This window comes from Aspergillus clavatus, genomic scaffold (genome assembly GCF_000002715.2).
Source record: "Aspergillus clavatus NRRL 1 1099423829800 genomic scaffold, whole genome shotgun sequence".
Lineage (NCBI taxonomy): Eukaryota > Fungi > Ascomycota > Eurotiomycetes > Eurotiales > Aspergillaceae > Aspergillus > Aspergillus clavatus.
The window spans coordinates 65,860-187,755 of record NW_001517099.1 but is presented as its reverse complement, the minus strand read 5'-3'; the positions used below and the strand labels follow the sequence as shown (position 1 = coordinate 187,755).

Genomic DNA, 121,896 nt, shown 5'->3' with positions numbered 1-121,896 from the left:
AGTTCAAGCTTTACCGAAACGTCGTGAGGAACTACTGCCATCGATCTCAGGACACTATATTGTTCCAGCTCTTCACAGCATTGAACATGTCCTCCAAGGAGAATTCATCGCAAACCCTCCCAGGTCCCCCTCAATCTTCGGATCGCACGTCTCCCAAGTCGAGCCAAAATTCCGATGATGGGATACGCCGCAGGACAGGTCCCGTGGACTCTGACCTATCCCACTACGTCCATTTCGAAGACAACGATTCCTTCTTCCCGCCCAGTGAGCTTGGGGAGAAGCCATCGCATGAGGGCACAGAGCATTCCCATCAGACAGGAGAAACCCATCTTCCATATGTGGACTCATCTATACAAACTTGAAGCATGAATTGCGGAGAAGGCTGATGCGGACTTGCTTGGGAGTGGTCATCCCGATAATGCCATATCTACTCCGATATCCCAAGTGATCCTCGACTGACTGGAATCATAATGATTGACGATTTGATACGATGTATGTAATATGTAATATGGCTTGAAAATGCAGTTGTCATTCTTTGTTCAAATGCGGACGACAAAATGACTCTGTATGATACTTGATTTATTGCTCTGCAGATTGTCCAAAACCCTTCTTTAGGTGATATTCCATTTCTTTTTGTTCAGTTCCCCGGGGTAGTATCTCCGTGTCCATTTTTCGATCCTCGGGGTCAAATTGAGGTTATTATTATTACGAATCCAATGCCGAGATAGATGTAGTGACTGGCCCTAATCCGGTAGTCGATTTCTTAGGCCATAAGGTGACAGCCAAAAGTCAACCCGCCAAGTAATTTTGCAATTCACCAATCACGGATTCATTTTGTCTTATTTATGTGCTTTGGTATGAATTGACATGTAGATACTGAACTTGGAGTGATATTTTATTATTCTGTTTCTCCCTGAATCAACATAAGAGAGATACCCCCCCAATGATCTCTGGTTCTCCTGGCTGAACCTCGGCAAACATTCCAGCGAAGCCATCAATTAATTAACAGCCTCTTAAATCTTGATAGGCAAATCATAAAACCAAGCTGGATGAACAACCATCAATCTCCAACGTCTTCCTAGCATTTGCATGTAGCCTCTATCGGTATTTTCTGATTGAAAGGGACTATCAATCAACATCCTAATCGCCCACTCAGTGTGACCAAGGTAAGTGTTGCGCAACCCTCACCTCCCACACTGGTCACCCTCTCACCCTAATCGCACGACTTCAGGGCACCTAGCACTGCTTCACCTACTAGAATGAGAAGTGCAATAGCCTTGGCGCCCGTAGTTTCTTTTGCTCAATAGGACTCATGAAGCAATGAGTGATGTATCACTGCAGGGCTGCCATCGAGTCTCATCTGACAATCTCCAAAAGCTACCTATGAATTCTCAGCATCAGATGAGATCATAGAGATAATAGAGGGATTCCTAATTCAACCAGATCGACTGTCCTGTTACTGCTATGTAACTGCGACTGACTACTGACTACTGACTACTACAGTAGTACTCCGTACTGCTCCAATGCCGGCTCTGTCTTAGTGGGCTGCTTTTATTTTTATATTTTTTCTTCTTGGCTTTTTTCTATCGCTTCGTTTAGCCTTTTTTTTTTTTTTTTTTTTTTTTTTTTTTTTTTGGAACAGTATAACTTCTTGTGACTCCTTCCTCTCTTTTGATTACCTCCCATGCTTTCGAAATATCGCAGGGAGACAGAAAAAAACCCGCTGTCACTGGTCGTCCACTATGTCGAACTCCAACCCCGACGTCTATCAGACGCCACCAACGGCTATCAACAGTGATAAATCTCCTCCCCACACCACAACGAGCGACTTCGAATTGGCAACGGATAACTTGACTAAACGAAATGGCAGCCCCTCCGCTTATCCTGAAAAGGCGACTATCATTGAGGACAGCGAAGAATCAATTGCGGATGAATCGTCTAACCCAACCTACGACCATACTCACCGGAAGCTCAAGCCCAGACATATCCAGTTGATCGGTATCGGTGGTAGTATCGGGACAGTTCTCTATGTCCAGATCGGTAAAAGCTTGGCCAAAGGTGGTCCTGGTAGTTTGTTTATAGCATTTTTCCTATGGTGAGTTCAGGTGCTCCAGTGGTATATCGCATCCTCTTCCCTAAGCTCTGTGCCGCGACGAGGTTGCGCACCTTTGGTGTCTCGACACGGGTGGGGGGGGGGGGTTTTTTTTGCGTCAGACAAAACGATAAGTTCACTTTGATCGGGATTGCAGCACAAGAGAATCCGACAGAATGAATGGGTTGTTGAACTGTAACGCAGAGAGCGCAAATATCGGCTTGCTTGTCGAGATTTGCGCTACAGGACAGCGGAGCTCCTCCTTCGCACACCCATCTCCCCATACCACGATATCCTCATTCTCTTTTTCAAAGCCATGGAATCTTATACATATCTCCCTTCTAGGTGTTTCGTCATTTTGGCTATCACTGTTTGTACGCAATTCTCCCAATCCCAAGTTCTTGAACTTCCTATCCCCTCGCAATGCCCCCAGCAAACTGCCACCCCATAGCATCTTTCTATGCGTACGACTGAATTGCCCAGAAGCGCCAATTCCCGGTTGTGTTCTTCCTTTACCAGTCCTATGCACCATCCTCGTGGATCTTTTTTCCATCGCGGCTCCTTGGATATGTAGTCTATACTAAATGCAGGTTACAATCTAGGTCTAGCAGAGATGGTTACCTACCTGCCCATTTCGTCACCCTTTATTCGATTCGCCAGCCGTTATGTTGATGAAGCCTTCGGTGTTGCAGCCGGTTACAACTTCTTTGTCTTCCAGGCTGCTTTGGTCCCCTTCGAGATCACCGCGTGTAACATTATCATCAATTACTGGAGCGACGCGGTTCCAGTCAGCGGCATAATTGCCATCGTCTTTGTCCTTTACATGTATGTTCCTGCCCTTTGTGATCTCTGCTCCGCCCGGCTTGCCCGCAGACCACGTGGATATTGATTTTCTTGTACAATAGACTCCTCAATGTCTTTGCCGTGCAATGGTACGGCGAATCAGAATTCTGGCTTGCTTTGTCCAAGGTCTTACTGAGCGTGGGATTGATCATCTTCACGTTTATCGTGATGTTAGGCGGGAACCCGAAAGGAGACCGTTTCGGTTTCCGATACTGGAAGAACCCGGGCGCCTTTGCAGAATATTACAAGCATGATGATCTTGGCCGGTGGCTGGGATTTCTTGCGTGTCTCATCCAGGCCAGTTTCACGATTGCAGGGCCCGATTATGTGTCCATGGCTGCTGGAGAAACGGTCAGTCCTCGCGCTGTCTTGCCTAGGACATACAACACTATCTTCTATCGACTCATGGCTTTCTTCGTTCTGGGAGTCTTATGTGTCGGCATCCTCGTTCCCTACAATGATCAGACCATGACCGACGCATTCGCCAACGGCCTGCCTGGCGCAGCTGCGTCCCCGTATGTGATCGCCATGGACCGGCTGGGGATCCCTATCCTCCCACATATCGTCAACGGCGTGGTTCTGCTGGCCGCATTCAGCGCCGGAAACAGCTACGTATATTGCGCCAGTCGAAGTTTGTATGGGCTTGCTCTGGACGGCAAGGCGCCGCGGGTCTTTACCCGGTGCACCAAACAGGGCGTGCCGATCTACTGTGTGGGGATTGTCATGTTGATTGCACTTCTTGCGTTCCTTCAAGTGTCGAATGGCGCATCCGTGGTCTTGGACTGGTTTGTCAATCTCGTACGTACTACACCTTCATCTGCACTCTGATTTTTGGAACGAAATGGGCCCCCCGGGCTAACGCCGAGCAGGTCACTGCATCGCAACTCATCAATTTCACCGTCATCACCTTCACCTACACTCGGTTTCGCAAAGCCATGATAGTACAGGGCATTCCGCGGGAATCGCTTCCGTACAGGAGCTGGTGGCAGCCGTACCCTGCCTATATTGCTCTGGTTTCGACAACCGTCATGGCTTTTGTGGGTGGCTATACGGTCTTCCTCCCCGGGAATTGGGATGTGCCCACTTTTCTCTTCTCCTACACGATGATCGGAGTGTTTCCGCTCATCTACATTGTGTGGAAGATTGTCCACCGCACCAAATTCAGGAAGCCGGAGGAAGTCGATCTGGTGACGGGATTGGACGAGCTTGCAGAGTACGAGAGGAATTATATCCCGGAAAAACCGAGGTAAGAATGATTTAATCTTGAGTTGAGTGTAGACGTGGGGAAAGCTAACGATCTTGTGCTCAGCAACGCGCTCTCGAGGTTTGGCGACTGGCTCTTTGCTTAATTGGTCATTTTTTTTTCCCTACTAGAAAATCTGCTAGATTGTATATAATATACACCATTTATATGCCATGAGAATGAATGAAAACTAGTATATGTCAGACGCGTATATGTACATTTCAATTTCACGTATTCAACCCACCAAGCCCCCTCTACACCATATCCTAAAACCCCCCCCTCAAAATTAGTTCCCCTCGTCTCCCACCCCAGCCTCTCTCAACGCCTTCAACCGCGCCTGGTTCCGCTTCCCCAGTATCCGCAATGTATTCCGCTTCTCGACCTCGGTCATCTGCGCCCAGTTCCCGATCCGCGACAACGAGCCATCCTGGTTCACGACCAGCGGGCCCAGCGCATCGAGCTTGACGGTCGAGTCGCCGGCGCTCAGATCGATCTGCGTAACTTGTTCGGCGGACGAGACGTCGGGGAGGGCGAGGGGCGGGGGGTTTTGATTCCGTTCTTGTTCTCGTTCTTGTTCTTGCTTCTCAGGTTGAGATTGAGGCTGGGAGGGTGTGCTGGACTCGGCGGACATGGGCGCGGATGTGGAGAAAGGGTGTTCTTGGTTGTGGATGTGCGATTGTGATTGTGATTGTGCTTGCGAGGGCGTTGTTTGGTAGAGGTTGTAGGATGGACAGAGTGGGTAGAGCGCTGAGAAGGAGCGGAGGTGTGGTGAGGTTGTCGCGAAGGCGGTTGCGGTTGCGATTGTGGATGTGGATGTGGATGCGCGCGCAGCGAGGGAGAGGAGCGGGTTGAGGCTGAGATGCAGGAGGGTTGCGCGGGATAGGACCTTGAGAGACATGTACATGTCTGCAAAGGTGGATGGTCGAGGTGAGATGAGATGAAATGAGATGAGATGAGGGGGAGGACGTTTTGGTGGTTTGCGGGCTCTGAAGTTGTGGCACCGAGAGGGTTCTAGAAGGATGTTGTGCGACGGGTTGAGGTTGAGTGAGTGAGCTTATTGTTTTGGGGCCTCTTCACCAACAACATTCTAACATTATATATATATTCCTGAAAGCATATGGGCACAATGAAAATAAAATATCGATTATAGTACAATTCTACAGTCCATGTTGTTGGTACACTACGACTGAACGGATGGCTCAGAGTCACCGAAACCACCAATTGACCTGGAATCGGGTTAGGAGCGAGCAATACTTCAAAAGAGGATAGGCACTTACCGATGCAGTGACACCTTCTCCCACTCCCTTGATACTATGCCACCATCCTTTCGGGATAAATAGCCCATCGCCGGCTTCTAATCTCGCTTCATACCCTCCATCCGTCCCGGTTCCAGCATCACCCAGGCCAACATCGCTCCACACCGCCTGTTCCAACAGCGCCCTCTCCTGCCCCTGCATCATCTCCTCCCCCCGAAAGACAGCCGCCTCGCGGTTCCCGCTCCGACCCAAACGCCGCCTGACCGATGCGAATACCCTCTGTCCGGCATCTGGAGGCAACAAACGGACCACCTTGCGCCCAGCAAGCTGGACGAAGAGGTTCGGATTCGGGTCACGGTGTAAAGGCGTGTACGTGGGCGGATGGCCGATCCATACGTTCGTATCATAGAGGTCGCCTTTGTCTGCTTGTAGAACAACCTCGGGCGTGGGGAAATCGGCCCGAAGCACGGATGGAAGATCGAGCAGCTGGCATTGCGCCAGGTATAATCGGGCTCTCTGCGGCTGGCTCTCTGCTGTGCGCATCCATTCCAGGAACAAGGTCAACGGAGCGTGGAACTGCCGGAAGCTGAGCTCGTTGGCTTTGGATGGTGGCTCAAGGGAGAACTGCGTGAGTTCGAGCGGGACGAGCGCATCACTGGCATTTTCTTCCAGATACTTCGTGTTCAATTGGGCGATCTTGCAGTCTGGGGAGGGTGACGGTTGGAACCATCGCTCAAAGGCTGGGACGTCGCGAAAGTGTCCGCGGGGGAAGAGAACGGGAATTTCTGGTCGGAAGTACCTCTCGCGGAACACTTCTATCCGGGCATCTTGGAGATATTCTAGAGGGCGGTATTGGCTTTCTGGTGTCGCAGATACCACTGGGCTGTCTGTGGAGCTGGACAGGGATCTGGATGTGTTGCTGAAAGCATTGGAGAGAAGAGCGACACATGACGGTCGAGTCGACACCCGCACGTTATGATGAGAGAAGGACCATCGCTGAACCTTCATTCAGAACAATTATTCCAAGCAGTTACTATGCTTGAAGAGAGATTAATTGATCCTTATGATAAGCGATTTTTTTTTAATTTTTTATCTTCTGTCAGACCTAAGGCGCTGCCTTTAATGAACAGTTCGATGTCTGAAAATTGGCACTGGACTAACGGACGGAGCTATTGACATTGTACTCCGTAGGCGCAGTGGATCCATCCTACCAGCCCCATCCTACCTAAGTACATACTACATAGTACGCCAGTTCCGCTGCCGTTCTCTGTTGACCCGCGGCCATCGCTCTTCCACGGTAAAAAATATAGGGGTGGTGTACTCCGTACAGAGTATGTCAAGAATCCAGCCAAAATTTCAAAAATGTCAAATGACAAGCTATTATTTTCCTAACAAATGGTAAATATCATGTGAAAGAAGTAGATACCATCCTATAACTTAGTATACTAGGAGAGAAGCATTTCAAAACTCAACCAATCAGGTTATATAGAGTACTCTGTCACCTGATTCCAGTACCTTGTCAGGAAAAAAGATCAAAATGACATGTCATTTTGACATTCTGACATTTGACATTTGACATTTTGATATTTTGATTTTCACCCCTACTTCCACCATTTCCATCTCCATCTCCAACTTACGGACCGGACCCCGTTTTCTATGTGGAGAACTGGGGATAGATGATCACAATGCATATCTACCGACTTTCTCACTTGATTGCGACAAGATGGACCATCTCATCGGCAAAGCACTCATCTCAAGTCTTTTTCATCGATCTCCCCTCCGGATTCGACAGGGGTCATGTTGCTCATGCATGTCGGATCATAAGTACGATCCCGCGCGACACGGAGCTCCCTCGGGTCACACTCTGTCCTCCAATCCTTCAGTCGTCAAAGAGCCGAGGCGCTGCAGCTAGACCTACCGATTCCCTCACTTACTGCCTATGCAGTATGTACTCCGTAGACCATGCTAGCCGGCCAATTCTCATTTGTGAACACTGAGCAAAAAATAGTTATACGAACTGAAAAACTTGTGCAGAAATGTTTTTGCTGGGCTAACCCACTGGCCCCGTATATATAGGACACTAAAGTAGTATCAGGCTCTATACTCGCTATGGCCTCTCTTCCTTTACTACCCTTATTACTGTTTATCTATCCTTCCTTCCTGGTATGAATATGCTGTTGGACCGCTGGACCTGCTAATTGATCCTACCCTCAACACACCCCGAAAAGAAAGCATGATTTCTTCGGTAGCGAAAATCCATAACCGTCATATATACGGTAAAGATGCCCACACGTACTATCCTGTCCTGGCGATTGGGGCAGGCGAGTCCGGAATCGCCACTGGATGTCGGCTGAAAGAGGCGCTGGGCTTCGATCAGTTTAGAATCTTCGAAAGGCAGTCGGGCATTGGAGGGACTTGGTGGAGCAACCGCTACCCGGGGGTAGCTTGTGATGTGTATGTGCGCTGTATCACTCTTTGAAAGCTCCTATCTCAACCTGAAGCCTATAGACCGGCCCTACTATACTCGTTCTCGTTCGCTCCAAAGAAAGACTGGACCACGCTGCGCCCTCCTGGTCCAGAGATCGCTCAGTACCTGGCCGATGTTTGCGAGAAATTTGCCATCGTCGACAAGATCCAGCTCAACACCGACGTGAAAGAAATGCGCTGGCTGGAAGGTGCTGAAGAGTGGGAAGTTACACTGTCCCACCTCGTTCCTGGCACCGGGGACTTGTCCCAGGAGGAACGAGATGCCCTAGTGATTCGAGAGGGCGAGCGCAGCGTGTATGTCAAGACTGAGGTTGTGCGAGCCAAAATTGTTGTCAGCGGTGTGGGCTGCCTGGTGGAGCCAAAGACATGGCCAAAGAACATTCCAGGGATCGAGACTTTTGAGGGTAGAGTGGTTCACACTGCTCGGTGGAAGGAGGATATTGACCTGGAAGGGAAGAACGTGGTCGTTGTTGGCTCTGGCTGCAGTGCCGCGCAGGTCGTACCTGTGCTCACCAGACCAGAGTCGAAAGTCAAGTCCGTCACGCAGCTCATGAGGTCCCCTCCATGGTTTATGGCAGAATTTTTGTCAGTCGATGCACTTGATAAATGGGAGAAATATACGCCGTCACTTTTCAGGAATGTCCCGGGTCTCACGTTCAGCGCAAGAGCTTTGTTGTTCTTTCGGCTGGAGTGGGATTTTATCAGGATCTTCAAGGACAACGGTCTTGCCCGGCGGCTTCGATCCAAACTGGAGAGGGAGTTCCTGGAGCACATGCACAGTAATGCACCCGAGAAGTATCACGAGATCCTGACGCCCAACTACAGCCTCGGTTGCAAGCGGCGAATTGTCGAATCGCACTACTTTGACAGTATACATGCGCCCAACTTTGAACTGACGACGATGCCCCTGGCTAGCGTACAGGCCAAAGGCGTGACGTTAGGACCAGGAAAAGTCTATCCTCCAGGTAACAAGGATGCGACAAATGAAGTGAAACAGGTACCGGCAGATGTTATTATTCTGGCCAACGGATACGAGACCAATAAATGGCTTCATCCCCTGCGAGTCGTCGGCAGGGGCGGCCGAACGCTAGACGAGATCTGGGAGGAGCGCGGAGGAGCACAGGCGTACTTAGGCATTGCCATGGATCACATGCCGAATCTCTTTCTTTCCTTTGGCCCCAATACCGCGACAGGTCACACAAGTGTGATTTTCGCGATCGAGAATGCCATCAACTACTCGCTGAACTTTATCAAACCCATTCTGGACGGGCACGTCAGTACCTTTGAGGTGACGGAAGAGGCCGAGCGGCGATGGACCGATAAGGTCCAAAAGAGTCTTCAAAGCACCGTGTTCCGACGAGGCGCCTGCACAAGCTGGTATCAGTCCGATGAGGGTTGGAATTCATCCACCTATCCGTCAGTCTTTCTCTCTCTCTCTCTCTCTCTCTCTCTCTCTCAAGTGACTACCTGTCTATATCAATAACTGACTTGGTGTTTCTCTATAGGTTCACCCAGATCGACTACTACTTCAGATGCACATTCCCTGTGTGGCACCACTGGACTGCCAGATACACTCCGAAAGGTCTCGCAGCTCAGAGGGTTCGATCTGGGCTCAAGAAGGTAGCCCTGTTGGCAATCGCTACCGGTTTGTTCTGGTTGACGAAGCGTCCGCAGGATATCAATCTATTGATTCAGTTGGCTGTTGGTCTCCGAGGCTCGATAATTACGGGTATTCGAGATGGTTTGCTGCATGTTCATCGGATGCTCTCATAAGGGTAGTAGTGTTGTAAATTTTTGAGCTTTTGTTTTCAGTGTCGATTCTGCATAGTGTTACTTACTCTATCTATCTGTCTATATCAATATTCTCGAATTTATCATCACTATCACTTATATCCAATATTAATACCTAGGTACCTTACTTATCTAGTAGCAGCGTGACACCGATACTATGAATACAATGATTGGCCCTGTGCATTCTGGGGAGACGGAACCCCCGCGCAGTATTCCCAGCCCGCCAAGACCACTGCTGAGGAATCTCTCCGCACTTCTCTCTGCCTTCGACTGCACCCAACAGCCTGATCAGCCCCTACTGGGAGTGTCTATCATGGCTTCTGAGTCGTCGCAGCTTGATATTACCACCCCTCAGGCTGGGAATCCAGAACAGGATGCCACCCTGGGTGAAGAGAGTGCAAAGAGGAAAGCGGAACAGACCAACGGAACTCATACGCGCACCAAGCGGAATCGCTACATATCCATTGCCTGGTATGATCCCGAATATCCCCATTCTATTTCATCAGGGATCATCGACTAGCGTTAGCACTTGATCATGATGAGGCTGGTTCGACTTCGCTAACAGCGGGTCTGTGGCTCTAGTAATGAATGCAAACGGCGCAAGATCAAGTGCAATGGCCAGGTGCCCTGCCAACGCTGCGGCCATCTAAATCTGGAATGTTAGTGCTTTCATATGTCCAAAGCAGATGTCATATATCTTGTCGTCCTCATCCCTTACGTTGTTGTAATAACTCTGTTGCCATAGGTCGATATGCGCCCAATTGCTGCAATAATAACTTCAAGGACTCTGAGTATGCCTCTCTTGTTCTAAACTCAACGACTGGAGACTAACGTTACTATTTTTCCATGATCAGGGAGTTCCGGTCGATGAAAGATCAGATCACAAACCTCCAGGACCAAGTGAACAATCTGTTCACTAGCCTCAATGACCTTCGCAGCCATAAATCGTCCCTCGACTCACCAAATCTCGAGAATCTCTCTCGAGATGGCTCACAGTCGGTTTTCACCCCAATCCACACGGCTCCCGTCCGGCCTCGTATGCGACACCCTCGCTTCCACGGACCCACCAGTTCGGCTTTCAACTTCGATGTCGCCAGATCCAGTCTTCAAAATATGGGCATTGCACCGGCCGAAGAAGTCATCAACGACGACCTGATAACAGCACATGCCACGCCAGCCGGCTCACCGCCAGCCCAGCACGCGGTGTTCGCACACCCCATACATCCAACCAAAGATCCAATATGGGCAATCAAACGAGAGGAGGCTATACGACTATGTCATGTCTACGAGGAGGAGGTTGGTATTATGTATCCACTCGTCGACATCGAAAAGGTGACCCACCAAGTGAACCTGCTTTATACGTTTATGGAGGCGGCGATGCGGACTGGGTTTACGCAGCGAGCCCACCCAGGCTCGGATGCCTTTCATGATGACAACACAAATCTTCTGAAGATGATCCTCGCTATCACATTGATCGTGGAAGGAAGCGGGCAGAGTGAACTGGGCCAACGATTATACATGAGTGTCAAGCCTGTCATTGAAGCGAAGCTTTGGGGCCCGCTTGACGTTAAGACCATCCAACTCTTTGGCATGATGGTATGTGTCACATGAGCGCAGTACCCTTTCCCCTTTCTGACCTCGTTATAGGCGACGTATCATTTCCACACGGATGATGACGCCATGGCCTACCGTGTGATTGGTCTCGCCGCACGGATGTGCCTTGAGCTGGGACTACACCGACGGGAGGCGTTGATGAAATCCTTTCCGAATGAAGATCAGTGGTCTGATGTGACCCGGATCTTCTGGACAATCTACAGCCTGGATAGACGTTGGAGCCTCGGCACAGGTCTACCCTTTGTGATTCAGGACGAGGATATTGATCCGAATCTACCTGAGCCGGTAAGTCTTGTTGGACAGAAGGTCCTTTTTTGCCCCCCCCCCCGTCCATTCACTAACGTAGCCAGGTTGCATCGTTACCTTATTTGAGGTGTATGGTGTCCTATAACCGCATCAGCTCAAAGATCTGGTACTCCGGACTTGGTTCGGAGGGTACGACAGATGTACGGAGAGACGAAATTGGTTATTTGGACTACCAGGTCCTCCAGTGGTATAAGCAAGTTCCGGATGCATTGAGATTTTATCCTGGCGAATCTCCAAAACACGTCGAGTCGGCAAGCCGAGGCTTGCGGCGGTTGCGAGTCCTCCTATATCTGCGCATGAGCCAACTTCGGATCCTAATTTATCGGCCAGTACTACATTCATCGGCGAGCATTGCAGAAGACAAAGGCCACGCCCAAACCGTAGTGGACGTTGCCAAGGACACGGTCCGAGTGCTCACCCAGCTCAATCATACTTCCGACATCTACCGGAGCCAGCAGATCACTTTCAACTACTTTCTTGTAGCTGCTCTCGCGGTGCTTTTCCTTGCCGTATGCCATGCGCCGAATGAATTCAACCGACAGGTACGGGACGAGTTCTACATGGCTCTCGATCTCATCAATGGCTTCAGCACCAAATCCTATGTGTCAAAGAGACTGTGGAAGACGATCAAAGGCCTTCGGATGATTGGAGAGCGGCTGGGTGTGCTGGCGCGCCCCTTTGGATCGGATTCAAACGACCCACATTCGACAGCGGCCGTGGCCATGGCTGGCCTGGCCGGTCACCCCATCGAGGATCTGTCGGTCTACGGCCCCATGAATGGGGTGAACGAGCTGGGCAATAGCCCCTTGAACGGGTTGCAGATGAGCCATGAGCTCACCAACCTGTTTGAGGCTGTCGGAGGATTCAGCAATTTCATTACATCCGGCACCGGCGCCGAAGGCATCAATGGGTTTGTGGGCCATGATGGCGAGATCCAGAATACGGGTGAGGGATTATCGGGCGTTTTTGGTGATGAGGGAGAGCTTTCACGGGTTATCAGAGAGCTGTTCTGATATTAGTACGTAAGTGCTGGCATTATATATAGCATGTATACATTATGATCATTGCGCCGGCGAGGTTGATTAGCATTATCATATCTTGCAGAAGCTTACCACGTCGACAGTCAAGTCGATCACCATGATGCAGATACATATCTGTCTAGTATCTGTTCTGCGTTTCTGTAGATATAAAACCTTCAGGATGGATATTGTCACGTGATTTGTATCCAGCCATTGCGCTGTCTGACTTTGACTCTCCCTCGCATTGACCAGCGGCACAACCAGATGGACGGCCAAGCTGATTATCGTGCAATGACCATCAGTTTGAACGACGCAGAAGAATTGTTATCCTCGTTATCCTGACTTCCCACCGACCAGAATTCCCCACCAACAGTCGCGAAACCTCACAACCACAGCAACTTCGTTTTTTTCCCACCGCCCCACGAGCCTAAACTCGGAACCCCCTCTCGACTCCGTCGATCGACCACTGCACGAGAAAAGAAGACCAGAGCTATCTGGCGTCGTCGGACGCTGTGAGAATTACTCTCGTCGATCGCTGCGTCTGGAGCTCGTTTGGATTGATACTTTGGAGTTGCCACCAGGAATTTACTGGATGCCCTCGACCTCTGTGTGAAGAGACAAAGGATTGATTGTGTTAGTGGGGGAAATTCCACCTTCAAGCGCCATCGCGTCAACGCTTCCTCATCGCACAACGAATCCCGACATCCCGCACATTGTCATGACCCTTCGAGCCAAGTAAACGAATCGGCGAATTTTTTTTTTCTTTTTTTAACAACCTTCACTTTCGAAATCTCGACGGCAGACTTCCAGGCCTAGATACGGCCCATTGCTATTTGGCGCCCCCCCCCTCCCCTCCCCTTCTTGTTCCTTGGTCTAGCAGGACAACTCGGGCTCGACATCTGTGCCCGATCGGCTTCGCGTGGAGGCATAAAAGCGAAGAGCACGGCCGCTGTCGTCTTCGATCGATCGACTCCCTTTCCCCTTTTCTCTACCCCGTCGTTACCTCGGCAACGTGTCGAGAGAGACAGGTTCGGCGTTGGCCGACGGCCTGGACAGGCTGGATCTGCGTCAACTGTCTGAATCAACGGCCTCATCGTCCTCAGAGTCCGGCTCGTTCGACATGTCGTCTTCGGAAGGGGCCCCGGAGTCCTGGATCTCCTCGTTCTGCTCGCTGATGGGCCACGAGTTCTTCGCCGAGGTGTCGGAGGACTTTATTGAGGATGACTTCAATCTCACCGGGCTGCAGTCGCAGGTGCCCATGTACAAGGAGGCGCTGGAGATGATCCTGGACGTGGAGCCGGAGGATGACGAAGACGAGGAGGAGGAAGAGGAAGAGGAGGATGAGGATGACGAGATCCTGGGCGACGAGAGACCGCCCGGTTACCGCAGAGCGGGCGACCGGCGGCACACCCGGGTGGCCAGCGACCTGAGTGTGATTGAGAGCTCGGCGGAACTGCTGTATGGCCTGATCCACCAGCGGTACATCACCTCGCGGCCGGGTATCCAGCAGATGCTCGAGAAGTACGAGATGCAGCATTTCGGCACCTGCCCGCGCGCCTACTGCACCGGGTGCAAGGTTCTGCCGGTGGGCTGCTCCGACACCCCCGGTCAAGAGACGGTGAAGCTGTTCTGCCCCAGCTGCCAGGATCTGTACACTCCCCCCAACAGCCGGTTCCACTCGGTTGACGGCGCCTTCTTCGGGACCACGTTCGGGTGTCTTTTCTTCATGACCTTCCCCGACCTGGACATCTCGCCGCGTCTCGACGCCCCCGTGTCCTCGCACTCCGCCGCACACGCCAACATCCAGTCCCGCGCGTCCGGGTCTCTGACAGCTGGGGCCAACCGCGGGATGCCGGAGGGCACGCCGCAGAACCAGCCGGCCGAGATCAACGGCATGCGCACCATCAGTTTCTGCCCGGGCCTGGGCGCCGGGCGGATCTACGAGTCGAAGATCTACGGGTTCCGCGTCTCGGAGCGCTCCAGGGCCGGTCCGCGCATGAAGTGGCTGCGGATGAAACCCACGGATATCCGTGATCTGGATGAGATGGCGCGGTACCAGGCCGTCCACGGCACTGGCCCCAACGACGGCGATTCAGAAATGGGCACTACGCCGGGGACAGCACAGAGCGCTGCGGCGATTGCAGCACGGAAGAAGGCGCCCATGCGGAGACGTCGGCAGCATCCTGACCAGATGAGCATCAACGGGGCGGAAGGCTGATTGATGAGGAACTGGGGGAAGTAGGAGTTTTTTTTTTTTTTTTTTCATCCAGAGTATGTCACTTGTGCTTTGTCGATGGATGTGGATAGGGAATGTATTGCTCCAATGTTGATTCCTTTTGCTTGTTCTATTTAGTTTTCTTATTCCACTTTGGTTCATATCTACTGATGTTTTGTGTGAGTGTGTCCGTGAGGTGGGTAGAAAAAGAGAGAGAGAGAGAGAGAGAACGTCTCAAGACTACCCCTACTCATAGGGAAGATCTCATTCATATTCATGGTCTCAAAGGGAAAAAGGCTAGTACTCTAATCTCCCGGGGGGAAGGAAAACATAAAAGGTTCATTGATTTCCTCCGATCCTTGGCTATCTCTAGTTCCTTTGACCTGCATCAAGGCGTCGTCGTTGATTCCTGTGTTATCCTGCGTTTGTTTCTTATCCATTTCTTTCTTTCCTTCCTTCTTTCTTTCTTTCTTTCTTTCTTTCTTTCTTTCTGGCATACAGCTTGTCAAGTTGGCGAATAGTAATTCTATCAGAGGGGAAAAAACAAGAAAATCACATGGTCCGGTTCTCTACTTTTAACTCTCTCGCTTGCGGTTCATGGTAGATTTCTTAGCACTATCTACAGGAGTAGATATTAGATATGTTTTGGATCGACAAATTACTCGGCGATTGTCTGTTCCTGGGAAAGGGGTGGGGGGGGGGGACACTCTCAATACTGCTACTTTACTATCCACGAAGAGAGTCGTTGAAGCCATCCCCTTATCCAACTCCTAGAATCGGCTACATCCGCATGCACACTGCGTCACCCGCGTTCGGTTGATATATACTCAACGACTCCTGTAGATCACTTCCCGAGTCCACGAGAAGCCGATTAGAAATGTCCGGCGTCAAGACTCAACCCTGACACATGGGACTGAGACACTGTAGGCTGTAGCCGTGGAGGGGACACACTAAGTAGATAGGTAGGTAGGTATGTAGGTACTCGTCTACGGAGTACTCCCCGATCCCATACATACTCCGTACATGATACATAACACGGTGGACCGTTCTAGACGAAGCAGCCTATGAGTGGTGACTGGTCACTGGTGAGTGTCATTAGGTAGTCTCCGGGAGTACCTTACCTACTCTGTCTGTACTCTTACTCTTTTTTTCTTGACCCTCACGACAGTGACAGTCTGACAGTCTGACACAAGTCGGGAGTCGGAAGTCGGGAGTCGGAAATCCCGTCGTAATCTTCAGGATGGAAGCCATTTACCATTTACCCAATTTAAACTTTGGGATCTTGGAACGGGGGGGGGGGAGGTGGTGGAGTGAATGGGAACGATCAACGGAGGAGGGGGGGCAGTGTGACAACTGACAAAGTTAGTTCAGTCTGGCGACTGGCGAGGGAGTCGAGGTTCTAGCTGTAGGCGTACGGAGTTTCGAAATGAAAACTGGCGGGTTCGAGTTGAGCCGCTTCGGTACATTCTCTCGCTAATCGCCTGGATGGATGACAAATTGTTGGTCAGAGGAAGTCGCCATTCTCTATAGCCATACCCAAACCCAGACCCCATCCTCCCAAGTCCCAAGTCCCAACATAATCAATGCAATAACCCACTCCAGTCATCACTGTAAATGTGTGAGAACTGTGGAGCTGCGACTGAATTTACTGGCTCTCTACCGTGTATAGTCAATAGTGTACACTGCCCGTCCACAAGTTCGAATGGAATTAAGGTCGCACGGTTCTAGGCAATTGGTTGGGCAAACTAGAAACCAGGTCGATCCGCATAGTTTAGTCGACGCCGACTAGTTCAGCCCCATGTAACCCGTCTGGCTCGACAGTGCGACATTTTCCCCCTAATCCCTTCTTGCCCTGGTCAAGTCGAGAGTCGAGACTTGATCACTTGAGTCATTATTCTCAGGGTGGAGGGTTGGAAGGGAAATTACGGATTAGACCCAAGCTATGGAGTTTCTAGATCTCAGCCTCGAAGGGGGCATTCGGGTTTTGATCCTCCCATGTCCAAGCCGATGGGCACAAACAACATCCATTCTAGCGAAGATTCGAATGGCAAAAAAAAAAAAAAAAAAAAAAGAACCTGTCTGACTCTGAACTGAACTATATTGCAGATAAGTAGATAACTAAGAGAAATAAGAAAGAAGGATTAAAACAACGAATTCCACAGGAACGGATCGTCAGCATTCAGTTTGGCAAGCTTAATTCCAAATCTGGACGCCGCAAAATCCTTACATTGAGGAACAAAAGCTGTCACGGACGGATGGGCTAAATGAAAGCTAAGGATGCACTGTCACTGTCAGTCTGTCAGTCTGTCACCTAAACCTTTGTCAGATTTGAGACTCCGCATCGTCCGCATCATCCGCATCATCCGCACAGACATAAGGCTGAGGGCTCTATGATTATGAGCCTAGTGTCTCAAGAATATTGGTGCGAGCGTGGCTGTAAGAGGTTCATTTTCACCCTGTATCTGGCTATCTGTATCTGTCGAACATCAAGCCCCACGGACAACGCCAAAAGGAGATAGCACGATGCTCAACGCTACTGGCCGAAGAAAAAGGAAGGGGAAAAAAAAAGTGAAATTAAACGCAAGCTCGTACTTGACAGGATCTCTGGTTGGCTTGCACCCAAAACTTTGCCCAAGGGCTCAGGAGTCAAGACTCAAGACTCCAGGACCAACTCGGAACGGCAACACGGTATTCGTCGATCCGAGTGAGTCAATTCCCGTCGAACGCCGCGTTAAGTGTCGTCGACAGTGGTGGCAGCCTAGACGAGTCTTGCAAGTGATTCGATGAGCGAGGCAAGAGGCGTCAGTTGTAAACTTGTATTGTAGTTCATTCAGTGTGTTGCCTGCACCCCCAAGAGGTCTGGACTCCTCATGGATTGGACAGAATGAATCAGACAGAGAAGGAGGGGGGATGTGGAATTAGAAATCAAATGTGTCCCTCCACGTCGGTCAAATTCCGCGTTCGGAAACATGGACTGAAGGATACATACAGATAAGGATATCGGTTGATTGATGAATATGGAATTATATAGAGAGATGGCGTGCAGATTGCAGGGAGCAATATTGTTCATTCTGTGCTTAAAAAATAAAAAAAAAATGAACAGCTAAACTGGTCGTAGCTTGCTTCATAATAATGAGTAATCTTGCTGCAGAATATGCACAGTAGGAGCTTAATCAAGTCAAAATCCAACCTACCTTGTGTGCACTGTGCACTACTTTCTACGGATAGATAAATACTCAAGAACGATCCCGAGTGCCGGGGACGCTGATCACCTCGAAAGTCGAAAGTGTCACACTCATCTCCCTTCCCCCCATCCATTTACCAGAGATAGCAGTTGGGTACGAGATGAACATTGGAACATCCAAATCACCGACCATCAATAATGTCACACAAGGCCAATCCTCCGTAGATCGGATTGAAGCCCAGAGCCCAAGAGCCAAGGTCGTAGCTCGTAGGTCCATGCCTCTCAAGGCCACCCACTGGTCTGCAAATCCATCAATGGGGAACGAACCAGCTCCTCTTCCCAGTGGTCCATGTTCAATGCACTGTACCACATCAGGCTTGAGCTGTGGAGGCGCAGCATGTCGGTAACTTGCTATAACTATTATTATACTACTACTAAACTATATACTATATAGCGAGTAAGTACTAAGTAGTATCGATGGGGAATAACCATGCCATGGTCCATGGTAGTTCGTCCTTTTTCTGCGCAGGAGCTCCACCCCAGTCACTTTCGAGAAATTCCAATATCTCAGTAAGAGTCGGTAGCTGCTCGGGCCTATGAGAAAAACGAGTTGTCTGAGACGAACAAATCAGAGCATTTTGTTGGTTTGATCCTGGCGCTGGGAACCTGCAGCGGTACGGACTACGGAGTAGTACCTAGTAGAGGACGGGTTGCGTCGGATTGGAGTATCGTATGCAGCAGCAGCATTCATTCATTCAATGCTCTGTGCTGTCTGCCTGACTCTGGAAAACTCTTTTATTTGAACAAAGTATTGTATCGACTGCACAGAGTCACGGAGTATCTAGGGTAATGCTTATTGTTCTTGTTCTTGCTATCTAGCTATTATCCGCAATTTCCGGGAAGGAGCGCCGATACTGACTCCTTCAAGAAAGCTTCGCTGGATTCATCAAATCATTGGACTATAAGATAGAAGCTGAGGATACCTGGAATTGTCTAGGAGATTGATCCTTTCGGAGCACGCAGCCAGATGGGATACGGAAAGGTCTTGGCACATGCGATGGTATCATGGTAGTAGTAGTAGTAGTAGTAGTAGTAGTAGTCTAAGTCAAGAGGATCAATCCCAATCAGCTCTTGAGTCTTGATAGACTAGGTAGTGGGCTAGAAAGGTACTGACAGTCTGACGGCACTTGAAAAAAAAAAAAAAATAGGTACCTACCTAGAGACCCTCTATCTAGAATATTACCGGATTGATGATGTTATTGGAAGGAGTATCTACCTTAGGTATTGATCGTGTCACGAAATTACACCGGTGGTTGCGTAACAGAGACGACGCACCCAGTGATGTAAATTCTCGACCTGATTGTGGAGGGAATTTGGGGGCCAAAAAGTAAAACAAAACAAAACAAAACAGAATTAAACTCATCAACTGGTGGGACCGGCGTCAGAGGTACTAACTTATCCACTTACCACCAATCAGTAGCTCTCTCCCGTCACGGGCTCTCGGACTCTCGGAGTCGGAGGAGCCAATTGCCGTGGGTCCCCCCGTGGTTAGTGCCTGGGATACCGGTAGAGACGATCAATCATGGAGATAAACATGCAAAGTCCGACGATGAAGGAAAAGAGTCACTTAGGTAGATAGTAGATTCGAATAGATCGGTCAATGGAAAGCATTCTAATTAAACCACAATTCCGAAGTGAGAAATGAGCAGAGAAGAAGCTCTTGGTTTCCGTCTCCATCCTGTAAAAATGTAACCCCAGCTCTTGATACCAGCCGCAAGTGAACGCCCCGAGTAATGCATCTATAAATTCGCCCGCGAGTACCCCATGGGAACCTCCGCAGGCCCCAAACGTCTTGTTAAAGAAAACGAAGGTCGAAAAGGACAAAGGAGAAGAGTAACAGCACAAAGAATGCACAAAGCAAACATTGGAAACAGCGCATCCAATCAAAGAAAATATATATCGTAACAGGTCGTCAAGAAGGTAAGGTAGAGAGAGAACTCGTGGCTTGGATAATCCAAATAACAGCCACCTAATCACAACAGTGGAAATGAATGCGGAGAGCACGGGTCCGATTCAGGTGTGAGTGGACACCCGAGGAGGGACCCCTCTGCCGGTGTCGACGGAGTGGAGTGGTCATCGGCGAAGATTTGTGAGAGAGATGGGATCTGGTGGACAACTATTAGCATCTTGGCTCACAAGCTATAATTGACCAACCGAAGAGCCACATACAGATATGTTGGATTCAGCAGAGTGGTGAGGAGCCGGGCACAAGTCAATACCAGCCATGGTTGCGTAGCTCATGCTGAAAGGGTTGATGATCTCTTCATCCGCGTATGTGTGAGGCCGCTTAACAGGCCCTGAAGCCATTGTGGGCGGCAAAATTGATGGCACGGGTGTACCGTACTCGCCTTGGAATGACGACAAGTCGCTGTACGTACTGGCGATAGAGCTGTACACCGGCGACGGCCCATAGGTGGACTGTCTGTAAGGATCCAGGTGTGGATAAGAGGGGTAGGAGAACACGGGTGGCGGCGACGCCGACAATTGCCGTGTGCATTGGTGAGAGAACATGCCACTTCGCTCATCCTGGCTCCCGTAGCAGTCGTATGGAGGCAGGCGCTCTGTAGTGGAGTGGTTGTTCGTATCGGAGCTCGACTTCGAGGATCGGTTGTTTCTGGCCCGAGTCTTGACGGAATGTGTCTTGGGTGTTTCCGTCTTCCCCGGTGACCGTTCTGGAGATTCTGAGGCTGAGGCAGCTCGCTTCTCCAGATCCTCCAGACGACGCTTCAACTTCTTCCCTGAAATGACGAACCATGGTCAGAAGGGAAACAAGCAGATGTGCTAGGCAAAACGAGAATGTAACCTACGGTAATTTCTTTGAGCAATGCGATTCTGAATACGGCGACGCTCAGCAAGATCAGAGATCTTGGTCCAGTCCTCGTTGGGGTTGGCATTAGGGCTGAAAGCACTGCTAGTGCTATGGTTGGATGAGCTTCTCGAGTTCGAAGACTCGTTGTATGGGTTGTTGGAAGAGCGATGCATCCTGAAGAAAGAGCAAGGTAGAATCAAATGTGTATATTGTCGGGGTATAGTTGCAAGTAGGGAAGATATATTGTAACTAGCAAGCACGTTGAAATAACTTGAGTTGGGGAAGATAGAGGGGACTTGGAGGATATCTATATCGAAGACTGGTATAGATTCACGAACTGAGCCTTATGATTGTCTGATCAGAAACAGATCATCCAAAACTCAAAACAAGAGACAGGAAGCATCCAGCGTATTTAAACGAAGACTGAGCCTGGGGTCGATCAGCTGGAGAATCAGGCGTATAGCTTATGGACTGCTAAGCCCCCGGTTTCCAGACCGAAACCAATTCGTGACGATGAATTGAACCGTTTTGATAACAGTTCTTGTCTGTGCTCCGAGGGAATATTATTTAATTTGATTTTTAATATTTTAATATTTCTTTTTTTACTTTTATTTTTTTATTTTTCTGAACTATTTCACTTTTAATTATTATGGTATGATTTTGAATTGTTCAGTAATCTATTATCATTTGTCAGTTTAGAGTATTATTATTATTATTATTTTTTACTTTTTTTCCCTCGTCGATTATTTTTGGAGGAGGAGGAGGGGTGAGTGGAAATACTGTACCATGATCCATACTTCTTTACCTGCTCGCCTTCTGGGGCAAACACCACCTGCGCATGGCATGGACTTGGAAAACCATGTGTTGGTAGGGGACTTTTCCCGAATGGATGCACAGATGTACAGGGCTGCGTCACGACTAGTAATTATCAAAATCATCAACATGGCTAGACCATATTAGTGAGCTGAAGGAATCTCAAGCGTGTGAGGCTGTTTTAGAAATTAGGCCGACCCCGACGGCCGAGCGTGGATACCTACTGGAGAGAGGAGGCCTAGACAGACAAGGGTTGAAGGGACAGGGACTGGGAGAGAGGGAAGGGAATTCAGGCAGTGCTGGCCTGCTGGGTCTTTCTGCCCCAACAACAGCCCCTCCCCCCTCCTTCCTGACCATGACCATGTGGTTCTAGTCATCACATTATTTGATGTCGCACAGGAATTCCCAAGCGTGCTCTGGCAAATCATCGAGGGATGTAATCTGCCTTCTCTGTAGGGGCAGGATTGTTTCAAGATGCACCATGCAGCAGACGCACCCTGGAACATTCTTGCAAGTGTGCTTCGAAAAATAGAAGCATGGTGCTATCTTGGCTTGAGGATCGTAGTCCGCGCGGAATGCCTGACCATGCATGTTGCGTTTGCAAAATGGTTCTATCAGGACATGCACAGTATGCACTCAATTACAATCAATGTCTTGATTTGGCAAAGCATGGAGGTACTACCCAGATATTGGACCAAGTCCTGATAATATAATTATTGGTTGAGTTGACGACTTGATGGAATCCCATAGCGATCGATAAGCGTCCTATGGTGGAATTCGAGGGGAGGTTGAGAAATCTCTCAAGTCATTCGCTAGATAGATACATGGTTCATTTCATCCTTCGGATACCTGGCGCCTTCCCCGCTATTGATTGGCATTGCGAATCTTTGCTTTTGCTGCACAAGGCTGCCCTCCCAAAGTATCCCTGGTCTGCACCACGAGGTTGAGGTTACTCCAAGGCGACGAGTGGCTTCTACGATACGAGTAACGCATGTGAGCTAATAATGGACTTCAATCCAATACAGTCCAACAACTCAGAATAGAGTGGCCCGCAGTTGAAACAAGAGAAGCGGACAGCATGTTGGGTGGCTTGTCGTTGCAAGGAGGGGGCTGAATCAAATGAATAATGTACATCATTTGTGGATGATGTCTTCCATGCCACAAGTTCACAACATAGAGCATCCCCCCATAAAATCATAAGAGCACTAGCCCCAATATCAGAAGAATACCTATAGTTACACAGAGAGTGCTGATGATGATGCTATTGCTGATGATTTTTCGCCAATTCGAGCTAGATACGCCATATGGTCTGTAGGTAATCTGCAGGCTATGTTGATTATCGTCTATTTCGGGTATGTCTGTCATTCGATATGCATATTTCTCTTTGTTCAGTTGGAACAAAGTCGTTTTCAACCCCATAGGTAGTCAAGGTATATACGGTATACCTATTATGATTTATGACCAGCCAGAGCATGCATGGATCAGCAACGACCGTACCAACCACGTGCTTGTCTGAATCTGAATCACATTCCAACCTTACAGTTTGTTACAGTGACCGGATATCCATGGGTACGAAAAAAAAAGCATGGAGCTCATTATGAGTAATAATCTATCATTCCAATCTTAGCCGCCCATCTAGACTGATAAGAGCTTGGCATCGTAGAACACAGCGTACAGAGGAGAGAAATGGGGTCCATCGAGAGGAATAATAGCGTGCACTATGTTCTGTGATCCCTGTCAATTCTTGATACTCTTCGGCGGAGAAGCTCGGTCGAAGTACAGCTTCGAACAACGCCCAGTCTCTCGATAGAGCTTGGTCACTATCCCTCCACATTCTGGTGGGTTTCAAGGTTCAGAGTGGAATTGCGACTCTAGACGGAAGATCCGATGCCGTACTAAGTTACCTAATTCTGAGTCCTGACTTAGGTACTTACCTACGGCCGAATGAGTTGCTAGAATCATGGCTGTTCAGTACCCACAAGTTCTCGACACCTTAAATTGAATCAGCCAGCTGCACTAAAGTTCAATCTATCATACGTACGCGCTTGGAAAATACCAATTGCCAAATATGGATTGCCCTCTATCGATCAAAAGGACCCCTGCGCAAATGTGCCTGCAGGCTGAAAAAAAAAAGTGCGAGGATTTATCATTACACCGAAACCTAGCAAATGGCATGACTCTATTCGCTTCGAATAATACCAAAATTACCTACATGAGACACAACAATCAGCGCACGGTCAAGGTCGAACTTCGGCCACGTTGCCCCCCTAGATCTTGGCAATAAACTAAGGATAAAGATCTCACCCTTTCTCCAGCCCAGCGGATAGAGGCAGACATAACCAGTGTCCGGTTCGATGTGTCTCTACTCTGTAGTCTGGCGTGTCATGTTGAGAGAGTTCTGAAATATCAAAACACGAGGTTTATAGACAATAAATGTTGGACCACTTTGTGTACCTTCGTCAAACTTTCAGCCTCGGTGCCCGAGCGTAGCCGGAGTGAGAAGCCGAACAGTACGGATTGCAATGCTCGCTGGAATGCGGGCGCAGTGCAGCGTAGAGGCAGTGATCAAATCATCTGACATTGGACCTTCACAAGCAAATGGGTAAAACAGCCTTACGGCCCGCGTGGCCTTTTGTTCCAGTAATCTTCTCTGCATTATTTCTTCTTTCAGCTCATGCAAGGCAGGATGAATCTCTCAGGAGAAGAGGAAGGCTAAGATAGTCCTCCCATTGGCTGTCTGACCGAACGCTACGTCCCTACCTTGCATCCCAAGCATCCTGGCTCGACGGGCTGGGAGCCTGGGAAATAACTATGTGTCGAGTGTCACTGTCAACGAGTGACAGGGCAGATTATGGAGAGCTGAGACCGGGCAACTTCTGTCACGTTTCTACTGCGTGGCCGTACTATGCACGATGCAGGGTCTGTGTTCAAATGGAAGAAACCTTCGGCACGCTTGGTCCTAGATATCATCAATTGGAGACAACAAATGCTGTTTGCTAGAGTGTACCACCGCCAGCACCTCAGTCCCGGCTCTTGATACTACTGAGCAATCTGCACTCTGTAGTATTCTTGCGACAAGGATCAATAGTTCAGGCTGTTCAGCATTCAAACTTGCCGTATTGTAACTTCTCCGCTAGAGTCCGCTAGCCCCCCACTAGATAAACCTAATCCCACAAGGGCAAAGTGCATTCCTAATGTAGATACTGGTACTTTGCTAGAATCCAGTCCTGGTCTCCATCTGTAGGGCTGAGAAAACCACGAGTTATTGGTCCTTGCCTTTAGCGTGATGACAGATTCCATTTCAGGCAAGGCTTGTCTCATGGCCTGGGCCAATGAGTTTCCGATCTTACCGAGGAATTTTAAATTTATCTACAAAGCTGGACTCGGGGTTCAATATAAGTCTAGTCCCGCTACCCATGTCGTATTATTGAGACTTGAGTGGTCAATTTAAGGTACGCCAACTGTGTAGGTAGTTCCATACAGCTCTGATTCTGAATCTTGGTTCTCAGGAGTTTAATTAGACTTGGTACTAGTACACAGATCCACCTCGTAACTTCGTAAGTCATAAACTAAAGTAACCTACTATGTACATATCTCGACTACCTAGTTACTAGTTTAGGTGCAGATGAGATCGACCATAGAGAAGCTAAGAGGCTTTTAATGACCTGGCTGAGCGTTGTGTTTCGAGTTTCGACTCGGGTAAGGTTACACCGATTAGTAAAATAAGCAACCGGATAACTAGTTGTCACAAAAACAAAAAATAAATTCTCACCGCTGCTGCCACGGAGATCATAGGGTAAAAACTACTGCGTAAGATCTCATCTGACTGGGCCACTGGGGTTTGAACCACTGAGACCACGAAGACAGTATGATTTGGTGAACAAAACCTTCCATGGCTCATCCAGAAGCCCGCTCCCCTGGCGGTGGGCAAGGAAGACCCGAAACACCGTTCTTCATACCTATCTGTATCTGACCACCTGACTGCTCTCAAAATGAAATTTTCTTTCTTTTTCTTTTTTTTTCCTTTACGAAGTAACATCCGTGCATGGATCTGCAATCTGCAGGCTCCATGAGTCTTGACTCTTGAGAGTTGAGACATTCAATCATGATCTCTGTTGAAATTCGGGCCTGAAACTCATAGTCGTGGGTAGGTCAAGGCTTTCCCTTCTCGGTACTAGTGGGTGGTAATTTGTCTCCCTCCACCAACAAGTAGGATGCTCGGATGCTACCAACACCACTGCCTGGCGGCTTAAATTAACTCTTCTTATTCTATCGCGCTCTAACTAAAGATCATGTTAGGAATCGAGTAACGAATACGGAGTACGAGACTAGCATTTCTATTGATTAGGCGTGCCGTGATCCCTGTCAAACTCCCCCACCCAACCAACAATAACAATCTGATGCTGTTCAGCTACTGGCCAGAATTGTCAATTCGTTATTGATACTAGATAATAATGCGGATTATCATGACGTCTCTTGCTCTCCTCGCTAGGCGCTCCCAGTCGCACACCCCAGAAGAATATTCAGATTGACGCGTTCTCATAAGTACCTTACCATTGTTTCTGCAGTGTCGACTGCGTACACTGATGGTCCGTTCTGCAGCTGCTCAAAATAGTTTTCCGGTTGAGCCCCGAGGCGTTTTTCTTTCTTCATCGCTCCGCCGCTATTTACACGGGCACATGCACACAATATGCTAAGAACTGACGCCAAAAAACTTGACTTCTGACGGCCGTTCGACAGCAAAGTAAGTGAGATCCGAGTCTGAGTTTCATTCATTCCTCTCTGAGGCTCTAGTTGATCCGGCATCTGAGAGAACCTGTCAGAATGCTCAATGCTGTGGTCCTGGGCTGCTGAAACTGGAAGACTGCGGGGACTCTAACCTGAGGAAGTCACAGCTAGACTACTCTAGTCGTAGTCACTCTACTCCGTACACCATCCGCAGCGGCTGAGAGTCAGGTGAAGTACTCTGTAGCTGGAGATCCGACTAATCATCGTGTTTGATTCTTGCCCTGCGAAATGCTAATTCCAGATTAATAATAAATGACAAGAATAATCATTTTCCATGGAGACACTCAATAGCATCCACGAGTGGATTACTACCTATTATCTTCGATGATTATCAGGTATCATTGGCGGACTACACGTCCTGGGTTCGTCATGGTGGGTAGCACGAAATACATGGAACCATACAGTACTCCGTACCAAGTACCAACTTCCAATCTGTGTCGAGTTGTCGACCCTTGCAAGGGTCATGGGTGACTTGGCAGATGAAACATCCCGTCCGTGGTCATGGCGCGGCATGGCCCGGTCTTTGCCCAGAACTGAAATCTCGAATCACATTTCGCGGGGGTGCACAGCTGCAAGAGCCTCACACCTCTCCTTACTCTTGGGGGGTGCAGACTCGGCTTTAGCCGACTCGAATAGTCTACTCCATCTCAGGAATTCATATCGGTGAGCGCAATATTGCGTCAATCAGATTCATTTGCGTACTCTGCAGTGTTAGTATTCCGTCGTCACGAAATGCTCTCAATCAAAAGTGCGGACTCGCCGCCGGAGTCTTCAGGAGCTCCTAGTAAGGACCAGTCATTGTCCAGAACTCCACTGTCCACTGGACCCAGGAGACCGGCCGATTCACTGTCTTAACTCCGGTATATTTCGGACGGAGAAAGCATTCAGCCTTCAGACATCCATGCCGCCAAGATACGACGATAGCAGAATGTCGTATGCAGTTCGTACAATGGAGATATCTCTCCCCCCTCCCCTTCTTTCTTTGTAAAAGTACATGACGTTTTAATCTTTAGTTTTATGGGCGTTGAATTTCGAAGATTTGTTAATTTCCGTGAAAATTACGCATTGGCGAAAGACTAAGAATGGACGGATCGTCCTATCGAGGGGAAATAGACACCTGTACCTCTGTAGAACTGTAGAATCTTGACAGATGAGGCTCTGATGAGCCCCCCTCTCTCAAGTTTCCACAGAGTGCCTCTACTGCCTCGTCCTTTCCCCCTTTTCGCCCACTTCGCGATCTGTCCGACGAAGATCGTCCTCTACGGAGTAGATAATCTGAAGTCTGAACTGATCTACCCCATAGACTGAACACTAATCAGCAACGTGCGCCAATTTGTCATTCAGTAGATAAGTCGGGACTCGCTACTCCTGAGTAGCGAGTAGGTAGTACTCCTTAGGTACCTAAGTCTATGGCCCCCCCCCCCCCACCTTGTCCAGACACAGCCTTCGTGGGGATCAGGATGCTTGTCTAACTAGTCCACATATGGTATCACCGAGTAACTGCGCGCATATTCGCTAATTTCACTGATAAAAGATGATTAAAAATTCCTTTTTTTTTAATTTTATTTTATTTTTATTTTTTTTTCCCCCAAGAGGGACGGCAAACGGGTGAACACTATCAAGACCCAGTGTCGCATCATCATGGTATTAGAAATCGCGTTCGGAGAGATAAAGAGGTAGGATACAGTTGTAGTACTCCGTAGTACCTACCGGCTCGGACAAAAACATTGGTCCGAATTGTCACGGATCCTGCCGCAGTGGAGGATCATCTGGTGGCTGCCTGGGAGTCTGGGACAGAACAAGTCTCCCGAGATTCATCCAGCTGGTCGGGTTGTCATCGTTGTGTTTCGCGATTTTCAAGGCCCCCCCCCCCCCCTGGGTTGAAAACGGGAGAATGGGGTTGCGCTTATGGGCACAGGAATCGCTCAGTATTCGCACCCCGACAATCACTTCCTGTTTCTTTTTTTTCTTTCTCAGCCTTGCTGGTCTTCTTTGAGACGTATTTTGAGTTGGCTACTCGATTAGGTTTAGATGCTGACAACGGTACCTGTCAGGTAAGTTTGATGGATTTGGTGATAACCATGATTCACCCAGTAGTCCTCGAGTCCTCGACCCAGATATGCTCGATGGAAACTCCATAGTGTACAGCCCGGATAAGAAGGAAAGTCGTTGCGATAGGTCTACCTAGTTATGGGCTATGTTGGTCAGTCAAGAGTCGTATAGTCGGTTAGGTATCTAGTCCATTTGGCTGGCCTCAGCCCTACGAGCCTCAATGCGACTCTTACGATAACAATGCTATGAAAGCAACGCCTTCTACCCAATAGGACAGGACGAGTCTGCATCTCTTCACTTGGCCTACCAATGACTTAATTGGGAAGTGCCCAAGTCCGGCCTCATCTCCGGTCTCCTATTCATCCTGCCCCCCCCCGACTCCTGAGATCAACCATCTGGATGTCCCCCTGAGCTCCACCAATGGAGGCCCTGCCTGCGAGGCTGAGCGCTGTGCTTCAGGCGTCCCACTCTCGCTTTGGCGCACAGCAAGGGTCGGCCGCTTGTCACAACTCACAGCTCACAATTTACGACTGTGACAATCTGCAAGGACGCCCCCGTCCATGGTCGGCAAGCTGCATCGTCCTTTTCCTGGCCCTCTCCTCCCCCTCATGCGGGCTGTGTGGTGTGTACCCCGTACATGCGTCACCCATATGGGCTGCGGCTCTTCCGCGGACTCGATCGGCCCATTTCTTGTTGTTGTTTACTACAGGTTGAGCGCTGGGAAGGGGCGGTTACTTGATAATTCACAACCTATCAGCTGAACCCGGAGATCTACCAAGTGCGATCGTCTCCCTTCATCGGGTATCCGTTTTGATTCGTTGATGATCCAAACTGAATTTCAAAATCACAAGCATATCCTATAAGCTTGATGACAGCGCTCATGCTAAACAGGGTAATTAAATCGCGAACAAAATGACAAGTCAACGAAGAAAGGAATTCGACTGCTCCCACTTTTTTCTTTGCCTCTAATTCAGACCCATCGAGGCAAACGGAACCCAAGTTAGAGGCCAGGCGTTGGTGGAACGGCTGTGCATTTAGCGAAGTACATAACTATCAAAAAAGTCAGCCTGGAACTTCATGCATATCAGTTGAATTGAGACGGCCGACTTACCTCCAGGGGTGCTTGTCATCACCATATTGGATCGCCTCAATCCAGTTCTTCATCTGGAGAGCAATCTCACCAGCCTCCTCGTCTTCCTTCAAGCCACAGTCAACCGTCTTGCCCCGGTAGCTGATAGTCCGCACAGGGCTGACGATGGCTGCAGTACCAGCCCCGAAGACCTCAACAAGTCGTCCCTCATCGGCAGCTTCGGCGACCTCAGACATTCGAATCTTGCGCTCCGAGATAGTCCAGCCTTTAGGGGCGAGTCTCTCGCGCGCAAGCGCCAGGACAGAGTCTCTGGTCACACCCTCGAGGATGGTTCCGTCCAGAGGAGCGGTCACCAACTCCTTCTGTCCGGTCTCCTTGTCCTTAAGGGCAATGAAAAGGTTCATTGTGCCGACTTCGGTCACGTATTCTTCCTCGCCGAACAGCCACAGGTTCTGCTGGAAGCCCCGGGAGGCAGCCTCCAGCTGGGGGAGGACGCAGGGAGCATAGTTGGCACCCAGCTTCTTGTCGCCAACACCACCAGGCCAGGCACGGACAGCATAGTCGGTGGCCTCAAGAGCAATAGCCTTGAAGCCGGTCGGGTAATAGGGGCCAACGGGACTGGCAATGACGAAGAGCAGCGCAGAGCCAGGGGGGCCGACACCAAGGGTCTTCTGAGTGCCAATCATAGTGGGTCGCAGATACAGAGAGTAGCCTCGAGCCCTGCAAGAGGTCAGCTCATTGCTTTGGTATGTGAGCAATCTGAATCTACTCACTCAGGAATGAATCGACTGTCCGTTTTCACAAACTCTCCAATGAGTTTGATCAGAGCATCGCTGTCAAATGTGGGCAACGCAATACGCGCGGAAGACTTGTTGAGGCGCTGCATATTCTTGTCCGGGCGGAAGAGACGGACCCTACCCTCCTTATCCTTGTAGGCCTTCATGCCCTCGAAACATTCGAACGCATAGTGGAACACGCAGGCGGAAGGATCGAGGCTGAGATTCTGATAGGGAACGATGCGAGGAGCGTGCCAACCGTCGGCCGCTGACCACTCAATGGATAGCATATGATCTATGGGAAAGATATGCATTAGGACCTAGAATGGCACAGACCGAATCCCGCACAACAAACGCGCCCGTACCGGTGAATGTCTTTCCGAAGACGAGGTCCTGCGGGGCCTGCAATTCCTTGGGTGTAGTGGTCTTCGTGATTGTAAGCTTCGATGGATCAAGGGGAGCCCCTTGAGACGAAGTAGCTGACGTAGCGCTGAAGTATCTCTGCCATGATTGATATGTCGCAGGGCTCTGAGCTCGTAGCACCCGCGAGGACGCAGAGCTATACAACGCCCTCTGGCGGGTCAATTGACGAAGTGAATTCATTATGTATTTAAGGTCGACCAGCAGCAGGACCTGAAAGGAGGAAGGTCGATGTTAGCAACGTATATCTGTCAACTGTGTAGACTGAAAAGAGGAAAAACAACGATAGGCGGCCTGGGCGATAGAGCTGAAAAGCGGAGGTTATGACTCTACCTGCCGGACCCTAGGGACAACTCCGAAGAACAAATTCTCGAGCCACTATTCATGCGAAATATGCGTCACACACACCTGTAACTTTGGATTATGTCTAAATTAAGACAAAGATGGACTAGAGTCAATTGGTACTCAGTATCCTGAAGCAAACTGCAGGATAACGCTCAGAGGGAGAGGGAATAAATATCTCCTAGCGAAAACGAAGATATGGCCGACGTCGGCCAGCCCAATACAGCGGATACCGGCAATAGCCGTTTAGTCATCAGTCTAAGGTGACAGACTACGTCACGTGGAAGACTTATCGATTAACTACGTGTGATTGGACAATGGACTGTCCCTTTCACGTGACTGTTAACATGCAGCTCTGATGGGGGAAGGGAAGGTCCACATCAGGCATGGGGCATCAACATTCGATTTGAGATGAAAGAAAGATCAATCACACATATCTCGATCTTCAAACTGTCTTGGTTACATGTCATAATTTTATCATCAATATACTCGCCATTTATCCGACAATAAGCAATGATCATTCTATTTGGTCCTTCATCTGAGTTGTGACATCTTGTTGTGCATCTGGCCGAGACAGGTTAGACTAAACCATACTCTATTATTGAAGGACCAACTTGCCCATTCTGATGCTGGAGGAGCCTTGAAAAGCAACAATGTTTTCCTCCGCGCTAAAGTCGCTGAGTTCCAATATATCGACCAATTATCAGATCTCTCCGCATCCAACAGCGGTTTCCGGACCTTGGAGAATCCATGATGGGAAGAAGAAATCTACTGGGACCGCGGCTTCAATCTTTATATTTGACAAGAAAGTACTCGAGCCGCGATCAAGTGGGCTTGGTAATCGGTCGAGTTCAGCATTGAAGAAATTGCAGGAGGATGTGGTCGAGCGGCTTAAGCGCGAGGCCGGCAACCTTGCGCGGCTGAGGCATCCATCGATTCTCCAAGTGTTGGAACCAGTGGAGGAGACGCGCGGAGGTGGCCTCATGTTTGCTACGGAATCGATCACTACGTCTCTTGCCGGCCTCTTACAGGCAAAAGAAGAGCAAGAAAGGACATCAAGAGGCGGTTCCAGGCCGAGCCGCTACGTTGTGGGAGAGCCTGACGGAACACGGCGTCGGAAAGACATCGAAATCGATGAACTAGAGATTCAAAAGGGGCTTTTGCAGGTTGCAAAGGGCCTGGAGTTTTTGCACGAGTCTGCGGGCCTCGTGCACGGGAATCTGAACCCAGAGGCTATTTATATCAACGCAAAATCCGACTGGAAAATTTCGGGACTTGGGTTTGCTGGGCCTCCTGACTCTTCAGATGCCAAATCGTCTCTGCCACCTCTAGCTATCTCCGAGGTTCTCTATCAAGAGCCAAGGCTTCCGCACTCGGTGCAGTTAAATCTCGATTTTACGTCTCCGGACTTCGCGCTGGATTCCAATGTCACCACTGCTGCAGACATGTTTTCATTAGGGCTCGTCATAATCGCTCTTTATAACTCTCCCCATGTGTCTCCACTGCAGGCGCATTCGAACCTGACTTCATACAAGAAATTACTGAGCTCTCCATCGTCTACACCATCGCAAAGCAATAATTTTCTATGCTCGGGCACTATTCCGAAGGATCTTTTGACACACCTTCTACCCAGGTTGATCACTAGGCGACCTGCACAGCGTCTGAATGCTCGAGAGTTTCAGCAATCACAATACTTTGACAATGTACTTGTCTCTACAATTCGCTTCCTGGAGTCTCTTCCAGCGAAGAACGCAAACGAGAAATCGCAGTTTATGCGAGGGCTACAACGAGTTTTGCCTGAGTTCCCGCCAACTGTCCTAGAGAGAAAAGTTCTGGGCGCCTTGTTAGATGAATTAAAGGATCGCGAGCTTCTACCTCTGATTCTACAGAATGTTTTCGCAATCTTACAACGCATTCCGAATGCACGTCGCACTCTTCCTGAGAAGGTTATCCCTCGCCTGAAGGAAGTATTTGCAGCGCAGCAACCAGGAAAGGGTCCTGTTCCAGATCGCGATTCGAAAAAGGATGCAGGTCTCATGGTAGTCCTTGAGAACATGAATTTCGTCGCTGAGAACTGCTCCGGAAAGGAATTCAAAGACGGTGAGTCAGCATCTCATCATTGCCATATATTTGTGACTGACATTATCAGATATTCTACCGCTGATTCGTCTGGGCTTGGATTCACCTACTCACTCCCTTGTTGATGCTGCAATCAAATGCCTTCCAGCTATCCTTCCAGTCCTTGATTTCAGCACTGTCAAGAATGAAGTCTTTCCTTCAATTGCCACCACCTTTAGCCGGACAAGTAGTCTGGCAATCAAAGTGCGATGCTTAGAAGCATTCACTGTCCTGTGCGGCGGTTCAGCTGGCGACGGCGCCGCCTCTGAGGACGATCTGTCCGGTGTGGTCAGGGAAAATAAGTCACCATCCGCCAAGCCTTCGATCCTGGACAAATACACCATACAGGAGAAGCTTGTCCCATCACTGAAAGCGATCAAGACGAAAGAACCAGCTGTTATGATGGCTGCTTTGAGAGTTTTCCGCCAAATCGGCACTCTTGCTGACACTGAATTTCTGGCTTTGGATGTTTTGCCCGTTTTGTGGAGCTTCAGTCTTGGACCGCTGCTGAATCTTCGTCAGTTCGAAGAATTCATGGCTTTGATCAAGAGCCTCTCGTGGAAAGTCGAACGTGAACAGGCAAAGAAGCTGCAAGAACTTTCCTCAGGGGGTGACACTGCCGGTTTCCAAAACGGTTCTGGCGGTTTCCTCAGCCCTACAAACGACCTTATGCAGTCTGATCTGGATAATACAAGGAATAACTTCGAACGTCTCGTTCTTGGTCGAGAAACCGGGGCATCGAGCAGTCCAGGCACTGATCCTTGGCAGAACCTGGGTCCTCAGGCATCGGCAACGCAAAGTTCTTCCCAGAAACCGCCTTCCGCAACCTTTTCTTGGTCTTCAAATGGCGCTACAGCGGCCAGCAAAGGAGCCTCGCCATTGAATCTAAGCGCCCGCTCCGTGACCCCCGATTACAATTTGAGTGCTTTCCCATCACTAGAACCTGCAACAAGGCAGAAGTCCCCAATGTCTCAAACATTCTCCACCCTGCAACCTTCACCGTCGACTTCTTGGAATCTGCCCGTCACGGCGAACAACAAAGATAATGCACGGAGTATAAACATGGGAACCACGAGCGGTGCCTCTATGGAAGCATTGGCGAACATGAAGGCGTCCACCACCTCGATGTATGGACAAACGTCACAGCAAGCTCCTAATTACTCTGCTTTTTCGATCCCCCCTCCTCCATCTACTTCAAACAACGTGGGATCATTTACTGGTCCAGGAGCGTCTGCCCATGTGAATCGCGCTCTATTTGGGCAAGTCAACCCAGCACCGACCACTTCGTTTATCAGCAGCCCACCCCAGCCCCAAAATACCCAGAAAGAAGGGCTCGATAAGTATGAAAGCTTATTATGAGCAGGTACCTCTATATTCTTCATTGGTATGTTTTGATATCCTCCTTGTTTGCAACGTCATTTCCCGATTTATGTTGTCTGGATGTCCATGTGCGTCTAGGACTATTTGTACAGGGTCACTCAGATTCCCCATGATTTCACGACTCTAGACTTGATAGCGAGTTGGAAGCCAAGATACCGACATATAGAATCTACTCACTGCACTATTTCCCGATATTTACCAACCATAGAGACAAGATACCCCAGTGTGATGCCAATTGACATACTACGTAGGTCGAAGAGCTTCGAATGGAGAAGAGGAACAATAATAATAATGGATTAAGATTGCTCGGAAGGTAACTCCCCACTTGTGCCAAGATAACATTGGCCAGATCAGCGAATGATAGGTTAGCCTAAAAAAGTCTACGCTGTGAGATCCATAGTTGTGGCAGTAACTGCTCCTAAGTTGATAAGTTGTGACATGCGGTTGCAGCAGCTCCAGGAATGCTATCTCTACGAGCTGTCTCGAGGCGCTTGCCGTCGGAACAGCGGTTGCTCCCCGTCCACCACCCCTCTTCTACATCCCTCCTACCCCTCTATAATCATCTTTCTCACTCTTCGCTGCGCTCTCGACCCTTTACTCTATCTTCATCTGCTGCTTTCTCTTCAGCCTTTCCTCTATTTTCTGCTATACCAGAAGCTTCATATCGTATCAAGATGGATGACAAGGTCAAGCAGCACTATCTGGCCGACTCGCCCCCCACAGTAGTTCGACTCGAAGTCAAGTCGCATTTTGATTCACTCAGAGATCCTAAGCTAAGAAAATATGCCCATTACCTGAGCAGGTCCGTTTCTTGCACGCTCCAGAACGTCATTCGTCTTAAGAGAGAGGTGGATTCTTCAGTTGATGGCAAAGACAAAACGTTGACGCTAATCAATCGTTTGAATATAGAGCTGCATTCGAAGGTACCCGCATCACTTTGCGTCAAGTCTCGCCTGAATCCGAGCCTATCTACGATCTTATCATTTCCCTTCACAATGCCTGTGACGGAGATTGGGCCAGTCTAGCGAAGAAGACTGGTGTGAGCGACGAACACCTTCGTTTCTTCCTGGAATATGCTGCGCAGTTCCTCGGAAATTGTGGTAACTACAAGGGATTCGGAGACTCGAAGTTTATCCCACGGCTGCCTGTTACCGCGTTGGAGGCCCTGGCTTCCGTAACACCAGAGACGAAGCAAGCTTTTGAAAAGGCTAACAGCATCGGAGGGGGAATTTACGAGACAAATGATCAATCCCTTATGCACTTGGGTTATCCCGAAAATGGCCATATGACTACCTACTATCCTGACTCGCCCACTATCACCAAGGATGAGATCACAGCCATTGGAGATTTGATGGAGCAGAAGGGCTTGCCCTTGGAGAATACGCGCATCAAAAAGGGCCCCTCGGGCGACTTCGAACTCTTGATTGCATCGGGTGTATCCTCACCTCCAGTGAGGGACCGCGATCTTGGTGACGTCACAACCCTGGAGCTGGGCGGAGCGCTGAAAGGGAAAAATGTTCATCTTGTTTTCGGTGATTATAGGGAAGAGATGGCGAAGATCGCCCATAGCGTCAAGTTGGCTTCGCTGAACGCAGCCAACGACAACCAGAAGAGAATGCATGATGCCTATGCTCTTTCATTCGCTTCCGGATCTATTGAAGCCTTCAAGGAGGCTCAGCGTATCTGGGTCAAGGATCAGAAGCCGATCTTGGAAAGCAATCTCGGATTTGTGGAAACATACAGAGATCCCCATGGAGTGCGTGGAGAGTGGGAAGGGTTCGTTGCACTGGTAAGTGGTGAATTGACATGATATCAATCTTCGTCGGGCTGCTAACATCAAATAGGTTAATCTCGAGCGCACTCGTGCCTTTGGAAAGCTTGTGGACAGTGCCGAAAGCATGATCCCCAAGCTCCCATGGGGTAAGGACTTTGAGAAGGACAAGTTTCTTAGTCCTGATTTCACATCTTTGGAAGTTCTCAGCTTCCAATCCTCTGGTATTCCTGCTGGTATCAATTTGCCCAACTATGACGATATTCGTCAGAACCTAGGATTCAAGAACGTCTCCCTTGGAAATGTTCTGAGTGCCAAGGCTCCTAATGAGCCTGTGCCTTTCATCCCTGAGAAGGACCTGGAGGTTTATCGCAGATGCCGTGACCCAGCATTCGAAGTACAGGTCGGCATTCATGAGCTTTTGGGACATGGAACAGGCAAGCTGTTGCAAGAAACTGTTCCAGGAGTGTATAATTTCGACGTGTCAAACCCTCCCGTAAGCCCGGTCACGAACAAGCCCGTGGCCAGCTGGTACAAGCCTGGTCAGACCTGGAGCTCTGTCTTTGGAGCTATCGCATCTTCCTATGAAGAGTGTCGGGCGGAGTGCGTAGCTATGGTTCTTAGCTGCGACTTCAGTATTCTCAAGATTTTCGGATTCGGCGACGGCACAGTTGACCTCAACAACGAGGCTGGTGATGTGCTATTTGCAGCATATCTCCAGATGGCTCGCGCTGGCCTAGTCGCCCTCGAGTTCTGGGATCCAAAGACCCAGAAATGGGGACAGGCTCATATGCAAGCTCGTTACAGTATTCTGCGCACTTTCCTGGACGCCGGAGATGGCTTTGTCAAGCTTGCTTATACCAAGGAAGATCTGTCCGACCTCGAGATTCAATTGGATCGTTCGAAGATCCTGACTCACGGACGACCCGCTGTGGAGAGATATCTACAGAAATTGCATGTCTACAAGAGCACTGCCGACGTGGAAGCAGGCAAGCAATTGTATGATGATATCACTTCCGTGGATGAGTGGTGGGGAACCAAGGTGCGCGATATCGTCCTGAAGAACAAGATCCCTCGCAAGATCTTCGTGCAGGGCAACACCATCTTGGAAGGGGACGAGGTGACGCTGAAGGAGTACGAACCCACGCTGGAGGGTATGATCCAGAGTTTCGTTGAGCGCCATGTTTAAGCCAGGCACAATGGACTGTATGGATTATTCGGGATCCAATAGTCACTGGCATCTGGACACCGTGTTGGAATAAAGTAAATCCTATGTTTATATATACAAACACCAGCACGTGTATTAGGGCCCGATCAGTTATCGACGTGGTTGATACCAACGAGACACATTAGCCCCAGAGTAATTCTCTGCCCGTCTCTATTTAATCTATCGCAGCTCAATAGCATAAAAGGGCATCATTACACTATAGAAACTTTTAACAATCGTAGTTTTCATACAGCTTCGAATCGTGTGATGTGGTGATGTATGTATGCATAGTGTTCTCCGTTTGGGGCAGATAACAGAATCATAACAATTCCAGTATATATATGATATTCCCTTTAATGAGTAACCTGTTCCAAGTCTAGTATATCATGTTAATTCCATTAGTATCGAGAGTTAATCAATATCGGATCGCTGATTGATTTAGTTGAGCCGCGTATCTACTAGATACGCAGAGCTAGAGAGTGACAAGATGTGCCTGGAAACTGCGCTACTGATGGTTTGCCATTCGACTCTCCCTAAGCGCTTCCCTCTGCTCTCTCCTCTTCGATCGCCCTTGCCAAGCATACTCTACTCTGAGCTGTTCTTTTGACTCTTCACCTTAATCGTTTAATCTTTTTCGCAATAAAGGGCGAATTCATCTTCTGTGAATTAAGAATTCTTCATCTCTGGGTGTTGTATAATCCCACACGTGTGACCAGTTCTAGGAACTCCTGATCGCCCGAACTCGAGAGTCTGGATCCTCCTCAGATCAACGGAGCCACTGACCAGGTCGATCTCGCCTTTGCAACTTTAGGCAGGAGTAAAGGCCGCCCTTCACTTTCAAATCCATACCCAGGAATACTTGGCACTTTGTCGGCGCAACCAAGCTGCTCTGGCTCGCCCACCACGGCGCGGCCCCCTCATCTAACTGATCCTCAAGTGGAGGAAGACGACGACGACTTCTATACCGCGCCGCCGCCGCATTCCCCGTGCTCGGAAGCCTCCTCCTCCAGCTTTGTCTCGTCGCGTCCGCCACCTTTCTCATCACTCGTCTTTAACGCGGTGATTGATTCGAATCGCGCAAAGGTCCGCGTCACCGAGCCTTTATCGGAGTCTCTCCCAGTACTAGCTCCTCCGCCACTCGTCGACGAGCCGTCACAGCCCGATTCTTCGTCGCCTATCGTTGCGGAAACCAAGGCATTCTTCCAGAAAGGAGAAACATCAGGGAAGGCAGCGGACGACGGAGAACCTCCCCCGCCATATACTGAAGGGTCTAGTCCGATTGACTCGTTTACATACGTGATGGCTGCTGCAGGAGGTCCATCGAGTATCATTACTCAGGTGCAACAAGCAGGGGGCCCACCAATCAATACACTCGGAGGTATGGAGATTCCGCTGTTCACGGGCAGCAACAGAGCTGTTGTAGAAGATGGCTCAAGATCTCGTGTTTGCTAACCACATCCTTGGGGCCATAGACATCGGTGGAGATGAACACATTACTCTCGAGCTACGGTAAGGAGATTTCCGGTTATCCTATTGCAAAATGGCATTGAGTGATGCTGATATCAATTGCAGTGGTACTCGGTTCACACTCTCTAGAGATGAACTGTTGACACTCCCTGAATTCGTCCTTTTATCACTGTTTCCAAACGGCCTTCTTCCCGATGGACATATGGGCACATTCCACGAGGGTGATATTTACCCCGTCGATGTAAGTGAACACTAGGGCATCTCTCACATTTGTTGCCGAGCGAGGCTCACATTCCTTCATTAGTATGACCCAACTTCTCTTCAGTACATGCTCGATTTTTTCCGTACAGTTGCGCAGTCAATTCCGTCGTCCTCGCCTTCTGGCTCTACGTCTCCGGATCTAGAGATGTCTGAGCATGTGCTAGGGTCCCCAAGAGATGTACTGCAAGACCGGGCTGGGATCATCGTTCTGCGCGAAGACCTTGATTTCTATGCGATACCACCACGTCCTGATATCGACCACACGGAGATGCTAGACGTGAAACGCGCTGTTGGAAAGGCATTGTTAAAACAGGACGGCATATTCTCTGGCTTGAAGAAGAGTGATGAAGCGGGATCGACGGAACAACATCTGATTGAAATGCTGACTGCGGGGTAAGTGTATCATGCCTTTCCATCCTCACACATATGCTCATCAAGTGCAGTGGCTTTGAGAGGGATGACCGATGGGGCCATCGTGCTCCCGAGCCTAACAAGGCGGTCATTTGCAGCCTTGCCTTGGCTAAGCTTCGCACCGACATCCGGGGTGATCTCTCGAATAAAAACGCGGTTGGAATGGCTGAAAAACTCTTACTTTTCTGGAGGAAGCCTGCTAGAAGATGCTGGTGGGAAGGTATTGAGTTGGACGGCGTTGAGGGGGTGGAGGGTAAGGTCAAGGTCTGGATTCGAAGAGTATGGACGCTGGAGATGGTAAGATACCTCATCGCAATGTATCATCTTTATTCTAATGTCTAAACAGAGTGTCATTGGGCTCAGATAGCCTCTGTCGAGACATTCATGTCTACGCCTCGTTTTCGACCCCACGTTCGCTGTCATCGCATACTCAGCACGATTCCTCAGCAAATGCTGTACAGATATAAAAAATCAGCGCCTGTCCTTCTTGTCCTGCCTCAGTTCTTTTGTTTTTTCTTTTTTTTATCCTGCTGATTCGACGATATCCCCCTGCTTCTTTTTCCAAGTCTGCGTCGAACAAGCAGAATGGCGTATTCAGTTACTGGGTGCTGTACTTCATTTCACTATTTTCACTAGCTGGCGGGACTCCATGCACTATCCTCTTTGCTCACCCCTTTTTTCCTTTGTCAGACACATAATTCCTCCCAGCCTTTTCTGTCAAAATCACCCAAGAATACTTAGTTATATTATGGCTACAGATCTAAGAGCATTCAATGGCTGCTGCCCTCTCAATACAACTAGTCCCTCACATCTGAGTTCACTTAGTTTGCCAGATAGCTTAGGGATCATGACAGTTGAAAGGCTAGAAGAAGTTCATCAATACAAGTATCAAATCTCCCTTCATGCCATGAGGCCAAAGAGTGCAAATGCACGTGATTTTGATGCCAGAATAGGCCTAGTGTAGATTAGAAACGCGACAGAGCAAAAAAGGCGGAGCATTGACCGCGATCACCATACAGAAGGAGCTCTAGCATCATTACCTTGAAAATCGGATTGCTTGGTTTCAAGTCGCAAGACCGAATTCGCAGAATCACGGATCATTTAGCGCCATCGGGAATCTGAGGCGATCCGATTGATCCCGCTCTTAAGTTCAGTTGCCGACAAATTTCTCGCTCTTGATCAATTGAAGTGGAGAGTGGACGAGGGTACCATCGATTCGCATTTGCGGCAAGCTCTTCTCGCAGGATCTGAAAGGGGCATGTCCACATCCTCTTAAACGCCAACATGTCCCCTCTCAGAGGCTATATCACTTCCTATCCTCCGCGATTACGCCATTACGGAAACGCGTTACTTACGCCGGTCATTCCTCAGACCCAAGTTGGTCCTACGCCGCGAACAACGAAGCGAGGCACTACCGCGGTGAACTATGCAGAAGACGGCTTTGACGATGAAGATTTTGATGAGAGTGAAGGTACTCGACGGCCTACGGGGCTGAGGAGCCTTCGACGAGAGGAGTCAACGGCTGATAAGACCCCCTTGGCGGAGAAGTTGGGGAAGGAGATCCATGGCCCTGTTGAGGTCCAAGGGATTTTCCGCGACTGGATGATCAAGAGGATGTTGCGACCAGCGTATGTGTCTTTTAGAACCGAGTTTTTATGCCCCTTTTCCTATTTATGGGCGTTCGCGACCATGCTGACTTGACTCTTTTTTTTATTGCGGACAGTTGTGCAGACCAACTACAGATTCAAGCGCAGCTCCCGCTCACCCTCATACCTATTCGTATCGACCTGGAAGTCCCAGCGCATCAGCCTCTCGAACCATTTCCCATGCCACGAGGTGTGGTAGACCCTGGCATCAACCCTACACTTCCCGGATATCGCAGACCAGACCCGCTACCTGCGTTTCGCATCAAGGACACATTTCTTTGGAACCTCCACGAAGCTCTCTCGACCCCGGAAGAGTTCGCGATGGGGTTCGTGCGGGATCTGGACCTTCCAAATCCCCAGGCGATGACCTTGGCCATCAGTACTCAAATACGTCAGCAGTTAGAAGAATACGCTGGTGTTGCATTACATCCGCTGTTCCAGAGCACGCAGTCAAAACAAGCTTCCTCGCATACAGATCCCTCCCGAGATGTGTCTGCGACTCCGGTTCCTGCTCAAGCGGCAACGCCTGACAGCAGAGCGAACACAATCACAGTAACAAAAGAGCCGTTAGTCAACGGCAGCATCCTGAATCCGGACGACGCATACCGGTGCCTGATCAATCTCAATATCAACTTGCAGAATAGGCTGTACACGGACAAATTCGAGTGGTCCTTGCTGCATCCTCCCGGCATGGCAGAGGAGTTCGCGCAAATCACCTGCGCTGATCTGGGGTTGGGCGGCGAGTGGGTTGGCGCTATCGCCCACGGCATCTACGAAGCTGTCTTGAAGTTAAAGAAAGAAGTATGTGAGAGCGGAGGCATGATCAGTGGCATTGGAGGCTACGCGACGGAGATTGACAACCAAGCTGCCAACGGTACTGAGGCTGGCTGGCGGTATGATCCCGAAGGACTCGGCGACGAATGGGAACCCAAGGTGGAGACTCTTTCCAAAGAGGAGATTGAGAAACGGGAGGGAGATCGCGAGCGTCAGATTAGACGTCTACGGCGAGAAACAGCCCGGTTTTCCTCTACTGCGGGCATTACCCCCGACATATCGCGACAGGGTAGCGGCTACTTCGATGTGGACAGTGAGACGCCACTAGGTAGAGGTGAAAGGAGCAAACGGAAGAGGCGCTTCCGCAGTTTGAGTCCATCGGGCAGAGGTGGTACTCCTGGTGGACGGGGTACTCCCGATACTGGTTCAGGAGCTGGGTATGGTGGAGGCGGAGGAACATTATCGGATTGGTATGATACCTAAGCACGCGTGCTTTTCTGGTGGATGGATGCTAACGTATGTCTTCTTTCGCTATCAGGGAACGCCAGACTTGGAGATGCAGCAACTGTATGGTATGGGGCACTGCGGTTTGGGCCGTACGGGATGGCCCAGCTGGCCCAAGGGTGAGCAAAGATTCTTGTCATTTTGGTTGATTATCTTACTAACTCACGGCTCAGACCCTCTGCCATAATTGCGGTCTCTTGTACGAACGTGACAAGGTTGCGCCGGAGTGGTCTAGAGACTTGCATCGGCATGATGTACCAGTCGGTCGGTGATCGCTTGACCTGGCTGCAAGGCAATTTCATTACTCACTTTCGTCATCACCAAGGCGTGAGTTCGTCTGGGCGGACACAGATATGTCAAAGCTGTCCATAATCCGAGCTATCCAGTTAGCACAACGCCCTTGGCATCCTGATCCATCATGTCTGGCTCCAGAAGGCTGGTTCTTTCCACCATACAGCCTTTCTATATGATTTTGGGAACATAAGTCATGTACTACTTTTTTCTTAGTTTGGCCACGATATCTCTCATGAACCTTTTACCAGGCAGGACTCGGCGCATCTGAATCTGACTTTGTTGTTTCTTTTCCTTCCTCTTTTCTCTTACCCGTCCTAATCCACACTTCTTGTTGTCAGCTCACTGGCTTGGCTTTCGAAATTGTGGGGAACCATTGCTTCTTCCTATGAACGGTTGCAGTTGCTACTATGTACTTCTCTCGACCTAGAAAGCCCCAGTGGATCAGGCTCCCATCGTATCTCCTGTCTCTCTTACTTATCTGGCTTGGCTTTCATGTCTGGTTCTTCCTCTTTTGAGTACGACCAGCACAGCGCAGGTATTGTACTAATATAGGGGAAAGGGTGATGGTTTGTTGTTCCCTGGTCTTGTAATCTTTCTTTTTATTCTGTTATATCCCCCTGTCTTAGTAAACACTATGATAAATGATAGATGCAATGTGAGCTGGAAGAGTCAGGGCATGTCTTAAGCGAGGATTGGATTCGCAAGGAAATCGATGATTCTATTGACCATTTTAGTCAGTACCTACATGCGATTACACTGATCGATATGCCACACTCCTGCCCTTCTGACGACCTGGATAATTGCATGGGGGGGTATATCAAAGACTTGCAATACGTGTATCATTTCTTTCATCAAATAGTAATACATAACTGAAGCGTATCCAGCAAAGGGCATTAGACATATCTAGCAAAGAGCAAGAAAGAAAGCAATTACCTCTATCAATGATTACGCGAGACCTCCTCCTCTAACACCGACGCCTTGATGTATTCTGGAGACCAGCAGAACCGCGTCAAGGCGGATGCGAACACATGAGCACACAGACAGAATAATCCCCACAGCTATGTCAAGCAGTTCTTCTTAGAGGTTGGTACTTCGAGAGGTTCCTGCAATAGATGGTCAGCAACCCATCACCCCCAAGGATCAGACACTCTACCAGAAGTAAAGGAAGATAAAGACATACTGATAAAGCCCGTCTCTTTCTATTCGAGTTGAGGTACTGTTTCTCCGCCCCCGTCTGGCCACCCTTGCTGCTCTGGAGCCGAACCGGAACACCAACACAGACCGCATTCCGACTACCTTCGACCCTGATGCCCGTGTTGATGTTGATCTCCACCGGCGCCAACTCGCAGTTCTCCCCGGGGGCGGTTAGCCGGCCCGACTCGTACAGCGCGTTTATGATCGATGTGGCCATCTCGGTTAGTTTTGCCTGGCGATGCTTCTGGGTTATTCGTAGAGTAGTGGGCTCGGATTTTCCCGCGGGTGACGGAGAGGTTGCAGCCTCCTGGGGAGTCGCTCGGGAGGAAGCATTGCTGATCCCTTGCTGGGCCTGGCCGGTCATTGAAGGGATCATGATCGTGTTGCCGTTCCCCACGACATTGATGGATGCGTCGATATTGATGGTGATAGGGCTGGGGCTGACATTCGAGCTGGCGTCCCAGATGTAGTCGTCGTCCTCATTCTCAACACCAGTTTGTCTTTCTTCTTGGATTGGACCTCGTGTGTCTGTCGAGGAGTATGGTGGAGGTGGTGTGAAGGCCACGCGATTGCGCAGGTTGGCAGCCGCTTCTCTGAGCTTGTGGGAGTGGTGAAGAAAGGCATCCGATGGGGGTTGCATCTTTCTGATAGAAGTACTAAGATTCTAGTATAGATATACAGCACGTGAAGCAATAACCAGGCGAGACACTGATGACTTTTCAAAGATGATTTTAAATAAAATTAGGGTTCAAAAGGTAGCAAAAGATGAAATCAAGATAGGTTGAGAGAATATTTTTCTCAGTACAAGAGCACACCTTTTATATACCATATCATAGATGTTAAGCGCCCTGAGGATCAACATGAACCAGAACAATAGCATGCAAGGTATTATTGATGCAGCCAAAATGATGACAGCCTACTAATCCTCCCAATAGTGACGGGAGGAAATAATAGTACATCAATAGACCCTGGCATGTGTGTGAGTTTGCTAAGAAATAGAGTGTGGTTGGTAACAATGCTCCCAACTTCCTTATTGACTTGGTATTGTTCTTTTCCGTCTGTCAATAGCCAGAATAGGATCACGTGCAGGCTGCTGTTTGTCACCCCCAACCATCAATCCAGTGAGATTATTGATAACCAAAGGGAGGATGCAGAAAAAAAAGAAATCAGTAAACAGGGAAGATCGTGTACTCTGTTCTCTATTCCACTGATACAGCCACTTCAATGGAGCTCGTGGATGGGTATCCGCAGCAAGATGCTGAGACATTCATTCAACTGCCACCCTTCCAGTATCTATGCACAGATAATTGACAGGTGTATGCAAGTGTTGCCAAAATATGGACATCCACAGTCCTCTTCAATCCAATGAATACGCCTAGAACACTCCGTATGACTCCCAATGCCGCGTGCTTCAGAAAGGAAATGCAAAAATCCAATCGGGTATAAAGTTCAATGACTGACTAGGCTCAAATGCCGCCATAATTCCAGCTTGCATAAAGGGAATTATCATCCCCCACTCCTGCATCATGCAGCGATGGATTGGATGTCGTCCTCGACGCTTCTTCCGGGGGCTGCGTAAATCCGACTGTGCCCTGAGCGAAAGGCGTTTCTGGGGGATGATCTGCTTGGCAGGTTGTAATGCGTCAGGAACATGGAACCGCGAGATTGAAATTTCAATACGAGCACGCTCATTCCGAACAGAGTGCGGTGTTTGCCTTCAGGATGTCGGACTTACTATTGTTGCTGGATGCAATAATATTGGGCCCATCCTGGTGCGCTGGTATCGAGGTCTGTTGTTGCGCCTTATATGACTGGCCATCCGGGTAATATTTGCCGCCAGGATGTAACGGCTGCGAAGTCTGAACATTGATTAGCAAGGAAAAGAGTCCACATGAACAGATCCATTTTTTACCAGCGTTGACGCGACGCCAGTCGAAATGTGAGAAAGTCACGGACTGGTACTGACTTCACGAAACTTGTCGCCCTCGATCTGGACTTCACGGTCCCGAATGCGGCGCATCAGCGCAAGGAAATTGCTCTGTCGGAACTTCTCGCTTTGATCATGACTGACACTGTCAAGCAATTGTCCAGCAGTCCTGGCGAGCTCATCCGCATCATTCACACGAGCTTGCGGGTCGCTCTTATCAATTTGTGGTATGGTATCTGACCCAATTTTGATCTGCTCGGGTGTTTCTTGAATAGCGGTCGGGTCCAACTGCACCTCTGCACTAGTCTGTTCAGGTTGATCCGCCGTCAAAGTTGTTTCCTGCACCGCCATATCTGCTCTCGCTTGCTTAAATGCCGCCTCGAACGCCGATTCATCGAATGTCTCCGCTAGCGGTTGCTGACTGGCCGCGGTCTCTTGTGTGGTGGGAAAAGCATTCATTGTCGCTCCATGCATGGGATAGCCATGTGATAATGATTGCTGAAAGCCTCCAGAAAACGGCTGATGCTGTTGGACATGAGCCCGCTGCTGCTGTTGGCTCAGAAACTCATTGTGCCAGCCCTGTTGGGAAAGTGACGATGCAGGCGCTGCAGACGGGACGCGGTGCTGCTGAACAGGATGCGACGGCCCTGAGATATGCAGTTGTTGAAAGTCCGTTGCCCAGTTCATGCTCTCAGCAGGACCAGATATCGGCATTTGTGGAGCATGCGCATGGAAAGGCCCAGCATGTTGTAGGTTCGGCAGTGGTAGTCCAGCTACATTAGATTCAAATGCAGCAAATTCGGGGTCAAGCGTTCCTTCGCTGGGTTTTTGGGATCTGAAACCCTGAATACAAGATGATTTAGTAAGAAGAAGATAGAGAACCTCGATAGAACGCTCACCTGACTGGGTGACTGCCGGGAAATCAGTCGATCTTGTTGAAGTGTTCGATCAACAGCTGCATGCTTCTGGAAATTTTGCAGAGCATTCGAGGGTCCGCAGAGAGTGTCACTCATGATTCCGATGGTTCACAGTTCGAAGAGTAACGCGGGGGTAGTCTGTTTATCCAGGACGTTTTGTGATGTGTGTAAATAACAATCTTTGGCGGAAGCGATACAAAATATGAGAATCCTAGAAGGATATGGAGCCAGACACGAACAAATAAATGCTCACGGAGCTTTCGAGTCACACAGTCACAAGAAGATTCGAAGACATAGGAGAACGCAACCAGGAAGTCAAATGCAATATCGCTGGAGTCACCGAGAGTCAACGCTGCCCGTGGGGTACTCCATAAGCCGACCGAGGATAAAGCCGAGGCCTGTCTCACGTGCCTTGAAGCGTGACCGGAGAAGTTGCTGACTCAGACTCATGCTGATAAGATAAGATCACACTGGTGCGGCTCTAACAGCAAAGCAGCCAAGCTGGCGGTGCCTCTGAGCTGTTGCTTGCGTGTTGATTCCGACCCTCCTTCTGATTGTCTAGAACGCCCAATTCAACGATATATCCCTATCCACGGCGATTCTACTATTCCCCGCAATTCTGTGCTGCTGTAGAACTTGGTTCACGTACCCCACTGGACAATATGGTGTGTTTGCCCTCTCATCTCTCTCCCCCCCTAAGCTTCACACAGTGCTCTTACTGACGTCGTGACCCCGTGTTATTGCAGGCAGCTGCTCAGGTGATCTCAAATTCTGGGCACGATGATATGATTGTATGTATAGGGATGCTAAGTCTGCCCTATGCTCTTGCATATAACGACTATCGAGGCTAATGTCGCCTCTTTCTACAGCACGACGCCGGATTGGACTACTACGGGCGCAGATTAGCGACATGCTCGTCCGATAAGACAATAAAGATCTTTGAGATTGAGGGAGAGACACATCGCTTGGCTGAGACTTTGAAGGGGTAAGCTAGTTGATTCCTCCTGCGTCGATCGTCTAATCGCTAATTTGCGCATCGGGAGACAGACACGAAGGCGCCGTATGGTGTGTAGCATGGGTAAGTCCAAGCACTTCTCCTATAGCTCGGCTCTATCTTAGCTCTTTGAATTTCTAGCTAATTTTTTCCTGCTCATGTTTTCAGGCTCACCCTAAGTTTGGCACGATCCTTGCCTCGTCTTCATATGATGGCAAGGTGCTTATCTGGCGTGAACAACACCAAAGCCCCACCTCTCCAGCTGCAGGCAGTGCCTGGACAAAGGTTTTTGACTTCTCTCTCCACACTGCCTCGGTGAACATGGTCTCATGGGCTCCGCATGAAAGTGGATGTCTTCTCGCCTGTGCTTCTTCGGATGGCCATGTCAGCGTCCTCGAGTTCCGCGACAACAGCTGGACCCATCAGATCTTCCACGCTCACGGGATGGGCGTCAACTCCATCAGCTGGGCTCCTGCTGCTGCTCCCGGCAGCTTGATCAGTTCCAACCCTGGACCCGGTCAGCAGCGGAGATTCGTGACTGGCGGCAGTGACAACCTCCTCAAAATCTGGGACTACAAGTATGTACCTCTGGAATACTTTTGCGCATTCTTTTAGGTCGCTAACCGCCGACCGATACAGCCCTGAAAGCAAGACTTACAACATCACGCAAACCTTGGAGGGCCACTCCGACTGGGTCCGTGACGTCGCCTGGTCTCCCAGCATCCTTTCCAAATCCTACATTGCTTCTGCATCTCAAGACAAGACAGTTCGCATCTGGACTTCCGATGCATCGAACCCCGGCCAGTGGACTAGCCAGCAGCTTGAATTCGACACTGTCCTCTGGCGAGTGAGCTGGAGCCCCAGTGGAAACATACTTGCCGTAAGCGGAGGGGACAACAAAGTCAGTCTGTGGAAGGAGAACCTGAAGGGACAATGGGAAAAGGTAAAGGACATCGAGGAATAGTAGACCTGCTGATTCTGTTCGTTTCTTTAAATTATCTGTTATCATATCCCAACTTTCCTTCTTTTCAAAATGTTATAATGGACGGATCCACGAAGCTCTTCACCCAATTTTGCTTTGAACGTTATGTATCACCAAAAAGTCCGCATTGCAGGGCACTGGATCCGTGAGGATGATTTAGACTATTATCGAAGCAACAAGGAGCTTGGCTACTGAAATTCACGATGTGCGCCCCCTCCCCAGCGCAAGCTGACGCCTGAACAACGTGGCGCATTATATGGTCCAGAAAATGAAGGGCCCTCGAGCATCGGTATCCACCATATCAATCCATCGTCCGATCATGAGCGTGCCGCTGGGAAGGATCAGGCCCTCATACCCGTGGATCCAATTGAATTCCATTTCCAGATCATAGGGTGGCCAAACCTCCTCAGGAAGACACATTTCTTGATCCTGCTTGCCTGTTGTTTCATCTTCCTCCGAGAGAAGGGGAAGTTGTTCTCTATCAGGATCATAAATGGCAAAACAGAAACGACGCCAACCAGGAAAGCCGCCCTGCGGTTCGACAATAGATTCCACAAAGCCGCGCACCAGATATATAGAGTTGTCATCAGATCCGTGCTGCTGTTGAATTCCGCGAAAGTACAAACGACGCTCTTGCGTTCCCATAAGGGGAATGACAGTCTCAAACAACATTGGCCAATTCGAGGGGTCGGGATCCATCTTGATTTGCAGGAACTAGATACGAGCCTCAAGTCAGTCAGTTTGTTCGCCGACTGTGTACGTAGGACGGACTTACCATAGGGTCGATTTGTGGTAAATGTGTTTCTAGGTCCGCACATGTTTGACGACGTTCCAGGATACTCAGAGTGTCTGGATACGGATGGATGCATGCTGTAAGTCGAACGATGATTCATTATGTCAGCTTTTTCTTTTGGGACGATGAGAGAAGGCAAGAATGATGATCACTGACAATAATAACCCAGCCAGTGAGTGCTAAGACTAGGACTGCCGTCGACAAGAATCTTCGATGGTCCCGGTTGCTGGCCCCGGGGCAACTTTACATAAGAATTGTGGAAAGATACTTCATTGGGATTCAGGAAATGGCGAAGCCAAAAGTTGCGAATATCCAATATCTTCCCAAGGTCTGGCTTCTCCAGACTCACGAAAGGCTCGGCGATGTCGGTCTGATAAGAGTAGACGGTACCGATGTCATAATCACTGCGAAGGCAGCAGGCGGACATTGACGGATCCAAAGCGAGATGAGTGAGACACTACCGCAAATTCGTCAATGATGTTCTTCTCAATCTTGAAATGAAGTTTAGCCGGGGCAATTTGTACTCACAAGCTGAACACTGCAAAAGAGATCAGAAGGTGGATCGGGTTTCGCATTGTTATAACCGCTTAGAGGCCGACTGAGGAACTCCGAATGGATGAGCGTCTTACGAATTTGACCAAGAGTCTTCAAAGCAGCCTTACTGTCCTTTGGGGAATTGGCAAATGTCTCGAGAAGCATGTCCCTCAGCACCTCCAGCCACAATGTCTGCTCGTCATTCTGGCCGAAATTGAAGCTGATCTCTTGAGATAGCACGATTGACCGAATCTGATACTCGATCTTGAGCTCTGCCGAGGAGTGTTCTTGGGCTAGACCATAAAGGTCCTTGAATCGTTGGCGCCAGACAGACGAGTGAGCTGGTAGAATTTTCTTGGCCAGACGGATGCTGGATAACGTGAGACTGGCTATATCAGCATCATCGGGAAGGAGATATGCGATATACTGTATGATCTGAGGTGATTTTATCAGTGAATGGCTTGTCGAAGCATTGATGCGAAGAACACACCTCTGTTGGGAGCTCCAAAAGGGCGCTTGATGCTCTTGGACGGATGTTGGGTTGCCGGACTATCTTTCGCCTGCTAGCTTCTGGTTGGCATTTCTGCGGGTTGTTATGACTCGTCTGTTTGGAGCTGCTTGACATAACCGCTTGAGACTGGGTCTTGCTGTTGGCTTCACTATCTTAGAAAGAGTGGGATAGATGAACTCGGGTTCGTGGTTGGATTTGAGCGAGTGTACCGAATATTGTTTGATTGTCTGTTTAATGACTGCTCCAGTGAATATTTCTGTAACTGAGGGATACTGACTAGATAGACGGGGGGAGCAGTAGCGGCAGTTAGAGTAGGGCAGCTTGCTCCATCACCTCCTCTCAGAAATTACAGCTCACTGACTGGATGTTTAGAACAGTCCACCCCCATAGAGCGCAGTGCGCTGGCGCAGATTTACATAGGTAAGATCAGCCTCAACCACTATCTCAAGATGATCAACTGAACTGATGGCGCGACATGATCATCCTAACAAGCCCCCCAAGACAATCCACCACAGGCTGTTTAGCTGTACCTGATACGACGACCTCCGCTGCTGAATATGAGCAGATGGGACCCCCCGAAATATGGCAGAGGCCTTGACGGTGGTAAGAAACCCCTGACAGGCCAGACAGTTCATGTTGAACACCAGCCCTTGGCATACCTGGCCTAGGCCACCTAACCAGCATGGCTCAAGCCAGCCAGGCGCCTCAGCAACGCCTGACTTCTGAGGGCACCAGCCGACAATAGTTGACACCCCATTTTTGCTATATTTTCATATATTTCTATCTCTCCCAGCAGGGGGGGTCAGTAGCCCCCTGACCCTCGCAACTTGGGGACCCGTGAATCCAAACTGAGCCAGTAGTCACATAGGAGGGGACAGGGGGTAGGGAGACAAGCGCTTGGAAAGTGGGAGGACACCGAGGAAATACTAGTTTGACGGTGACACTGAGGGATTGACGGCACTGAGGGAATGATGGCGCCACCGAGCAGCGGGGGCGGCATGGGCAAGGGGTATACATTAGTCTAGGTATCCTGTCTTCTTTATATCTATATCCGCAGCGGTACAGTCCGAATAGGATGGCCGCCTACAGCGTGAGACTACTGCTCACTAGGAGCCTCCGGCATGGCCCAGCTCGACGCCGAAACGGAGTAAGGAACCAATCAAATCAATCAATCAATCAATCAATCAATTGAGGGATACTGGCTTGGTATGTGGATATCCAGGGTACTTCAAGTGTGAGGCTATTGTGAAAGACAGATGGGTATATCTCAAGTAAAGTGCGGGATACCCTTTGCCAGCCGAGATTATATTGATCCTCAATCAAGTTTCATGTGTCCGCATCTTCCGATTCTTCGGTCTGCTAAAGCCTCACAGTTTTCTATACTATCTGATGTCTTGTACCTCAACTACTTCCATGATAATCGCAAAGTCTCCTGAAAGCATCCCATGCTGTGGAGCAGTCTTACAAGGATAGAGATTGAGCCAGTCTAATCAATTGACGTGTTACGGCGACTCCTCGCCAGACTCTCTCTGACTCCCCAACCGTCAGCAAGAAGCCCCTTGACCTCCTCCAAGCTAAGGCCACTCATTTCCGGGTAGATGGCCCATACCCCAGTCCACCCCACGGCGCACACGCCTGCATAAACCGCAAAAGTCCAGCCGGGAGAGAGCCATTCCATCATGGGTAAAAAGGTAAGCCCAATGATGAAGTTGGACCCCCAGTTCGTTGCCGTCGCAAGCGCTGAGCCAAGAGATCGCACGTTCAACGGAAAGAGCTCCGACTGTTGCCAGGGCACATTTCCTAGCCCCAAGGCATAAGAGGCGGTGTATACTATCAGACAGAGAAGGATCGCCACGGGTAAAAACGAATGATCTGTGGCATCACCTCCCGCCTGCGCTTGTGCATCCAAATAGGGGGACAGGCCTGGCAGTTCCATGGAGGCGAAGGTCAAGGCACATACCAATAGGGAGACAAATATAACAGGAATAGAATATAGTAGAATGCGACGGCGACCGATCCTGTCGATCAGGGCAAAGGCCAGGAGCGTGAAGAGGAAGTTGGTAATCGCCACCGATAACGAGGTGAGAGTTGGCGAGGAAAAAGATAGGATGGAAAAGATCGTTGCGGAAAAGTACATGAGACTGTTGAAGCCACATAGTTGTTGCAGTCCTTGCAGCATCGTTGCTATTACCAGTGCTCTTCTGTTTGCCCCGATGCGGAAAAGGTCCTGAGCACGTCGCGAGACAGCACCAAGCCATACCATCCTACCTCCAGGAGGTTTGATGCGGTCCATCTCTGCTTCTTCCTCAGCTACCTCTAGCTGGATATCACGCACGACTTGTTTGGCGACCCGGTGGCTATCAAAATGACCTTGGTAAACCCTCGACAAGATATGAAGAGCTTCGGCTTCACGCCCGGCCTGGACCAGCCATCGGGGAGTCTCCGGAAAAACCACAACAACTGCGAACTGGATCACGGCTGGAAGAGCTCCAAGCCCGACGATCCAGCGCCAGCCGCTTGCGGTTGTAGAGAACAACCAGCCAATGATGTAAGCGACGACTTGACCACCAGTGATCAACAGGCACAAGATAGTCACAAGTCTGCCTCGAGCATGCGAAGGCGCCAGCTCGGAGATATATCTTTGGAAGAAAATTGATCAGCATATCACCAGGATGGTAGCTCCTCTGGGTCCATCATCCTCAGGTCGTCTTAGGAGACCCATGGCCTGCGAGATTGACCTACAACGGAGTGACCAGACTAGCTCCACCGACCGCCAGACCGACAACGCTTCTCCCTAGTATCATACCCCATACATGACTGGTGACAGCCTGTATTAGAGCCCCCAGAGTAAACAAGACATCCGCGACGAGTATCACCCTCCGCCGGCCGAGCTTATCAGCCAGAACCCCAGCCAAGGGACTCGCTATCAAGGCGAAAAGACTAGTGCACGATGTGATGAGACTCTTGTCCAAAGTGGTGAGGGGACGGTTCGAGAGATCGGAGCCGATGGATACGAGTGTTGAGGAAATGACGCCTGTGCTACATCAAGCGTGCAATGTTAGTTAGTCTGCGAGATGGACAATGGCTCTTCTTCGCGGGACCATGGAAACAAACTTACTCGTAGCCAAATAGGAGCCCACTGATGCCTGCAGAAAAGGTCAGGGCCCATATGAACAGACCGCCTGAATGCTCGCTGTCTAGATTGGATGGTCTGTTATTGGCATCAATGAGAGCATCAGCAATGGCCGAATGATGCGAAAGAAGTAAAGGAGCATCGGGCGCCGACTGATCGTTTGCATCCCCACGATTCATGGCTCAAGCGTTGGATTCATCGGGGTAATCATCAGCAAATACATTGATGACCATAACTAACGGCGGTGTCGGGAGTTTTGTGGGGGAAGTACGGATACGGAGTGCAATATCAGAAGCGGAGTATGGATTAGATCAGATACCGTTTACTAAGAGCTGTAACTTAAGGAGTACTCTGTGGCTGTTTGATCCACTCCGCCCAACCCTTTCAGCTTCAATATAGAATAAAACCCACTAGCTGCACCATACCCCTTAAATATAGACTATAGTATCTTAAAAGAGATACATATTAGAAGGGCAAAATGATCTAGAATTCATTCTTGTACTCTTTTTTTATAGCCTATATGCTACATCACCTCAGTGCTGTGCTACCACACCAGCCTCATTGGCCTGGGCACTGATCATCTTCTTATAGGCATCGACAGTGCCATCAAATTTGTGCACAGTGCCCTTGTCACAAACCCAGAGACTGGTGCAAACATTTTGCAGCATTGTCACGTCGTGAGATACCATCACAACACCACCATCGAATTTTTGCAACGCCTCAGACAGAGCGTCCATACCTTCGATATCCAGATGGTTAGAAGGTTCGTCGAGAACGAGGATGTGAGGATTGGTCAAGGACAAGCACGCAAAGGCCACACGAGACTTTTGACCTCCGGACAGCAGTTCCATGCGCTGGAGGCCAGTTGTGCCCGTGATACCGAAACTAAGAACGAGTGTTAGCTGATGTGCTCTAGTCTTCGTGGTATGAAGATGCAGCTTACGCTCCCAAATGTCGTCTATATTCTTCATCTGTCTTGCCAGGATAAGTCTTGGCCATGAAGCTCACCGCACTCGTAGTGAGGTCCAAAGCATCCACATGATGCTGGGCAAAGTAACCGATCCGCAACCTCGCATGAGTCGAGATGAGACCTGATGTTGGCTGAAGTTGATTAGTCAGGAGCTTCAGCACTGTGGTCTTACCAGCACCGTTCGGTCCGACAATACCGATACGGGAATCAAGCTGGACATCAAGTTCAACGTTCTTGAGCAGTGGCTTGTCTTTAGTATAGCCAAAGCTGACATCCGTCATCTGCACAATAGGAGGAGAAAGCTTTTCGACATCTGGAAACTTGAAGTGCACAACATAGTCGCTCTCCGGAGCTTCCAAAATGGGCATCCTCTCCAGTTTCTTGATTCTCGACTGGGCTTCGGACGACTTGGCCGCGTTGTACCGAAATTTGTCGATGAAGGCTAGGGAGTGCTGTCAGCAAAAAGAGAACAAAAGGGTAATAATGCTAAAAAGAATATGCAAACCTTGGAGATGTGCGCGCTCCGCCATTTGTTTCTCATATTCGCGTTTAGCGTTCTTCTTCCGCTCCTCCTTAGTGGCATAGAAGGATTCTGCAAACGATTAGCCAATCCCATTAGATATTTAGCAAGAAAGATACTTACCGAAGTTGGCACCCTTGTAGTAGTCAAGTCGCTCAGAATGTTGGTGCACAATGTCTGTGGCGACCTCATTGAGGAATGCTCGATCGTGAGAAACGACGAGAATGGTGCTAGGATACGTTTGAAGGTAATTGGTCAAGAAAGTGATAGACGGGACGTCCAACATGTTGGAAGGTTCTGCATCATTTAGTCAAAATCGTCTCTCACTCGTTCGGAACTTGGGCGGCACATACCGTCCAGCAACAGCAAGTCTGGCTCGCAGAACAGGGCTCGTGCCAATGCCAATCTCATTCTCCAACCACCAGAAAATGTTTTTGTGGCATACTGCTGTCTCTCCGGTGAGAAACCGAGACCAGCCAGGATACTAGCTGCGCGAGATTCTGCCTTGTCGGACTCCATTTCTGCCAACTTGGCATAGATGTCATTCAGAGTCAAGTCAAGACCCTCTCGTTCATGATCCAGCCTTGCGGCATCTGCCGATGTATCTGCCATTGAAGATCTCTCCGCTTCTATGGCAGCAAGCTGTTTCGTAATTTTCTGCACGATATTAGCCAAGTAGCTTGGAAAAGGGAAGCCCGACGGGTGGACCGACCTCTTGTTCCGCAAGGAGACGCTTCCGCCACACATCTGCGTCCAAGACTGCTTGAAGTGCTGGGGTATCATCACCCGTAATCTGCCGATATACTTAGCGATACCCATTAGTGGAGTAGTGAATGCGGATGGCGTACCTCCTGCTCAACGTGCAAAATCGAGATATGACTGGGAATAGAGACCTCTCTACGACTGAGGGCACGCAAGAGAGTAGACTTTCCGATACCGTTCTGACCCACAAGACCATACCGACGTCCATAAGCGAGAGTGAGCGACGCGTCGGTCAAGATACGGAGGCCGCCCACGGAGATATCAATACTGTCAATCTTGATATCTTTGCTCTTGGATTGAGAGTCGGAGCCCAACTGGAGCGGATTGACGGCCATATAGAATTCTTCGTAGGACATGGTGCTGTCCGGCTCGTTCAGGAGACGGGAAGCCTCGTATTGCACTGTCTTCATCTGCTTCTTTTCCTGCTTGGCCCGAATCTTCCGCTCTGCCTTTTCGAGCTTCTTACGATCAACGCGGGACTCTACCTTTCTGGCATTGGCTGACTCGAGGTCCACATTGCCTCCCGCAAGACCCAGGGTGGAAGACATGTTCCTCTGGGAGCCGACATGGATAGCCTGGTCCAGCTTCTTCGCGGTAAAAGGCATTTGCCTGCGCTCAGCATCGATGCCATTAGAAGCGCTCAGTGAGGAGATAAACTTCTCAACCAAGTTCCGGATAGCCTTCTCATTTTGATCCGAGAAATCCCCCGAGGCAGAGACGAGAAGCTCCGTCACCATGTCGGCAGCTTCCGACAGTGGCGACGGGGCGTTTACATCTTCAACGAAAGCGTTTGAAGCATGCGTCAAGTAGCCCTGGATAAAATCAGTTAAGGACTGTATTTGCAGATAGATGGGCTGTACTCACCACAGAGTATTCCGAGATCACACGGTCCAGACCGGGAATCTGGGCTTGGAGCTCTGCCTCCATTTTGACGATTTCGGTGTCGCAGAAACCGCGCTAGCAGAAAATGTTCTGGCAGGAAGAAAAAGTATCAGAGGAGCTCTCAAGAACTCCAGAAGATAGATGTGTGGGTTGTTCCAACAGGGTTTCGATCTCCGGCTGGTGTAATGCAGATCAAGCAATGTCTTTTTCACTGCCAGCCAATCTTGAGGTGGCAGATTTGTGGAGGTGGAACAGTGCCGAAGTGGCGGCTTGATAACTTGAATGAGAGCACTCAAGACACCTTGTACAGTAGGTATACTTCTACGTGAAGGCTCTTTTTCTCTAATTTACCCTTCAAAATATATAAAAATATACATATAAGTGAAAGAGCAACTGATTCAGAATCGAATAGCTCAAATCGGAACCACCTGAAATGGATCTCGCCTACTACAATTGAAGAGATATGCCGCTTCTGACCGCCTTCTTTCTTTGCAACATCTGCCTTCAGTCAACCACAAGTGGACAAGACAAAACAAGAGCTTCCTACTTCGTACCATGTGAACAATGCAAAAAAAAAAAAAAAAGTCCATGAGATGGCATGACCCAAAAGAGAGTTACAGTTTGTGGACAATCATACCACGCGACTTTGAGAAATGCGAATGTGCGTACGGAGTACTGACAGGACTATACTGCTTCTCCTCGCGCAAGTCAGTCAGCCCAAGCAGCCAAGATCTGCTGCAAGCCTGCAACAGTCTTGTCCATTCAAGCTGCAGCTGACTCAACATCATGAAACACAGACCGCCTATGCCAGTTACTTTTTCGCATGGTCTAGGGTTGCTGCATCCTGCACCCTGCGGGGAGTCCGAGAAGCCCACGGCTAGGAGTCTACTGTGTAGTAGGACAGAATAAGTCGATAGGAAACAACAGCAGGGATTGTGGTTTATGATCAGCATCCGGACAGTTGTTCAGGGAACCGTGCGACCCTGGCTTGGTTGGACATCCAATTGACAGAGCAATGGCGGCTATGTCCTTGAATTCTGCGTTCTAATAATAATAATGCTGGTCAACATCATTATTATAGTTCTATTAGTCGTGAATTTCCAGGGAGCGGATAGAGAGTATGCTGTATGAAAGTTTCATAGATTGACAGCACCCCTAGATGCTTGTTGTCCGGGGTGATAGTTACCCTCTTCTCATCCCTGAACAAGGGCATTGATGACCTTGCGAAATTAGTATCCTCCTCTTGGTTGATTATGATAATTATAGGTTAGGCAAGGGTTGCTGTCGCAGTTTTTTCAAACATTCTTGAAGACAAATGTAGATTGTCTAGGAGTCCCGGGTGTGACGACTTTGACGAGGCTTCTTCAGCAAGGACATCGAACAAGGGTATTGTCCACGGAAACAGGGGCAGGACGGGATACTCCGTACAGAGGAGGACGAACATTTAAGGGTTTTAAGGATTATCTATCTATCTAGTCGTCATCCCGATGGTCTGATAATTAGCTGTAAAATAATTGCAAGCAGGCTAACGCATTGTAACCTGGGTAGCGGACCAAGGAGGACCTCCAAGAAGGCTGGAATGTTGCAAATTTATCTTGAAGGCAAGACTGAAACATGATCCAGCTGGAGTAAGACTGAATATTAGCGGTGAAAACCTCGTCGCAGCCATACAGTGGTTCAAGCAAGTGCACTGACTGTGTAGGAGTCCGTGTTGCAACGATGATGACATTTTAATCTCGCAATCTTAAGATTCTCACAACATAAGACCCATCAGAAGCGGCCTCGGTCGGAGATATTCCCACCTTGGTGAAAAGGGAGAGGGGAGGAAAAGGAAAAGGAAAGTAAAGAGAGAGAGAGGAAACGAACCTGCAGGTTGCAGGCCACGTTCTCACCCACAAATACCCCTGATATGTCCGTACGGAGCAGGTACCTACTGATGGAATGCAATGGATCTATCACAATGATCTGCTTTGATATTACTAGATCAGATCAGTTACATGGATTTGTTGTACAGCACTTGGATACTGCCTATCTGGTCTGAATGTCGGATGGAATGTGCTGCTTTCTCCCTAGGTTAATAACTTAATTCCCTATGTGCTTCATATTTTTACGGATTTCAGAGTCTCTGTCCTTGACTCCTGCCGTGTCGTCATCATCCTCCACATGGAGTGGGATGAAACAGGAAGGGAGAACAGCAAAGGCAGGATCTGGATTTCTGGAAAACGGCGATCCATGTTCCATGATCCATCGGGAATCGTCCCATCTCGTTTCCCGCGGGTTCCCTCAACAGTTGACTTTGGGAGTTACTCCGTAGAAAACGATCATGTCACCTGGAACATGGAACACTGCCCGTTGGAACGTATCCACTTCAATATGTGGAAGCCAGGAAGACTGGAAATCTGGTTGATATTTCCAGGGAACCGGATGACCGACAGATACCTTAATTTCTGAACATTCTCTTTTTATTTCTCCGTGCTTGCTTGGAAACACTGAACTTAGATAGTTACCTCTCAGAGCCAGGCTATCTCAATGCAGGGGTAAATTCACATTTGGTTAGTAGACTGGATACCACTTCATTGATTGAGTAGTATCTACTCTGAATAATACTCCGTAGATAGACGCCTCCTCGCTTGCTACCTACCAGGTCCAAGTGGGCTAGATAGATAGATATCTATCTAGCTACTACGGACTACGGAGTACGGAGAACTGCATTAGGGTCTGTGAGCCTATTATATTGATTCTTCCAGTCTTTCAACCTTTCAGCCGGCCGAATCGATGAGGAAAAAAAAAGCCTGAGCGAGTGGAGAATCCTCCTCCGTGTGAGAGACTACGGAGTATGGGCTTATGATTACTTTTTCCAGCCCGTCCGGATCGGGGATCGCCTAGACTGCTCCAGCTCCAGCTTAGCTTCTCATCTCGATCCGAAGTTCGAACCGCCGAGCGCCGCATAAAGAGCCTTTGAGAGATTGTCTTGATAGAGGTTCTGTGTGGGAAATTTTTTTTTTCTCGTGTACCTAGCTAGGTCCTCGAGTCCAGCACAAGCAGAGAGCATACAGAGTAGGCAAGTAGTCTGGTGTACTAGATAGATACTCCGTAGGTAATAATTCCGATCTCTCTTCTCCAGGGATCGAGGTTCCTTGCTAGCAGGATCGTGCGCGCCAAGTGTAATTTGCAACTTGCAGCTCCTCCTGCTTTCCATCACAAATAGTTAACTAGATATCTAAATAAGATCAAACAATCATCCTTGTTGTTTTATACCCTTTTTTTCCTTATCCAAGGAAGTCCACCATGATCATGGAGTGATATCCAGATCTTTCAAGGTTACCAAAGCAATACTCGGTGCTGAGATTCTCTGCATGAAACTGCAGTGCTTCCATAACAATGGGAAGTGTGTAGATGATCGCTTACATCTGTAGCACTAAATCCCCTCCTAGTTCCCCATAGATACTCCCATCATGAAGCTGCCATGCTCTGGTTCAGTCAGAGAGTAAACAAACATTGATGACCATCATCCTAGGGACAATCCATAGCTAATCTGAAGGTCATAATCCGTAGAAGGATATAAACTACCGTTCTCCAGTAAATATAGGGATAAATAGTCAGACTTAGATTCTTAGTCGAGCCACCTGTCATTGGGAAATATGCCTTGCAGTTCGATCAAAAGCCTCACAAGAGTGACAAGATGCTGTTCTCTTCTTCCCTGTCTCTCTCTCTCTCTCTTTTTTTTTTCCTGGCTGGGGAAGGACAACTGGACGAGCTGTATTTAGAGTGGACCTCCTAGCGTAACCACAAACTACTGGATTTACTATTGTTAATTGTTATTGTCAACCATGGGAGCAAAGACGAGGCTAAAAATTATTTGTTTAACCCGAGATCTGATGGACAACTAAGTTACTAACTGACTAGATAGAACTCAGAAGACCCAATCGAAGCTATGTAAATATGCAGTACTACTTGTAGCGGCCGCATCCCGCACTTCTTCTGGTCGACCTTCTGTCTGTCTGTCCGACAGACTTACTCTTATTCTTATTCCTGTTAAGTATGTTGATTCACCGCTAATTATTCTGTTATTATTCCCTGGTAGTTAATGTCATTATTCTCCTTCCCAGCTGCTGACTCTGAGTCTGGGGGGAAATCCTCCATTCGCAGTTCTACAACATTGAAGAAGAGAGGAGGAGGAAGAGGGCCGACAGCAGCAGCAGCAGCAGCCACTGCTCTCTGTTCCTGAGATCTTCCTCTCCCTCTGCTGTTTGTCTTACTCTCTTCTGGAGTACATTCTTTTATGCTTCTTTCTGCGCCGACCCTCTCCCATTCCTTTTCGCTTCCTTGCTGCGCACCTATTTTCACCTGCCTTGACATTTTATCCTAGCTGCAACGGCCCCTCTCTTTCCCCTCAAGAACATCTCCGCTTCGCAGGATTGACGACAGCCAAATCTCCATACAATACAGCTTTCTAAACCCCTCCTTCTTGTCCAATCTGCTTCTGGTTGCTTCGATTCCGCCGTCGCATTCTTGTCCCCTTTCGCCTTCTGAGACCTATTCAGCAAATTAGTCCTGATTGTGCATGATTATGTTCATAGGAATGTCACATCTGCCTGTCAATGCTGCTGAACTGAGCTCTGTGGTGCTTGACGCTGTTTTCAGCACCCCTTGAGGATGGAGCATGTTTCTACCGTGAGTCTCCCTCCTATCGCAGTTGTCTATCTCTTTTCTCTTTCGATGGTCCCTTATTTCCCTACGACCAGAGGAGAGGTTAGCCAGGCTTGGTGTTCCAGCTCGATGCGCTGTATAAGTGCCATGAAGCTGAGGACGCTATGCGGTCTGCCATGCCCAACCTCCATGGTCTGCGATTAGCCCTTCCGAAGAGATTAGTTCTAATCTCTGTTTTCTCCGCTCAGCTCTGTGCGGTTAGCACCGTTGGTATCGCAGCGACGGGTTTTGCTCTCGGTCGCGTGGATCGGCCATCCTCCAGGTTGGGACGATTCCGTAAAAACACCCTTACCCTCCGCGATCACGGCGCATCGGCGCCAAACAATATCATATCGCCCACAACTCCAAAATCCTCTCATTTCCCTCCCACAGTCCTTGAGTCAACCCCGGTTCCTGTTCCAGAGCCCGCCTCCGCGAATGAGCTGTGTGGTTCCGCTGAGATTCAATCAGGAAGTCGGCTTTTTCGCAGAAAGTCCTCCTTCGCGGGCGTGATACTTCGTCGCAGGGGTCATACATTAACTAGTCCGCCGTCTCAAATCAATCAGGAGTCGCCAGCAGCCTCACATTCCCGACGACCGTCTTCATCCTGGTTGCGCCGACTATCAATCCAACCGCCAGAGAACCGCCCCCCAAGTCAGGGTCCTTGGTCACCATTGTCCAATCGCCCCACAAGTCCAGCCTTTTCGCGACCTTCCAGCCAGCGCAGAGTACCGAACAAGCTTGTGAAACGGCCGCCATCACAGCATGCGAATGCCTTACCTCCGTCCCCACAGACGCCCTCATCCCCCTTGGCACCTCCTCTCACACATAGACCTGCAACAAGTTATCAACGGTCCGAAGCGCTGCGACATAGAGCAACCCATAGCTTAAACTTCGAACCTAGCTTTATCGTCAGTCCTTCATCGCGAATTGTCGCGCTCGGCTGCCCATCTCCTCGCGACAATGACGCATGGCAACCATATTTGAAATCCAGTTCCGAGGGGTTGGCTGAGAGACTCGCTCGAAGGCTGTCGACTACACCCAAGCCGAGAGAACACACGCTGCGACGAATATTACCCAGCTCAGATGCGGTGCCTGCGCTTGTTCTGGCCACCTCGATAATCAGCAAGGAGCCTGTGAAGGGCGTAGACCTGGATGTCTCCGCTCCTTCCTCACCGGTCCAGTTCCGCGATCCATTCAAATCCATTGATTCTCAGCATGCGCTAGACGCACCTTCCCCTATGGAAAGCGAGGATGGCCCATCTTCAGTCGTCCTTGAAGAAGCAGATCCAAAGTCATCAGTAACCAGCTCAGGCGCAGCAGATACAGAGAGACCATGTCATGTTCCATTGGTGTGGCCGAAAAGGAGAGCAGCCTCAACTCCAATTTCAGGGGTGTTAAATCCGAATACGACCCTTCTCGACTCAAAGCAGTTGAATGGAAGGCGTAACATCACCGATCCAAACGTCTTCCGTCGCCCTCCCACACTATCCCAAACAAAATCCTCCGCTTTCCTAACCGCAAACCTCATGGGATCACGACGATTTGTTACTCCCCCGAGACCGGAGCTAGGTCTGTGCCGGGATGGCAGTCACCGCCCGTTTAATTCAGATGCAGTACCTCTGTCGGCATACCAAAATGAGAGCTTTTGCGCCTCCGACTCAACGTTTTCATGGTCATTCCAGCACCGTCCCAAAAGACACTCGATCGCGGCTTCTGATCCGGCATCAACCGCAATCGGTTCTGACGACACACGCATTTTCACGTCCGGTGATGAAGATGAGATGGATTTCTTGACTGATACGGCATTTGGCTCAATCCGAACGCACATCACAAGTGGCAGCGATTCGGGCTTTCGGGTCCCCCGGATTGAATCCATGTTTTCCAAGAGTCCAGCAGAAGGTTGTGCCAACCCCGAGGTCAATAAGTACGGTGAAACCATTTCTCGTGGCTCGATTGCTCCTCGGACCTTAGATTCGTGTCTCTGCAGCCTGCAAACCAATCTCTCTCCCCTTGCTGATGCAAGGTCTGTATCCCAGGAGAGGGCAAGTTTCGATGGTGGTGAGGATAGCAGAATATCCTTTCCATCAGATCTATCGGAAGAGGAAGATGCTTGCAGCATGGTAGCCGCACTCCCTAGCGATTCGATCTCATCAGTCACCCTTCCCCGCCGCCTCAATCTATCTCTGGAGACTCCGGGTCATTCTTTTAGACACGATATTCATGCTGGAATGTTCGCAGAGTTGTCGCTCAATTCAGACCAGACCTTTCTGCAGGACGATTCACGTGTAGGAACCCAGGAATATCGGGAGTCGTATCCGAAGATGAACATCTTTGACTGGTCAGAACAATCGCGAAATGATCGCGAAGTAACGGGATCTGACGAGCGGCCGCGTACCGTTCATGGAAAACATGGACCGGAGATGCGCGGTAGCCGTCCTCCGGGACGAAGGGCGCCAAATGCATTGCATCTGCGCAGCCAGAGCGTTCCTGTGGCGAGAGACCCGATCATCGCTAATGAATCGCGTCAAAGCTCAGGCAAGTTTGGAACCTGGGGTCTGGGCAGCAAGGGCGTCAGCGAAGATTGGGATAGTGACTTTGAGTTCGACGATGCGGACGGAGGTAGTGAGGCTTTGAAACCGGACAGGGCTGAATCTCAACAAGGAATGGTGGTCCCTGCAGCCATTCTAGAGCGTCAGGCCAGCCTCCACGGGCAATTCGGGCAGGTCCAGGAACTTACCTTGCTGGTTGAAGAGCTCAAACGACTTCGCCACCGGGCAAGCTATCTCAATATTGTCCAAGGACCTTCAAATGAGTTGTGGAAAGAGGCCGAAGGCATCGTCAACCTAGCCACACTTGACGATGACGAGAACAACGACTCACCACCGCGATCACCATCGTCTCTTACCTTCAGTTTCGATGATTCAGAAGGCGAGTCTTCCAACGCAGCGGATGCGGCGAAACGTGGTAGCGGGGATTCCTGGCGAGCCTCGCTCCCAGAAAAGCTGCATCCGAGCCTTACTATTTCGTCGTGCTCGCAGGATAATGATACGTCCACCAAGGCGAAAACAGTGCTGGATCTGATCTATCAACAACGCGTCTCACACGACCCCACTTTCCGCAATTCCCATCTTTCTCGCTCAAAAAAACTGCCCTTCGACACTCAATCTCTCCGCGACCTTGTTATTCGAGCCGGTGCGGTGACCCGTTCACTGAAGGAGGTTATTCGCACAGCGGAAGGAGTGATGCCGACCCCAGAAGATAAATCAGTGTCTTCGAACCCTCCGTTCAGTCGGATATTCGATCAACCTGCTGATGACGACCACCTAATCTACGAAGCGCGCTGTATCAATTAGGTCTTCTGATCCTCGACCGGCTGCGGTTCATCTAGCGTTGCCGTCCGCGCCGTTCTCTCACATACTATCTTTATGTCCTTCATCCCGAATGATCAACTTGAGAATATGACATGACGTGAAATGCAACAACTGGCACAGTTCCTCTTCTTTGGCTCTTATGATCCGTGCTGCTTCCCTTCTTCTGTGCTCACGCCTTTTCCAAATGTTATATCGGTCAACTATGACTTGGAATGCGTCTTCCTCAGATTTATTCTTCACTCTATATGCGTGAAGTGTTGGTGTACAATTTTTTTTCTTTCACTTTTTCCCTCTTTTTGTGAAGGGTCTCTCTTCTATTGTCTATTTTTGTATGCGCATTGTGGGATGTGCTGATCTATCTGTTTCCACCATTCTGTATTTCCTTCTTCTGTCTCACATTTCCTTTAATCTCATGTTTTCTTCCTTTGACCTCCCGCTTTTGTCATAACAGTGGTCATGTTTGTTTTTTCTTTTTCTTTTTTTTTTATGCTGGATGCACTCGTATGGCATTTCAGGTGCTTTTTTACAGAGGATCCTCAGGTGTTTGGCTATTGGTGCTCAAGGCGCAGAACCGCATCACACAAAGCAGGTGCTAGGGAAGTGGTGTGCATATCTTGCAAGACCGGGATCAACATTGACAATGTTGATTGAAAAGGAAAAAGTCACTCTAGATGGAAGTTGACAATACTTTGTTATAATAGAGGAAATGGTGCATAATGTAATCAAGAACAGGAAAATGAATTGAAGGTATCTTGGCCTCTGGTGCACTCAACCTGACCTAGATATACAATGTACGCAAGAACGTATGATACACATTGGCATTAAAAAATTAGGTATGCAATGCAGTCATGTCGAATCCATCCAATGGAGAAGAAATCAAATAGGGGGTATCGTATCAAAACAAGAAAACTTGTTCTGGACAAAATAGTATCCGGTGATCTATGAAGAATCGGCGCGCTCAGTAACCAGGAATGACACGTCTAATGTAGGCGACGCAGATCGCCACGAGCCTCGTGGCAGTGATAGGTGAATATGCGGACAGCAGGCACTGGTCTGGCAGTCGTGGTCTCTGCGATTTCTCTTCACACGTGCCGACCAGTTGATCTCTCACTGTCGTCTTCCTTCAGAAGAGACATTGGTATCAATCCGCGTGCTTATCATTGTGAGCTTGAACAGCTGGAAGATATTCCATTGTAAACTTGTTCTTAGCCCGGATCTTGTGTCCGTACAGATAAAAGAGGAGCGGCATGGGCATCATGAGCGCAGCGACGCAGCCAGGCAGGGTTCCGGTCCAGTTGACGCCGAAAGCGTTAAACTGTGCTGCGAGTCAGCGGCGGATCTCAAGCGGTATGGACTACGTTGGGTAAGGGATGGCTTCACCCACCATAGACGGTGCGAAAAGAGGGAATCCTGCGCCAGCTGCAGAACGCAGAACGCTATTTGCGGCCAGAGCAGAAGCGGCACTGTCGGGGGGTATATCATTGTTGGCATCCAATTTCTTGTTGTACCATGGCTGGAGCAGGATTATAAAGATGCCTCCCAGGAACTCCCCAATGATCATCCCAATATAGGGCAGACTACCAACACCTTTACCGAAACCGTAGATCTGCTGAAAAACAATGGGATAAACTATCATAAAGAGATATAGCAAACCGTACAGGAATGCCATGTATATACCCCGCAAGAGCACGATTGGTTCGGTGAATAGGATTCGCAGCGGACGACTGAAATTCTTCCGAATGAGCTCACCCAACTCCACCTCAATTTCCTCTTGTTTTGCGTGGATGCCCCAATTCTTCGTCCGTAGATGCAGTTCAGCAGCCTTTCCGATGAGGACAACCGGCAGATACGTTTCTTCCAGAAAGAATAGATCCAGGGCAAAAGCCGAGGTGCCTGTGATCCCAGTGAGATATTCCGTCCAGCGCCAACCCAGGTAACTCTCTACGATGAAGCCACCGACGAATGGGGCAAAGAGGGGCCCAGTGAACACCGTCATTGTGAAAAGAGTGATGGTGATACCTCAATGGCGATTGTCATAAATATCTGAAAACACTGCCGCAACGACAGCAATAGGGCATGACCCGAAGAAGCCTCCAAAAAAAGCGAGAGATTGTGACGGTCTGTAGGTTCTCCGCGGTAGAGACTGCGAATTGGAAGACGGTGAAACCAAACATGCCAATCAGCATGGGAAGTCGTTGACCTTGAAGTTCCGACAACGGTGAGAAGAACGTCGGACCGCATGCAAATCCTAGTACATATAAGGATAGACCCAGAGTATCGACTTCGTTCGAGACATGAAAGTGTGAAGACACAGCAGAATTGGCCGCAGAATAGATGCTGCTGGTGAACGTCACATTAAATGTCGTGTAAACCAGCATGAGTGATATTGCGATCGTGACTTCAAAGGTGACTTCAACGTCCTCCCTAGGCAACCAACACATCTGTGAAAGATGCATCGGCATACCGAGGATTCATTGATTGACTTCTTCTTGAGAGTCCATTTCTGGGGATGCAGAGGGTCATCCGGACCGACAAATTCGACGACATATTCCTCTTTCTCTGGGAGAGCTGGCGGATACGGTTTTTCTGCACCGAAATCTGGTAGAGGTTTCTTTGACACGCGTGGTTTGAGAGCGCCCACAGTAGCACTGCTGGCTCCGTTGAGTTGCAATACGACTGAGCGCTGTGAGGTGTGGTTCAAGACCATTGCCTCGCTGCGTCTGCGCAGTCTGAATCTGAGAAAGATAGTATACGTCTTCGTCCAGTTGGGATGAGTTACTGGAAGAGGTGACCGAGGACGAGAAGGAGTCGGACCGAGAGGCACAGCTGCCATGACCGAGACTCTGCCGACGAGTTGGAGGACGATATGCCTCTAATTCGGCCCTCTCGCGATCCCGAGATATAGAATCCATGACAGACAGCGACTCACAATTGGGAAGTAGGGGGAGCAGGATATCAAGCTCAACAGGTCATGGCAAACGTATCGAAGTCTCTCGTCTCCAGTGAGAGACGAGTGGAGGGGAGGGGTTTAAAAAGTATTGGGCAGTGATGAATGAGAAGATAGAGCAAGGTAGCAGAAACATCATCACCTAGGCATCCTCGTGAAGAGGCAAAAAAAGAAGAGGGACCAGACCGCGAGAAGCCAGCTGTGCGAGTGGGCTTCTAGATTGTAACCCAACTACGGAGGCGACTGAACTTGAAGATGATCTCAAATCTCTTCGGAGATGTTCCCGGCACGGGGAAGACAAGTTCATTTTTCCTTCTTTCTGTTTCTTCCCAATCTTATTCTTTGTGTGCCGCTTGGGTGAATACAATTCATTATACAAGTTCGAATTCATATCCCACCAGCAAACACTGCTCCATTCATAATCCCCACTAGGTAGGATTCTTCACAATCCACCAAAGAAAGATAAGAGGCGCGAAATGGTAATTGCATCGTTCAGGCACCCATTGGTTATGATTTTAAGGCGATCACTCTCACACAGTACTTACTCTCATAGTTGACTAGGCAATCTTAGTTGCCCTCTTGAGGGCAAATATTTACTGAAAATTAAGATAGATGGCGCATATCCTCGGTAGAGTTTCTGGACCTGAAAAATAATGCTTAGGCATAAGAAGTTGAGACTTCCTTCCAACGTGCCTTCATTGAAGCACATGTGGATATCATACTGCATGTCGGATGGAATGGGCTGCAGGTACAGAGTAGAATAATGGAAGTAATATTATAGGCGAGATAGGGTAATCCTCCGAGATGGCGTCGGTCACATGAGGAGCCGCCTGACTCTGAGAGCCCAAGACGCACTTTGACGTCACGATGCTGCTGCAGAGTTTTCCTCTCGCTCTGCTGTAAGTACGGTACTGAGTAGCGCAATGGTCATACTGCAGACCGTAGAGAATACTCCCGTTGATGATCATGATGATAAGAATAACAGCATCATCAGTGTCGCAACATCGGGCACTCCCCAGTATATTCTAAATTGTCCTATCATGACCTGATGGCCTGAGAGGACTCTGTAGTCAGCTCGCTCTTTTACATTTTCCCGACCTAAGACATAGACGCCCATTCTGTCAGTCAACATGTTGATGGCAAAGAAGTAGATACAGTATGCAAATAATAATAACAATAGAAGTCAGAACGCCTATCAAGTGATCTTTCTCAGTATACTCGAGTTACTCCCATAATTCAGTGTGGACTCGAGCTTTCAAGTATACAGGGGATGCATACCAAGTGCTCTTTTATCTTGTCACGCTGCGATAAATGTACTCCGTAGATTGGTGGTACGCCTTGTCCTAATTATGCTACAATCGAGGACTATTCGCCCTGTACGCCTACATTAGATGATAATAATGTCAATGGTCGACAAAAGATCCTTGTTTGACTTCAATATACTTACTGAACAGTAAGTGTATTACCACATCAGTCTTTGAAACAAAACCACACTTCTACTTTTCAGTTTCACCCAGGAGATATGGTTATTGAGATAGATGCCATGTCTCTTCGAAGATGCAAAATCAGTTTTACCCTTCTTGGGGGAGGTGGGTGGAGATATTCGATGCATTTTCAGGCCTAGCTACCGAGGGAATGCCACCACCCACATCAACAGAGTCCTGACCGCAAGAAGGGCAGCTATTGTTGGTGCTGAGACTTGAGGCCCTTGCATAGGTACTTTGAACCAGGGGCCTAGACCCCTCCAGAATGAGGCTGTACAATAATATAACAATAACTAATGGCCGCCACTGGATTGCTTCCAGTATCACTCCGTGGCCTGAATCTTCCGAGATATCCCCAGTCGACATCAAAAGATATAAAGCTGGCTCATCGGCTGTTCAATATTCTCTTTGGTGTCAGAACAGCGAAGCCGCCAAGAATGGACGAACTGCCGGAGTTGAGAGTGTCCTTGTTCTTGATGTATGGAGTAAGCAAGCATCAAATCAGATTCCTCAGTAAGCAAAGATGTGACTTGCAGCAATGCAGTCTACGAAGGGCACCAATAGTATGATCTGTGGAGCGTTTAACCTTCAGGAAGTTCCGAAGTACACAAAGAAGCTTATCCAAGACACTCAAGAATGTTTAAGATAGTTCCAGAGGAGCACACTCAGTGTCCACTGTCCAGTGATCTCTATCTACTACGTAGTTAGTTAATGGCTCCCAGGAGATACCTCACTCAGCCTAGGCTCCTCGACTACTACTCGGAACAACAAGAATGGAGTGAGCATCGGCTAGATAGATACCGGAGTACACTCTACTCCGTACAGCCTGTTGCACAAGGATTTTACCCCTGAGCTGACATGCTATTTATATTAATTAGTTCATCGCAGGTTCGCCAATTATTTTCAATTAAGGGGCACCAAGTGGGGCTCCTGAAACTTAGGCTTTTGCCACTTTACCAGGCACCGTACCAAAGTTACCACGTTATTATCAACAACCTAGTCCTACTCTATGAAGGTTTCTTCATAGCAATACTGCCATCTTCCTCTATCTACAGAGTCCAGAGTACCCGGACCACAAAGCTTCCATGCTTCCTGACAGCTCAGATATAAGGTGAGCCAGCTATAGAGCAGTAGTACCTAAGGTAGTACCTATTACCTACATATCTGTAACTCTCCAAGCTCCATATGATTGCTCTGCTTATTGTGAAACCCCTGATCGGCCATGATCTTCCGACCAACAAGTTCACCCGACATTTCACCTTACCTGGCCGTCCTTCAGTGGGCCGACCCCATACTTTGCAAGGTCAATTATACAGAGTAGTGGCTTTTGTACCTCCATGCTCTCTGTACCTCAAGATGACTCTCCTCTCTCTTTGTTAGGAATTGTGGTGATCCCCTCTGGCTATACCGATCATAAATCTCTGATGCAATGGATATTGATGTTGTCACACCAGCAAGCATACAATCAACGTGTATCAAACTACTAACCAGTAACCACCATCTCTTGGGCAATTCCTCATGCCTAACCAGGCTGGTAGTGTCAAATGTTCTGTTGCTGATATTATTTGATAAGGTACCGCTGTATGCACTAGCCAGGTATCCCAATTCCCACCCACCTTAGTGCTAACTAGTAACTAGTAGTATGATAGTATCATTTGTCTCCCCATTATTGTCGCTGATACTAGATACTTACACAGTACAGAGTAACAACTAACCGCTAAGTTGGGTCTCCATCTGCTAGTCTACACCGTACCTGGACTAGACCGTTATCTCTCTCCTTACTCAACTTCTCTCTCTTTTCTTGTCTCTTTTCCACCATTTTAGTTACCTATCATCCTGTCTTTTCCTTTTTGCTCGTTTTGCTCTGCTTTAGATCTCTTCCGCTCTCTCAAACACCACTCCTAGTCCCTCCAACTTGGTCTCCTCACGGAGATCATTCACACTCATTCCCAAAGAATACTCTGCCATTCTGGCTTCCGTTCCTTTCAGGAAACTTATGTTTCCGTTCACTCTTTGATCAGATCCTAGCAGTGTTAATTCCCCGCGTTGTATCCACGTTGCTGCACTTGTTGCTCGTATCCATCTATCAAACATCTCGCATTCATCCTCCCGCTTTCCCACCGACTAACTAACTAACTAATTGCCTGCTCGTCTAATGTCATCTATCTACTGGGCTTCGTGATTTGTGAGCGTTGATTCCTCGACCTAGCCGTCAGCTTTTGTCCGAAATTGCAGCAGTATCAGCCTTTCGAGGCAGTTTAGCGATTATTGTGCTTTTCCTCCCTTGACCCCTCGACGGGCCGTCCGACTCCGGGATTATCGACGCCACGAGTTAGGACGACCATGCATTATCATCATAATCAGCACCACCATCTAGCCCGTCATGGCGCGCACATGGAAATACGGTCACCACCACGACGGCCGGATGCTGTACCGCGAGACCGTCTATCGTTTTTGATTGGAACCGAGGAGCCTACTCTTGTGAAAAGGGCGCCTGAGTCAACTTCTACGGCTGAAAGCACTCGTTGTCCTCCGGGAGACACATCGAGCATGTGTGAAAAGCCGACGAGTACGTCCAGTACAACAACCTTACCAATCATCTTAGGCGCAGTGTACGTTGGCCCTTGTTCTTTACCTCTTTCCTATCTCCTGGGCTGACGAACGATCAGTATCCCAATCGTCTGCGCCATCATCGTGTTGATCTACCTGCATCGAAGAAATGTGAAGAAGTTGCGGCATGAAGATGCCAATGATAAGCACAAATCGCTTGATTTTGGCTTGGATCTGGAGCCCAGAGCGGGATCTAAGCCAATGAGAGAAGCAGAGAAAGGAAACCCTATGCATGCCAAAGGGATGTCTCTTGATATAGTCCCGAGTCCTTATCTTCTTCCCCCTGGCTTGCACGGTTCCCGCGAGTCACTGCACTCCTTGTCTAGATCAGTCATTGGAGATGATGATAAATATCGCCATGCGACTTCATTCCTGGGCGATAATGCCTCTGTCAGGTCGCAACCCAGGGGATATCACGATGATGCAATGACATACTCCCGATCCCAGAGCAAAGTCAGCATGCGTGATGATATGAACCAAGGTCTTCTGCAAAATGCCCAGAGAATGTCGCGTTCATCGCCCCCACTGTACAATACCCCCCCTGATGGCGGCAGTGTGCACAGCCCAGTTGGTCAGGATAGAGGACAGGATTCGGGCTTGCAGCTGAATCTGCCGAGGAGTCTGAGCCCCGTCCACATACCAGGGTTTAATGGCAGTCGCGGACCGAGTCCGGTGCCGACTAGTCCTGAGGGCAACGACGATAAATTACCTTCGAATCTGCGCCATGGTGATATGCAGGAACAATCAGCCAAGAACGCTACGAACATACCCCCGAAGTTGCATATTGAAACCACCGAAAGGCCCAATTTTCCCCTTCAGGATCCTCTGCCACCTCATCTTGACGCTTACCCAGGCTCTAATCAGATGCTGCCCGTTCAGACGCCTCGGATTTCACTTCCCGTGAGCGATGCAGCTAGTGACTATAGCGATCATACAGCTCGCGATTCTTCAATCCCGGTAGTGAACGTTCACGGAATCGAAGGTGGTCAGAAGCATGAACCAGGCCCCGGACACATCGCAGCCCCTCCAATCCCCGATGAACCATCACAATCTCAGAAGCAGAGCCTCGATGTCCGCCGCGACACCCGTCGGTTCACGCTTGGACTTCGTCCCCTGCCCCCAGAGGATCCATCTGACAATCCCGAGCAGCGTGCTAACCGTATTCGATCGTTCTACAAAGAATACTTTGACGACGGCAAGACAGGCAGGGAGACCCACTATGAAGACTTCGGCCCAGAAACGTACTCTCAAGGGGGCTATATCTATGACTCTGTTACTGGAGATTACTATGATTCGGTTCCAGCACCGTTCGCCGAACCCGTCACTCGTCGTGCTATGACTCCGCCTCCTCGTGCACCACCCCGGTTTCAAGGGGCAGCGAGACATATGGCGAGCGGCTCTATGGGTGGTGCTGGTGACTATCCCGGGCCTCGTGCTTTCTCTTCGGCATCGAACCGACTCCCTGGCCCTCGAGCGCCTCGCAAGCCTATGCCACCACCATCACCGCTCCAAGTCCTACCTTCTCCTCATTTGTTGAAAGACGACTCAATTATGATCGCAGCCGAGTATGCTCCAGGCAGGAACATCAAGGACCAAAGAGAAGGACGCGCCGAGACCCCTCTTGGCGGGGTGCGAGCGTTTACTCCTTTGCCAGTTCATACACCGCTCGCTTCAGTGTTTGATGAGCTTACCCCAATGCCGAGCCCGTAAGTTTTTTGATAATTTTCTAGAAACAGTGACAGTTCACTAACCAGGTTGAAGACATGCTCTGCGCAAATCGGGAGCCTTCGACATCCTTGATTTTGCCCCGCCGCCTCGATTTAAAAACGCTGAGACTGCAAGCGACGCGGGCAGCATCCGCAGCACCAGCACTGGAATTTCAGCCACACATCTGCATAATATTCGCACTGGTGCGTATCGTGTCAGTCGGCTTCCCCCAGGAACTGTAGGTACAAGGGATGACTTGATGTCCAACCTTCGTCCTACATGGGATATGCAGCAAACCTAGAACTCTCATCTAGCCTTCAGTCTTTCAGTTCTCTTAAGTGATGACCTCATTTTTCAACCCAGTGTCATATTAGGCCATTTCACGACCTTTTATCTTACTCCTGTTTTTTTGATTCGGGCAATCCTTGCTCGAGAGATTCGGACCGACTTTTTCTTCTCTTCATGTAACACCCGTGGCTTGGATAGAAAATATGGAGCTGGATATTTCCCCACCCCTTACTATTCTTCTTCTTTCTCCATTCGAGCTTGAGCTCTGGAGGTCTTGGCTTTTAAGTTGAGAATTGCAAGGCTTGTCTGGGAACGAACCTTTTCGTTTCGAGTATGTGTGACTAGGAGTAACTCTAGCACCAGCATGCTCCCTTTGAGGGCGGGCGTTTTGGGTTATATCATTGACTCTCTTCGAGGGGCTTGAAGTTGTGTCGTGAAAGGATAGATCTAGCTTCAAATGTTCTTCATCAGAGGCTCCCTTAAGCATTCCAGTTGAAGCTATGCTGTTCTCGAGATACATGACTGTAACCTCGCTGGCGATGACCCTACACCCGTGCGGACTCTCCGCTACTCTCGACGATACTTAGCTTGGAGTATTCATCGAGACAAAGCGCAAAGACCGGTGCTGATAGTTGTAGCTTCTTCCTGCCTCGGGCCGGGAATTTCAACAAGAACTGCCGATAGCAGCAGCAAGTAGAGATGGTATTGTCTTTGCATTGATCTATTTGTTTCGTTGGGATCAACTCTTTAATATGATATAGAAATGGACTGTGTTTCCTGGCTGTTGCTATTATGCATTAAACTATGAGATTTTGTCCGGTCTCTGACGTCCAGCAGGCTCAGTTGAAGCCAAACTACGTACATATTTTGTCGTTGGATTTTTGGTTATGTATTGCGTGGGTCCTATACACACAAATCGAAAGAGTTCATAAATATATAGCGTTGATTCCGGGTTATGATTCATGGATAGCGACTCATTACCATAAAAATCTAACCAGTTTCCGGGCCCGAAAACCCACTGATCCCGAAGTTTGGAATTGACTCTCCCAAGTGCCAGAGAATCTGCTTTGCTGGATGATACTTTCCATGGTACACCAAGGGCAAAAATAGTCAACACACAAACACGCACAGAGAGAGCGAGGAAGAGACGAGGAATTAATTAAAGCAGACAAATTACAGAGTACAACAATACGACAATAATGATATAGCAGCAATCATATCATACCATTTCCCCTCAGAGTCCTATTTGGGACTTAAGTGCTAAACTGCCAATAGCCTTGATGTTACAGATGTCTGTCACTTCTTCATTTACGTTGGCATGGAATTAGTGGCTTCCCTTGATCCAATGACCACATACGAGAGAACATACTTTTCTAAGGTAAAGGCCGTTAAGTAAATTGCTTTTTTTTCCGTACTCCGTGCCCAATAGGTACTCTACTACTCTTACTATGCTCATCGGTATCTATCTCCATAGGATCCATTCATCGCTGAAGCCTAAGTTCTCAACTGTTACCTACAAGTACTAGTTACAAGTGCACAACAGAACCACTCTGGAAAAAGGATGGGTCGGAGAATTGAATTCCATGATTCTATGATACCATAGTTACACTTGATGCAAGCAGCAAATGAAATTTAGCTCCTGTTTACGACTCGATCCAGCCGGTTTTGTCATAATATTCATAATCGTAAAAACAATCCCACTTCATCTTGTAAATACTACTCTGGGCTGTGGCCCAAGTCCTCTCTGTGCGTTCGGTGGTCGGTCTGTGAGTTGACGGAGGACAGCAGGAATAACGCCGGATTTCCCCTTAGGATCCGCAATTCCGCATGCATTTTTTGCCCCTGTTCGTACCCCATCTAGGAACATTCATGGCATATCACAGAATCAACCTAGATTAATGACGATGATGAAGAGTTATCCTGAGATAGGTATCCATGAGGTACAGGTTCGCCAATACACATAATTATCATGAAAGATAATCAGGTCAAGACTTGAGTACCTAGTGTGTAATACTAATGGGTAATGGAGAGCCCCGTAGAGACTAGAGAGTGCTCCATCCAGCAGCCTAAAATGATATTAATACCTCCTCTCTAGATGGTGAATCCACTAGAACAAAGGCCACTAGGAATGACCAAGAAGAATCATCTGCCACTGCCTACTGGCGTAGGTAGTCCGTTTTCCTCCATACTATAGAGTACTACTCTGTACTAACTATATGAGTAAGCTCCTAAAATACTTGAGTCTTGCAATCAATCAATCAATTGTAACCTTCTTGTCTCTGTACCATCTCCACTCATTATTATTATTGTTCCATTCCTTTTCTTTTCCTTCGTCCTCTTGCTCACTAGATCACTTACTAACTAACGACTCTCTTTTTTGTCCTGTTGGCCTAAATCCACTTTCGATTTTTGTCCATTCATCCTCATCACTACCGTCATCCATCTTTCCCCTTTCATCTTCTTCTCGTCTGATGGCGCCCCTGTAGACTTGAAAGAAGACCCTGTCCATCTCGTCTACGGTTGACTCCTTCTTCTCCCCCCCCCTGATCGTCAGCCGGCAGACCATCTGGAGTACCAGTTTGTTACGGGGTCCTGGTACATTCCTCAGCCTCGATTCTGCTGACCACTCGCGCTTATTATTCCCGCTTCTCTATCCACAACAACGCCATCACAGTTGCGCGCGCTGTCCTTCCTTTCGTTGATTTCGACTGCCATTCCTTATCCTTATTTTCTTTCCCTGGACTGTCATTCGCCTGTGCTCCCTTTTCTTCTCCGCCGAATCTTCGACTAAAAGTTGGTTGATGGAACTCCAAAGTCATCTTTCAAGTCGCCATCCACTAAGTTCTGATCGGTGATCATTCGGTCTGCTAAAGTATCATCATTGTTAAGGGCCTACCGGCAGTTGGTTGAGTCTCGAGATTTCGGTGATCTTGTTAGAGGGCCTTGAATGTCAGGACGGTCGCAATCCATCCTCAAAACCTACTTAGACGACTGGCGCTGCTAAGCGTTTTGTATCGCCAAGGAGAGAGAAATAATTTCCTCACAATTCTAACATGGCTTCTGGTATGGCTCGGCTGATATGTTCTTTTGAAGGATGCTGCTCAGCATCCATTTATGATTATTGCCATGCGGTATATTGACTTTCTTATTCATAGCACAAGCACCAGTGCCGGCGACAAGTGCTCCTGTTGGCACGCCTACCCAAACCGCAGCCGAGTCGGTGCCTACTGAACCCTCGGCCACCGAAAAACCCACAACTTCATCCTCGTCCACATCATCAACCTCTTCGACAACGACCGCTCCGACGGAACCATCGACCACCAGCACTACAAGCACCACTAGTACGACTAGTACGACTAGTACGACTAGTACCACGTCTACCTCGAACTCGCAGGCCACACAACCTACCGTGCCTGAACCCTCTCAAACTCCTGATAGCACTACCACATCGATTGCTACAGCCACCGCGGCCACCCCAACCAACGACCCAACGACTATCTATGTGACCTCTACAGGAACAGCTTCCCCGACGCTGCCTACAGGAAATTCGGCCAATGGTGTGACTGCTACATCGACAAGATCATCCGCAGCTGCATCCGCGACAGGTGGAGACTCGGGAAGTTCTGGACTCTCTGCTGGTGGCACCATTGCGGTAGCGGTGGTAGTGCCTGTTGTTTCCGTGGCATTGATCATCTTGGCTGCACTTTATTTCTGGCGCAAATGGAAAGCAAAGAAAGCGGCGGAGGAAGAACGAAGGAAGGAGGTGGAGGAGTATGGATTCAATCCGAACAACGATCCAACACTTCCACCCGTCATGGGTGGTGGTGCTTACGAGCCCAAGGATGAGACATCCGGCTACCGAGGATGGGGCACAACCTCTGCTGGTCGCAAAGCATCGACTAACCTGTCGAGTGGTGCGGGTGTTGGATTGGCCATGTCTGAAGCCGGGAGCGGCCCCGCCTATCACCACGCCGCAACCCCCAGTGATGGCACCATCCAATTCTCTGAAGGGCAGATTCCTGAGAGTGAACCTATCGGGGTCCTCGGAGCTGCTCCCGCAGCTTCCAACAATCGCACAACTGACATCCACCGTGGTCCGTCTAATGCTTCTTCTGCGTATTCTGCGGCGAATCGTTCGGAAGCCTCGGAGGAAAGCCACATGTCGGCTACTCATCCCACTGGTGGTTACTATGACGACAACCCGTACTATAGCGATGTGCAACCACAATACGGCGCTTATGGAGATGGGCCGTATGTTCCAAGTCAACCTGTGATTCGGGATGTTCAGGCCCGGCGTAACACGCGAATTGAGAACCCCGCAGTCTTTCCGCGACAGGGGAATGCCGGCATTGCCCAGAACTTCTAAAGCATGACATTAGAGGATTCTCCGTTATATTGAGCTTCTATCATGTTTGGCATTGGGGTCATTCGCTGGCTCGGTCACGGATTTATTCTGTGTCAGTTCAGCAGAATGACCGGTAGTTTGGTTCCCAAGAGTCCGGCACTGACTTGTGATCTTGCCAATTCCCTGTGCTGTACGTTGTCAGAATAGTCTGTCATCTCGATGCTGATGGTTACCGCTGGTTTTCTGTTTCTCTTGTTCTGCGTTCTCGAAATGCTAGGAGCCTCCGGCTTCTTCATGTTCATCTTCTTTATCTCCAGCCTTTTCGTTTCAGATCGTTTCTGTGGATTCCACGGTCTGATGTGTCTGCTTTCTCAGCTGCGTTTGATGAAATTTTATATCCCCACAATTATTAACATGTCGTTTTTATCTCCTTATCACTGCCCTCTTCTGACTTTTTAGTCTCTCTTCTACCTCCCCTCGCCTCTCTCTCAGATACTGTCTGGTCTTCGGATTGTTTTGCTTCGGCTTTGCATCTGTGAGTTGGCATCCAATGATTTTCGAAAATCCCGATTTGGTTTTGGACATGCATGAATAGTTCCGTTTGATACAGTTACCTGCGACTTGGTCCTTTCTTTCCTTTTTCTTTTCGTTTATTTGGCTCTGGGTATATAGTGACAGCAGTGTACACTGCGTTGCGTCCCACCTGTGTATATTTGGACGCAATGGCTTTGTACTTCTTATGTTGGGATTGGGCATTCAAAATACATCTGATTTTAACTCTGGCACTTGATGATGTTGGACTCTGCAGTAGGTGTATTTTGTAATGAAGTATACTCAAGTGATAATCGTACCTGAGGAGGGGATCAGTTGTCCACGGGGTTGGGCCAACGGGAATAGTATTCAGTGGTGATAGCTACTTCCATATTTCTAGCAGTATTGACCTATGGACAGCTTCTGCACGATGAAGATTAGACTTGGAAATTGGTTCTCTAAAAGCAAGATACGACAAGCCACAGCATGGAAGGTAACTAATCTATCTAATAACTTGAACTGAAAGCTAGAGGCGTGTCAATGATATCATTGTATCTGACCTAATTTCAATATTCAGCGACTCAGGTGCGTGATCTATCTCTCCATTGAGACTGGTCAAACCGTTACTGGACACAAGTACAAGAAATGATCTGCGCGGGGTACCTTAGGGTTGATCTCATTCTGGGCGGATGTTATCAATTCAATGCAGACTGACATCGGACTGGGTAGATGATTTCACAGCCAAGGGATCCAATATTTGAGCAATTCGTTGTTGCGCACTATGCAGATCCAGGCAAAGTGATAAGAGCCAAGTAGGTAGGCACTTACTAGATACGAGATGCCTTGTGCGGTTATTGCAGTAGATACCTAGGTAGGAAGGACTAAGAAGATCCTTCGACATCTCGAGTGGCGTATCGGTCTCATCTCGCATTCCCTGCTAGCTCCGAGATCTAAGGCAAGAGCCGATCTACAGGCTGTCCTAAGATTACTCTCCATGGTCCATACAAGGTTGAGGTTGGGGCTACTTCCAGCCATGGAGTGTAAACCACAGAGTCTCAATAATTCCGCAAGGTACAAAAACAAAACCCTATCTATTTATCTATCAATCTCTCTATCTCTCTACTACCTAGATATCTAGATATACCTACACCCGTACCATACTTCCACTGTGAAAACCAGAATCGCATTCAACCCGCCCAAACACGTTGTTGTAAAGCACACGGTGGTTGGTGCCTGTCATATCTGTCATTGCCCCTAAGTTGATCATCCCAATCTTCATTGACTAGCCAACTAGGGTACCTGAGTGAACTAGTCGGATTGTTTTGTAGTCCAGATGCGGCTGCTGGACGAAGAACGTGGGAAGATCGACCCTCGTCATTGGCTGCTGCACCTAGCTCTATGCAATCCGAGTCCCCACTCTCTTGTTCGGCCCGTAGTACATACCTAGTTTCTACCACAGTGCTACTACTGGTCCCTATTGCGACGTGAGCTTTACTTGCTCAATATCAGCCATCACTAAGGCGTCTGTCTATCTACCATTCAAACATTGTTCCGATAAGTCTGAACCACATACGGATCATCCAACAACCACTTCTATCCACTTGTCTCGACCCCTCTAAATAAGCGGGGTCAGTGAGCCCCTCCCACCGGCCTGCTTAGCCCCAAATAGCCCAGTGAGACTGTGAGTCGTCCCCTTCGTATCGACATTCTGCTACCTAATTGACTTGATCTTTGACGGACCTTGTATCTAGTCTCGCCTTCAATTCACCTATCACTGCATTCCTTCCCCCCGTGCCCTTCGTGTTCGACCTTGGGACCCTTAAGGGAGAAGAAAAAAAAGAGGGACCATTGGGACAGATGTCCGGCCACGCTTTTCGACAATATTCCTGATTCTCCGGTCAGGTCCGGAGGTGTAACTTCTCGTCTTCCTCTGACCATCGATCTCGACTATACCATCCGCCCATATTCTCTTTCACCTGCCGACACACACTTGCCTGATTGACAGTGGTCGATCGTCGCGCATGCCTATTCATTAACAGCCAAGAACACATAACTCATTGCGGTGCTAGTTGAAGACCCCGGATTGCCTGACATCATCTTTCACCTGGATCCTTCACCTTGGTCGCCTCCCTACGACTTCTTAGAGCTCGGAGCGGGGTTGGGAGCTTCCTCGCCGCCTTCGGTGTTCACCTCTGCATTTGGATTCTGCTCATCCACATTGTACGCGATCGGTTGACAATATCCTCGCCGCTGTCGATTCGATAGAGCAAGCCGGTTATATTGCAGATCTTCTTTTTGCTTCACCGACGGCCATTTTGAAATCAGTTCGTGAGAGCAATCGCTTTCGCATCGCGGCCAGTCAAGATGTAAGTGCTCTCCGCATACCTTGGTCTCGTTTGGAAAGCCAAGCCCAAAGACCGGCTTGTTGAGGAGTATTATCGACGCATTTTGTCTATCGGTTATGAATGTTTAGACTGATTGGCGGTTCGTGCTATGCAGGAAGTTTGGAAAACAGATTCAGCGGAGACAGCTCGATCTTCCGGAGTATGCCGCTAGTTTTGTCAATTACAAGGCTCTGAAGAAGGTCGGTTTATTGAGGTCTCCTGCCTCAATTCATCTTCTCTAACATCTTTCGCAAATAGCTCATCAAGCAACTAAGCGCCACTCCTAAGCTGCCCGCGCAGACTACCGTGGGAGCTGCTCATGATGTCCCAGATGCTCAAGCCGCCCTTCGCGCAAATAAAGAAGTGTTTTTTTTCCGGCTGGTATGGCACCAATGACAATTAATCTTTTTGCCAAAATAAGTGACGGGTGAAATAGGAGCGTGAAATCGAGAAGGTTAATGCCTTCTACTTACAAAAAGAAGCCGAGGTACGAATACTTTATCTCATTTGAAGCTCTGTGTACACTAGATGGATCATGCCTGACGCATTCTAGTTCGCTTTGCGGTTAAAAACACTCTTGGACAAGAAACGGGTGGTTCAGTCCCGGGCAGTGTCACACTCAAAAGCACCGGCAAATTTCGTGGCCCTGATTGAAGGTTTTCAACAATTTGATGGCGACCTGAATAAACTGCAGGTGAGTCTGCTTGATTGAGACATGCTGTACCACTTTATGTTCCTAATACGTTATCTTTCTTCCCGCGGCAGCAATTCGTGGCAATCAATGAGACTGCCATGTCCAAGATTTTGAAGAAGGTTTGTCATCCCAACAGAGAGATTCGCACTGTGTTAATGATCAAGAACTGACGTGACGACTAGTGGGACAAAACATCAAAGGTTCGAACCGGTTCATACCCTTCTGAATAGCTCCCCTGCCTTTCTTCTCAGTGCTGTTGAGCTTACTAGTTGTTTCTCCCCTCCGGTAGTCGCGCATGAAGGAACTATATCTTCACCGAGCCGTCGAAGTACAGCCCTGTTTTAACCGAGATGTCTTGCGTGATCTCTCGGACCGGGCCACGACCGCACGTCTCGAGCTAGAGGCTTGGGCTGAGGGCGAAAATATCCAGTTTGATACCTCCCGTCCAGGTGATCGGGCTACCCAAGTTTTTGGAACAGATGAGGAAGACCTCGATTCGCAAGTCCTGCAATCTGCTACTACCGGCAATCTGCAAACACTGCGTGAGTGGACGGCAAAACTTGATACTGCTCCTGATGCTCGGGAGCGCGCCACCCGTACATTTCTCGCCGCAATCAATGAGTATTCGGATGAAGTGCTGGCAGTTCTCCTGGAGAGTGGGTTGGTTGATATTCATGCCGAAGACGATATCAATGAAAGGAACTGTTTACATGAGGCCGCGATCTCAGGCCGAGAATTCGTCTTCAAGGCTGGCATGGCTGCAGGAATCGACGTTGCCCAGTCAGATGTGTATGGCAGGATTCCTCTACATTATGCCTGTGTACATGGTAGGGTGGATATGGTGCGCGAGCTACTGGCTGCTGGCCCTAATACAGTTGACATGACGGATCACAACAATTTCACTGCACTGCTTCACAGCATCGTCAAGAATCAGTTGGCATGTGCCGAGCAACTTCTCCAGAACAATGCCCGGATCGGCCCTGGATCAGAGTCTGATCATATCCCTCTCAATCTTGCATGCCAGCATGGATCGATTCCAATAGTCAAGATGCTTCTTCAACGAAATGCCCAATTGCTCCCAGATGCCGAAGGTCTCTATCCCCAACACATGGTTGCACGTGCTTCGCAATCTCCCGAGCTCTTGCTACTCCTCAAGCAGCACGGAGCCAATATGGATCAGAGGGACAAATTATATCAGTGGACTCCGCTTTTCCATGCAGCAAGTGAAGGCTGCGTAAACTGCTTGCGCACTCTTTTGGAACTTGGAGTCGACGATGGCGCTATCGATGAGAAGGGCCTATCTGCAATGTATTATGCTGCGTGGGAAGGACATCTGGAATGTATGCTCCTCCTGTGGTCTCATCGCAGTGAATCACCCCTCCCTCAGAAGCCATTCGATATTCTCAACGGTTTGAGATTGCAAGAGCCAGCCTCCACTGCCATGGATCAGGAGTTTGCAACCTCTGGTGACATGGAAATCGCCGATGGCATTCCAGATCTCTCTCTCCCTCCACCAATCATTCCTTTGAGACGCTACGGACACAACTTCCTGGACAAAAAGATCTTTGTTCAAATCCTATTTGATCCCGGTAGTTCGGGTTCTCTCTGTTTTGACCAAGCTGGTCGTCATCCTGCTGCTAGGTTAACGATTTCGTCAAAACTTTCAGATTTGATTCCTCGAACTATTATGCTTCCCATCCAGGAAGATTCACGGACCATCTCTTTCCACGTTGATAACCTCGATTCTTTCGCTGTCGATTTCGAAATTTTCCCTACATTCGGTTCCAAGGTAATCGCGAAGACCGTTGCTTTGCCAACCGTTTTCCGAGCCAAGACATCTAGCACTGGATCATGCACTCTGCCCCTCTTTGATCCTAGGTTACGATCCATTGGCCAGCTACGCTTTGGCTTTCAGGTCATCAAGCCGTATCACGGTGATCCTCTTGAAATTACGCACTTCGCGACATACTGGAAAGCGACTAGTGCGCTCGACTCTGAACATAATGGCTTGGTCACGGGATCTAGCCTGTCAGGGGATCATGCTCAATTGTTCGTGCAGCTCACAAGGGATAGAGTGCCTGTGTTGTATCCGCAGTTTATCATTCACCATCATAACGTGGAGATACCCATCTGCCATCTGACGTTCAAGGAGTTCAAGACTGTGGGCGCCGAAAGGGGCGTGGACCCTTCGGAGATAACCCGGTTCTTGAAAGAGGAAGCAATCAACGACATAGCGCAAACCCATCGCATCCTTGCCAGATCCTTTTTTTCGTTGCGGGAAGTGCTTCAGCAGCTTCCTATCAGTGTCAACATCAACCTATCAATCCTTTATCCATCACCTGCGGAGGAGCAAACCTTACACCTGACGTCTTTAGCGGACGTCAACACCTTTGCAGACTCTATTCTTACTGAAGTTTTCGACCATGCGCGTGTTACCAGAGAACAGAACCCAGATTTCTTGCGCTCGGTGGTGTTTACCTCGTATAATCATAATATATGCACTGCCTTGAACTGGAAACAGCCGAACTGTGAGTTTATCTCCATAACATTCTAACCTCCTTTGACTAACAAGTGAACTTGTTTAGTCCCTGTACTGCTCTGCAACGATCTTGGTCAAGTTCGGGACTTGGCTCGGGACATTGGTTCCATGCCAGAAGTTGACAGTAGCGGCCGCGCATCAATGTCAATCAAGGAATCAGCTCGGATCGCCCAGAGTAACAATTTCATGGGCTTGATATGTCGTTCTAGCCTTCTGGTGCGTTTTTCCCTTTTATCTTTTTTTCTTTCACAACGATCAATCAGCGCCGAGAAAACGGCTGAGACTTGGCTAACATTGTCCTCGTTTGACACACCACACAGAATGTTGTGCCTGCTCTTGTCGAAACAATCAAAGGACTTGGTCTTGTCCTTGTTGCCGACACTTCCGATGAAGCCGAAGAAGCAGAAGGGTCAAACCCTTTGAGTTCTGCAAACTCGACGGGTGTTGCCGAATGGGCATACCGTATGCCTGATGGTGTGAATGGTGTAATGAAGGCCAACGGCATTCTGAGATTTAACGACATGATTGACATGTAACATTGATTTTACTCTGGTATCCAAGTCACTCTACCTTCACTGATTTCCTGGTTTATACGCCATCTTCGACCAGGCACCTCGGGTTGTTCAAATTCAGCTCCGTCTAATTGCTTTTTTTTTTCTTATCATTTCGTTGTGTCAGCAGCTCTCTCAGTGTCTCTTGCCCGTCATGGGAAACTTATATGCTTTCCTTCCTATTAGCTCTTCGGAAGTAGCCTATTGTGTCCTACTTGATGGTCTCGCTATAAGCAGAATACCCCAGTTGGAAATTGGCGAAAGAGGATAAACGTTGTGTCACATATTGTTTTTTTTTTGGGGGGGAGGGGGATATTGGATCTAACAGCTAATATACAAACATCCATAATACAACTGTCTAGTTTCACAAACCGCTATGCACCAATGAAAAAAGATCAGAGAAGAAACTTTGGCGAATGGGCGCAAGACTCCAAATCACCCTGGATAGAAGTACAATATATCGCTTGACTGGAGTGGCGAGGCGTTAAGGAGTGTGATAATGAAGCCTACATGCCCCGTGGCTTCCCTTTGGCAAGATCCCAGCCCCATATTCTCAGGGCTCTGACAACCTTGGGGGTGATAGCCGCCGTTAGAGGGACACGAATGAAGATAAGACTCTTGTGGACCGCATACGCAATAGCAAGCTGAGTCCAGAGACCTGAAAAGAAAAACCGCAAAGTTTAGCAATCATTCCGCAAGGGACCGCGATCAAAGCATTTCAACGGGTCACCTACTTGCTCCGTCCCCGTTGGTCTTCTTCTGGGCCTCCTCCGCTTGCTGGCCCTCAGACTGAGCCGATGAGGCCACTCCCTCACCCGTCTCCTCCGGCCCATTCTCCATCCCAAAAATGCTCTTGAATTTTCCGACAACGATATCTTCATAGTGACCTATCCTCTCCACGCCCAGCTGACGCACAGCTATGAAGCAGAATGGGAAGTCCATAGCCGAGAGCAGTAGGTACACCCCCAACGCAGCCCAGCCATACTCCCGTGACAGCGTTTTCAAGCGCTGGGAAAGGGACCCCGATTGCCCCGACTGCGCCTTTGAATTCGGTCGTGATGAGTTGAAGCGTCGGAAGGTCGAACGTTGCAAGGAAGCGGGAAAGTTGTGCGTAAAGTTGAGTCTTGATCCTATTCGGCCAGAGGATTGGAGACCCTTCAGGCTGGGATTTCGCGCAGGAAAGGAAGAAATTGTGCGGAAAGAAGACATCGAGCTGGCAAAGTTAGGCATGGACATTGCCTGCGAAGGTGTGAGATTTCCCTTGGGGACAAATGATGGGAATCTGATGGCTTGCGAAATCCATCGCGACGTGATTTTGGATTTGAGCGACATGATTACTGAAGGAATTCAGTGTTTCGCTCTTGACTGCTGCATCGGAGGTTGATAGATGTAGAAATGGAGCAAGGGAATCACTGACACGAGGATATGATATAGTGCCTCTGCGAAAATGAAACTATGACATGCCTCCAGACTTTTTAGAAGAAGAAAAAAAAAGGAATAACAATAATCATAATATAATACAAATGCTGTTGCTTGGCGTGCCGGCGTGTCCGGGCTCCGGAATACCAATGATAGCGGAAGGTAGTTGCAAGCTTGTAGAAATATTTCTACGAGGTCAGACGTAATCAATGATCAGTCGGAAAGCTCTTTTCTAATATAGACTATTATCTACCTGCTGTGGAGCTTCAGATAGCAGTAAGTCCAAAAGACTTCGATTGTACTTCGTGAAGTGCTGGCTGATGACTATGGCTGATTGACACCTCAGGCACAAAGCACTCTGACCGCCTTCATCTCCGAGCACTCTCCGCAGTCCTGAAAATCTCAAAGGACTGGAAGGAAAGTGGCCTTCTATCTGGGTGAAGCCGTTCCTCTCAACCCACATATCCATTATGTCTCCTCGACTGTCGGGGAAGCTGACGCAGCTTCATCTGTCCCTCTGGGGCTCTCAATTGTTCATTCCTGCTAGCAGTGTGCCCGTTCGAACTTTCGGCATCAAATCACTGAACCCACCCAAGTCCTCTCGGTTCAATGTTGGTCCCGAGTTGCCTGTGCTCAAATCGACTTCCACTGCGGCCTTAGAACGCAAAGCCAATACTTTGCCTCTACGGACTGGCGCCATTGCCATCAAGAAAGGAATGACTGCTGTATACGATACCGAGACCGGGAAACGCATCGCTTGCACGGTGCTGCAGCTCGATCGAGTGCAAGTAGTCTCTCACAAGACACGGCAAAGACACGGTTACTATGCGGTACAGCTGGGCGCCGGATGGAAACATCCAAGCAACGTCACGAAGTCGCTCTTGGGGCATTTTTCGACCCATGGTGTTTCACCGAAAAGGCACATCTACGAGTTTCGAATCAAGGATGAAAGTGGCCTTGTACCGGTTGGCGAGATGATCAACGCAAGCTGGTTCCAGGAAGGCCAATACGTCGATGCCCGTTCAAATTCCAAGGGTAAAGGCTTTGCGGGCGTGATGAAGAGACACGGCTTTCATGGTCAGGACCGCAGTCACGGTGTCAGTTTAACGCATCGTTCGCTTGGTTCGGCAGGTCCCAGTCAAGGTGGTGGCTCCAGAGTCTATCCTGGAAAGAAGATGGCCGGAAACATGGGCAATGAACAAAACACGGTGCAGAATCTCAAAATCCTCAAGGTCGATCCCGAAAATGGAATCGTCGTCGTCAACGGTATGCATTTCTTCCATCACAATTCTTGGTCTGATATTGCCTTGAATTAGTTCCACTAATCTATTTTCAGGTTCCGTCAGCGGACCTAAAGGCTGCGTTGTGAGGATCCAAGATGCAATCAAGAAGCCATGGCCTGAGGTTGTACCTGCGGCCGAAGCGACTGCATAGCCCACGGACGTTTCGGGTTTTGTTTCGCTGAATGTACTATTACACTATACTGTTTCTAGAGCGGCGTCTGTATATGATACATAAATGATATCCTCTTCCTCGTTCATCTCCAATTGCCCTCGTTGGGAAACTTGTTCCCACTCAACCGGGACGATTGCCCTCCATACTTTAACAACAGAAGCTCACTGTTCAAACCGTTAAAACGCCCGACCCTATATGCATGAAGATTACCCGTATTTACAAACTCGAGAAGATTCTTGACCCAATCATTCTAGGGCGAGCTCAGCGTGCTCGAATATTGGTTCAGTTGTCTTGACGAAATGGGTCGCTTCCCTGGTCGAGCAGTTGTATAACATGTCCATCCTCTGTTTCTAGACTCCATTCTTCGGTGCGGAACTAATCATTAAGAATATCATTAGCCAATTTCATATAAATGAGTAGAGTAATCAAAAACGCACATAGCTCATGCGGTCTGGTCGAATGCTTCGGAATCGCATTTTACCCTGACCCTTCGTGCCCTTAACCCAGAAGGAGATATTAATGCGACCATGCAACTGATTCATCTCTCCACTGATCCATGGTATTTGCTGCGCGAAATAAATTTCATCTCCTAGAATCTCCCGGGCACGCGGAGATGTTCTCAAGGCATAAAGGGTGCTGCTGACCACGCTCGAAGATGACTTTTGGTAGTTGAAAATACCGAGCATTGCAGCACCCACGACTACTGTAAATATCGGCAGCGTCTTGATCCATCGACGCTTCTCTGAATTGATTGAAGGAAGCTCACGGTCCGCTCGTCGCTCCATCAAAGGGCCCGAGTTCGCCTTTGGGGCGGGGATGAGATTGCGACGAGGCACGGTACGGCCACGAGGCAAGGTAAATCGCGGGGCGCCAATACGCCTCTGAATAACCTGAAACATCATCCTAGTTTGAAGAACGGGTAGTGCCAGTGGGGAGGGAAATGAAGTTGATTGAGAAGGGTCGTGGAGGAAATCTTAGCTCAGATGGAAGAATGTTTCGGAGGAAAGCACAAGTGGTCAAACAAGACAAACAGACAACTAAAATCCTCCGCTCCTCTCTACGTCAGAGCTTCTCTTTCAACCCATTTCCCTTGGGGGTCTCCTATTATAATACTCGTGCTTCACGTAGCCCCTAGGCATGGCTACGACAAGGCTTCGCAGGGTGTTTCGCTACCCAGATGGATCGAGCGACGATGAAAACGATCGTGACGAGCTAGACGAAGAGGGTTTGTTGTTCTTACCTACCAGTAGTTCACCATTCCAGCTTCACCCCAATCTGATACACATATACAGAGCAAGAAAACGTAATCAAGCGGCTACAACTACTGAACGAACAGCGAAATTGCGAATACAGCGTGAGCACAATCCCTGGCATCTCGGGTGTCGTGTGTACTGAAATCCATGCCTGATTACGTCTGGATAGAGAATCTTCTCGATCATCCCACTTTGTCTAATAAGCGTTTTTGCTCTGCCAATTTTCTCGACCGTATCAAGCCTTCTTGAACGGGTATCATCATTGGCAAGCGTCCTGTCCTTGTTGGCCACGGCCTACACTATGAAGTTCAAACCTGGGGAGCAATTGGATCCCAAGCGAAAGAAGTTCATGACGAAGACCGGCTTACCCACATCCCTCCACAAATACCTTCTTCCAGTAAATGTGGTAACGTGCACTCTGTTAGTCCTTGAATCCATGACCATATCTTCAGCGATTTCAGCTTCACGCAGTCACGCACTCACCTATTGTATCCCGGCAGGTAAGCGTCGTTCTCTTGCTATCCTGGCCATTCTTGGTCCAACATCTTCTCCAACGCGATGGGCTGATGGCTCATGACCTATAGTAATGCTCTCGATGGTTTTGATCGCACATAAAGTGATGGCTTCTGTTGACATCAAACACCTTGAGAACCTCCGGTATGAATACAAGGGGGCTTAAACAAATATTGTGTAGTCCGAATGGCCTTTATTCCTCTAAGACCTGTTTACTGGCTTCGCTATGTCTCCTACAACCGTCCTGATTTAATCGGTGGTTGTTCACGGGGAAGAATTGCTGTTGGCAGGCCGAAATTCATTGCAATTATCATCTACATACTCTCATTGAGAAACTGATGGATCGTTCCTCACAAAATCGTTTGGGTATTAGCTTAATACAGCCCGTAAATCAGATTGCCCATGACGCCCAAGTAGCGGCCACACCAAGATAGCCATGCAAAGTATTAAAGCTCCCCTTTAGACCTCCTCAACTCTTCTCACCAACTAATTGAGCCCGGGGTTGTTAGCACTGATCCACTTAGCTTCTCCAATGCTGGGTCCACTGGTATGTCCCCATAATCTGTGGAGGGGTCGGTTGACTCGGGAGATTCCTCCAATTGAATACAGTGTTCGATCATAGCCTGGTGGCGTCTATCATCCGCATCTTTCTGGTGCTTCTTCAGTCTGCCAATCTCATCATCGCCGGCCTTCTTCAGCCATCGGAGATTGGATTGGCGGAAGTCCACCAAGCTTTCTACGCTGCGAGGATCTGCTATCTTCCTTGTATCGTGACCAAGAAGCAGGCTCTTCGGCTCAAAGGGATTCATTGCGGGATCTCGGCGGCATGCTGCACAACTGCAAATCTTCTGGCATTTTGGACACTTCCAATAATACACTTCCATAGTGTCCCGTGGTTGGATATTGAAGGCCCTGAACAGACTGCCGTAACAGTAATTCTGATTGCAGTATGAACAAGAGGCGAGTTTCCAGGTTGGCTCAATATATTTGCAAATATGGCAGCGACCACCGTCTTCAGCCTCGTGAGTCAAGCGGGTCTTCCTTCGCTTCCGCGCTGGGCTCACGCTCTCTGTATCGCTCAGCTTGTCTTCGGTTTTTCGTATGACTGGTTTTGTGATATCTATCCATGGACGCCTCGTCAATTGTTCTTGGCAAATTTCGGCGAGTGTCTTCTTCCCGTATCTCGACCGCTCTTCTGTGAGGGATCCGAACATTGTCCTGCTTTGACCATCTTTTGACTGGCAAATTTGAATTCTCCATTCCTCATGTTTCTCCGTCAGCTCGCTCCAACGAAATTGCTCGGCCCATCTTAATCTGGATATGCAAGCACAGCTTCTGCCCATGACATAACACTCCATGCAGATGTCATAAGTGTCCTCGCCATCTGCACCCACACACCACGGACAAGTCAGGAATCGGTTGAATATATTGCACCTGCAATATGAGCAAGTGATATTACTGTCAAATGGTATGTATTCAACGTCATTGTATCTTTTTTCGCCTTGGTAGAAACTCTCAGACAGCAGGATCTGAGTGTAGAGCGCGAAGAGTTGGTCAAAATCTTCCAATATTTGCCGCAGAGTATTGGTCTTATCCTCCGTAACGACACTTTGAAGGAGTTGCGAGTAATGCTCGAGTGCGTAATAAACAATTGCTTTATTTTTGTACTGCTCATCCCGGCATACCATTCTAGCATGGGGTAAAGATTCATTCAGAGCTGAGCCCAAAGTCTCCACAGTGGTACGATTCCAGGCTACTTTCATCGTCCTTGTTCCTCGATTCCACACCTGATGGGCTGCTAGAGGAGGAATCAGGATGAAGTCGCCGGGTTTCTGTTCAACAATGTATGTCTTGAACGGTGCTGCTCTCCAGGCATTTATCTGCGCAAAGTGATCTTCGATGTCGATGTCATGGCCTAGTGTGGACTGCCAGTATTCAGAAACAACCCCGCGGTCTTTGCTCTCTGTCATAAACCAGATAGATGATCCTGGCTTAGTCTTCATGCCATATTCCACTGAACCACTCGATGCCTCAACCATGATATTCTGACCGAGACTAGCACACATTTCTTGGTGCGCAGGGGTGTAGGTGCCCTCGTGACCAATGTAGCACATCAGATTCTCAGCGCGCATGCTGGGTGGAAGGCAGCTCATAAGATCTCCTGGTTTCCCAGTCTTCTTTTTTGAATCTGGATGATACTGGGAATCGTTGGAAGTTGCAGCGAACTCTGCCCCTGGCCCTTGGAATGCTTCTGGATGCTTATTCAAATAAAAAAGCGGTGGGGGTATCAGGCTTCTAAGATGATCGTGCCAAACTTGCGGACAATCAATATCCTTAAGGTAGATTCGCTGTCCACTAGGATCTTTGTAGTTTAAAGACGTCCACCGATTTGCTAAGAGCGGCATATTTTTCAGGTAATGACCGATTGAAAGTTCAAGATTGGACTTCGTGCTCAGGTTTCGGGCAGTCTCCGCTTTGAAGGGGAAAGTCTCAGTCAGAAAAGAACTGTTCGGCAGAGCATCAGCAAGCTTATGCACTTACTCTTGTCGGAATGATGCATCCTTAGCCATGTTTCGGAGAACACAGAGTGGTCAAGTCTTTCATGGAACCCCTCCACAACCAGAGGCTTTCCGCCCAAGATGACGTGCAAGCGAACAAGTTTCTCGAAATTTCCCAGCCCATGTTCATCAATGGCGTTACAATCGATTCTAACCACATATTCAAAATTTGGGGTCGAGTCAACAAGCGCCGCAACATCCAAATTAGGCGGGATGGGCTCAAAAGCTGCACGTGGTCGCTGAGCAGGCATTATGATTTGCCCCGAAGAAGCGAAGCGATGATGGTCTCTTGATTTATCTGGTATGCGTGATCAATGATGTCCGACTTTTTACGGAGATGAGTGGAAATTGTAATCGCGCATTGTCTAATTGTACCGAATCTGTCGAGTCAAATGCTTCACATAACTTGCAGTAACGTCTTCAAGCAATTCCTATCAGGAACGACGATCACGAGTCGGAAATGTCTTCTCGAATGTTGAATGCCTCTTGAAAAAAATCTTTTCAGAGACAGTTAGCAAGAAGTGCCAGTATCAGAATTCCACAGATATATGACGCGACATGAGGGGATGTGTTGGAATAACACAGTCATGAGATAATAAGATGTTTTCGATTGATATTCCAGCAATTATTAGGTAGTAAAATACCAGGTAGGCCTGCCTAAACAACCTTGGACATGAGGCGCTTCATCTAGAAGATAGATAGATCACTGTTTGAGGGAGAAGATCATGAGTGTTGAGATGCGGATATTCTTCAAACAAAAGTACCAAGGTTGTGTTGATCTGCTGCACACTCACGGAGTATGTCCTGTAAAGCAGGTACATGTATGTATTTTCATTTATTATTACCACTAATCATTACTAAGTGTTGTAGACACCATTCCGTTTCGGTACACCAGGCATCATTTGCCTCAGCCAGAATGTAATGAGGTTAAGACCAAGATCTTGCAAGACCTGCGATATAGGTAGATGAATACTCTCCCCAGGATCATCATGTGCAAATTTACTTTGTACAGAATACACTATAGGCGGCTAGGCTTTGCATAGTGAAAGTCTGGCGGCTCTGGCCAGCCTTTACCAACCTACTGAGTACATTTTAAATTTTCATACTTTTATCTTATCGGAGGTACCCCCTTCAAAGAAACTGTTGCAAAAGCTGTTCTGCAGAGTGTTCACTCATAAGCAGACTCGACTCTCTGACTGTGCGTCTTATACTGTGTCAGAACCAAGTTTAACATATACAGAGACAGTATTGGAAGAAGAAATATCATCATCAAGAGGCTGCCATTGGTGTAAAAGATGAGGTTGCCATCCTCATGCTCCCATTTCCTCCACCACAGCCGTGTTTACAGATGCTCTGGTTCACAGGGTAATCTTTCCTTTGCATCACTCTGTCTTCGACGTCCTGCCGATCCTTCCTTGTGTCATTCTATGAGGGCCAAGTCCACAGTATGTATTTCTGCATATCCTATTAGGTCCTGGCTGGCGATTCAAACGAAAGCACCACCACTGTTCCGACGCAACTCACATTCTCTCATCCCGCCTTCATCCACGGCTTGTACATCATTGGCGGCGGACAATGAGGCTGCTACACGATACACTCCTCCTCAGAGGGGTTTCATTGCCTCTCTTCCGAGAACGTGGATCCCATACGCTGAACTAGTACGCCTCGACAAACCCTCGGGTACATATTATCTTTTCTTCCCCTGTTTATTCTCGACGCTCCTAGCAGCACCAATGGCATCCTGTGCAACACCGTTACACGTTCTCAGCACGGCTGGATTATTCTTTGTCGGTGCATTCATAATGAGGGGCGCTGGTTGCGCCATCAATGATTTATGGGACAGGAACCTGGATCCAAATGTGCAACGCACGAAATTTCGGCCAATTGCTCGAGGCGCATTGTCTCCTCAGAAAGCGTTAGTCTTCACTGGCTCTCAGCTTCTAGCTGGATTGGGCGTCCTGCTTCAGTTTCCGTCCCAATGCCTTTGGTATGGAATTCCCAGTCTGGTTTTGGTGACGGCTTACCCTCTTGCCAAGCGCGTGACCTACTACCCTCAAGCTGTCTTGGGCCTCACATTCTCCTGGGGCGCGATCATGGGGTTCCCAGCCTTGGGCGTGGATCTGCTAAGCGATCCGACCGCCCTGGGAGCTGCTGCAGCCTTATATTCAAGCTGTGTCGCCTGGACAGTACTGTACGATATGATCTATGCACATATGGATATAAAAGACGATGTCGCTGCAGGAATCAAGTCCATTGCTCTTCGTCACGAAAAGAACACGAAGAAAGTCCTCTCTGGTCTGGCGGTAGTTCAGGTAGCCCTGCTCGCTACTGCTGGCGTGGCAAGTGGTGCTGGTCCTGTTTTCTTCGTCGGCAGTTGTGGCAGCGCGGCCCTTTCCCTCGGGGTCATGATCTGGAAGGTACAACTCGAAAATGTTAAGGACTGCTGGTGGTGGTTCAAAAACGGCTGTTTATTGACGGGGGGAGGGATCACTTTGGGGATGTTCCTCGAATACATGGCTCATATTTCTGGATTGTACGACAAGCCAGACAGCGAAATTTTATAAAAGACACCATATAAATATCCCAAAATCAAACGCATTTACAACCAACTCCTATCTTCCCAGCCATTCTCATGAATCTATACACTTCTCAGTCCGATGTAGCGCTCCAATAAAGTAACTATATCTTTCCAATCCATCATCGCCCCATCTCCAGTATCACCACAAGCTAGAGATTTTTCCGTCGGGTTGAGAACGGAAACCCAGCCTCCTTCATTCATTTCACCTAACCCCCATTCCTCTTGTAAAATCTTGAGCTGTGCTTTAGTGACTGGATGGTTCCACATCGCAGTATTCATAGCTACCGTGATAATGCGACAATCAGGTTCGATGTAACTGTTACAAAAACAAGGGAACGCTGCTATCTTACTCACCTGGAGCAACGAACACGACAGATTTCTTGTCCTTGATACCGATATCCACCTTCCCCGTAGTGTCCCAAGCTCTAATCACGGAAAGAAGAAGATTGTCCGCAATCCCCATTGTCATTTTAGCCATCGTGTTGGCTGAAAGGGGAGCAACCACCAGGACATGGGCCCATTTCCTCAACTCAATGTGCAAGATTGGCTGACCGCGGGTCCAAGGGGTTCTCCATTCATCTTCGTCTCGATAAATGGCCTCAACTCCAGATATGTGCAGTAGCGAATCGAGCAGCGGTTGCTCCGAATTTTGTCCCGCGAGGAACCTCTCTGCGGACTTTGTTACAAGGATGCGAATAGATACATTTTCGTGCCGGGCAAGGGCTTCTGTAATATTTGGCAACTTGATTGTTGCCACACTCCCACTTGCTGCCAGGAGGATATGTACTTTGTTGTCATGGAGATGCTTTTGAGCAAAAAAGAGAGGTTGAAAGCCTTCCATGAACTCGCTTTGAGACTCGTGAAATAACAGAGGTCTACCCAGCTTGTCCACTCCACACAGGTGCCGATACAACAATAGATACTTGACGGCAGATTTTCCTTGGAGTACGATTTAAAGTGGTGAGGGAGAATGGTTGGTGGATCATAACGATAAGATCAACTTCCGAGGTACCTTTTAAGTGTCACTTTCGTCTTTCCCATCTGACGGGCTCCAGCGTATATTCAGCGAATACCGCTGTTGGCAGCATTATTGGCCCATATACAGAATTTGAAATTGACAGGACCTTCAAGGAAGTTTGGAATCAGTTTACGTAGTGATTTAGCACAGCATATCTTGGTCTTTTTCTGAGAACTAAGAAACTCTTCAAGGCACGTCATAACAGTCACCAATGTCACATGATCTCATACTGCTTACCTGAGCATTCAGTAGACATCCTTTGTTCTCACCTTGGATCTGATCACCGTCAATTGAATAGCTCTCCTTGCGATATCATTGTGGCTAGTTTCGATTAAAGCCATGTTCTCCACAAGGTTCCTCACCTCAGTGAGTTATCCAACTTTTCCTTCCTTACACTATTTACTTAGGTCATATTCAGCTCACATGTCCTGATTGAAGGCGTTCCGACCACTTTCTCGGTCATCACATATCCTCTCACCACGATCTTCAGCTTTGGTGCCTCATGTCCTTCATGCTCGGTTCTTGTCAGCTGAAACCAGATCAGCAATTGACAAGGCAATCACATCTGCACCAGTCGTTCTGTTCATGAAGGGTACACCGGAAACTCCACAGTGCGGTTTCTCTCGAGCTAGCATACAGATCCTGGGCCTCCAGGGCGTAGATCCCAAAAAATTTGTTGCTTTCAACGTTTTGGGGGATCCAGAACTGCGTCAGGGTACGTATATCAAATCTGTTATGCGTATGTCTTCAATTTGACTGAATTCGTCGCCCATTTCCCAGGTATCAAAGAATATTCCGATTGGCCGACAATACCTCAACTTTACTTGGACAAGGAATTTGTTGGGGGTTGTGATATCCTGATGTCTATGCATCAGAATGGAGAGCTTGCGAAGCTACTTGAAGAGAAAGGCGTTTTAGTGGCAGCGGATTAGGCAACACGGTAAGGTCCAAGCTGAGAATCATGTGCTCATAGCCTAAGGTAGTACTACACGATGCACTCTGTATGGTATGATTTGTACTATAATAACATTCAGTGAGATAAGGTAGTTATACTGTTTACTCAAATTTCTCAACCAGGGCTATGTCTGGCTCCACCTTAACGGCGGCATGGAACAAACCAGTGCGCCTGGCTGTTCTGAGTTAAAGACTTTCCTCGGATCATTGACTAACCATTGCAGTAAGATACACCGCATTGATCTCTATAGATCATCCAGAAATAATGAACAACTATTTGACCAAAACTGGGGTAACAGCTCATCTTGCATTGCCTTTCTCCTCTATGCACTCTTCTTGAGATTTAACAAGGTCCTCAACTATGCCCTTCTGTAATTTGGCACGTTGTCGCTCCTCGTAAGCCTCACGGCTCTTTAAAATTCTTCTAACAATATCACCGGCATTGACATGTTGGAAAGGATGTGTGCTTGTTTCTTTGAAAATTCCCATCCTCTTAGGAGCAGTATAAGGATCGTAGGTCAGTGGAATGAAAGTTGTCGGTCCATGATAGACGACATCCGGGACGCCTAATGGCATAGCCTCCAGATAAGATTGGCTTGGAGAGAAGGGTGCAGAGAAGATAACGGCATGTATGTACTAATAGAGGTTGTTAGTGACCGTGTATTCGACTCGGGCAACGCAAGATAGCTTACACGGCATTGAAGGACACAGAGTCCTCGTTCAAAAATGTTCATGATAGGGTAGTTGAAACCTTTCCAATGATTGATCACATCATCATCGTGAATCCCAGCAACGACATATGCGGGAGGATAATCTTCCCCAAACTTTTGGAGCCTCTCCTCTATCTGCTGCGCATCATACCAACCCCGTTGACGGCCTTCCGATTCCTCAAGGGCCAATACTTGCCGGAGAAATTCAATATGACCAGAGGAGAAGAGGTCAAAACCTCCATCCACATAAACAATGCGCTGCCCTGGTTTCGGCGGCTTCCCTTTCACCAGTGTTTTGAACGTGCCGGCTTCTTCAACCGTGTTGCTAAGCTTTGCCGACTTTGAGCCATTCCAAGCCCAGACCTCGGGACCAGGCTGCAGGCCACTCTCATCGGTTGCGTAATCTTGAATTCTTTGCATGAGCTCCGCCCCAAATTGTTTTCTTTCTTCCTGATTTCCAGACCCCTCCAATCCTGCAAGTGTATCATTCACATCCTTGACGAAATGTCCTCTGGTACATAAGAGCATACGGCCCACGAGATCAGTTGTTGAGATCCCAGGAGTTCTTTTGACCACTCGAAAGCGCCCAGCTGCTTTTACAAAGCGATAACAGTCCTCTCCATTGCTATCAGAAGTTATATCATCGCCATGGACGACATACTGACAGCCATAGTGTGACACCCAAGGAAGAGAGGTCACATATGGGGCTTGTGGAACACAGCAAGAAGCCCAGCGGCAGGCTTGCACCGCGGCTACTCTTAAAGTGCAAACATACAACATCAGCCACTCAATGAACTATCCCAGCTTTGCCAAAGGATGGACTAACCGCTCCTCCAACGTCATTACTGTCGGGCCCTTGTTCTCAAGGATTGCTTCATCGGAGTGTACCCCAACGTATAATTCATTCCCCAGTCTACGGGCTTGAAGCATGGCCCCAGCATGTCCTACTCCAATCGCCTTTGATTAGGAAAGGAAGCTAGAATTTCATAGTTGTAGAGGGTCGACTTCTCACCATGGTGGCTAAAGTCAAAGCAACCATCTACCCAGATACGATCCTCGGATATGGGCACATCATCCTGAGGGTCAACGGGCCATTGTCCAGATGCAGGAACTGCATCCTCCAGAGGCGCAGGCATATTTCACGTGGGCGTTATCGGTAGCTCAATTGATCGCTTTGGTGGAGATGCGTATTGAATGGCTGGAAAAGAGCTTGTATTCGGAGCTCAGGTTCTGGATGAGAAAGACGCGATTTGAGTAGTGAGAAGGAATTTGAGAACCGACGAAGGAGACAACAATAAATATCATGGCGGGGTACACTACAAAATGATCTACGGGAGTACTAGTATCTTAACTGACACACAGAAGAGACAAAGGAATACTTACCTAGGTACTATCTATCCCTGTACCCTCTGGTACACTGTACCGATTACCAGAGGTCAGCACCTGCTTAGTTACAGTTGGATAAAGCCTGTACCAAGTACCTGTGGAGTGCTTCGGTACTTTTCCAGAAGACGTGGAACCTATAATACTATAATACGGTACGGTATCCCTGTCAGTGGTACCTTGCATCGTAATATTACTCCCCCGACTAGATGTCATTCTGTCTCTAATGAGCATACATCATTTCCTTAAGTATCATTTTCTGTTGTTAGAAAATCTTACGGCTTATGGACATCCATGTTGAGAATGATTATGATGTATGCTCGCTCATTCTTCAAGTCGCCTCCGCTGGAAATCAATTCCAATTTAGGAGTCCACCTGATGGGGTTCCATTGTCCAGATCATGTCCATAATAAGTACGGAGTACTCTTAGTCTGTAAGGTATACTGTAAGAGTAGGTAAGTCTGTAAGTATTTACTTAGGTACGTAGGGGCTGCAGTTACCAGGTATCTAGGTATAACCGACACTCTTTCATTACATATACTCTAGTGGAGGTCGGCCACAACCTAGGTAGGAGTAGGTACGTAAGGTAGGTCTCCAATGTATTGTAAGTCTGTAACTGTATTTTTGGACCAACAGCACAACGGCCACCAATAATGATAGGTTAACTTTAAACTTGGGCCAGGGGCAAAGGCAGCAGGCTCGACTTTTACGCCCCGTACCGGCCATCTTCCAACATGGAGCAACGGTGCTAAACAGAAACGAAACCCTTTTCCCTCCCTCAGGTCATGATGTTATTTAACAGTTCAAAGCCTAGTCTGCATTTCGTCATAAAGAGTCTGTGGTTTTGGTGCAGTATATTCTCGGATATATCACCAGCTGTTCGCTGAGGGGGCAGAGTTCTGCTGTCTGCCTCATCTGTTTCTAGATTTATTCGCAGTCTGTCAACCAGTCAGAGATGATATCGTCGACTTTCGCACCCAGTCTGTCTCGCAGGGACACTGGCAAATCAAGTGTGGGACATGACAGTTCAGGAGGAAGCATCCCCCCTCCACTAACGAGTGGAGGGGGTTCGTTTGGGCCCCAGAGCGCCGGCGCCATCTATCAGCACATCCACGACATGGCTACGAAGCGAATATCTACTTTGGATTACCTTCGAAAGACGTGAGTCCACATCTGACGACCACTCTCACTGCTCTTTGTTCTGCAAATATATACTTATATACTTCTGGGTGCATAGTCATGAAGGTCGCATCTATTGGTTCAACACTGTACACTTCTCACGAGCAGACATCAACCGAATCTCCTATTTTGACAGTCGGAAATTATCTCGCCGTGCCATCAATTATTTGCTTCTTGGCCTGTCGTTACCGTCAATCTTGGATGTTAGTTCGACACCGTCAGAGTATCTGCGTGCCTTGAACGCCCTTTTGATAGAGTTCGAGGCGTTCCAACAAGTGCATCCCCCTGATGGCAGCTCGTCATCAACACTCGCCAGAGCACGTATCCCACAAATGTTCAAAAGAGCTGCTCATGCAGGAACCAAGGGTCGAAGGGCTAGTTCTGCAACCGAAATCGGCCTACCCATGCAATCTAGCGATCCGTCGGATTTGAAATCCATGACCGGAAACATTGCCACATCCACCACGGCAGCAGCCGCTGTAGTCTCGTTCCCCCATACGGAAGCTTCCGAGCTTCTTCCCGGAGAGGAATATTCCTATCTTCTGACGCCCTCGTTGCCGTTCGAGCCAGACTATTTTGAAACGTTCGCCACATTATGCGATGTATTGATAGATTGTTATACCCGACTTACCTCTTTGGTCTCCACTCCATCGATTTGTACAGTTGCATTGGGTGAGATGTTCTCCAAAGCAGATGCAAAGCTCCGAAAAATTATGGTGACAGGGGTGGTTCGGGAATTTGAGGATGCAAGCAGAAACAGTGCCAAGAACGAGATTGCAGGTGTTAGTCGTGTTGTCCTGGGTGGACTCCTTGGCTAATCATCTTTTCTTCCATTTGAGCAATGTTTGAAGGACATGGAAGCATGAGGAACTTTCCTTATCCCATAACGACGGAGTACGGGCGTTCGCATATAGGTATCATATTTCGGGCTTGAGGGACATGATATACATCTATATAAGATCCCGTGTTTGTAAGAACGCAGCGAGTCAATTCTGAGATGGAAATACACAATAATGCTCCCAGACGGCTTACTGCGACGGGGCAAAATACCAAGATTATGGACAGGCGAGTTTTTGAATAAGCGCAGGAATCCACACAGCAGAAAAATCCACAACTTTTTGAGCCATAAGTATCATAATATGACAACGTGAAAAGCACCGAAACAAGCTGTCATGGCCAAGAAGAATGCAATGTCCCTATAGAACATGGGGAATTGATGGGTAGAAAAACGCCGGCTTGAACGTATGCAAAAGAACAACGCCGGAAATGCAAACGCTCAATGAGACAATATGATGTAGTCATGTCACAAAAAGAAATGGGAAATTTAGGATTGCAACTTCTTGTTCTCAAAGTCACGTTGCTCACCAAAGACTCTGCGACTCATCTCGAGGACTGTTTCGAACCCCTCTCTCCCCCTCTTCGCATTCTGACTGAATCTTTCGACACTGGCCTCCTCAACTTTGTTCTTGATCTTCTGCCAACCACCACAGAGAGCAGTTATTTTTGCCTCTTGACTAAAGTCTGTGACCGAATCGGGCTTCGATGATGATGGTTGATATGTGACAGTTTCTTTGACATTCAGAACGTTGGACCAAGTGAGATTTGTGGAACACATGGTGACCTTTTTCGAGCCCGGGTCGACGTAAGATATTTCATAGACATGGGATGTTGGGCTTCCTCCAAACAATGAGAGAACCCATTGCGGCACTGATTGGTGGCATGTAATAAGGCGCTCTGTACGCAACTAGATCGATAGCAAGTTAGTCAAGTATCCTTTAGAATATCTTGGAGGCGGACAATGAAGCATACAATGCCTGTCATCGGGTCGACTGATCTTGAGAGTGTATCTACCGCCACAACATGGGTAGACTTGTCATTCCAAGGACAGTATTTGCGCCAATTTGCTGTCGTAACCTCCTCCCAAGAATAATCGAAAGTGCAAGTCGAGGAGAAGACCTTCATAATGGCGATCTTTCAGCGAGGTCAAGAGAGGCGAGACAGGACCTTGAACTGAGAGTGATGATCGATGTGGCCGAGGAGCACGAATCGAAATTGAGGACTTGATGGATGCTGTAATTGATATTTTCGTGTTTGGACAAGCAGCGCGAACAAACCGAACACAAGACTGACTGCGACGGCCAACGAAATGATGCGGTGGGTATCAGATCTATTTGAAGACTAAAGAGAGACTACGGGGAGAAAATGAGGGTAAACTCAGAGGCAAATATGCATCTACAGGATGAGTAAAGAACGCTCCAGAGAGTAGTGGGTGTGAGGCTGAGGATGATGAAACTCGATGGCGATTACAAGCTCTTCATGCAATGAAAATGGAAGGCGGGAGAAGAAATTTTAGCATAACCGAATTTTGGAAGGAACCCGGGGAAAACGCGGGCTTGGCCAGGGGTCGGGATTTTTCGGTACCCAGGGCCAGGTCCCAGGGACTCCGGAGTAGGGTACACCGTACACCGTTGACCATACAGTTCTCCATACCTACGGAGTAGAGTCCTCGACACCTAGGTAGGTATCAGTGTCCGATGTACTATATTATACGATGTACCAACTACCAGTCAGATTTTTCGGTACGTCGAATTTCTAGCACAATACTAGCAAGATAAACATCTCACGAGGCTACTACTTTATCTATAGATGGAGTACAATTAATGAGAATAAGACCCCACAAATTGAGGTACAGTATCAGGTGGAGGACCCGGTATTTACTATCTATCGAGGTTCTACTGAGATATGACAAGACAACAACTCATACATTATTGTTGTCTAGTGTTGTAGGTACATTAGGAAAGCAATTAACAAAGGCATACAGTAGCTTTGTAAGGATCATAAATTAGGAGGTAGCATACTCCGTAGGTACGTATTTGCTCAAAAGGCGTACAAGATTGGTTTTTGACCCCGGTGACCTACAGAGATTCTGATTTCTCCACCAGAATTCATTTGAGCTGTGACAAACTTCACTTACTGCAGATTGATCATTTGCCTCGACATCCATATTCTTCAAAAATATATTAATAAATATCAACGATGGTGGAACTTAGGAAACGAAAAGCACCAACACAGCTTCCAAGCGCGGAAAAGAAGACCAAAAAGAGTCGGGAACCTGCAAAAGCATCGGCGCAATCAAGCAACAAACAGAAGCCTGCTACTCCTGCCACTACTCCCACCTGTCCAGTCGTCGGTGACACTATTGCTTTGGATGGATTCGGTGGGGAGATAGAATTGGACGACGGCACCAAGACTACTCTCAAGCAGCTTGTCGAAGAGAGTAAATCGGGCGTTGTGTTATTCACATACCCTAGAGCTTCAACCCCTGGTTGTGAGTAGATCTCCTTTCGTGAAATTCTATCCAGTTCTTCAACTGTACTTCAAGAAATCCCTGGGTGTATTTTCATTCATAACCCAGCTTGAGATGATTTCTCGTGTCCAAACTGAACCCAATATTCCCAGAGCATTTGACGCGAAGCTCACTTCCCTCGTAGGTACGAAACAAGCTTGCATGTTCCGCGACAAGCATGATCAACTTATTTCGACCGGTTTGGCAATTTATGGGCTTTCGGCAGATTCCACCAAGGCCAACACTTCCTTCAAGACCAAGCAGAATCTGCCCTACCCTCTTCTTTGTGATACAGCATCTACCCTTATCTCAGCCATAGGGTTCAAAAAGGTGCCCAAAGGAACAACAAGAGGTGTTTTTGCTGTTGATAAGGAGGGCGAAGTCCTACTTTTACAGCCGGGGGGACCCGACGCAACCGTCGACGCTGTTGAAAGGTTGGTCTCCATGCGCTCTCAGAGAGATCAAGGAGAGACGGGAGATGAGACTGGTGTGAGCCCAGGAAAAAGTACAAATTGATGAGTCAATGAAGTTGCAGAGACAAACTTTCACTATTTGAGTGAGACTGGAAATGGGAGACAGCTTTTAAGCCAGCCTCTGCATTGATATCTTCGTTCCTTAGAGATACCATCTCTCACTCATACTTGAAAATTGCGCAACAAATTGAGCATTCAGATGATCCAAGAAAACAATAATAGGCATTAATATATTATTCCAAATCAGTACAATCGATCCATATCGCCTATTTGTTTGTGTGTTATTACAGCTTTCCTGACATAACATTGGCATCCATGTATCATGGTTTATTGGAAATCGCTGAAATGCCAAAAGCCAATCGATAGGTATGCTCAGTACCAAATAACCAGTCGTGGTTGACCAGGGTCTGGTTGAACAGTTGCGGCCGCGCTGGATTGCAAGATTATTTGAAGTTGCTTTTAAACAGTTTTCATCAACAGAGACTTATTTTTCTGTATAATCAGCATCATCGGTTTTCTGCGGGATGTCGGAAATATACTTGATCCGTTCCTGGCCTGCCCGTTTGAAACCCGCAATCTTGGTTTTTGGTTCGACACTCATCAGTGAAGAACATACATACATATTCTTCTGCAAATTCAGACCTCAGGGGCATTGGGCCTAGGTATGTACGAGGACTCTCTCTGAGTATATCGCCAATCTATATTGGAGGGTGGTGACACACTGAGACTGATCACTTCATTGAACAGGATATCATCATGGCTCGCGATATCCTGAAAGCCGCTAAGTCCGCGTCGAACGTGGTAGCAATCAGTAAGGTTGGCATATATTGTTAAGATCAACAGTACCTCGATAATTAGACATCTAACGATATCTCTTAGAAGTACACTGTCCAGTCCACCGGCGTATGGGAGCGTCTTCGCCGTCTCCTAGCCGTTGATCCCAACCGCTCAACTGGTGTGCCATTGAACTCCCAATTTCGCCTGCCAGCTCCCGGCTCCCTGCCTCCACTATCCTACGATGATCCTGTCACCGTTCCTGCGGGGGATATCGCCGACAACCCTTATTGGAAGCGCGACGTACGAAGAAACTATCCTAGAGTCAGCACAGTGAACCAGGCAGATGCTGTGGGACTGCTTACTGTTGGCAGTCGTGCGGCGCCCAAGGATGACATTCTCCAGATTGGAGAGGCCGGGGAGAAGCAATTGATTGCCGTTAAACAACAGGGAGAAGAGCGTGGCCTGGCTGCTGTTTTCGAACAGGGCAAGAAGAACATCCAAGGCGTTCTGGGTGCCACCGGTTTGCCGCCAGCCCCTTGTAATCTGAATGCGTCAAGCTCCAAGTACCAACTTGGTCATGGCCAAGGCTATCCTGCTGTGTAAGTTCATATATGCATCACCTTCTACATTACTAATGTGGGAAAAGGTATCCGTGCCGAACCTTTATCTGATAGCCAGAAGTCTGTCAAATCCAATATCTTCGCTTCTGTCATTAGCCTTTAGTCTTTGATGGCAATCAATCTCATTTCACTGAGGAAAAACCGATAACGAAGGTTGAGTTGTGCCAAATTAGCATTAGACATATGCATCGTACGCATTTGGCTGATGGTGCTTTCTTTGCTACCAGCTGTATGAGCATAGATGTGCTTTATTACTTCTCGAGCCCAGCATCCTGGAACGTTCTGCAGCAGGGCTCCTCGGATACAGTACCGTCATTGCGCTCCATCTTTCAACTAGCTCTCCGAATAGATCACGTCCATAAACCATCCGCCCGCCGTGTGTAAAAATCTGCAGGTTCTATGATGTTGAAGTGATTGTGTTTTTTTGATCCTTTTAGGGCCTCTTCATCGCAGTCAATATACTTTTTTTTCCGAGCTCTTCTTGCCCTGGAAGGTGACTCCAGATATCGGTCAATTGGTAGGACTAGCAACTACGTTGCGTCAAATAGTAAGAACTCTTAAATTGCAAACTTCTGCATTGATCTACATCCGAAATCTCATACTACACATCAAAAACCTTGTATCCGAAGCTAGGAACCTCTTAATCAAAGGGATTCGTACGTGTGCCCCACCAAGTAAGGAACAAACTAAGACCCACTGTCTCGAACACTCTGCTAACTGCACCGACAGCAACGGTATCGAGCGGTCTCTTCTCCGTGAAGATCTGGCTAATGAACTGTTTGAGACCCAATGTCAATACGGGCAAGCAAAACCGGCGCGCACACTTTAATGACTTACACTTGGTGCAGAGCTTGCCATGAAAATCAAGCTACCCAAATACGCAGCACCCTTATAGCTCAGGGTGCCTGTTGCGTTGATCAAAGCTGCAACCCCGTATGTCTGTACCGCACTGCCGACTAGAGAGCTACCCCAAGCCGCAGCTGCTCCAGCCGTCTCCTTGGACTTGAGAAATTCCTCTTTCGAGTTGGCGGCTTGGGCACGATGATAAGCATCACCGAAAACGGGTGCGAGGATACCCAGCGAGGCTGTGTGGGTGAAGATCGTACCCAACGCGATCGCAGAGGGCTTCACGGGGGGTAAATCTTTTAAAGCTGTTAATCGATGTTGCTCGAAGAGAGCGATAGAAAGTGTACTTACAGTGAAGAGTGGTCATCTTGGTTGGTGGTGGTTATCTAGAATTCGAATTGGCGATACTTGGGAAAAATGTAGACTGTTGTTCTAATCAACTAATCGATTGAAGACACCTGGGCAAGAAGGACTATTTGAACACAAATTTTGACAAGGTCACATGGGGTTGCCATCTTCTTACTTGCTCCTGGGCTGGGTGTAAAGTGACGTCGTCATGATCTAAAGACAGGATCTCAGCTCACTGCAATAAGGATAATGGAGGAATTCCATTTACTCCGCACATAGGAGGACGGGAGATCGGTTGGTAATACATGTTGCGGGCCAATAGTTCGATGCAGCCTCCATTGGAGTAAGAACCTAGATTTGGCCTAAAGGCCCCAGAGTCCCAAACCCACCAAGAATGCTGAGGGCAAGATATCTACTACTGTGACTAGTTAGTTACTCACTACTACCTGGTGTCTGGTGTGGGAAAAACTAAAGGACATGACGTCAAGCAGCGGATACAGAGAGCCACATACGAATGGCAATAGACAGTAGTACTCCGTACCTTCAGTTAGATAACAAACTACTCCGTATTGATTGCCTAGTAGTCGTATACTTGTAAGTATCTCAGCCACCTTGACTGTCCCTTGTCTTTATACCGTGCTTGGGATTCAAGTGCTGCTTTTTCTTCCTCTATCTTTCTTACTCCTAATATCGTCTCCAGCAAGGTTGATGGATAGGAATGTAGAATGATACTTTGACTTTAGTGAAGGAAGTTATTCAATGACGTAGCGGATAGACCATGTACTCCGTATGGAAACTGATACTGATTGATTCTTGGGGGAAACTTGCCAGAAACCAGTGTGATTGCGATTCGTCGCAAATAGAACTTTTCATACTGGTCACTTCGGACGATTACCTATGGAACATAGGTAGGTAGAATACAGAAAGCATATTGATTACCTCAGAGCAAGGTAGTAGCAGGCAGTGAGCAAATAGTATCTACCTACGAAGTAGAAACTAGGAAAGTTTTGTATACCATAATACCAAGACCGCCCAATAGGTAGCACCCGCCTAGGCAGCTAGTGAGGTAGGCCCTGTCTTGGCTTTGAGAATCCAGACTCCAGAGTCCAGACAGATGGCTGAGAGCCAAGTTTCTAGGTACGTGCCTTAGTCTGGAGTAAATTGATCAAGACATTAAGCAAATAGGGTTAAGAGGGGTGTTTCTTATGTTCACAATTTTTTGTCCCTCATTTCTCCAACTTTCATCTTTTTACAAAAGTGGGGTCTAACCTACCATACCACTACCTTCCTAGGCTTTGAGCCTCTTTTTCTTGTCCCCTTCTTTGGAGCACTGTGGTAAGTTTCTTGCTTGTTTTATTTTTCTTTTTCATTTTTTTTAGGGGGTGGGGGGGAAGAGGTTGCGTCTTCCAGGTTTCTTTTCTTGTTAAGTTGTTTCACCTTTTCGAAAATGGCCTCTCCAGCTTCGGAACTGGCGGAAGTACAAATCCGCTAATTGCTACAGCATTCCCGATTCCTTGTTTAGACTACTTTGTTCACGATATCTTGTGTGGATACAAGAAACGCATCAATGGAAGACATTTCTTCTAACCCGCCGTTCCCTGACGTCGCAAACTTCAACGTCAGCGAGTCTCTAGTCCCTCCACAAGAGCTCAAATCGGCCGGGAATTCATCGGTCACCTTCGATGGGCTATTAGAAGAGCCGCTAGTCCTCAAGGAAGACTTGAAAGAAGGATGTGGTGGGCAATTGTGGCCGGCAGGCATCGTTCTGGCCAAATACATGTTGCGAAAACATCGCCAGGACCTTTTCGATAAAACAATGTGTGTCTACCGTCTTTCTTTTCTTCCCAATACCCGGATTAACTCCTCGTTATGAGCTTACTGATGCATTGGTAAGAGTTGAATTGGGGGCTGGTGTTGGCCTTGTAGGACTTGCAGTAGCACGGGGTTGCAATGTTGGCTCTGTCCCTATCTACGTCACAGACCAGGAGCCAATGTTACCATTGATGAAAACGAACATTGAGCTTAACAATCTCTCATCTGCAGTCGCTGCGACTGTGTTGAACTGGGGAGAACCTCTTCCAGACTGTATTCCGACTCACCCCGCGATCATACTTGCCGCAGACTGTGTATACTTTGAACCGGCGTTTCCCCTCCTCATCTCTACATTGCAAGATCTGCTGGGACCTGATTCAGTCTGCTACTTCTGTTTCAAGAGACGCCGACGAGCAGATCTTCGATTTATGAAATCTGCAAAAAAGATCTTTGACATTAAGCACGTTGAGGATGACCCTGACTTAGACATGTACAAGAAAGAGAATATCTTTCTATGCTCCATTCGTTTGAAATCAGGTAGCGGAAACAGCCAGTTCGACAACAAGGCCTCCGCGTACAGATGCTAGGAAGAGAAAAATATGATATAAGCTCTCACTGACGAACGTCATGCGCTGCGCAATCGAATATTTATGTGTATTGGGATATCCTCGTAATGCTATAACCAGCAAGGTACCGACCGAATGGTCTAAATGTGGAGTATACTTTTTAAAGTTTAAGCAAATCGGCACCAGTCTTCGCGCCGCTCTGGCGAGCTTGAATACCATGAACATCAGTAAGACCTCCCTCTTTGCCAACTAGCTTAACACCGCCCTTTTTCAATGTTGAGACGATCTGCTGTTTCTCGGCGGCTTTTCCAGAGTGTTGCTTGGAATTTTCGCCGTGAGCTCTTCGTTCATTCTTGTACTTTCTCCTCAGCTTCGACTTTTCTTCGCGCGACATTTCCTCCTTGGCAATTGATCCTCCATTTCTGAGGACTACTTCTCCGGCAACCTTGCCATCATCACCTGGCGCATATAGTTCTTGAGGAGCAAGAGCCGCCGACCCTAACGTGGCATTACTGCTCGTTGGCTGCGCGTCCTCCATCATGATAGTCGCCACGTCGGTAACCACGTTGATGGTCGCCTGGGGAGCTTTGGGTTTGTAGTGCCAGTTCGAGAGTGTATCCAAGCGAACACTTATTTCTTTCCACATATTGGAAACTTCAGTGTGTTCTTTCATAAGCTTCTGACTCTTGGGATCAATATAGTTCGGATCAGTAGTACGAAGATGATCAGTCTCAAACATTTCTGCGAGACTCTGCTGTGGCTTGGTGTCTTCCAGCTCAAACCTCCCCTTCTTCAGACCCTGCACATCGGATGCACCTGGACGGCGACGAATCACTTCATCAAATTCCTTGGCGAGTATTCGACGTTTGACCAAATCCTCGATTCCCTCAGAAATTTCCGTCGTAACAACTGGTACCGGCTTCCCAATTCTCTCAAAATCCAGGTCTTCTTCGATTAGAGAGTTAATAGGCCGTTCGCCGCCTCGGGCTTCACCAGCAAGCATCCATTCTTTCTTAGCAACATTGGCTGCTTCCAGCCGACGAATCTCGTCAGCGATGCGTGCCCGCTGCTTCTCATGGGCGGAATGCTGAGTATTCGGGGAAATCCCATTGTGGGACGCATCACTTTCATGCATTGAGATATCATCCTCGAACAAATCACGCCGAACATCAGCGATTGCCCGATCAAGATCAACTTCTTCGATGGCCACACGAGGCTGGGTCTTTGGAAGAGGCCGTGATTTCATCGGGATGGCTTTACGTGGGGGCGGGGCAAAGAAATCAGAGTATTTGATGTCGCTCGTATTTATCCAGTTCGCACCGCCAGCTTCATCCGCGTAGGCATCAGCATCATCCATATCCGAGTCACTTTGACTGGGGGCATTATCAAAAGTAGGCCCCTCCTCGTCGCTGTCATCGATCTCACTTCCACCTGTATGCATTTTTCCTGGGCCTTGTGTGGCTTGTTTCGCGACCTTGTAAGAAACCGTATTACCGACGGCCAGTGGATTTGTATGCCAATCTACCTCCTCCTCGTCACTGTCAACGTCGTCAGCAGCCCCGCCTTTCGCATCTTGCCTCTCGAGAAGTTCAGATTGTTTATTGAATTCATCAATTGAAAAGAAACCGTCATTCAAACCAAACGGGTCTTGCTGGTAAGTTTCACCTCTTTCTTCCTTGTCTTCAAAATCCAGTGAGGAGTGTTCGCTTTCCGGGTCATCGTACAACTCGATTTGCAGCCGCGAATTCTTTTCGGGTGTATCCCGTGACTCCGGTATGGATTCCATATCAGATCCATCATCGTTCTGGGAGCTTGAGTCATCTATGCTCGGCTCTGTGGAGAGGACCGTATCGTTGTCTTGTGAGATATCCTCGGGACGTTCCGTGCCAGATCGGGAGTGCGAAAGACCTAATTCCAACGAACTGTGGGCGAGTAGTGCAAAATCATGTTCAATTTCCCATTCAGACGAGTCCAGGATTCTTATGGCTTGCTCCCAAATTTGACTTGAAGCAAACCCTTGCACGCATAGTTCCCTGAGCTGTAGTGCGTGCTGTGACAATTCTTGCTCAAAATCTGATCGCTTGCGTTTCCGGCTGATGCGCTGGCGAGCAACCTGGGAGTCACTGACGGAAGTTGCAAGGTGATCTAGGAAATGCTTCGCCGATTTGGCAACAGATGCATGGAGCGATGTTGTCGGGCGAAGGAAATCCCATGGGTGGGACAAGACCGACTCCAGGGGTACCTGCTCATGGCTGGTTGCTTTGAAAGCTGGAGGCTCAGCATGGACGATAGATATGGCTTTTTTCATTGCAGGGTAGCTGGCTGACAGGAGCCACAACTGTCAAAGAATGGAAAAGCTTTGTCGATGTATGTTTTAATGTTAAGCATGCACATCATGGAGTGAGTAGTGAATCAAGAGGAGGCGGAAAGAAAAAAAAAAAGTTTGCGGAGGAAAAACCAAAAACCAGTTAGTGCCAAGCTTCCCGTCTTTTACTCTGTAAATCGAGGAGACTGAAAGCCTGCCCTAAAGAGCCTAGCTAAGTACTTTCGCTAGGCGGAGCTCATCAGTCATCATCTTAAAAGTATATACTAGCCTGGATAGGCTATGGCGTAGGGATAGGTTATATATATGCTGTAGCTCATGATCTCCTCATCCTAGCAAATTCAAGGACTTGATATATGTATCCCTTGGAAATTCCCCCTTCTTTTACCCCATGTATGTGATAGATAGTTATCAATCAGAACAAGTTACGATTCAAAAAGTATGTTAATACACATATTGGATTGACTGCCTGGAGTTGCTGGCTGCTGGAGGGCTTTCACTTGAAAAGTTGGAAGTGTATCTGCCCTTGTCACCCGCTATACTCGTACACAGGTAGCCAGCCATGCACAGCCATGTTATATCAGATGTCAAAGCTCACCTTCCCTCTCCACAAAGCCACGTCGTTTACGATTCATAGAACTAAATGCCTTTGGAATTCATCCCCTCTGAGACAGAAGGAAGAGCAAGCATCTGATTTGATTGCATATACCCTATTAGTTGCAACATATATCTCTGGATTTCATACTGACACTGTGCACCAGCTTCGAGGCCCAAAATACAGCAAGGTATTGAACCATATAACAACACGACCTTTTCGCAAGAATGACATACCAGGTCAACCACCCGAGGAAGCACCAGATGCTTGGTGGCCTTTGAAGCCTAAGTTCAGGAATTGGCGACATCGTCACCCTGACGAAGACATTGCAAGGCAACGGCTTTCAAGGCCGAGCTTCTGGAAGCGAGTATAAACCGGGTCTAAGCTAGTGTCCCATGCTTGCAAAATTTACTGCCCTAATCACCTCTAATAATCCAGTATAGTCTGCGTTGGCCTGCTTGGTATGCAGGAGACTTGTTGTCCGGGAGATTATCAATATTGCGCCTGCAACAGTAACCACAACATGCAGGAATACACAGAAAAACCAGCAAGTGGTGCCAAGTCCCAGTTTCAACCTGGTGAGTTCGAGTCCCTGGGACTAGCCTGTCGGTGATACTCACAGGTGATGCAGGGCATTGCATCCCGATCCAACACCATAGAAAGCCAGGCCTACAATCAGAACTGGAGGATCCAAAGCCTGTGTCTACCCGTATACCAACTGATGATAACGGGTATCAGACGTACAAAGCAGCTGGGAAATTAGCTGGGAAAAGAGCGATCATCACAGGTGGCGACTCCGGGATTGGTCGCGCAGTTGCCATTCTGTTTGCCATGGAAGGGGCATCTAGCCTAATTGTCTATCTGCCAGATGAAGAGAGCGATGCCCAGGAAACAAAGAGAAGAGTGCAGGAGATTGGCAAAGAATGTCACTGCCTAGCAATCGATTTACGCAAAAAGGAAAATTGTCGGAAAGTGGTTGATGTTGCCCTTCAATATATGGGTGGTGTTGACGTCCTAGTAAACAATGCTGCATTTCAACATATGGTCCAGGACATCAGTGAGCTAGATGAGTATGCTCCTCTCCCCCTGTGCCTGCCTCTCAAGGGACAGAACCAAAGAAAAAGACTGTTGTATCAAGGTCTCATTGGACTGATACTGGATCCAACATACCATAGGGCTCAATGGGAACGAACCTTCGATACGAATATCCATCCTTTCTTTTATCTGGCGAAGTACACTCTTCCTCATATGCGGAGCGGTTCAACAATCATAAATTGTTCATCGGTAAATCACTACATTGGTCGATCTGATCTGCTCGATTACACATCCACAAAGGGTGCAATTGTTGCGTTTACTCGAGCATTGTCCAATCAACAGATTGGAAAAGGTATTCGCGTTAACTGCGTGTGTCCAGGTCCAAGTAAGTCTGGCCAATTCACGAAGACCGCTTGTCAATTCACTAAACGATATTGTAGTATGGACTCCCCTGATACCTTCAACTATGACTACCTCGGCAATGGAGCAATTCAGCTCTGTCCCCATGGGCCGTCCAGGCCAACCCAGCGAAGTTGCTACCTGCTTTGTTTTCCTTGCAAGCCACGATAGCAGCTACATTTCTGGGCAATGCCTGCATCCCAATGGAGGTGTCATAATTAATGGCTAAGTAATCAGCAAAGGAGACATGTCGATGTATCTTGGATCCAAGGAAAACGAGGCTTGTGAACCTCGAGAACGAATTACTAAAATCACTCCCATACGTACCTTATACTACAAAATATGTCCCAAAAATAAAAATTACTGGTGAATGATACATAATACTGTATGGGATTTTGGAAATGGCGGAGAAGATTGCGGACGATATGATCCGGTGTCGTGAGATTGGATCTATTTAGGCACTTCTCTCTGGCATAGTGAGGCGACACCTGCGACATCTCCCAAACCCACCATTTTCCAGACCTAGCTCAGGGATTTGAAACGCAAGATTAACGTCGGTACCACATGCGTGTGATTCTTGTGTGCCTCATCTTCTTCTGCAACTGGAAAATTCCATACATCAACGCCTCGGATGTAGGAGGACCTATTGACATTGTCAGAATATCTAGTACAAACATCCATAGGTAATTGGCCGGGGAACACAAACATCCAGGGACATAAACATCGACTGGGACGATCCTGTCACACCCACGGACGACCGAATAGCTGTAATGGTAGTAACCACCACCATTTGCACAACTGCCCATGCTGATGACCCAGCGAGGATCGGGCATCTGATCATAGACTTGTCTCAAGGCGGGCGCCATCTTATTTGTTAGAGTCCCAGCTACAATCATCACATCAGACTGTCGAGGTGAGGCTCTGAAAATGATTCCTAAGCGATCTTGATCGTATCTGGGTGTCGAAAGATGCATCATTTCAACGGCGCAACAGGCGAGACCGAAAGTCATGGGCCACAAGGAGCTCTGACGCGCCCAGTTGGCAACTTGGTCAAGCGTCGTCCTGCGATTTCCTCAATGAGTACAACCCGAATTCAATGCACGAGAAAGGGACACCGTAGGGAGACGAACAGGACATATTGCATCGCACCCTCTTTCTTCTCCTGGCTTGGCAAAGGCACCTCCTTTCGTACCTTACCAGAGACGGTCAAAGGTTGACCAGACTGAGATCGATGCTCAAGTGCTGTCGCTGATTTCACTGACGATGTCGACAGCAGCCCGGCTTGCTGGACTCTAATAGGGCGTGAGGCTCGGACTGGTCGCCCTGTATAATATGAGCTACTGAAAGTCAAGGTCCGTCGGCGGTCAAACATCCTTACCATGAAGAGCGCCAGGGATGGCGCGCCGAGATGCGAAAAGCATGTTGAGCAATGGTGCTTAGACCTTTTCTTCGAAGACGTGAGATGCAATAAACTGGCTGGACTTTGAGGTGATACCGATTGCCTATCTTCCGGTTTAGAAACTTGCTTCAAGCCGCCAGTGGCAAGGAAGCGGTTGAGGCGAGAAAAAGAAGCAATGACTCTCTACTTGGTAAATCAGAGACGTTTCGTTGCGGCTCCGGAGTCCCGGCTTAGTCGTCTGCTCGGCTGACTAACAGAAAAGTCAGAATTCGCTGGTCGCCAGTTTCCTGGATTCTTAAGATTATCATGGTTAACAGAAATTGGAAATCAATGGTTAAAAACATATTATTAGCTAGAAACGAGAGTAAAAAGATGTTGGCTTTCATCATGTCTTCAATCTCGAGTATTTCTATCTTGAGTTTCCTTTCAGCTGCAATAATACCTCTTAAATTAGTTTGGCTTTGTCTTGCAGGTGTAAGCAAGTGCATCTTTTGGCTTCAAATAATAGGTGAATTACTAACCTCAACACCTTCAAGGCCAATTGGCAACGCTAGAATCAACACAATCAGAAAAGGTTCTGTTTGTAAACATTCTTTGCGACACACTCACTGTCTTCCCAGTACTTCAAATACTCACATATTATTACAATTCAAAACAGACTGAAGTTCCCCAGAAGTGCAGATTGTTCTAATTGCAAAGAGCCAATGAACAGAAACTCAAGCAGCGGATAATGACGGGTCCAAGGATTGCTTGTATCTGTGTGATTGGGAAGGCTGTGAGAAAACATCTATACTACAAGTTTCAGACCGTTAATAATGATCAATAAGGATAACCCTCTCCACATCTCATTATTCCCGCCATACCGGAGTTCGACAGTTGACTTCTCATTCCTATTGAACTCATGTCTTGATGTTTTCGAGTTGAGACAAAAGCAGACTTCCGTCGGCCAGGATTTGGGTCTGTTACATGCACTCGATGAGCGACTGGCGGCATATGGATGGTTGACAACCACTGGTGTGAAGTTCTTGATTCTAGTGGATCTAATCGGGCAATCAACGAATGTTGAGGGCGAAAAGGTGATCGTTGCAATGGACGCCTTGAGGGAATCGGATTTGAGACCGGCATGTTCTTCCCTTTTCGTCATGCCCGATGCACCTCCAAATCTCTGAGGAACTAACGGAGGCATGTAGGCTTTTCGGGCAATGCAGAATGCGTATATTCAACTTCTACAAAACCCATTCTACTCTCCAGATGATCACACGCCTATGAATGAAATCTTGACGCCTACGTCTAATCCTTTACAAATTTCAAATGAGAAATTCATCGCGGAAATAGAACGCATTGGTGATTCCTGGGCCCTGGGCATGATTGCAGTTTGAGATAGTACTGCGCATCATCCTCCAGGCCCTAGAGTTTCCAGTGCGAAATCATTTCGACCAGCTTTGTGCAGAGAGAACAAGGGTGAGAAAATGATTTGTGGACCACAGTGGAGGGTTGAACTTGGAATTATAGGTCAAATATCAAGTCATTGAAGAAATGCACAATTTCCGTGTACTACAGGAGCCCCCGAAGCCCATATCTCGTACAGTGCATCAATACCTTTCACATTGTGCCTCATGCGGTACCATATATAGACCAAATCTCCATGCATCTAGTAAGAGAAATACAAGGCTCATTAACAAAGATTAGAATAAGCCCTCTCAATGAGAGCCTCATAGCATCTACCTCACACTTCCTACATTATATAAGGTACTGAACCTATAGGAACAGCAATAAAGAAAGATATCAATGTTTTAGTAGGTGTTTTTAAGAAGTTGCTTGCTCAACTAATAATCCTATCATACGATCAATTTATCGCCAACAGGGAGCTAAAATATAAGACAGCATACAACAGTTACCCATGAAAAGCCTCATTTTCTGTTCTTCCCAGTGCTGTCATTATGTTTTCCAGCTCCCGCGGATCACAAAGAGCCCACACACCACCACCTTTACCATTGATTCTGCCAACCTCCTTGCCGACCAAATTCCTGCCAACCTTGCCTGGTCCAATGCCAATCCATCTCTTTACCCCCCGCTCCTGGTCAAGATAACGAATACTTTCCCACCATCTTACAGTTTCAACACATTGCCTAGACAACAGGCCTTTGAGGTCTTCCGCAGATTTGAAAGGCCGACCAGACACATTTGAAATACACGGCATATGGGCAGGGAATTTTATTTGAACATTGTCTAGTTCCTGTCCCATGTACCCTGCAGCTGGTGCCAATATTGGATTGTGGAACGGACTCTCGCTCTTTAACCTCACTGCACGCGGGTCGTGACCCCCGAATTGACGAATTTGGATGAGAAGAGTGCTTATCTTTGACATGCTTCCACTCAGTACTATTTGATTTTTGGAGTTGACGTTTCCAACTGCAACTTGTTGAATTGGGGGTGATCCGAAGCTCAAGTCATCGTTGAAACTGGACGACGTGTGGCTTGTAAATTCAAATATGGTGGAGAGTAAGGACTCAAGGTGATCTGGTTCACAAACCAGAGCCACCATGCCGTAATCCTCCCCGGATTGTTTAGAAGCCTGGCGCGTGCATTCCGCCATGATTTCCGCCCGTCGACGAACCAATTTCAGCGCGTCTTTGAAAGTAAGATAGCCGCCAGCAACCAGAGCAGAGAACTCGCCCAAGCTATGTCCGAGTGTTACATTCACCCGTGATTTCGTGTCGAACCCGAACTCCCTCTCCAGTATGCGAAGGATCAATACTGATGTGGCCATTATAGCCGGCTGGGAATTTTCGGTTTTATTAAGCTCGGAATTTGGGCCATTTGATATAATATGAGATAGGTTGAATCCTAGAATGTCGTTCATCTCATTTAAAAATAGCCTTGATGTGATCGGAAATTTGTCAATCCAGGAGCTGGCCATTCCCACGCGTTGTACGCCATGACCTATTATTCAATCAGCCAAGCTAGATTTCAACTACTGAGCAGATATGTGTACCAGGGAAAAAAAGGGCAGTGTGTAGAGTTGTCTTTGTGGAATATAAGGCATGGCTTTGTTGTTGAGGTCTTGATAGTCTTATCATGGAATGACATTGGATAAAGCGCATAACAGTATTTGTGTATTTGAATTTGGTAGGAATAGATAGCATCATTTAAAGAATAAAAAGCATCATAATCATGACAGTCTTTTTATGAAAATCATCAGCGCAGTCAGATTGAAAGTCATCATATGTATTGCATGGTATACTTATTAATCCGTAAAAAATAGTTACCAGAAGTAAACTCAATATAGTGAGGTTATTTACTCTCGTTGGTTTGAAGTTGGGCTAGTTACTGCCTGTGTGGGTTAGTAATAATAATAACCATCTAATATCTGGGTGCCATACAAATATCTTGTCAGATACATACTGTGTATGTTTTCAGTCTGTATTCTAGCCTACGACACCAACCGCATAGAAAATTATATGATGGAATGTCACAACTCATAACAATGAAGCTGGTAAATTTGTTTATCTCCTCTTTCTCCATCATGCTGAAATAGCTATATAGAATAAGGTTGAGCTAGGGTTGATAAAGTTTCTTAGAGGCTTACACCACATATGTCAGCAACTCAACATAGACGAGCCAGTAGGTGAGCCTATGTGAGCCTGTAGGAAAAGCCTCTGATACAAGCTTGTTGATAGGGGAGCTCTGTGGACAGGTTGTAGGCAGTAGGCAGTAGGCAGGCTTGTAGGCCAGTTCATAGGGAAGTCCCACAAATTACCAGATTACTAACCATTACTTGTGGAAATGCCTCAGATAGTAACCTAATGGCTGATATCAGCAGAACTTTATGGCATGGCAGAGATCTCAGTCAGGTGTGGCATCTGAGATTGGGCGCAATAATAACTACTCTGTAGGTAGTGCCTAGGTACTGACTGTCTAAAAATTAGGTACCTATGGGACTGATAAGGTAGTCTATAGGTAATGGCATATTCAGGTCATGTGATCCTGTGGACAGTGTCTAGGACCTACTAGTAGGTAGAGTATATAGAGGTGGACAGCGGTACTACGTATTACGACACTGTGTACTTTTCTTGGAGCTTGGAGACTACTTACAAATTAATTCAACTCGGGTCCATGTATCGTTGTATGTGGAATACTTACTTACCTAGTCTTACATCCATACCTTACATACAGGGAGACGTAAATACATTTTTATGTATTTCACCTACAGTGGTTTCCGTTACCCAACATTCTGGACAATGTGCTTTTCAAATTCGACTGACCGCTTTCCTTATATGATCCTCTTGGATTGGTTATCCTTCAAGCAGCCGGTGATAACAACAAAAAACCTATATGCAAACTGACTCCTTAATATGTCGCACAGTCTTGGTTAAGTCAACCAAGTACTGATATCCATAACCGCTATTTGCGTTCTTAATTGACTATAATAATTTGGCACTTGGGAAACTTCCTTAACATACATTGATAACCTAACAATGTTCGTGCCAAAGGCCGGGTTCTCATCGGCAGCTCCTTCACGCAATCCACGAAGGCGTCAACGCACAAGCTCTGAGGAGTCTGTAAAAGCACCAAATGCGAAAAGACAGCGATCGACGTTGCGTCAGGGAGGCTCCGAAATCCCCTCAAAAAGGCTATCAGATCCTCAAGACAGACTACCCAACGAGGAGCTGGGCACAACTGATATCGGATTTGCCCCAACTAACACAGACAACACTAGTCTACAGAAGTCAATACCTATTAGAGGTCTGAAATTGACTGAGGCTTCAGCAAATAAGGCTGATGAACCTATCGTGCTTGTAAGTGTTCCATAAGCTGAAGATTGGTCCAGGCCTTTTCTCCGTCTCGTCATACATTTGGTCACTGCACTGACGCCGAGTTTTCTGAAGTCAAGGACAGACCTATACACTGTCTCGCAACTCCCGTCTTTTCCGGATAAATTTTGCGCCTCGAATTCAGGCAAGTGCTGAGGCTACCAACCCCAAGCGCGGTACTAATGCGGGTCTATAGAATTCCGTGGATATTTTGGAGCAGATAACGGCTATGCCTTGGCCTTGACAGAATCATATGCCATCATCTGGCCCTATCATGCCTCCGCACCAACAACAAATCCTTTGGATGCCTTTACAATTGCATTTCCTGAATCATGGAGAGACTCGCACGGAACGGTGCCTCTTGGCGTTTTCCTGTCGAATGCAACTGGCGAAATGCCTGGTCTACTGGTCGTTCAGCCAATCACAGGAAGAATTACTTACTGGGAAACAATTTTGAATGCTGGATCTCTCGGGTTACCAAGACAGAAAGAATCTGGGCATCATGGTTGCATAGCTGGCTTACTTTCCGGTGAACATGCTACAGATATCATAAATTGCGAACCCTCCGGTGTCGTTATCACGTTATCTTCAGGGCGGGTTGTGCACCTCACTCTCCGAGATTCTCAAGCCAGGCCAGCCCTGATGGCCTATTTCCTTCGAAGTCCCAATACGAATGGTGGGATTTTGGGCGGCATAAAAAGCGTGTTCGGTGGTGGTTGCTGGAGGAAAGATGTTGCTGCTGTCAAGGCTGCCCAGTCGCATCAAAGAGGACAGCGAGATATCATCATCGCTACGTCAACCGGGGTATTTGAGGTTTGGGACACTCACTGGAGCAACGGCAGCATGTTAAAGAGACACTTCGATATCAGACGAGAACTGTGCAGTTCTCTTGGGCGGGAGTTTGCAGACGGCGCAAGCGATTTTGACCTCAAAATTTTGGACTTCTCTGTCATGACCTGCGACAACAACTTGCGAGACTCCCAGGACGCCGGAGCAGAAACATGGCGCCTTTGTTTGATTGTAGCGCCCTCGAGAGAGGCCATCCACGAAGGTTTCTCTGTTGTGCAAGTCATACTCTCCGAAGAGATGCGCGTGGTGTCGACTAGTACGATAGGCTTGAACCTGAGTGAGACATCAGTTCACGATTCACATCTGAAGACCAAAGTATTCATCCCGAAAACTGGCCATACAGGCTTTGTCGTGATCGGCCAGTCGGTGATCTTACTCTCCTTACCGTCCTTTGATAACTCGCCCACCCAGCAACTCTTGATGGATTCTGACCGGATTCCCCCACCGTTCCTTGACCAGATCCTCTTTAGGAGCGGAGATGATTACAAGATACTCGCCAGCGGCTTTGAAAATCCACCACAGTTGGATCCAGGCCCTACATGCTTGATCATGGTTCGAAATTTTGGCATTATTCGCATCACAATAACATCCAGACAAGAGAATGAGGATGGCATTGATGACGCACATGTCACTGCCAAGACCAAGCTTGAACAAGCTGTATTTTATGGCACAAAGCTTGGTAATCCGTTGAATCTGAGTGACAAAGGTGGACTTGACTTTCCTCTCAACGAGATTGAGCAGGCTGCGCTGGACATATGCAAAGAGCTGCTGCGTTCCACTTCCTCTTATATTCCAACCACATCAGTTACTCTTGACCAGAACTTAAGATTACGATCAAAGGCTCTTGAAGATCTTGCAGCCTTGTTGCTTCGACATCATAAAAATCTACGTCGCCAAACGCGATATGAGTTGCTCTGGAGTGCCGAGAAACTCGCTGCTCAAAAGGCCTTGTGGAAGGTCGAAGATGTCTCTAGAAGGGCCAAAGGTCAAGGACACACATTTCTGGCTCACGTGATTCGATCAATGAATGAGAAGTTCAAAACAAAAACAAAATCTCAAACTGGGGACGCCGATGAAGTGCGCGATTGGTTTCTTTATGACACATTCCGGATGGAACATATTGTCCCGTGGATTTTCAAAGCCATTAAACCACAGCGGAGTCACTCAGCAAACAATTGCCGAATAATGACTGAAGAGATAGTAGAAGCCAGTGAGTTGTCCTTGGCTGTTCTAGAAACAGCCTTTCATTATCGAGATGGGCATGCTCGTCAGTACGGGCTTGTTATTGATTGTATTGAGGATGGTGTGTCGACGGCCGATTACGGTGGTCTTCCGGAGTTCTGGACATCCGAAGGAATCATCTATATTGAAACAGGACA

The 121,896-nt window shown here is 48.3% G+C and overlaps 46 protein-coding genes across 46 annotated transcripts in view, besides 26 other annotated features; 24 read left to right on the top strand and 22 right to left on the bottom strand.

The window, feature by feature from the left end:
- Positions 1-1,601: 1,601 nt before the first annotated feature.
- Positions 1,602-1,635: a microsatellite.
- Positions 1,603-1,635: a microsatellite.
- A 107-nt stretch (positions 1,636-1,742) lies between these two features.
- On the top strand, positions 1,743-4,185 carry ACLA_045550 (putative general amino acid permease (Agp2); the record flags this gene model as incomplete). Its single annotated transcript, XM_001271515.1, has 4 exons — positions 1,743-2,070; positions 2,683-2,917; positions 2,998-3,733; positions 3,805-4,185. 4 exons carry the CDS (start codon positions 1,743-1,745, stop codon positions 4,183-4,185), a joined length of 1,680 nt encoding a protein of 559 aa, XP_001271516.1.
- A 279-nt stretch (positions 4,186-4,464) lies between these two features.
- ACLA_045540 (uncharacterized protein) lies at positions 4,465-5,082 on the bottom strand (the record flags this gene model as incomplete). Its single annotated transcript, XM_001271514.1, has 1 exon — positions 4,465-5,082. The coding sequence occupies one exon, from the start codon at positions 5,080-5,082 to the stop codon at positions 4,465-4,467; it is 618 nt and encodes a 205-aa protein (XP_001271515.1).
- A 20-nt stretch (positions 5,083-5,102) lies between these two features.
- Positions 5,103-5,135: a microsatellite.
- A 248-nt stretch (positions 5,136-5,383) lies between these two features.
- Positions 5,384-6,442, bottom strand: ACLA_045530 (putative JmjC domain protein; the record flags this gene model as incomplete). Its single annotated transcript, XM_001271513.1, has 2 exons — positions 5,384-5,404; positions 5,456-6,442. 2 exons carry the CDS (start codon positions 6,440-6,442, stop codon positions 5,384-5,386), a joined length of 1,008 nt encoding a protein of 335 aa, XP_001271514.1.
- Positions 6,443-6,981: 539 nt separating this feature from the next.
- Positions 6,982-7,023: a microsatellite.
- Positions 6,982-7,026: a microsatellite.
- Positions 6,985-7,015: a microsatellite.
- A 641-nt stretch (positions 7,027-7,667) lies between the features above and the next one.
- Positions 7,668-9,694, top strand: ACLA_045520 (flavin-containing monooxygenase; the record flags this gene model as incomplete). Its single annotated transcript, XM_001271512.1, has 4 exons — positions 7,668-7,888; positions 7,943-8,886; positions 8,929-9,337; positions 9,427-9,694. The coding sequence occupies 4 exons, from the start codon at positions 7,668-7,670 to the stop codon at positions 9,692-9,694; spliced, it is 1,842 nt and encodes a 613-aa protein (XP_001271513.1).
- Positions 9,343-9,378: a microsatellite.
- Positions 9,348-9,378: a microsatellite.
- A 175-nt stretch (positions 9,695-9,869) lies between the features above and the next one.
- ACLA_045510 (transcription factor domain-containing protein) lies at positions 9,870-12,645 on the top strand (the record flags this gene model as incomplete). Its single annotated transcript, XM_001271511.1, has 6 exons — positions 9,870-10,183; positions 10,295-10,371; positions 10,458-10,503; positions 10,567-11,308; positions 11,360-11,611; positions 11,677-12,645. The coding sequence occupies 6 exons, from the start codon at positions 9,870-9,872 to the stop codon at positions 12,643-12,645; spliced, it is 2,400 nt and encodes a 799-aa protein (XP_001271512.1).
- A 1,126-nt stretch (positions 12,646-13,771) lies between these two features.
- Positions 13,772-14,869, top strand: ACLA_045500 (casein kinase II subunit beta; the record flags this gene model as incomplete). The annotated part of the gene is made up of 1 exon (XM_001271510.1): positions 13,772-14,869. The coding sequence occupies one exon, from the start codon at positions 13,772-13,774 to the stop codon at positions 14,867-14,869; it is 1,098 nt and encodes a 365-aa protein (XP_001271511.1).
- Positions 13,951-13,998: a microsatellite.
- A 199-nt stretch (positions 14,870-15,068) lies between the features above and the next one.
- Positions 15,069-15,095: a microsatellite.
- Positions 15,096-15,305: 210 nt separating this feature from the next.
- Positions 15,306-15,358: a microsatellite.
- Positions 15,307-15,358: a microsatellite.
- Positions 15,359-15,817: 459 nt separating this feature from the next.
- Positions 15,818-15,847: a microsatellite.
- Positions 15,848-16,057: 210 nt separating this feature from the next.
- Positions 16,058-16,086: a microsatellite.
- An 829-nt stretch (positions 16,087-16,915) lies between these two features.
- Positions 16,916-16,940: a microsatellite.
- A 262-nt stretch (positions 16,941-17,202) lies between these two features.
- Positions 17,203-17,234: a microsatellite.
- A 1,884-nt stretch (positions 17,235-19,118) lies between these two features.
- Positions 19,119-19,150: a microsatellite.
- Positions 19,120-19,150: a microsatellite.
- A 284-nt stretch (positions 19,151-19,434) lies between these two features.
- Positions 19,435-19,463: a microsatellite.
- A 620-nt stretch (positions 19,464-20,083) lies between these two features.
- Positions 20,084-21,092, bottom strand: ACLA_045490 (bZIP transcription factor; the record flags this gene model as incomplete). Its single annotated transcript, XM_001271509.1, has 3 exons — positions 20,084-20,215; positions 20,280-20,848; positions 20,918-21,092. The coding sequence occupies 3 exons, from the start codon at positions 21,090-21,092 to the stop codon at positions 20,084-20,086; spliced, it is 876 nt and encodes a 291-aa protein (XP_001271510.1).
- A 4,638-nt stretch (positions 21,093-25,730) lies between these two features.
- Positions 25,731-25,759: a microsatellite.
- A 2,310-nt stretch (positions 25,760-28,069) lies between these two features.
- Positions 28,070-28,105: a microsatellite.
- A 1,432-nt stretch (positions 28,106-29,537) lies between these two features.
- Positions 29,538-31,041, bottom strand: ACLA_045480 (branched-chain amino acid aminotransferase, cytosolic; the record flags this gene model as incomplete). The annotated part of the gene is made up of 4 exons (XM_001271508.1): positions 29,538-29,598; positions 29,684-30,382; positions 30,436-30,733; positions 30,804-31,041. The coding sequence occupies 4 exons, from the start codon at positions 31,039-31,041 to the stop codon at positions 29,538-29,540; spliced, it is 1,296 nt and encodes a 431-aa protein (XP_001271509.1).
- Positions 31,042-31,853: 812 nt separating this feature from the next.
- ACLA_045470 (putative protein kinase Scy1) lies at positions 31,854-34,677 on the top strand (the record flags this gene model as incomplete). Its single annotated transcript, XM_001271507.1, has 2 exons — positions 31,854-33,300; positions 33,350-34,677. The coding sequence occupies 2 exons, from the start codon at positions 31,854-31,856 to the stop codon at positions 34,675-34,677; spliced, it is 2,775 nt and encodes a 924-aa protein (XP_001271508.1).
- A 695-nt stretch (positions 34,678-35,372) lies between these two features.
- On the top strand, positions 35,373-37,658 carry ACLA_045460 (dipeptidyl-peptidase III; the record flags this gene model as incomplete). The annotated part of the gene is made up of 3 exons (XM_001271506.1): positions 35,373-35,500; positions 35,608-36,487; positions 36,543-37,658. 3 exons carry the CDS (start codon positions 35,373-35,375, stop codon positions 37,656-37,658), a joined length of 2,124 nt encoding a protein of 707 aa, XP_001271507.1.
- A 977-nt stretch (positions 37,659-38,635) lies between these two features.
- On the bottom strand, positions 38,636-38,997 carry ACLA_045450 (uncharacterized protein; the record flags this gene model as incomplete). Its single annotated transcript, XM_001271505.1, has 2 exons — positions 38,636-38,937; positions 38,973-38,997. 2 exons carry the CDS (start codon positions 38,995-38,997, stop codon positions 38,636-38,638), a joined length of 327 nt encoding a protein of 108 aa, XP_001271506.1.
- Positions 38,998-39,102: 105 nt separating this feature from the next.
- Positions 39,103-40,182, top strand: ACLA_045440 (putative general stress response protein Whi2; the record flags this gene model as incomplete). The annotated part of the gene is made up of 5 exons (XM_001271504.1): positions 39,103-39,185; positions 39,249-39,384; positions 39,448-39,797; positions 39,848-40,112; positions 40,162-40,182. 5 exons carry the CDS (start codon positions 39,103-39,105, stop codon positions 40,180-40,182), a joined length of 855 nt encoding a protein of 284 aa, XP_001271505.1.
- Positions 40,183-41,099: 917 nt separating this feature from the next.
- On the top strand, positions 41,100-42,888 carry ACLA_045430 (putative RSC complex subunit Sfh1; the record flags this gene model as incomplete). Its single annotated transcript, XM_001271503.1, has 3 exons — positions 41,100-41,443; positions 41,539-42,705; positions 42,774-42,888. 3 exons carry the CDS (start codon positions 41,100-41,102, stop codon positions 42,886-42,888), a joined length of 1,626 nt encoding a protein of 541 aa, XP_001271504.1.
- A 1,203-nt stretch (positions 42,889-44,091) lies between these two features.
- ACLA_045420 (uncharacterized protein) lies at positions 44,092-44,867 on the bottom strand (the record flags this gene model as incomplete). The annotated part of the gene is made up of 2 exons (XM_001271502.1): positions 44,092-44,136; positions 44,214-44,867. 2 exons carry the CDS (start codon positions 44,865-44,867, stop codon positions 44,092-44,094), a joined length of 699 nt encoding a protein of 232 aa, XP_001271503.1.
- Positions 44,868-45,693: 826 nt separating this feature from the next.
- Positions 45,694-47,167, bottom strand: pex20 (the record flags this gene model as incomplete). Its single annotated transcript, XM_001271501.1, has 4 exons — positions 45,694-45,848; positions 45,963-46,086; positions 46,194-46,997; positions 47,054-47,167. 4 exons carry the CDS (start codon positions 47,165-47,167, stop codon positions 45,694-45,696), a joined length of 1,197 nt encoding a protein of 398 aa, XP_001271502.1.
- A 689-nt stretch (positions 47,168-47,856) lies between these two features.
- Positions 47,857-49,029, top strand: sec13 (GTPase-activating protein SEC13; the record flags this gene model as incomplete). The annotated part of the gene is made up of 5 exons (XM_001271500.1): positions 47,857-47,862; positions 47,941-48,056; positions 48,119-48,149; positions 48,234-48,643; positions 48,705-49,029. The coding sequence occupies 5 exons, from the start codon at positions 47,857-47,859 to the stop codon at positions 49,027-49,029; spliced, it is 888 nt and encodes a 295-aa protein (XP_001271501.1).
- A 270-nt stretch (positions 49,030-49,299) lies between these two features.
- ACLA_045390 (uncharacterized protein) lies at positions 49,300-50,999 on the bottom strand (the record flags this gene model as incomplete). Its single annotated transcript, XM_001271499.1, has 5 exons — positions 49,300-49,761; positions 49,823-49,896; positions 49,997-50,297; positions 50,369-50,809; positions 50,865-50,999. 5 exons carry the CDS (start codon positions 50,997-50,999, stop codon positions 49,300-49,302), a joined length of 1,413 nt encoding a protein of 470 aa, XP_001271500.1.
- A 1,039-nt stretch (positions 51,000-52,038) lies between these two features.
- Positions 52,039-52,074: a microsatellite.
- Positions 52,043-52,074: a microsatellite.
- A 297-nt stretch (positions 52,075-52,371) lies between these two features.
- On the bottom strand, positions 52,372-54,197 carry ACLA_045380 (putative MFS myo-inositol transporter; the record flags this gene model as incomplete). The annotated part of the gene is made up of 3 exons (XM_001271498.1): positions 52,372-53,524; positions 53,628-53,924; positions 54,004-54,197. The coding sequence occupies 3 exons, from the start codon at positions 54,195-54,197 to the stop codon at positions 52,372-52,374; spliced, it is 1,644 nt and encodes a 547-aa protein (XP_001271499.1).
- Positions 54,198-54,551: 354 nt separating this feature from the next.
- ACLA_045370 (putative AAA family ATPase GCN20) lies at positions 54,552-57,197 on the bottom strand (the record flags this gene model as incomplete). Its single annotated transcript, XM_001271497.1, has 8 exons — positions 54,552-54,903; positions 54,962-55,430; positions 55,494-55,580; positions 55,632-55,805; positions 55,862-56,165; positions 56,221-56,301; positions 56,357-57,082; positions 57,135-57,197. The coding sequence occupies 8 exons, from the start codon at positions 57,195-57,197 to the stop codon at positions 54,552-54,554; spliced, it is 2,256 nt and encodes a 751-aa protein (XP_001271498.1).
- A 3,644-nt stretch (positions 57,198-60,841) lies between these two features.
- Positions 60,842-60,884: a repeat region.
- A 2,486-nt stretch (positions 60,885-63,370) lies between these two features.
- On the top strand, positions 63,371-65,197 carry ACLA_045360 (uncharacterized protein; the record flags this gene model as incomplete). Its single annotated transcript, XM_001271496.1, has 1 exon — positions 63,371-65,197. The coding sequence occupies one exon, from the start codon at positions 63,371-63,373 to the stop codon at positions 65,195-65,197; it is 1,827 nt and encodes a 608-aa protein (XP_001271497.1).
- Positions 65,198-66,356: 1,159 nt separating this feature from the next.
- Positions 66,357-67,211, bottom strand: ACLA_045350 (uncharacterized protein; the record flags this gene model as incomplete). Its single annotated transcript, XM_001271495.1, has 2 exons — positions 66,357-66,530; positions 66,600-67,211. The coding sequence occupies 2 exons, from the start codon at positions 67,209-67,211 to the stop codon at positions 66,357-66,359; spliced, it is 786 nt and encodes a 261-aa protein (XP_001271496.1).
- Positions 67,212-67,627: 416 nt separating this feature from the next.
- On the bottom strand, positions 67,628-68,048 carry ACLA_045340 (uncharacterized protein; the record flags this gene model as incomplete). Its single annotated transcript, XM_001271494.1, has 2 exons — positions 67,628-67,639; positions 67,680-68,048. The coding sequence occupies 2 exons, from the start codon at positions 68,046-68,048 to the stop codon at positions 67,628-67,630; spliced, it is 381 nt and encodes a 126-aa protein (XP_001271495.1).
- Positions 68,049-72,457: 4,409 nt separating this feature from the next.
- ACLA_045330 (uncharacterized protein) lies at positions 72,458-74,264 on the top strand (the record flags this gene model as incomplete). Its single annotated transcript, XM_001271493.1, has 2 exons — positions 72,458-73,962; positions 74,018-74,264. The coding sequence occupies 2 exons, from the start codon at positions 72,458-72,460 to the stop codon at positions 74,262-74,264; spliced, it is 1,752 nt and encodes a 583-aa protein (XP_001271494.1).
- Positions 74,265-77,304: 3,040 nt separating this feature from the next.
- Positions 77,305-78,617, top strand: ACLA_045320 (uncharacterized protein; the record flags this gene model as incomplete). The annotated part of the gene is made up of 2 exons (XM_001271492.1): positions 77,305-77,314; positions 77,407-78,617. 2 exons carry the CDS (start codon positions 77,305-77,307, stop codon positions 78,615-78,617), a joined length of 1,221 nt encoding a protein of 406 aa, XP_001271493.1.
- Positions 77,590-77,623: a microsatellite.
- Positions 78,618-80,214: 1,597 nt separating the features above from the next.
- Positions 80,215-80,264: a microsatellite.
- Positions 80,265-82,500: 2,236 nt separating this feature from the next.
- Positions 82,501-85,280, top strand: phoC (putative cyclin dependent kinase inhibitor Pho81; the record flags this gene model as incomplete). Its single annotated transcript, XM_001271491.1, has 3 exons — positions 82,501-84,733; positions 84,791-84,960; positions 85,065-85,280. The coding sequence occupies 3 exons, from the start codon at positions 82,501-82,503 to the stop codon at positions 85,278-85,280; spliced, it is 2,619 nt and encodes an 872-aa protein (XP_001271492.1).
- A 521-nt stretch (positions 85,281-85,801) lies between these two features.
- Positions 85,802-86,627, bottom strand: ACLA_045300 (FAM210 family protein; the record flags this gene model as incomplete). The annotated part of the gene is made up of 2 exons (XM_001271490.1): positions 85,802-85,953; positions 86,030-86,627. 2 exons carry the CDS (start codon positions 86,625-86,627, stop codon positions 85,802-85,804), a joined length of 750 nt encoding a protein of 249 aa, XP_001271491.1.
- Positions 86,628-87,184: 557 nt separating this feature from the next.
- Positions 87,185-88,148, top strand: ACLA_045290 (mitochondrial 54S ribosomal protein uL3m; the record flags this gene model as incomplete). The annotated part of the gene is made up of 2 exons (XM_001271489.1): positions 87,185-87,980; positions 88,051-88,148. 2 exons carry the CDS (start codon positions 87,185-87,187, stop codon positions 88,146-88,148), a joined length of 894 nt encoding a protein of 297 aa, XP_001271490.1.
- A 303-nt stretch (positions 88,149-88,451) lies between these two features.
- ACLA_045280 (cytochrome c oxidase assembly factor 1 family protein) lies at positions 88,452-89,068 on the bottom strand (the record flags this gene model as incomplete). Its single annotated transcript, XM_001271488.1, has 2 exons — positions 88,452-88,544; positions 88,607-89,068. The coding sequence occupies 2 exons, from the start codon at positions 89,066-89,068 to the stop codon at positions 88,452-88,454; spliced, it is 555 nt and encodes a 184-aa protein (XP_001271489.1).
- A 238-nt stretch (positions 89,069-89,306) lies between these two features.
- Positions 89,307-89,577, top strand: ACLA_045270 (uncharacterized protein; the record flags this gene model as incomplete). The annotated part of the gene is made up of 2 exons (XM_001271487.1): positions 89,307-89,394; positions 89,462-89,577. The coding sequence occupies 2 exons, from the start codon at positions 89,307-89,309 to the stop codon at positions 89,575-89,577; spliced, it is 204 nt and encodes a 67-aa protein (XP_001271488.1).
- An 837-nt stretch (positions 89,578-90,414) lies between these two features.
- Positions 90,415-92,744, bottom strand: ACLA_045260 (putative JmjC domain protein; the record flags this gene model as incomplete). Its single annotated transcript, XM_001271486.1, has 2 exons — positions 90,415-92,408; positions 92,477-92,744. 2 exons carry the CDS (start codon positions 92,742-92,744, stop codon positions 90,415-90,417), a joined length of 2,262 nt encoding a protein of 753 aa, XP_001271487.1.
- Positions 92,745-93,788: 1,044 nt separating this feature from the next.
- On the top strand, positions 93,789-95,057 carry ACLA_045250 (putative para-hydroxybenzoate-polyprenyltransferase Coq2; the record flags this gene model as incomplete). Its single annotated transcript, XM_001271485.1, has 1 exon — positions 93,789-95,057. The coding sequence occupies one exon, from the start codon at positions 93,789-93,791 to the stop codon at positions 95,055-95,057; it is 1,269 nt and encodes a 422-aa protein (XP_001271486.1).
- A 74-nt stretch (positions 95,058-95,131) lies between these two features.
- ACLA_045240 (putative flavoprotein) lies at positions 95,132-95,912 on the bottom strand (the record flags this gene model as incomplete). The annotated part of the gene is made up of 2 exons (XM_001271484.1): positions 95,132-95,352; positions 95,426-95,912. 2 exons carry the CDS (start codon positions 95,910-95,912, stop codon positions 95,132-95,134), a joined length of 708 nt encoding a protein of 235 aa, XP_001271485.1.
- Positions 95,913-96,674: 762 nt separating this feature from the next.
- On the top strand, positions 96,675-97,021 carry ACLA_045230 (monothiol glutaredoxin GRX5; the record flags this gene model as incomplete). The annotated part of the gene is made up of 2 exons (XM_001271483.1): positions 96,675-96,804; positions 96,870-97,021. The coding sequence occupies 2 exons, from the start codon at positions 96,675-96,677 to the stop codon at positions 97,019-97,021; spliced, it is 282 nt and encodes a 93-aa protein (XP_001271484.1).
- Positions 97,022-97,343: 322 nt separating this feature from the next.
- ACLA_045220 (ethanolamine-phosphate cytidylyltransferase) lies at positions 97,344-98,889 on the bottom strand (the record flags this gene model as incomplete). Its single annotated transcript, XM_001271482.1, has 4 exons — positions 97,344-97,679; positions 97,736-98,510; positions 98,580-98,697; positions 98,766-98,889. The coding sequence occupies 4 exons, from the start codon at positions 98,887-98,889 to the stop codon at positions 97,344-97,346; spliced, it is 1,353 nt and encodes a 450-aa protein (XP_001271483.1).
- A 1,202-nt stretch (positions 98,890-100,091) lies between these two features.
- Positions 100,092-101,133, top strand: ACLA_045210 (uncharacterized protein; the record flags this gene model as incomplete). The annotated part of the gene is made up of 2 exons (XM_001271481.1): positions 100,092-100,297; positions 100,374-101,133. 2 exons carry the CDS (start codon positions 100,092-100,094, stop codon positions 101,131-101,133), a joined length of 966 nt encoding a protein of 321 aa, XP_001271482.1.
- Positions 101,134-101,639: 506 nt separating this feature from the next.
- Positions 101,640-102,277, bottom strand: ACLA_045200 (putative mitochondrial protein sorting (Msf1); the record flags this gene model as incomplete). Its single annotated transcript, XM_001271480.1, has 2 exons — positions 101,640-102,059; positions 102,125-102,277. The coding sequence occupies 2 exons, from the start codon at positions 102,275-102,277 to the stop codon at positions 101,640-101,642; spliced, it is 573 nt and encodes a 190-aa protein (XP_001271481.1).
- Positions 102,278-103,351: 1,074 nt separating this feature from the next.
- ACLA_045190 (thioredoxin peroxidase DOT5) lies at positions 103,352-104,177 on the top strand (the record flags this gene model as incomplete). The annotated part of the gene is made up of 2 exons (XM_001271479.1): positions 103,352-103,643; positions 103,807-104,177. The coding sequence occupies 2 exons, from the start codon at positions 103,352-103,354 to the stop codon at positions 104,175-104,177; spliced, it is 663 nt and encodes a 220-aa protein (XP_001271480.1).
- Positions 104,178-104,890: 713 nt separating this feature from the next.
- On the top strand, positions 104,891-105,641 carry ACLA_045180 (putative NADH-ubiquinone oxidoreductase 21 kDa subunit; the record flags this gene model as incomplete). The annotated part of the gene is made up of 3 exons (XM_001271478.1): positions 104,891-104,950; positions 105,014-105,508; positions 105,558-105,641. The coding sequence occupies 3 exons, from the start codon at positions 104,891-104,893 to the stop codon at positions 105,639-105,641; spliced, it is 639 nt and encodes a 212-aa protein (XP_001271479.1).
- A 530-nt stretch (positions 105,642-106,171) lies between these two features.
- On the bottom strand, positions 106,172-106,744 carry ACLA_045170 (DUF1761 domain-containing protein; the record flags this gene model as incomplete). The annotated part of the gene is made up of 3 exons (XM_001271477.1): positions 106,172-106,306; positions 106,369-106,673; positions 106,729-106,744. The coding sequence occupies 3 exons, from the start codon at positions 106,742-106,744 to the stop codon at positions 106,172-106,174; spliced, it is 456 nt and encodes a 151-aa protein (XP_001271478.1).
- A 1,548-nt stretch (positions 106,745-108,292) lies between these two features.
- Positions 108,293-109,124, top strand: ACLA_045160 (protein N-lysine methyltransferase family protein; the record flags this gene model as incomplete). The annotated part of the gene is made up of 2 exons (XM_001271476.1): positions 108,293-108,543; positions 108,620-109,124. 2 exons carry the CDS (start codon positions 108,293-108,295, stop codon positions 109,122-109,124), a joined length of 756 nt encoding a protein of 251 aa, XP_001271477.1.
- A 139-nt stretch (positions 109,125-109,263) lies between these two features.
- ACLA_045150 (rRNA-processing protein MPP10) lies at positions 109,264-111,411 on the bottom strand (the record flags this gene model as incomplete). Its single annotated transcript, XM_001271475.1, has 1 exon — positions 109,264-111,411. One exon carries the CDS (start codon positions 111,409-111,411, stop codon positions 109,264-109,266), a length of 2,148 nt encoding a protein of 715 aa, XP_001271476.1.
- Positions 111,412-112,484: 1,073 nt separating this feature from the next.
- On the top strand, positions 112,485-113,684 carry ACLA_045140 (oxidoreductase, short-chain dehydrogenase/reductase family; the record flags this gene model as incomplete). The annotated part of the gene is made up of 4 exons (XM_001271474.1): positions 112,485-112,599; positions 112,653-113,091; positions 113,197-113,441; positions 113,497-113,684. 4 exons carry the CDS (start codon positions 112,485-112,487, stop codon positions 113,682-113,684), a joined length of 987 nt encoding a protein of 328 aa, XP_001271475.1.
- A 319-nt stretch (positions 113,685-114,003) lies between these two features.
- Positions 114,004-114,876, bottom strand: ACLA_045130 (NuoB/complex I 20 kDa subunit family protein; the record flags this gene model as incomplete). The annotated part of the gene is made up of 4 exons (XM_001271473.1): positions 114,004-114,098; positions 114,162-114,517; positions 114,586-114,769; positions 114,834-114,876. 4 exons carry the CDS (start codon positions 114,874-114,876, stop codon positions 114,004-114,006), a joined length of 678 nt encoding a protein of 225 aa, XP_001271474.1.
- A 708-nt stretch (positions 114,877-115,584) lies between these two features.
- On the top strand, positions 115,585-116,233 carry ACLA_045120 (uncharacterized protein; the record flags this gene model as incomplete). The annotated part of the gene is made up of 3 exons (XM_001271472.1): positions 115,585-115,629; positions 115,682-115,993; positions 116,045-116,233. 3 exons carry the CDS (start codon positions 115,585-115,587, stop codon positions 116,231-116,233), a joined length of 546 nt encoding a protein of 181 aa, XP_001271473.1.
- A 515-nt stretch (positions 116,234-116,748) lies between these two features.
- ACLA_045110 (ACP S-malonyltransferase) lies at positions 116,749-117,774 on the bottom strand (the record flags this gene model as incomplete). The annotated part of the gene is made up of 1 exon (XM_001271471.1): positions 116,749-117,774. The coding sequence occupies one exon, from the start codon at positions 117,772-117,774 to the stop codon at positions 116,749-116,751; it is 1,026 nt and encodes a 341-aa protein (XP_001271472.1).
- A 1,558-nt stretch (positions 117,775-119,332) lies between these two features.
- The window catches only part of ACLA_045100 (putative nuclear pore complex subunit Nup133), a gene marked incomplete at both ends in the record, with an annotated part of 4,214 nt that continues 1,650 nt past the window's right edge, over positions 119,333-121,896 (top strand). Inside the window, 3 exons of the mRNA XM_001271470.1 lie at positions 119,333-119,653; positions 119,744-119,813; positions 119,865-121,896. The exon at positions 119,865-121,896 is cut by the window's right edge and continues 1,256 nt beyond it. Of these exons, the coding sequence (XP_001271471.1) occupies positions 119,333-119,653; positions 119,744-119,813; positions 119,865-121,896 (2,423 nt within the window). The remainder of the gene's footprint in view (positions 119,654-119,743; positions 119,814-119,864) is intronic.